Source organism: Neofelis nebulosa, chromosome 14 (assembly GCF_028018385.1).
Source record: "Neofelis nebulosa isolate mNeoNeb1 chromosome 14, mNeoNeb1.pri, whole genome shotgun sequence".
NCBI lineage: Eukaryota > Metazoa > Chordata > Mammalia > Carnivora > Felidae > Neofelis > Neofelis nebulosa.
Genome location: NC_080795.1, coordinates 11,801,548 through 11,945,726, shown reverse-complemented (window position 1 = coordinate 11,945,726; position 144,179 = coordinate 11,801,548). Strand labels below are relative to the sequence as shown.

Here is a 144,179-nt window from a genome sequence, read left to right as displayed (position 1 = left end):
TCCGTGGGTCACACAGAGCTCCTACACTGAAGCACTCGGACCGTGTTCTCTCATAGATGAAAGTACTCTTTTTGCCAAATTGACCTCACTGCTTAGAAACCATACTATTCCTATAAATATCACATTATGGCCTGTGTTTGTACGAGAAAAACAGTTGTAATATCTCTTTGATACGTTATCATAAAGGCACCCCTTGTGCTATTCGTTTTAACTCCATAAAAGACTCTCATGAAAAAAGTTTTGGAAATAGTCCCGTAAGTTGAACTGATTGAAAACTAAACCAAGTACAGGTGAATCTACAAAAGTTCTATTCTAAAACTAAGTTACTGGGTGTGTTATTTTGAACTTGACTTCTATATTTAAACTTGGGGAAAAGACATCATTATTTTGTCCTCAAAAGAGGAAAATAATGTTTGAGTTTTTAAACCATCACCATCATGTGTGCACAACCTGTATCATTTCTCTACCCGGACTTCCATGTCAAGAAAAAGAAGCCATTTTTTAAGTTAAATTAGAAATACTCCTGTTGATTAAACCAACGTAACTAGAGTCTGGAATTCACATACCAGTCTATACTATTATTCCTTTCTTACCTAAAAATCCATTTCAATCTTGAAAACCCCAGAAAAAAAAAAAAATTCCTCAGGCTTCAATTTACTGGCTTGCACAGAGGGAGGAAAAAAAAATAGAATATATCAAGAGAATATAAATGATAAAATACATAGTGCTGGGAAATAATTCTTAAGTGTCACCATGAGGAAATTCACCTGTTACAAGCCTCACAAGAATCCACTATTCCCTCGTCAGGACACTAAAAATGGGAGAATGCCATATTCCCACTATTTGGCAAAATAAGAAAATTTAGTTCCTAAAATCTATCGCCAAGTCCCTATCCATTTCCAAATTCTGTTTACTTTGTAACTTTTTTCTACAGTACGGATTTTCCAGGGAAAATAAACTTTTCATGAGCAAATCTGAAAGACATAAAATGTCTCCTACTTATTATTACCTAGAAAGGCAAAACGAGTACTGCTCCGTGCCCCAAGCATCTAGCTTTCAGCCTCTTTATTATCATTGTCAATGAATGGGCCCCAGTCAAATGAAAGCTGCCATTTTAGGGTAAAGACTGGAGGGCTTCTGTTGTGCAACAGCAAGACAAAAACACTCCGCGACAGATGTACTCTGGGGGCTGGGAGACGGATTCAACTTCATAAAATCACTGCTCAAGTTATTTCTGAAATAAGAATTACCTAGTACTCACACATTACTACAATCTAAATAGAATTATAACTGGGATAAATCAGGTTCCCATGCTGCTGAGGTCGTACTCGCTAAGATTTGTTTGTCATCGTTAGAATGCATCTGTAAGGAAATAAAGAGAACTATTTTTTTTTCCTATCTGATTATTACGGATAGTGAGAACTCCCCCCTCTCCTTATTGGGAGAGAATTGGGGGGAAACACACTCCACCTCTTTGAAAGGTGTTGCCCACTGCAAAGACGGCTTAAATTAATATTTTTAGAAAATAAAAATCTGGGCCTTCACACAAATCCTTTAAAAATAAATTAAAATATTCAACGTACCCCAGAAATCAGGCCCAGAGGATGGGCCGATTTCAAGATAAGTTATTTAAATCGATTGCTAGATAATATACAATGGGAAACTAAAAAGTATACTTAGCGAGTGGAGAGCTGGATAGTGTATCTAATTCTAGCAATTCAAAAGGAAACTCTCCATGTGGGTTGCTACTTTTCTTTTGTCCATTGTCTGTTCAGAAGAGGGGGAAAAAAAAACTAGTTTAAAATCGAGGCGTGAACAGTCTCTAAAAGTGACCTCCGGGAAAACCGTCCGACCCATAGCAGGAGCACTCCCCGCGCCGCCCGCTCTACGGGGGCGCTCACAAAGCGGGCGGCCGGCCGGGAGTTTGGGGTGCGCTCCCACGGCGCGGGGCTCCTCGAGGCAGAGCCATCCGGAGAAAGGCGGCTCGGTAATGATGGCTGCTCGGGGCCGGCGGCTCCTTCCCCGGAGCCTCCCGACCCCCCCCCACCCCCCCCCCTCCCGGGATCCGCCGCCCTCCCCACCCCACCCCCCCACCCCCGAGCGGCGCTCGCGCGGACGCGGCTGCCCTGCACCGCAGCCCACCGGGTGCCCGCGCCCCTGCACCCCCGGTGAGCCCAGTCCCCGGTGCGAACCAAACAAACAACGCGTCCCCCGCCGCCCTCCTTCCTCTCCCCGCTGACCGCTTGGCCTCCAGCCACCTCGGCCGTTCACGCTCCGAACCGCGGATCTCTGCGGGGGCAGAGCGCACCCGGGCCACCGCGGGGGCCACCTGGTGAACCCCCCCCCCCACGGCGCTGACCCCCGGCGGGGTCGGGGGGTGGGGAAGCCGAGTTGCCCTAGGGGGGTTAAAGTCGCTATTATGCAGTCGCCGCCGCCGGCCCGGCCAGCTCGGCAAGGTGGGGTCCCCTCCTCGCCGCGCCTCCCCGCGCTCGCTCCGGCCCCGCTCCCTTTCTTCTCCTCCTCGAGCACTTGGGAGCCGCCGGGGAGCCCCGGGAGCCCCCAGCTCCGGGCTCGCAACTCCGCACCCGCGGCCGGCACCGGCTGGGGTCCCGACGCCCCCAGCGCCGCGTGTTCGCGCCGCCCCCGCCCCACGCGGCGCCCCGCGCACTTTCCCCGCCGCCGACCCACCTCGCCCGGTGGCCGTCCCCGCGCGGGCCGGCGCCGCCGCGCCAGGAGGGACGCACTTTGTTCGCGCCGGTGCGGCCGCCGCTCGCGGCGAGCGCGGCGTGGTCGGTCCGGAGCGGGGGGCGGGGGCGGGAGGCGGGGGTCGCCGCCGTCCCCGAGCCGCCGCCGCCGCTCAGCCGCCCCGCGCCCGCGCGCCCATCGCCCACTCGCACTTGAGTTGGAGCCCAACTTTTCCTCCTTCCTTTTTCTTTCGAATGGAGCCGGCAACTCGTGCTCGGCGCCGGCGGGAGGAAACGCGCTCGCGCTCCCCCGCGCGCAGACACGCTCCCTCCTGTCCCCCGTCCCCCCCCCACGCCGGCAGCACAACAAAAAGCCATTTACATGCGAGGAAGTGACCCTCGGCCGGACCGCGCGCCCCCGCCGCCGCCGGCCCCGCGGACGCAGGCAAAAGTTGGGGCGCCGGGCGGCGCTCGGGGCGCGGGTTCGGGCCCCGCGGGCGGCGACGCCGGCGACACGGCTCGGGCGGCGCTGCGCTCCAGCGCCGGCCCCGGCCCCCGCCCGCCCTCGCCCCTCGCCCCGCACACGCCCAACTCCTCGCTCCCAACTCCTCGCGCGGCCCCGGCCCCGGCCCGGAGCGATTTCCTGCCGCCGCCGCCCCTCCCGGAGGCGCCCGGCGAACTCTCGCGCTCACCGGGTCGGTCGGTAGGGCTCCTCCGCTGCCCTGTGCCGAGGGGAAAACAAAACGCAGAGCGGGCTCCGGAGTTGGCTCGGCGGCCGCGGCCAGGGGGCTAATCCACGGGCGCGGAGTTGGCCAGGGGCGAACGGGGCTCTGGCGAGTTTCAGGGTCTCCGGGTCCCCGGGCCGCCTCTTCAGCGGCGCTCCTTTGTGTAATTTCACTCGATTCAAGTTTAATCCGATAGTTCCCGAGCACGAGCGCGTCCGCACTACCACGGCTCAACCCCCGCGCCGCCGCCGCCGCCGCCGCCGCCGCCGCCGCCACCGCTGCCGCCGCCGCCGCCGCCGCCGCCGCCGCGGCCCCAGCACGCCAGCGCCTGCGCGCGCCCGGCACGCCGCGCGCGCCCGAGGCCGCGGGGCCGCGCGCGCCCGCCGCCGGCTCCCTCAGCGCCGCGCCCGCGCGCCGCCACCTGACGTCAGGCGCGCCTGGCATAATTTATGCAAGAATTCGGCCGGGGTGGCGGAGGCCGAGGGAGAGGCCGAGAGAAAGGGGGCGGCGCGGGGCTGCGGGGCCGCGGGCTGCGGAGGGCGGGCCGGGCGCCACTTCCCGTCCCCGGGCGGGCGCCGGCGCTGCGGGCGGTTCTCCCCGCCGGCCGGTGCGCGACCGCCGCGCAGCCTCTCCGGCCGGGCTGCTCCGAGCGCTTGGCCGCCGCGCGGCAGCGCCCCGGGCGCGGGCTGGAGAGGGTGCCACGTTTCCCCGCGCGGCACCTTCCCGGAGTCAGGGTGCGCCGCCCCGGGGCAGGAAGCGGCGGCCGGGAGCCAGCAGCGGTCCTCCTGGCCACAGCGAGGGGTTTCCAACGCTACGCGGACGGCGGCGGCTCGAGGGGTTTGGACGTCTCTTCTGTAATTATCCTTCAACTTGAAATTATTTTCCCACATGCAGTTATTTAGAATGGACGCTTAGCATTTCGTCTAGATGTCTCCTGCCTCTCCACATTGCTCTTCCTACGTCCTCGTTGACAGGACAGCCGGATCCACTGCTAAATCAAAAAGTTTAACTAGATGGCGTTGATTTTGTTGAATTTGTTAGCGTGCCAAAAAGGGGGGAGAGAGCGCAATGGTTATGAAACAAAGAAATAGGTTGTGTGCCCATTATTAAACGTGTCAGGGCTAGAGTGTTTCAATCATTCTTTGGCAAAAAAAAAAAAAAAAAAAGGCACTTTTATATGATCTCCTAACCTTGAATGTCCACACCTATTCTTTTCTCCTCCCGGTACGAAATGAATAGTGTGAACCTGGAGAAAATTTGCTTTTACTAATTTTCCTTTTGGGAGATAAATCGACAAACGTTTACCAAACACTTTCTGTGTGCAGATTACTGAGCAATTACAATTCTTTTAAACTCTCTACAGTTGTACGCTTTAAGATGACTGTATTAGGTTAAAGATTACATTTATTTTTTAACCAAGGAAGGAACTTATATCAACCAAAGATACTCCTAAAATAAATACAGAGTACAGCAGCATGCTATTATTGGACTCCAGAATAAACTGCAAAAATTGCAAAACTATGCAAAATATACTTTCTCCTCATTCACCACCTGTAGTGCCAAGACTAATCACAATATTTCCAGCTGAACAAAAGATTAATCAAAACCATTTTGCTACGTAACAACTAGAAGTCTTCAATAACTAAATTTGATTATACTAGAATTACCCCTAAAACATTTTTCTAATATTAGTAATTATTGTCTAAAGATTTGTTACATTATACTGTCATTTATTGAAATGCATTGGTTTTGGCTTTGTCAATTATTTGAGTGGTGTTTTAACAGAGCTAAATGTTTCAAGGGATTTACAGATAAACAGCAGCAAAAAAGATTGACACTACAGAAAATTCCGACATGAAAAAATTGGAAAACACTAAAATCGACTTCTACCTGTTTTATAGCCCCATATCATAAACCAAGAGTCAGAATTCTGAGATTAGGTTTACATTTTCATTAAGTTAATATCTCTCAAAGCATATGGGGGCTGCTTTTGGTGGATGTGTGTGAAGAGAAAGGTTAAATACAGGATACAATGTCTACAAAGAAATCACCAGTACCTTGCTGTATCAGAGGACATAAAAGTGATATAAAAAGAACTATTTCCTATCCTTTACAGTATACCCCAGCCCATTGTCAGATGTGCGTATGTTTCAAGGGTAATTATGGGGGGGGGGGGCATCTGCATATAGTGAAAGTATATTAGTTAACCTTTAATCAGCAAATAGTATTAAGTGACTATGAGGAGGTCCGCTTGTGCCCTTGTATATTTAACTAGACAGGTAGGACACTTTTCTTGAAACATGAGAAATGGTAAAATAGTACAGCCCACGCAAAGTAGAAACAAGTAGAAACGTACTGCCCCTCCCTGACTTTTTCTCCCTCCTGGTCCCAACCACCATTCTGACAGCTATGATGGAGAAGACTCCAAGCTTTTAGGAGTTACAGGGGAGGGGGGGGGGGCAGAGCTTGAGGGGCCTGGAAAAGCAGAAAGCCTCAGGGGCAAACTCTAGCCAGCTCTGGCCTACTCTGAGGTCTTCACTTTCACCCAACCTCATTAGCCTGGGTTGTTTTCTCTCCATTTGCTTCACTATTGAAGTTTTCCCAATGAGAATAATTTGAATTCGCAAGCGTTCCCTTTAAGTATGCGAATACCTTAGGGAGAGATAAGGGACTCCTGGTCACTCACAGATGATTGTAAATTAGTTCCATGGGTCATTTTCTTCCCAACACCTAGTTGAAATGAACAAATTTAGAGATACATTTATTCATTCAACATGGAGCGCCTAAGAGGTTCCAGGCATTGTTCTAGACAATGGAGATGCAGTAGTGAACAAAGCCAAAATGCCTGCCTTCTTGAAGTTTACAGTCCAAACGGTTGGTAGTTTTGATTTCGTGGTCAGAGACAACGGTGATTTTGGAGTCTGAGCCTTGGGGGACAGGGCAGGCCCATGTCCCTTGCAGCTGGACGGTAATGGAAAGGTACCAGGGACCTGGGAAGCGGACACAAAAGTATGGAGTAGGTGCCAGCAGCAGAAGGCAGTTGAGAAAAATACCAAATACAATTTAACCTGCTACAAAAAGGTTTTCTCAGCCCCTTGAAATGAATGAAAAGTCTTCCAAGAACTCAAACAAATGCTACATTACTGTTTAGACAAATAGTTGTCTCTGTTTGGGAACATAGCCATAATGTATCAATGTGTAATACTTCATGAGGCCAGGGGGAGAAGGAATGGGGGTGGGGGGATAATTTATGCATCCGAAGTAACTGAGGGTGCCTGGTTGGCTTAGTCTGTAGAGCATACCATTTTTTTTCTTGAAAGATATTATTTCAAACTCAAGTATATCAAACTCAAAACCCTGATATCAAGAGTCACCTCCTGCTCTACCGACTGGGCCAGCCAGGCAGCCTGAGCATACTGCTCTTGATCTCAGGGTCATGAGTTCAAGCTCCATGTTGGCTTGCAGAACCTACTTAAAAAATAAAAACCTGAAAATGACCCAAACTTTAGGAATACCTCATATTTATTTTTTCCCCATTTTTAAATGTTTACTTCTGAGAGAGGGGCAGAGAGAGAGGGAGACAAAGAATCTCAACTCCGTGCTGTCAGCACAGAGCCCAATGCAGGGCTTGAACTCATGAGCTGTGAGATCATGACCTGAGCCGAAGTCAGACGCCCAAGGGACTGAGCCACGCAGGCATCCCAGGAACACTTCATATTTAAAACTAGAGCCCTGGGGTGCCTGGGTGGCTCAGCCGGTTAAGCGTCCGACTTCGGCTCAGGTCATGATCTCACAGTTCCTGAGTTCAAGCCCCGCGTCGGGCTCTGTGCTGGCAGCTCAGAGCCTGGAGCCTGCTTCCCATTCTGTGTCTCCCTCTCTCTCTGCCCCTTCCCTGCTCATGCTGTGTCTCTCTCTGTCTCAAAAATAAATAAACATTTAAAATAAAGAAAGAAATAAAAATAAAACTAGAGCCCTATCTGTTCTTCCAAATGTTATCAACTTTTAAAAAATTACAGACACTACACTAAGTCTAGTGTTGAAGACCTACTTTGATGTATTTCGTAATTCATCTTTTGAAAATGTGTTTGGAACCAATTTCCAAGTCACAGAAAACAACTCTCTTTAGGACCACATCTGTTTTTCTCCGCTAAAACTGTACTATTCTACGTCATCACTTATCAAACGTGCATCCAAATGATTTTGGCAAGCTCCAAACAATACATTTTGCCTTTAAATGATGAAGATTTGCTGCCATTGAAGATATAGAGAGAAATAAAGTACATATCCTTAAAGAGCTATAAATGCTGAAGGAAGCACCAAAAAGGAAAGTCCAAAAAGCATTTCCTGCATCGCTGGAATAACGGCATCAACCTTCCTCTGTAATTTTTTCATAAGGGAAAGAATGCAGTTGGATTTGTGAGCTCACCCTACATGTTCTATTCATAATGAAGCGACGTGCTATGAGGTTTTGCTAGTCACTGCCAAGGTCAAGACATCAGGTAAAAAGAAAGCCACAAGGGCTACAATTAGGCCACTGTTGGCTCGCAAAAAGCGCATGTTTAGCTAAGGTTTAGCAAACATTTTGTTGAATGCCTACTTTCTTCCAGCAAACATTTATTGAGGGCCTAGCATGTGCCAGGCTGTTGGCATCGGAGGACATGGCTCCCTGTCCTCAAGGAGCTCATGGCTCATGCCAGCATAAAGAAAGAAGTGATTTTTGCCACCTGAGACAGCAGAGCATGTTTCCTAGAAGCAGGGAGGCTTGGGCTGGGTCTCGAGTAAGCACAGGAGTTCATCGAAACAAGGAGGGTGGGGGCAGTCCCGACAGACATCCAAGAAGTCCGGCAGTTCTAAAGCCTGGTGAGCGCTCGTCACTGCTAGTGAGCCCACACTGAGTGGGACATGGGAGGTGAGCCAATGTTCCTCTTCGGTCTCCTCTGATCCTCCCCGGGTGGGCTGGCTGTCCTGGTGTTCTCCCAAAAGTGCCTATCTGCATCAACACTGGTGGACACCGAATTATAATTAATTGCTGTCCTATTTTGTTATTAGGTTATGAGCTACTTGGGGGCAATGAACATGTCTTATCTTTTAGCATTCATTCCTAGCTGGCGTAGAGCCTTCTGTGTAGAAGACACTCAGTAGGGGCACCTGGGCAGCTCAGTCGGTGAGGTGTCTGACTCTTGATTTTGGCTCAGGTCATGATCTCATGGTTTGTGAGTTCGAGCCCTGCATCCGGCTCCATGCTGACAGTGTGGACCCTGCTTGGGATTCTCTCTCTCTCTCTCTCTCTCTCTCTCTCAAAATAAATGAACTTAAAAAAAAAAGGTGCTTAGAAAATGCTTACATACTTACATAAATGGTGGTGGTGAGGTGGTATGAGACTAGACTGGAGAAGTAGATAGGGCCAAGGAGAGCTCTAGATGTCACCCCCAAAGGGTTTGGAGTAACTGATGAATTCGGCAAGAGAGTAACAAGTCAGATCCTAGAAAGGTCTTGGAAAGATCTCTGCGATATGGTGCAGAATGTGGAAAACTAGACCTGAAGCAGGAAGGCAAGTGAAGTGGGCCCCCTAAGACAAGAACGGGGAAGATATAGAAGCAATTGCCAACTTCTTTGTCTCCTACAGACTCAGGACATTACTCCTCATGTGGTCTGTCATCCCATTGGGAAGACAAGGCAGAACTGAAGAACCACTCCGCCCTGTGGTGGAGGAGGGCAGTGTTCTTAATGGAGGGAGCACTGAAGGGGGCGGGGGTGGGGGGGAGTGTGAAGCTAGTGGTTCCAATGTGACCCTGCCGCCAATCTGGGAAGAGCCATCTCACCTCTTCTCCCCTCGGTTACCAGCCCACTGAACTTATCCCCGAGCTTATCCCAAGAAATAGGGGGCAATACCTGCAGTCTCTTGTCTCCATTTCCGGGCTAACAAATGGAAATCCTCAGTGCTAACTTAGCCAATTAGAATGAGATTCTTTTACAACACATTTAGAGTGGGAAAATATCGTGTCTTATTCAACAGCTATTGAGCACTTCCTGAGCCTCACAACACTGCTGGGTACCTACAGAAACAAAACTAAAGCAAACCCCTTCCTTAAAGGAGCTCTCTGAATCTATTGGGCGTGGCACACATCGAAGCATGTCATTACAATTGAAATACGTACGAGGTAGAGTAGTAGCTCAGAAGAAGGGACGACTAATTTTGTTTCTGCCCAAATAAGCAGGGGAAGCTTTACAGAGGATGTGACATTTAAACGGAGTCTTCAAGGACTCTGCAGATGGCAGGAGTGGGGAGGTACACCAGGCAGGAAAACTGTCCGGGACATCCATTGGGCAGATGGCTAGCATCAGCACTGCAAGTAATTTGGCTCAAGTACAGCATAAACAGGGAAAGGACAGGAGATGAGGTTGGAAATATAGGTAGAGCCAGATTGGGGAGGGTTTTGTAGCATATTCAGAAACCTTTATCTTACTCTATAGGTGGCAAGGAGCCACTACGAGATTGTCAGCAGGAAAATGACAGAGACAAACGTGGGTAGATTGGCTGCGTGAGCCAATCCACAGAGCGGGGAGGCCATGAGGAGACATCACGGATGGTCAGAGTACACCATGACAAAGCCCTTGACCAAGGCAGCGTTCGAGGTATGGAGGTGAAGGAATAAATGTGAGAGATATTTAGGTGACATAGTTGATAAGCTTTGGTGAGTGACTGATTATTGGGAAGTGGAAGAAAAGGAGGGGTGAAGATTCACTTCTAAGTCTCTTCCTTGAGTGACTAGTAACTAAGTGCATCATTAACCAAGATCAAGAATAAGGAGCAGAAGCAGTGTGTAGAACACACGCTTTGGTGTGGGAATTCGAGGGATCTGTGGAATAGTCAAGTGGGGGTGCCCATGAATTAAGAGATAAGAATGCAGAAGACTAGTCCGGTCTGGAAGTATAGGTGTAAGAATCATGAGGCATGAATAGTACTTAAATCCATCGGCATGGATGGCCTTGTTTGGAAAGACGTACAACCTGAGACAAAAGCAGGCTGACGATAGGAACCTTTAAAGCCCCATGTTTTCTCAGTTATTTATTACTGTGCAACAAACCACCCCAAAAAGTAGTGGCTTAAAACAAAAATTTATTATTCATCTGGTGGGTTGGCTAGGGGTTGGGCTCAGTTGGAAAACCTGGGGTAGATGTCTCTCTCTCTCTCTCTCTCTCTCTCTCTGTCTCTCCCCCTTTCTCTCCACTTGGTCTTTATCTTAGTCATCCAGATGACAGGACAGTCTCTGAGAAATATTCCAAGAAGGCAAGCCCCAAACACAAGCACCTATCAAGCCTAGGCTGTCTTCGTGTCTACTGATGTTCCAGTGGCCAAAGCAAGCCACATGGTTAAGCCCAGAATCAACGTGACAGGAGTAGGAAAGTGGGAAATTGCATGACTGCCCTGAGGAGTACTTCCCTGGGGAACACTACTCATCTGTGTAAAACACATGTTAGGAGACAGGCAGAAAAAAATAATAAAGGGAGACATCAAAAAAGAAGCCACTATGGGGTGCCTAGATGGCTCAGTTGGTTAAGCGTCCGACTCTTGGTTTCCACTCAGGTCATGATCTCACAGTTTGTGGGTTCGAGTCTCATATTGGGCTCTGTGCTGACAGTGTGGAGCCTGCTTGGGATTCTCTCTCTCTTTCTCTCTCTCTCTCTCTCTCTCTCTCTCTCTCTTTCTGCCCCTCCCTTGCTCACATTCTCCCTCTCAAAATAAATAAATTAACCTTAAAAATGAAAAAAAATAAAAGCCCCTGAAGAAAACTCACAAAGGTTAATTGGAAAGGAAAAACAAGACTTCAAGAGAGAGAGTTTCTAGAAGGAAAGAGGCAACAATGACAAAGGTCACAGAGAGAGCCAGCAAGAAAGGAATGAACAGTGTTCATTGGATTTGGTCATTGTTAACCTTTTTATTTTCTAAGGCTGAGGGCAGAGGCTGGATTGGAGAAGGGTGAGACAGCTCATGGGAACTGAGGACTTATAGACAGTTGGTGTAGACTTCAGAGTCTCAGTAGCAGTAGTGTGGTTATGAAATGAGAGATGGGGTGAGAGCCAGAGGAGATCACATTAAGGAGAGGGGAGTAGGCTTTCAACAAAACAACAGAAGCAAACATCAGGATGATAAGCATTCTTGTGGAGTAGGAGACAGGAGCAGGAGGCAAATGGGCCACCACATCGGAAAGGGAGGCTCGCAGGGAGGAGGGGTGCCATCAAACCTTGGGTGGATGGCAGGAAAGACAAAAAACAAACAAACCAAAAAACAGAAAAGGTGGGTGAAAATGGCAATAAATTTATAGGTTGGGGTAGGGAGAGATGACAGAGAAGTTAGGCAAATTCATTTATAGTGGCTTTTGCTTTTCTTATTAACTCAGTGACTAATCATCTACTTATCAAAATGTTCGTGGATGGTGAAGAGATTTCAGAAAAGAGTTCAAGTTTTGGAATGGCCCATGCAGAGGAAAAAGAAGCTGCAAAAAGAAGTAAAAGGACTCTCATTAAATCCTGAGCTGAGATTGTAGCCACACTAAGTTGTTATGCAACTTCCTTTTCTTTCTTTTAATGTTTATTTATTTATTTATTTATTTTTTTTTTTTTTAAATTTATTTATTTATTTTTGGGACAGAGAGAGACAGAGCATGAACAGGGGAGGGGCAGAGAGAGAGGGAGACACAGACTCGGAAACAGGCTCCAGGCTCCGAGCCGTCAGCCCAGAGCCTGACGCGGGGCTCGAACTCACGGACCGCGAGATCGTGACCTGGCTGAAGTCGGACGCTTAACCGACTGCGCCACCCAGGCGCCCCAATGTTTATTTATTTTTGAGAGAAAGAGCATGAGCAGGGGAGGGGTAGAGAGAGAGGGAGAGAGAGAGAGAGAGAGAGAGAGAGAGAGAGAGAGAGAGAGAGTCCCAAACAAGCTCTGCGCTGTCAGCGCAGAATCCGATGCGGGGCTCGATCCCATGAACCGTGAGATCACGACCTGAGCCAACATCAAAAGTTGGACACTCCACCGACGGAGCCACCCCATTTGCAACTTTCTTAAGTGACGTTCACCCCTGCAGAAATGGAGCACAGATGGTGAATTGGCAGATCTACCCAGGGGAGTCACTGTTTCCTGTGGAGACCCAGAAGGATCCAGGCCATGCCAGACCAGCTTGAGTCATTACCTGGTGACACGAAGTAGCCACAATCACGTGTCCTTTATTTTATACAAATATTGTATGATAGCTAGGGGATAGCTGGCCATCTCAAATCCTTTTTTTGCCAATATATATGGTAGCAACAACCAAGAAAAAACTAAGTATGTCTCCTCTTCCTTCTGTTTCGTTGAGACCCTGGGTGGCTGGTTGGCCCGTTTGATTGGATTCCAGGGCTAACCAGGCCAACGCCTTGCATGTTGTTTTTGTTCCGGTGAACAGAGTTCAGTATCAGACATAATATCATTGCTGCAAGTTCTCGGACAATTCTAGGCTAAAGTACGTCAAACTCAAAGTTGTACTTTGATATGTAAAATGAGAACAGGTCATAATTTAAGGTCACCTAATTCCACATCTTACGTGTCAGATCTCATGATGCTCCTACATCTAACTCTGGTTTAGACATTTGCCAACAACTATCGCCAGCACATAATACTCCAGGCACCTTCTTCCTTCGTCCAAATAGTCACAGTAGACAGAATAGGAGATCTGGGTTTTGTGGATCGTGGACATACAACCCTCTCGTGCAGATGAAAAATCTGACACCTGAGAGGTTGCCCTGCCGTTAAAGACAAAGTTGAGATCCGAACCCTGGCCTTCTAAACCCCTCCTCAGTGTTTTTCTCCCCAAACAGAAATCTGATAACAGCTGAAAGACGGAAAGACCACTTGCCTTTCCCACGACCCACCAAGAGCCGAACTCCTTTACATCGAATCGTTGGCACGTCGCTCTGCTTTAAGGGGGGAAGGTCACATTGAGACACAAGTCTGTATCCTGATCACAACATGTTGCCTTAGGCCGCGGTTCTGAATAAGATGCATTTGAGAATCTTGCAACCAATGGTGGTTAATCTCTTCTCCTCCTTGGAAACACTACCGGCTCTCTGCCTTAACTGCTCCACGGTGAACTGCCACAGTCACGGGGACGCACGGAGCTGGTACACCGCTTGGCTCTGGGAAGGGTTGGCTCGGTACCAGCACCCGGGACAGTGCCCGGCATGTCAGAAGCCAGCAACAAGTGCTCAGAGAATGAGTGTTGCCCTTAAGGTGCTGGGACGGCTGGATCCAGAAAGGCAAGACTAATTTCTAGAAAAGATTCTGGGGGCACCTGAGAGGCTCAGTTGGTTAAGCCACCGGCTCTTTGACTTCGGCTCGGGTCATGATCTCACTGTTCGTGGGATCGAGCCCCACGTCGGGTTCTGTGCTAACAACGTGGAACCTGCTTGGGAGTCTCTGTCTCCTTTCTCTCTGCCCCTCCCCCACATGTTCTCTCTCTCTCTCTCTCAAAATAAATAAATAAATAAATAAACCTTAAAAAAAGATTTTGTGTATCTGAATCTGAAAGGAGAAAAACTTTCTCATCTCACCTTGCTCTGTAGTCTAGCCTAGCGAACTTCCTCCGGAGTAAATACTTTTCGATATGTTTATAATGTGCTTATGAGATGATTGAGCTGCAATACTGAGGTTTGTCATTTAGATAGCCGGCAAGAGTTCATGCTAACCCATCTCCTCAGCTCCTCTCTGGAGTGTCTCCAGCATGTGAGCCACTATAACTTCAGTTCACAGGTAGAGCGTCGTGGGTCAACAGGGCAGGGACTGGCAGGACACAGAGGTGTGAACCGTCCCGGCCCCGTTCCCATCCTCACGGTTTTGTGGTGGGGCCCCCACAAGCCACAGCCCTTGAGTCACTCCTGAGTCACCCGGGCTGCAATTGCACGATGTCTCAGCAACAGCCCATTCGTTCATTACCTCTTGAAGAAGATGTATTCTTACCACCCCCGCCCCGACACGTCAAGGGGAGAATATACACGTGTGGGCTCCCGGATGGCACAGACTGAGGCAAAGGAATAAGTATGACTGAATTTGGGGGACCGACACCACATTCTGTAGGGTATGTTTCCCTTGCTTCATGCTGTTTTTTATTTTTTATTTTATTTTATTTTATCTTATTTTATTTTATTTTTTAAATTTTTTTTAACATTTATTTATTTTTGAGACAGAGAGAGAGCATGAACAGGGGAGGGTCAGAGAGAGAGGGAGACACAGAATCTGAAACAGGCTCCAGGCTCTGAACTGTCAGCACAGAGCCCGACGCGGGGCTCGAACTCACGGACCGTGAGATCGTGACCTGAGCCGAAGTCGGAGGCTTAACCAACTGAGCCATCCAGGTGCCCCTCATGCTGTTTTTTTAAAAATAAATTGGCATTAAGTATACACTATATAAAAATACTTTTGTAACCAGTTCTAAGTGGCCAAGCGAGTGGCATTAGGTTCATTCACAGTGTTGGGCAACTCTCACTACTATTCATCTCCAGAACTTTCTAATCCTCCTAAACGGAAAGTCTGTACCCATTAAACATGAACTCCCTGTTCTGCCCTTCCTCCAGCCCCTGGCACTCTCTCCTTTCTTTTACCAACTCTAGGTACCCCGTGTAAGCGGAATCACATAATGTTTGTCCTTTGACGTTTGGTTTATTTTACTTAGCACAATGATTTCAAAGTTCCTCCATGTGGTAGCACGTGTCAGAATTTCCCTCCTTCTTGAGACGGAATCACGATCCATTGCAGCGTGTGCCACATTTTCTTTTTTTTTCTTAATTTTTTAATGTTTATTTGTATGAGAGAGAGAGAGAGAGAGAGGCAGAACATGAGCAGGGGAGGGGCAGAGAGAGAGGGAGACTCAGAATCCGAAACAGGCTCCAGGCTCCGAGCTGTCAGCACAGAGCCCGACCCGGGGCTCGAACTCACAGACCGTGAGATCACGACCTGAGCCGAAGTCAGATGCTCAACCAGCTGAGCCACCCAGGCGCCCCAATTTTCTTTTTTTTCTTGTTATTTTTTTAAATGTTTATTTAAATGAGAGAGAGGCAGAGCGTGAGCAGGAGGCGGTCGGAGAGAGAGGGCGTGCCACGTCTTCTTTATCCGTTCATCTGTTAATGGAAACGTGGGCTTTTTCCACCTCGGAGCTATTGTGCACAGTACTGTTCCCAACAGGGGCACAGCCTCATCTTTTCTAAGACCAGACCCCATCCAACCAAAGCCCTGGCACTTTGTAGCTCCTCCTTCCCCGATACGCGTTCATGCCAGCTTCCCCGTGGCTTTGCCCGCTCCTGCGGCAAAGGCCTTACCACCTGTCAGCACAAAGGAGGCCGGCTTCCTCATGCCCTGCTGTGCTCTCTCCTTGCAGTGCTTCTCTTGGTTCTGCACGTTCCCTGCTCCTGTCTCTGGGCACAGACACATGGCTGGACCCATTGCCTTCCCTGGAAACCACTGCCACAGGGTCAAGCACACCCAGCCCTCCTCTTCATGAGCGAACACTCAGTATACCTCAAGGTCAAACCTTTCCACACCACGCTGTAGTTAATAGCAAAAGTACCCCCACAACGTGGAAAATTTGAGTCAAAGGACAGATATGGTTGGTCGGATAATGCTTTATAAGACTTTCTCAGATTAGGGACGCCTGGGTGGCTCGGTCAATCAGGCGTCCGACTTCAGCTCAGGCTGTGGGTTTGAGCCCCGCTTCGGGCTCTCTGCTGTCTGTCTCCCTCTCTCTCTGCCCTTCCCCCCACCACTCCCAAAAAATAAATAACTAAAAATAAAAGACTTTCTCAAATACTCCTAAAAATTTTAATGACATAAAATTACTTGCTACTTTGACTATTTACTGCTAAAAACTGGCTATCAGTTTATCTGTTGAGCTTTTCCTATGGGGTTTGTGGGTGTTACTGTGGATAGATTAAATGTCGACGTGCTACCTCCATTGCCCTCAGAAAGAGTACTTTTTTTTTTTTCAGAAAGAGCACATTTCCTTTTCAATGTTTTATTTATTTTTGAGGGGGGGAGGGGCAGAGAGAGGGGGACAGAGGATCCAAAGCCGGCTCTGTGCTGAGAGCAGCGAGCCCAGGTGGGCTCAAACTCACAAACCACAAGACCATGACTTGAGCTGAAGTTGGACGCTCAACGGATTGAGCCTCCCAGGCACCCCTCAGAAAGAGTACATTTTAATGAGAGAGATACGGAGCACGGTGGTATACCTATGTTATACTACGTAACGATGGTTTGTCTTTACAATAGAAGCTACATAGGTATTGGAACGAGGTATATATTTTGGTGCCCATGTGCTATAATCTCCAAGCTATACGGTTATGTGTGTGTGTGGGGGGGGGGAGGGTGTCTAGATGCAGAAGAATGTAAATGACATGTTCATAGTTGAGGGGGAAAAAGGCCAAATAATTTATAAGCACACATGCACATACGTATATACATATATACACTTATATATATGTGCATATATGTGTATTCGTGTGTGTGTGTGTGTGTGTAAATGGATAGATATGTCAAGAATGATTCCCACAAGGAACTGGCGATGATGGCTGCCCCTCAGGCAGTTGTGGATGCCAGAATACCTTTTTCCTGGACAACCTCTCTGGTACGGTTTAAATTTTTGACTGTGTGCGCATATTACTTTCAAAACTTTTTTTTTTAAATGTTTAGAAAACTAGCAATAAAAGACAGTGTGTGGGAAGTGCTAAATGAATAGCGTATAAACAACATGAAAGGATCTCACAGGAAGGAAGGCGTGCTCGAGGCTGGGGCGGCCGGGACAGCTCAAGGCAGAGGGGCAGGCTTTAGAGCTGGGATGTGCAGGACGGGCAGGCCTCGGGCAGACGGAGGAGGCGTGTCGGAGTAGGGGGTGGTGGGACGGCACTCCAATGAGAAGGCACACAATAAGCAAACTTCGAGTCTATGAAATAAATCAGTTGACCTTTGCCTGGGTGGAGGAATGTGGCAGTATCTTATTTACTTAATGTATACACTGGCCCATTCCATAATGCATTTTAAAACACTTATAAGACGGGGCGCCTGGGTGGCGCAGTCGGTTGGGCGTCCGACTTCAGCCAGGTCGCGATCTCGCGGTCCGTGAGTTCGAGCCCTGCGTCGGGCTCTGAGCTGATGGCTCGGAGCCTGGAGCCTGTTTCCGATTCTGTGTCTCCCTCTCTCTCTGCCCCTCCCCCGTTCATGCTCTGTCTCTCTCTGTCCCAAAAATAAATTAAAAACGTTGAAAAAAAAAAATTTAAAACATTTATAAGACAAAAAGCGGCACAGAAGTATTAAAGTAGAAATAGAAACTGAGAGCAGGTCCTAGGGGGGACATATAAAATGTTTAACCAACAGAAGTAACCAGTTACTGAGCTTTGCAATCTGAGCCTCCTGATGGCCAGAGTAAAAAAGGAAAAGCATAAATATAGAGCTCTTGCTAGGGCAAGAAGGATAGTATAGCACCTTACTGAGTACCAGTTCTTTCTGTGAAATTTTCTAAGAAAGCGTCGCATGGGAATTCATGTAGGAGACAGGGAGTCACGGCCCTGAGAAGATCGTGTAAGCCAGGATAATGATCAGGAGCATCTTGGTTGAAGGTCATCCACGATGCAGTTCACTGGTCTACTTTAACAAAGTTCTTGGAACAGTAGATGGTAGATGAGTATCGCGTCTCCTAGAGAATTTTCCCTGAATATCCCGCTCTCAGCTGGAAATTCTTTGTGTTTGATGTGTGTGTGTGTGTGTGGGGGGGTGGCGTTGGCTTGTAATTAAAGCCAGAGAACAGGTCACATGAAGACAGAGCCTAAATGGCTGGCATTCTGTATTTGTGGTCCATGGCCAGTCACATGTTTTAAGATCAGACCAACAGGTAAAAGTGTGAGCAACCTATTAGGAAAAGCTGAGAAAGCTAGCAAGCAGAGCTTTGCCAGAGTGACAGGCAATTTGCCCTTCCCCTAGCGTGGGACCACAGGTGTCCCTTGAGACAAGTCCAGAATTATCCTCAGAGAGAAGCTTTGCCTTATTACAGTGCTTTGATAATTGCTCATTTGACTCTCTGTTTTTCAGCCCTGGAAAAGGACGTCAGATATGACATTGGTCCACACATTTTCAAGTCACTTGTTTTGCATGGCTATAGAAAAACATCTAACGCTAAGCAAGATAAAATGTTGGGGGGAGAGGGGGGGTTAGGACCTGATTGTGTTGGAGTACTCCCGGGAGTTTAGACTTTCCTCCGAAAGGAATGGGTAGCCATTGAAGGTTTGTAACCAGGATGTACATAGGGAGTAGCACATGATGTGTAGGGGGTTAATCCAGTGGCAGTTTATGGAGTGGAATTGAGGGGGGGAAAGAGACAGGGAGGGGGAGGGTATTGTAATATTTTTGAAGCCTGTAGGAGGGCAATAGGTGTGAGAATCAAAGAGAAAGGCTGCTCACCTTCTAGAGAGAAGGAACTGCAGGTCTTCGTGACTGAATATGAGAGCTAAGGAAAAGTAGAGGACGGCTCAGAGCCCTGGGTGAGTTACAAAGACAGCAAACTGCAGAAACAGACAAGGTGTCAAGACGGACACTTTGCGTGGGGGAAGATACATTTGTTTTTAGATGCGTTGATTTCGAGATGATGGCAGATGATCCCAGTGAAATGATCCAACGTCGGCTGATGATAGAAGAATGGACCCGAAAACAGACTTAGAAACTATCTGAATAAATGAGATCCCTGATGAAAGTTCCTCATTTCACCTACGAAATCTTCTTGCCCCCAGATCAACTTGCATCGGATCACACCTCTAGATCCGACTACAGTTTACTGGAAATGTGGGAGGGAGGGGGGGCAGGGCTGGAGGAAGAATGTGTTCACGTCATGAGGATGTGATTGGCAACCTCCAGAAGGCGGGACGTGGCATGGGACAATTGAGCTGGTGTTTTCTACAAATATATTGCAAGAAGAAAAAAGATGGAAAGAGAATCTAAAGAGTAAAAATTTAAGGGGCTCCTGGCTGGCTCAGTCGGTTAAGATTCCAACTTGGGCTCAGGTTGTGATCTCACTGGTGATGGGTTTGAGCCCCGAGTGATCAAGCCCCCTTTGATTCTCTGTCCGCCTCTCTCTCTGCCCCTATCCACTTGGGCTCCCTCTCAAAAAAATAAATAAACATTAAAAAAAATTTTTTAAGAAGATATTTTCAGAATGGGGTTTTTTATTTACATATTTTATTTATATATTTATTTTGAGACAGAGAGAACCGTGGGGGGAGGGGGAGAGAGGAAAACAGAGGATCCGAAGCAGGCCCTGTGCTGTCAGCAGAGAACCTGATTCAGGGCTCGAACTCACAAACCATGAGATCATGACCTGAGCTGAAGTCAGACACTTAACTGACTGAGCCACCCAGGTGCCCCCAGAGAGATTTAAAGAGCCACATCAACCAAGTGCAATTGGTGGACTTTATTTGGAACCTGATCTGAACAAACTAATTCTTCAAAAAATCTATGACACAATTGAGGAAATTTGATCTGATTGGATATTTTTAGATATATTAATATATTTGGGATTAAGGCTTTTTTTTTTTTTAAAGAGTCCTTATAGGTTAAAAATATATACTGGAATATTTACAAATGAACTGATATAATTTCTGAGCCTTGCTCAAAAGAATCCTGTGGGAGTAGGACACGTGGAATGGTGGGGTACAGATGAAATGGGGGTGTGGCCATAGTGGGTAATTGTTGGGCCTGAGTGATAAATGCCTGGGGGGGAGGAGAGCATCATTACACAATTATCTCTATCTTTGCATACATTTAAAATGTTCCATGGTGCCTCGGTGGCTCAGTCGGTTAAGCATCCGATTTCAGCTCAGGTCATGATCGCGCAGTTCACGAGTTCAAGACCCGCCTTGCGCTCTGTGCTGACGGCCCAGAGCTTGGAACCTGCTTCGGATTCTGTGTCTCCCTCTCTCTCTGCCCCTCCCCTGCTCCCTCTCTGTCTCTCTCTCTCTCTCTTTCTCTCTCTCTCAAAATAGATATAAACACTAAAAACAAAAAGTTAAATGAAATAATGTGTATAAAGCACCTTATATTCTGCCTGACACAAAATACACGTTCCTTAGGTATTTGCTACTAGCGTTGTTGTTTTATTACTGATCAGAGTGGTCATAACAGGCAAGAAAAGAGCCAGACCACGCAGCATGACAGAAGGCAAGAGACAGCTTTGATGCGAGGGCAATGATATTAGTGCCAGGTTACAATCAAGGAATCCGACGCCTTCATCAGATTAGGTAATCTGGAGGCCGCTGGCGATGTCAACATCTTAGTGTCATAAAGACGGGGCAGGTACAACCTGACGACAGGGACTTGAGCTGCAGCACTGGGGAAGAAAAGGGGGAGGGGTGGATTCTGTAGATTTCCCTATTTGGCCATGAAAGAAAGGAAAGGGGTAGAGCAGACAGGACAGAGAGCCCTTGCTCAACGTGAGGGGGCTCTGGCAAGTCTGTGGGAAGAGAGGAAGGAGCCCACAGAGGTGCTGAGCCCGGAGCAGTGTCCTCAGCCAAGGAAGAGAGACGAAGGGCTGGCCCTTGGGAGAGGTTATGCAGGGCAGTTGATTCACAGTGAGTGAGGTATGGAGAATGAAAACAGGATGAAGCCACAGGAGGAATGAGGGTTTCCAAGAACACTGGAAGGGACCGTGAGGGAGGAGTAAAGACCAGACAAGCAAGGCAGGAGCACAGAGAAGCATTGACGTGAGAATGGAAAAGAGACTAGCTGAGCACAGGCCTTGGCGTCTGGATGAGGGGCTGTGGATGACCGATGACCAGCCTGGGGGGCGGCAAGAGCAGGTGTTTGGAGTGCAGACCGGGGTCCCAGGCACTGTCAGAGGCCCGAGCACGCAGCCCGTGCACCCAGTTCTGTTGCAGAGATCGCTCTGTGGCCTTTGAGGAGTCCTCCTCCAGGGCGACGGGAGAGGGGCAGCCGCTGGCACCGGTCCCGAAGCGGCATCCATGGTGGCCCATGGGGGACTAGGGGCCTCCAGCTTCCCTGGTGGAACTGCAGGTGGTTGACGAAGGAGGGATAGGAACCCTCCCCAGGGAGCCCAGGGGGAGCACAGAGCAAATCCAGCCAGTGAGACGTGTTAAAGTGTGCGGTCCTTTCCCTATTATTGCTGAGCCCTTCACTCTCCTCACACCCTTCACTCCCGTCCCCCATCACCTCTTCTCTCAGCCTTATCCCAAGGGCAAGTTGATAGCACGGGTTTCTGACATTACCTGGTAATAGGAAAACCCTGGCAATGTAGCGACTTGCTTGCTGTAAAAACTCCTGAGTCTAACTGTCGTGACCTTTTGACTCGGGAGATTAAGACTTGGGAAGAATACATTGCCAATCTAGATTCATCTGGATTATGATGTTGACATATTACGAAGTTTTCAAACTCAAACTTTCCAAACTCAGGGTGGCCTACGTTTCTGCTGGCCCCCAGTACTCATTGGTCCTTCTATTCCATACCGATGGCATTTTTAGCTGGGCACACGGCTGTTCAAAATAAAGCCTATGTATCTCAGCCTCCCGTGCAGCCACACAGTATGTAGGCAAAAATGTTGGATGTGAGCTTCTGAGGAACTTCTGGAAAAGACACCTGGTGCACGCCCTTCACCCTTTCTTTATTCCTTCCTCCACCCGGCTGCCCAGAATTTGAGTCTAGCCTCCACCTCAGACCACAGAGAGAGCGGCACAGCCTCTGCATGGCATACGTGAAAGAAAATCGTCGTCTGAAGATTTGAAGTGAGACACACGCCAGCCCGACACCGTCTCTGCTTGAACTTGTACAGAACTGGGATGAAATTTCTCTTTTGTTTATGCTAATGTTATCTCAGAATTTTCTGTTAAGTGCAGCCAAAGCTAATTCTAGTTGATGTACTAAGTTTTAAAATTACCTAGCTATTGGGGCGCTTACGTGGCTCAGTCAGTCGAGCGTGCGACTTCGGCTCAGGTCACGATCTCGCAGTGTGAGTTCGAGCCCCGCGTCGGGCTCTGGGCTGACAGCTCGGAGCCTGGAGCCTGCTTCGGATTCTGTGCCTCCCTCTCTCTCTGCCCCTCCTCCACTCATGCTCTGTCTCTCTCTCAAAAATAAATAAACATATAAAATTAACTAGTTGTTGGTAAAAAGAAAAACTAACATAAAATTTGATATTTATAAGAATATAATAAAATCACGGAAGTAAAAGTGTAAGCCAAATGATCATGTATTAAGCCAAACCTATAACCACGTGTTCTTAAAAGTATATTCAGTGACCAGTTTTCTTTTCTTTTCTTTTCTTTAACATTTTTTGAAAATTTATTCTTGAGAGACAGAGAGAGACAGAGCCTGAGCAGGGGAGGGGCAGAGAGAGGGGGAGACACAGAATGCGAAGCAGGCTCCAGGCTCCGAGCTGTGGGCACAGAACCCGATGTGGGGCTTTGAACCCACGAGCCGCGAGATCATGGCTTGAGCTGAAGTCGGATGCTTCACCGACTGAGCCACCCAGGCGCCCCTCAGTGACCAACTGTCAACCGCTTTTCTTGCGCTGGGCCCGGCATCAGACTCTGAGGATGCCATAAGAAAGAAGTCACCACGTCTGCCCCGTGCACGGCACATCTGGGGCAACTGCAATCTGATCACAGCAGCGGGAATAAGCAGAGGGTGCGATGGGCACACACCCCCTCCTCCCACCGCCTGAGGGAGGGCCCTGCCAATGCTTTCTCACACACGAGGCCCAGCCGAGACGGGAAGAACAAATAGGACGGGGTCAGACAAAGAAGAGGAAAGGAGCGGCTTGCCAGGCAGTGGGACCCGCTGGTGCAGAAACGGACCCGAGGAAGCGTGGCACTTTTGCAGGGCTGCAAGAATGGCCGTGCCAAATGAGGGTCACTCATGCGGAGCCACGCGGGAACACGACAAGGCAGTGCTCTGTTGCACGGCATTAGCGGAGGCCGAAAGTGACGCGGCACGAGGCTTAGAGCTTGCAGTTCTAGAGTGTGGGAGGAAGTCACTAATGGCCTCGTAGAAAAAGGGCTGATGGACTTCACTCTGGGGGGGGGGGGGCTCGCTGGGGCTTGCAGTTTGTAAGCCAGCGTGTCATGGCCCCGGGGCACACATCTGGGTGACACCCCCAAAGGACAGAGGCGTGCTGGGGGAGAGGCGGAGGGGAGGGGGTCTCGGTGAGGTTGAAGAGCAGGTGTAATAAAATCAAAGCCACGGGGGAAGGATGGAGGCCGTGGGTGCTTCCCATGCGGGCTGCACCTGAATGCGCTTCAGAAGTGGGGTGGTTCTGGCAGTGTCCCCCACGAACACGGCAGAACGAGGCTCAGGGCGGGGGTGACAGCTCTGGAGTGGTGGCCACCCACTGTAGGCAGAGAGTTTTGCTGGAGAAGAGCTGGGGGGGAGGGGGGTGCAGAGAGCGGACCACGTCCAGGAGTGGGCATGTTGGAGAATGAGGAGGGTTCCCTGCAGAAGGCTGGGGGGGGGGGGGGGTGCCACACAGGGAGAGACTGAAGGTGGGTCAAACTCCAACTGCCACACACACAAGTCAAGGGCAAGGCATGAGACAGGTCTTCAGCCAGGGTCCCTACTGTGGGCTTCCAAGTCTGTTTGTTTAAAATATTTTTTGTAGTAGGGGCGCCTGGCTGGCTATCAGTGGAGCATGTCAGTCTTGCCTTTGGGGTTGTGAGTGCGAGCCCCACTTTGGGTGTAGAGATTCCTTAAGAAGAAAATAAAAATAAATGTTGGGGCGCCTGGGTGGCTCAGTCAGTTGAGCGTCCGACTTCAGCTCAGGTCATGATCTCACGGTTTGTGAGTTCGAGCCCCGCATCGGGCTCGCGCTGTCAGCGTAGGGCCTGCTTCAGATCCTCTGTTCCCCTCTCTCTCTGTCCGCCCCTTCCCCGTTCACACCACCCCCCTCAAAAATAAACATTAAAAAAGAAACCTTAAAATATTTTTGTGGCAAAATATGCACAATATGAAATGTACCATTTTAACCATTTTTCAGCATACAGTTCAGTGACATTCATTATACTCACTGCCACACAACTATCACCACGATCCCTCTCCAGAACTTTGTCATCTTCCCAAACTAAAAATCTGTACCAGTTAAACAATGGCTCCCCATTCCCTCTCTGCTTCTGTGCCTGGGAACCTCTGTTCTACTTTCTATTCTATTTTGTCTATGAACTTGACCTCTCTACATACCTTATATAAGGAAAATTATACAGTATTTCCTTTTGTGTCTGGCTTATTTCACTTAGCATAATGCCTTCAAGGCTCATCTGTATTGCAACATGTGTCAGAACTCCCTTCCTTTTAAAGGCTGAGCAATACCCCATTGTATGTATATGCCACATGTTGTTTATCCATTCATCTATGGGCGTTTGGGGTGTTTCACCTTTTGAGTAGAAAGTATTGGGGGAGGGGCGCCTGGGTGGCGCAGTCGGTTAAGCGTCCGACTTCAGCCAGGTCACGATCTCCCCGTCTGTGAGTTCGAGCCCCGCGTCAGGCTCTGGGCTGATGGCTCGGAGCCTGGAGCTTGTTTCCGATTCTGTGTCTCCCTCTCTCTCTGCCCCTCCCCTGTTCATGCTCTCTCTCTGTCCCAAAAATAAATTAAAAACGTTGAAAAAAAATTTAAAAAAAAAAAAAAAAAAAAAAAAAAGAAAGTATTGGGGGAGAAGTTAGCAGGGAAAGGGAGAAACCGGAGCAGAATGGGAATGTAATCCACTCTCGCCCTTGACACAAAAATGTGGACATTGTAGTCTATGGGAGGTCTTAATGGCCCAAAGTCAGAAAGAACTTGAGTCTTCTGACCTTCAGACTGCTTTTTCTTCTAGTACTGAGTTGACCCCCAAGCCGGCCTGAATTCAGCCAAATTCCTTGAGAGCCTAGGAAAACAGGTGCGGCAGACGAATAGTCTGGGCAGCCTGAGAACGGAGGCTGGAGTCCCGAAGCTCAATGCCACACCAGCACAGACATGGAGCCTGAGAGGCTGTTCCCAGGCAAAACTGTCCAAGCTGTTTCGGATCGCACCTCGAAGTGCCACCTATGCTCCTCCCAGGGAGATTTCTATCTTAAGGGGCACCTTTAGAACATTGAAAAATTTTAGGAGTCAAGAGAATGGGACTGTAATGGTACAACGGGAGAGACAGAGTGCTGTATCCAGGCAGGAGTCACCTCCTCTGCTTGCTGGTGAGGTTAGAAGGTTCCAGAGAGAAGTGGCTGGGTAAGTGCCCACCCAGGTCCCCTTCCATGGAAAGAATGGAGGCTCACTCACAGGTGCCTTAGGGTTTTGCCTCTTTTTTCTTCCTCATAACTCCATGTTAGCTTTCTTGAGAGAAGATGCATCTTGTACTCATTTGACCATCTATACAGCGTGCACGGTTGCCTCCTGCACATAGTAAGTTCTCAGTCAAACCTGGGAGGATGATGAACCACTGGCCAAATATTTCAGACTTGCATAAAGGAGCCAGGGATAGGGGAAGGACTTTTGCTGCTCCTTTATCCTTCAGATTTATCATGACTCAGTAAGTAAATACTGTCCCTGAAGAACATATTCCTCTGTTAATCTTTTTTTTTAAAATGCTTATTTACTTTTGAGAGAGAGAGTACGTGTGTAGGAGCGGGGGAGGGGCAGAAAGAGGGGGAGACAGAGGATCCAGAGCGGGCTCCCCACTGACAGCAGAGAGCCCCATGTGGGACTCGAACCCAGGAACTGTGAGAGCATGACCTGAGCCAACATTGGATGCTTAACTGACTGAGCCACCCAGGTGCCCCTTCCTCTTTTCATCTTTGACAGCGAGCACTGAATGAGGTATATACTTCATTAAATATTTGCCTTACCTTTCTCTATCCATTTTTATTAGTCTCACACACACACACACACACACACACACACACACACACACACACCCTTGCTCTTGTATAATATGTAGAGCCAAACAATATCCAGACTGTACCAGAATCCTCTTAAACTTACCACAATGGAGGCGCCTGGGTGGCTGTCGTTTAAGCGTCCAACTCTGGATCTTGGCTCAGGTCAGGATCTCGGGGGTTCCTGAGATCAAGCTCCACCTCTGACCTCCGACTGTGCGCTGACAGCTGGGAGCCTGCTTAGGATTCTCTCTCTCTTTTCTCTCTGCCCCTCCCCCGCTCATTCTCTCAAAACAAACACACTTACTACAATGATTGTTTTTTATACAGGGTGCCCCAGTTGCCTCTACGATCAGCTATTACCCATGAATAAATGCAAGTATACATCAATCCCTACTTAGGGGACTGGAGTTTATGAGAACGTAATTTTACTTCCCTCTTAGATTTTGTTTCCTACTCTGTGTGTGTGCATGTGTGTGTGATTTCTATGAAAATTAGAGGTCTCCAAGTCCAAGGCAAATGTATAGAACAGTAAGGCTAATTACTATTTGTCCAGTGTTTTGAGGTTGGTGGTAAAGACTATCCTCACTTGATCCTCACCTCAGCAGTGTGAGCCGGTCGGGATAGTAAATAGTTGCTAATTTATAATGTGGAAATTAACTTTCAGACAAAGCTTGGCAGAAGGCATAAAACCAACTGATTTGGACGTGAGTCTTTTAATCCCAAATCCTAACCTTTTCCCACTGTATTATGTGCTGGTCATCACTACCTACAATCTCCTTTAGACTGGCAGTTTATTTTCAATGCTCAGTTCCCTTGAAATCTCTGTGAAAACCAACAAATGTAGCAAATGGCAGTCTTAGATCTCATTTTAAATGTGTTTTTCTTTCGAGTGATCACTTAATCAGGTTTGCCATGGTTAAACAAGGCTGAAATGGTCTTCATTGTAGATACACCCCTAAAATTAACCATTTTTAAAAAGTTTCACTATAAACAGTAAAAAACATCATTTACCACTCCATAAAGTTTGGAAATAAGATTTTTTAAGAAAGGTTTCAAACTGAAAACCACAGGTAAAATGTCAGTAAAGTGTACTATAGGACTTTTACCAAATCAGTGCCTAAAATGTTTTCTAAACTTGAAATTATTCAAGCCTACATATGTAAGAGAAGCCCTTTCTCAAGGATTTATTTTTCCCTTATCAATTGTTGCAATAATCATTTGGTTTGCCCTGTAAACAGACATGAAACATGCTGGGAGAATACTTTTTTTTTTTTTTAATTTTTTTTTCAACGTTTTTTATTTATTTTTGGGACAGAGAGAGACAGAGCATGAACGGGGGAGGTGCAGAGAGAGGGAGACACAGAATCGGAAACAGGCTCCAGGCTCCGAGCCATCAGCCCAGAGCCTGACGCAGGGCTCAAACTCACGGACCGCGAGATCGTGACCTGGCTGAAGTCGGACGCTTAACCGACTGCGCCACCCAGGCGCCCCTGGGAGAATACTTTTCTACAGAAATGGTAAAGAATTATAATGCATATGTTTTTCTTCCGCTTCAAATATTTTAAGTACATGACTTGCTTTTACCTTTACATAACCTCATTTATTTTTGCCTTATTTTACTAAAGAAACTTTCTTCTTATAAAAAATTTTATTTCTTACTAAATTATACTTCCTTCCACCAAAGTGTAACAAAGTCAACAGACTGGTTGTACAGTAATGACAAAACCAACAAGGATCTCCTTCAGAGTTAAGGCTGAAGGGAAACACTTTGTAGTAGTTAAGATTTATTCCCTTATCCTCCCCTCTAAATATTACATCTCTCAACAATGAATTCTTGTTTAACTTTATTGAAAGTGTGTAGCAGGATGGTGTTTAGAAATACTACAGATCTAAATGCACATATGTAGCATGGCCAGCTCTGAGTGAGCACAAGGAAGATGAGAATTCCAATTTGTTACAGTGACATCTGGTCAACAAAAGAAAAATGTTGAGAGTACAGGATTTTTTTTTTTTAAGTCAGTATCAGGACAATTTCTTGACGTGTTGATAATTGCTGTCCTTAAATTTAATAATAATAATCAAAGATCAGATCTCTCATCCTAATAGTCTTTCCTTCCACTGTCATTACTGGGGCATTAGTTTCAGCTCAGTTTTAAAGTTTCAGAGTCTGGGCTCAAAATGAACATTTCTGCCTGTTTGCATTGAACAGCGAGCCACTGTTCCAGAATTTCACTTCACAAACCACACACACTATCGCTGCTAAAAGAGATTTATAGTTAATTGTGACAAAACCATCAGAATGGTTTAAGTCAAATTTATTGTCTCGTTTTTTAAAAACGTTAACTCTTATGGTGAAACTTGCGGTTAAGAGAGGAGGAATTCAAAGCTGGCAAACACAGCAATGAAAAAATAAATCCCTCAGTAGATCCCTAAGGCTACTCTAACTTTTGGTCTCCCCGCTGATCATTGTGCATTCTTAAAGGGTAACTGGGCTCCGACCAGGATTGCCTGGGACCATGTTGGGAACTGGGAACAATGGTGAGCCGGGCGCAGCCCCCGCCCTGAAGAGCTGACGCGGGATGCAACACACGGACAGCACAGCCGCGCAGGGCTCTGGGCGCACTGAGAAGGCAGGGATGCATTTGGTCCCTCACTTTGGGGTTAGGAGGTGAGGGAAGGGAATGAAGCCACCTCCCAAGAAAGGAGGAGACCGGGGCCGTGTTGCAGAAGCTAGAGAGGACTCTCACCTTAGAGAACTGGAAGCAATTCCGGGAGGCTGGGACTCGGGGCAAGGGTGGGAGGAGTGGCCGGGGGTTAAAGATCCAGCTGGAGAAGAAGACGGCAGACAGGATGGGGAGGGCCTTGCAGAGCGAAGTTAAGGAGGGAGGACTTGTTCCGAAGGCAGAGGAGAGCCCCTAAGAGATTTCGGCCAGAATAGCACGATCGGATTGACCTTACCACAAAGTGTCTATCTGGTGGTGGCTGTGTCGCGATGGGGGAGGGGCAAAGCCCGGGGCCGAAAGACTAGTGAGCAGAAAACGACGGTTCTCCAGGTGGAAGACGCTGGGGGCCTGCACGGAGGAAGTGAGAGCAAGGCAGGAGCGACCGCAGACGACCAGAAGCACGGAAGTAAACGGGCCCTGGGACTTGATGACTGCGGGGTGGGGCGGGGGGCTGATGGCCAAGTAAAGCGGTTGCTAAGACGGGAGACGCGGGAAGCGTGCAGGGAAGGTGCGGAGCTCGGTTTAGGACACAGACTGTTAAGATTTCTGTGGCACGCTAGTTAAATATGCCCGGACCTCGGACCAGGGCGGGGGCTGCGAGGGGACCAGACGGCATCCGGAGGGCGCACAGAGGGGAAGGCGCCCCAGGACAGCTCCCCAGGGGTCCCCACCCCACAACCGGACAACTGCTTACAGGCCACTTTTCGTCCAATGTACGCTGCGAGACGGGGAGGGGAGCTCACTGCTCTCGTCTTCCAGGTGAGAAAAAGGAGACTTTGGGCTGGGGCTTGTTCAGGGTCACCTTCCGGTGGGTCTTGACCTCGCGTCTCCCGGCCAATCCCGCCCCTACTCTCCCCTAAAAGGATTGAGCCTAAAAAGTAGCTCACATCCGATTGCCGAAACATAGTCTTTCTCAAATTTTCCCTAGAGTGGACCCCATACGTGGAATTTTCATTTTGAATGCCTTTTGTTCTTTTTCTCCCAGTCCTCATACAATGTTAAATGGTCAACTCTTCCCCTTCTAACAAATATCACCAGACACTACAAATACGTAAACAAAAAAAATTAAAAAAATAAATCGGAAAGAGGCAAACGTTGGAACCCATCTCCGCCCGCAAGCACACAACTTCTCGAAGTTCGCTGAGCTGCATAAATAAACCTTGACAGATTCCGGCTTTACGCCTATTAACTGGGCACGTCCATCCCGCGTCCTCCCGGCTCGAGGACGTGCCGAGTCGCTCCCCCCGCCCCGTCCCTCCCGCCCCCGCCCCCGCCCCACTCCGGCCGCACCACCTGCTCCCGGCGCCTCCCCCGCTCCTCCCGCTGGCCCGCCCGCGCCGGTTCTCACGCGCGAGCCGCGGCCCTCCCCGCCGCTCGCGTCCCTTTCACTTCCTCGGTGCTCCGGCTTCGGAGCCGGACTGCAGCGCGCCCAGCTTCCCAGCCCCGCCCGCACTCCCGCTTTTCCCCGCCCGCCCCGCGGCGCCGCGCCCCCCACGAAGCTCTCCCTCCCGCGCCGGCCCCCCGCGAGGCCTTCAGGGGCGGTCCCTGGCCGGCCGGCGCTGATTGGCTGTCTCCCCGGCGCCCCGCCCCCGTGCACGCGCAGGGGGTGGGGCGGGCCCGGGGCGGGCGCGCGCGCGCGCGCGCGCGGCGCGGCCCCGCGGGCGAAGCGTCCGTGACCCGCGTGCCGGCCTCGGCGTCCGGGCCCCCGCGTCTGCGAGGCGGGGGCGGGCGGTGGCGGGGTGCACTGGGGCTGGGGATTCACGTGGCCCCTCAGGCTCCCCGCCCCCCTCCCCCCTTGTCCCGGCAGCGCTCCCTGCTCGCAGCCAGTCGGGCGTCCCGCGGGGACTGGGAGCTGCCCGAGGGGCCGTCGTCGTCGCCAGCCCGGTAGCCCGGATGTCGCTGCCCCCCGCGGCGGGGCGGCCGACGCTTCTCTCGGCCCCGGGAGGAGGCTCGTCTTAAAGGGACAGCGCCGCGTTCGTGCCGGAGGGGGCGGGGCGTCCTGCCCTCCGTGCGCGACCTGTGTCCCGCGGGGACGCCGCGGCGCCCGCGCCCCGGGCCCCCTCCTCCGGGCGGGGCGCACTTGGGGCGCGGCACGCCCTGCCCCGGGATGGCCGCAGATGGCCGCCCAGAGGCCGGGTTTTCTCGGGCCCGAGCCGTGGCCGGTGGCGCCGCGCGGGGCCGGGAGGCGCCGGCCTGTGATTGGCCGAGGCCGCCGTGAATGCAGGACATTGTCTGGTCGCAGCCGTCTCTGTCCCTGCCCGCCGCCCTTCCACCGCCCGAGAAGGGTGCGGAACGAGGGCCCAGGTCCTCAAGGTGCCCCCGGCCAGGGAGTGCCTCCAGGGGTGGAAGCACCTAACTTTTCCGGGATCGTGGATTCTGGGAATGGCAAAAGGTGCTGTTTGAAAACACATCATTCTCAACAAGGAAATAAAATCTTCGTGTTTGATACAAGGGTTTCCTTTAAGATTAAAAATATTAGGGTCATTGAAAAGGGCCAGCTGGTAGAAAATCGGGTTAGTTTTGTGTTCAAGGGTCTTTTAATTAGGATCTATGATAATTCGTCTGAATATCCTTCATAAAATTTTAAGCTGTATATCCATACATACATATTCATGTTTCTATGAAATAACCTTGTTGTGGACAGTACAGCCTCTTCTGGGTCTTAGTTTACATACTTGTAAAAAAGACACGCTCGACTGGTAGCTTTCCAAGTTTGTTTCTATTGTTAAAATAACTCTGATTCTGACTCGAGACTTAAAATCCTGGTACGTCCCGTGTGTTGGATCACATCTCAAGGTCTTGGAATGGAAGAGATCTTTTAAAGAGCCACGGAGGAGATTTTGGTTCTCAGATCTAAATGAATATATGTGGGAGTTATTTAAGTGGAGTTGTAATCTTTCAGTGTGTAATTTTGGAGTAAAGGAAAGTGAGAGCAGTAGAGAATGAATCGGTTACCAATCCATGTGAAGAGCAGGATTTTCTTTCATCCCGAAGAAGTTTCCTAGGTAATGGAATATTATAATAAAGAATAACCATCTTTCTTATTTTGTTCCCAGTATCAAAGGAGTAGAAAGATGGCAAAGGAAAGAAGACACATATGAATGAAGAGATCACAATTAGAAATGTCTGTTGAGTTCTGAATGTAACTGAATGATATTTGCTTTTTAAAAAGCTGGATAGGAAAAATTATTGAGTTAAAAGCAGTCTTGTGTTAATACAGATTGTGTGTGTGTGTGTGCACGTGTTTAAAAATCTATTTAATTTTTTTTAAGTTTTTATGTTAATTCCAGTTAGTTAACATATAGTGTTATATTAGTTTCAGGTGCACAATGTAGTCATTCAACATTTCCATACATCACCCGGACAGATTATACTTTGTAGCATCAGTTTAATGCTGTCTTCAAAATTAAAAAAAAAAAAAATCAATGATTTCATTTAATTGAACAATCAACAAGAATTAGAGACTTGGAAATGACAAACAAACGAAGGAAGGAAAACATCCAGAAAACGAGATGAATTTAACGGACATGATTCACTGCAAGAGACATGACCTCATTTCTTATTAGAGGGATTTTCACTAAACCAGATTTGATGTTAAATAAATTTATTTTACAGACTTTCCTCAAAATTATACTAATTTAATATGAGGGTTTTGTGTGAGTCTGTGTGTGTGTGTGTGTGTGTGTGTGTGTGGTCATTGTTGTTTTGTGGTAGGAAAAAAAGAAGAGATACAGTGAAAAATTTAAAACATTGTTGCAGCTTCCTCAGTGGTAACTGTTCCAGGTCCTCAACCTCACCCATCACAAAATAGGAATAAAAAAGCAGAAATCATCAGCAGAAACATTCTAGCTGTCACCAGAAATGAAACACAAATAGTTGTGTGGATGTCTGTGAGTGATACGAATTGACCTTTGATTATTTAAACTTCTAGCATTTAAATTGTTAATTTCTAGGGGCACCTGGGTGGCTTAGTCGCTTAAGTGTCCCACTTGCAAGCAGGCCATGATCTCGCAGTTTGTGAGTTCCAGCCCGGCGTCGGGCTCTGTGCTGACAGCTCAGAGTCTGGAGCCTGCTTCGGATTCTGTGTCTCCCTCTCTCGCTGCCCCTCCCCTGCTCATGCTCTGTCTCTTTGTGTCTCAAAAATAAATAAACATTTAAAAAATAAAAAATAAATTGTTGATCTCTATAATTAAATTGACTTACTTAAAAATTATTGAATAAATGATTAACATTTAGGGATTAAGCTGAGTGAAATAAGCTGTTTATAATAAACACAAGCTGCAGGTTATATAATATAGTCTATAAGGTATGAAATGACTAGCCAACTAAGTTTGAGACTTTTCCAGCAAGTCTTTTCCTTAGGACTTTTGCTTTGGTATTCTATATATAACTATAGACCAACCTATAGAGAGTCATAATATTTACAGAACACTTGGTATGTGCCAAACACTGTTTTCACTATCTTCTTAGATGCTCATGAAAACCCTAGGGGGCGGCGACATTATTATCCCCATTTTACAGATGCAGAAGGTTAGGTAGCTTGCCCAAAGTCCGACAGTTGAGGTGCAGTGCTGGGAATCGGGCCTACAATCCTGTCTGACTCTGCTCAGAGCCGTGTGGCTATGTGTTCTCAGTCGCTCACTAAGCGGACTTAGTCATTTCTGAGGATATGATTATTAACCCATTTTTGATCAGATTTTTTTCAACAGTCATGCATTTAACTATGTTAGCCCTTTCATCCATTTATATTTTAGGTAACCCTGTGGATACAAGACTGCCATCTGTGTGAGGTTTCCTGCAGAAAAGTGAAGCATGCCTAGCATATTGAAGAGAGGCACCCCCTCCAATCTGCACCTCTGTTCTCTTTCAAACAGACACGGACACGGGCAGTAGCACATGGGAAAGTCTCTCACCCTCTGCTTTTCCGTGTTTTCTCTTTCTCTTCTTTCTTTGTCTTCTTTCAGGCGCACGGCTTCGTAGCACCCCTAAAATCCCCACTGGCCGTGCTTGCTGCGTCTAATTGGTGTCAGTCCCGGAAGAGGTGCTGGGGTTCTCAATCATCCAGTTATTGGCTGAATGCTGACAAGTCAGTTCTTCAGAAGACGGACAAGAGCGGAGGAACCAAGGATGCATGGCAGGAATTTGGGGATTCGGTAGCATAAAACCGAGAGAAAGGGCCATATCTTCAAGACTCCCCCCACCTTTCTTCTTCAGTCTGTGCCTTTGGCTGAGAAGTGGTACATCCTTAATGAGAGTCGAGGGTAAAGGGTCTCTGCCCCTCCCGTTTTCCTTGGCCTCTTTAGGCCTGGTTCTACAGGTAGTAGCCAGTGCTGGGCCCATCTGTGGCTCTGCCAAAGACAGGGGAAAAGGGACAGTCAGCCTCAAATCAGTCCCTGTCACTGCTTGTTCACGGTGCCCGTATCAGGAGGGTTAAGAAATCAGAAATAAAATTATTCAGAAGGGGATCGTTTTCGACTCATTAATCCGTGTGATTTCTGATGCTCATTATCACTGAAAATTGAGTTGGCTAAGTCTGTTTAACTTCTGTGATTAAGGATCAGCGTTAGGATTTGAGGTTCCGGGGACTGAGAGGGATAAAAGGATTGTGTTCAGCCGTCCTCCGCCCCCACCCACCCCACAGCCAGCACCCAGCGCTCTTTGTCCTTGGCCAACAAGTGCCTCTCCATCTCCAGTAAAACACTGACAGGGAGGCTGACAGAGCAGCCTGGGGGACGGGACAGCATCGGGCCAGCCCTATCCACCATGTCCCACTGCCATCAGTGGACATGACAGGTGCACCTGCAATCAGAGTGTTAATACCTAAGGGGCCAGTCGGGGCAGGGAAGATGGCTCCATAGACCTGACTGAAGACTGGCCTCATTAGCCAGTGGCTGTCTTTTTATTATTCTGTTTTTACAATGTCCCATAACTAAGCTCTTGCCATCTGATATTTGCCAAGGCTAAATATTTAACCATCTTACAAAAGTGTGACACTATTTTAAATCTAACAGGAAGCACCTACTCATTTGTCTTCCTAGTTCTTCTTCACACTCGACAGGTGGCCACCCTCTCTTCCTGGGTTCCAGCACACGACCGGTTCCGGCGTGTGCCATCTTTCTTTAACCCCTCAGCCTGGGGGGGTGATGGCTTCCCACGGCGGCTGTCCCCGGAAGCCTTACCTCGCTGATTCTTTTCACTCTGCCCACACTTCTTAAGAGTCTTTTCCAAAGTCCCAGTGAATGTGCCTTGCCTTTCCTCCTTTGATGGTGCCTGCCCCAGACAGCCATCATGGTCTGACTCCTACCCACACCTCCAGATTCATCTGTGGCCTTTCCCTTCTGCATGTTTTTACTCTCACACAACCCACTATCCCCCCCCCCCACCCCTCCCCACACACACTTTGCCCCGGAGTATGCTGTTCTTTCTGTCAGAAATACTCTCTCAAGACTTCCTCAGTTCCTTCCACGTGGGCTGCCTCTGTTATTGCATTTACAAGGGCTTTGCCCTAAAACTGGAAGTTCCTTGAGGTCGGAGAGCATGTCTTATGCATCCGCACACATAGGTGCTTAGCACAGTGCCGAACACACGGGAGAACGTGATGAAAGAATGGTCAATACAAACTGAAAACGTTTCATTTCCTCTGTTGACTCTTTTTCCAGATCAGCTGTCTAGCTTTTCAAAATTTCATCAATTCAAAATTGAAGCTTCATTCATTTCAATCTTGTCAATATTTATGTAGATAAAATTATACCCTTTCATTAACATTTCCATGATAGCATGCTTTTACTACACTGTATAAACAGATATGCCCTCAAAACTTGAGTAAATTAATATTTCTAATTCAGCTGTTTACAATTTAAGGTAAGTTGATTTCTTTGTTAGTGCTGAAGGTTTTCGTGTTGTATAACAATCATTTTTTTAGGTTATGTATTTTGGAAATTCTACTTTTCTTACATCAGATTTGCCTTAAGAAAAGTAGTCCTATGTTGTCCTCTACTGCATAAGTAGATTCAACTGAGAAGTATCACTTTATTTTGTGTAAACACAAAAACAACGACGATGATGTCACAGTCATATTCTTTTCAAGGCAACTGCATCGTCTGTGTTTTCGGGAGTTAGAGGAGGGGAAGGACCAGGTTCTCCTCTGTCCTTTACCCGTGTTTCTCTCTAGCTGTAGCAGAGACGTTTTCTATAATTGGTTTTCCACGTTTGCCAAGAGTCTGTTTCCTCTTAACATTCAACATGTTTAACAGAAGTCTTGTAATAGTTCCAAAAATAATAAAGTTGGTCCCAGGCATAAAAATGATCCATACACAACACGTTTTGTTGTTTTCTTTCTTTCTTTCTTTTTTTTTTTTTTGGTCATGGCTTTGGTTTGTTAAGTTCTTTTTAATAATTTTTAGTGTCAAATCACGTGGCAGTAATAAAAAGGTTTTCTTCGCAGTAATAAAGCCCACTGAAGAAATACAATCATTGGCTTGTGCAGAAGGCAAGAGTGACCTGCACAAGGAGCCACCCCCCGGAGGGCGTGGCCACGTCAATGTCGCGCACTTCTGGTTTTGAGGGAAGGGGGAGGTTCCGGTGAAATTTAACTCTGTGTCCTCAGAAGGAACGGAAGCTTAATTCGAGGTACATGCCTCTGATATATTGGTAAGGCTCTTCTCAGTCTGATGAAATGTATTTCTCACATTGTCAAATGCTAACGTAAAATACGCTTTATCCCTTTTCCCGTCACTCCTAGAAGGTGGCTACGGTGTCCCAAAATAACTTTCTCTGCTTTAATAGATATTCGACAAGTGAAAAGATGTAGTTTTCCTCTAAAAGTGGTAATTTATAATTATAATAATAATTATTATTATTATAGCATCTTTTAATTTTTTTAATTTTCAATTCTATTTATTTATTTATTTATTTATTTATTTATTTTTACTTCTTTATTTTGAAAGAGACGGAGACAGTGTGAGGAGGGGAGGGGCAGAGAGAGGCGGAGGGAGAGAATCCCAAGCAGGCTCTGCACTCTCAGCACAGAGCCTCACGCCGGGCTCAAGCTCACGAAACTGCGTCATTATGACCTAAGGCGAAACTGAGAGTCAGTTGCTGAACCGACTGAGACACCCAGGCGCCCCAGTTATAGCCTCTTTCAATGTTTCGGGCATCTGGACTTGGGAAAGAGCTTTAAAATCCCGGAGAGAAATCAGAGGCGCTGGCAAACAGGCGGCTGTGGAGCTGGCAACAAAATCTCTTACGATTTCGTGCAAGGCCTTTTAACCGTTTCTTCATCTCAGGATGAATTCGAGTCCAAAAGATAAGACCAGGGAAATCAAAATAAAGAACCCTGAGAAGGGATAGCGCCCCCTGCATCACTGTTGGAGAGCGTGTCCCAGAGCTGGCAGTATTTTCCCCTGATTCACACCCGGGTCTGGGAAACCCGTTTCGTGCTTGTCCCGGGTCCCCTTCTCTCTTCTGAAGGAGCCCAGTCTTTCCCACGGGACCTGGACGGGCCGTGAGCTCAAGGTGTTCAGGGGACCAAGGGCAACCCCGATGTGAGACACCTGACTTAGAGCACCCCCAAATGAAGATAAACCGAGAGTGCCACACCTGGTGAAGTGGGAACCCCTTACGTATTCTATATTTTCCCCCCTTGTGTATTAATTTTGGGATAGATTTCCAGGAAACAGAAAGATTTGGGGGGAGGTGTGCAGATAGAAAAGTACTTCCCTCCAGGGCTGGATCAAGACGCCTAGTTCAAATTATGTTATCACCTTCGTGGTAGAAACAGGACAAAACAACAGTGTGGGGGGTGCAATTGTCATCCAGTGGGGAAGTAGTGCATTTAGAATCTGTACTCGCTTCCTAGGGCTGCCGCAAGCAAGTACCTACCACAGACTGGCCGGCTTAAAGGAGAGGACGTCCCCTGGTTCTGGAGGCCGGAAGTCTGAAACTCAGGTATGGGCAGGGCCACGCTCCCTCTGAGCCTCTGGGGACAGCCCTTCCTTGCCTCTTCCTAGCTTCTGTGGCTCCTGCTTGGCTTGAAGCTGCCCGGCCCAGTCTCCGCCTTGGGGGCCACAATGTGCTCTCCCGGGGGCCTGTCTCCTCCATGGATTAAGCTCCCTCTCCTCCAACTCCAGTATGACCTCACCTGCAACGATGTCATTTCCAAATAAGGTCACATTCCGCCAGACCTGGGGATCCTGAGATGAGGAAGAGGTGGCCTTTGGAGGAGGTCCAAGTCAGGGGGAGAGGGCAGAGGAGCAGGAGGGGGTCACAGGGTGTCTTCCAACCAGATACCCGGCTACCCCCAACTCCGATTTTGAGCGCATGGCCCTGGAACCTGGGTTTGGAACCAATCCCAGACATTCCGACACGGGCAGCCTCACCTGTAATCCACTGCCATAGGTGGCAAGACCCCAGGAGGGCTCCATCCCTCCCAGCCTGGCCAGAGCAGCCCCCCCATGTGGGCTGTGTGTGTGTGTGTGTGTGTGTGTAAGAATTAACCTACTTGTGGGGCGCCTGGGTGGCTCAGTCGGTTGGGCGTCCAGCTTCGGCTCAGGTCATGATCTCCTGGTTCAGGGGTTCGAGCCTTGCGTCGGGCTCTGTGCTGACAGCTAGGAGCCTGGAGCCTGCTTGGGATTCTGGTGTCTCCCTCTCTCTGCCCCTCCCCTCTTCATGCTCTGTCTCTCTCTGTCTCAAAAATAAATAAACACTAAAAAAAATTTTTTTTTTAGAGAACCTAGCTGTGGAGAAAGCAATCAGGAAGTTGTTGTTAGAGTACAGTGACAGGTGACAAAAGCCTTTAACGGTGTCATGACAGCCATTTTTACTGTTGTGAAGTCTATACACTGACCTCAAGCATTTCAGACCAGAGCTGTTCATTCATTCACCAAATATTTCAGTGCCAAGTCGTACTCCATGCTTTGGGATCTGGGGGGGGGTTTGCTCTTAATTTGAAAGCGCCAAATTCAATAAATTTAGGAAATCAACAGAAGATTACAATTAAATTTTTTTTATTTTGCCAATTACAGACATTTTAAAAATTGCCATCCTAACGGCAAGGACTTCAATTATTTTTTTGGGGGGTGGGACTTCAATTATTTTATTTTAAATTTGTCTTTATTTATTTCTGAATTGGTAATCCCAAAAGGTACAAAGGAAGACAGGGCAAAGTAAATGTCTTTCCTACAAAGGCGACTGCTGTTACTTGAGAAAAGCCATTTTAATACCAAAAAAGTAAGAAGGACAGAATCTTGGAGGAACAGAGAGCCTTTTCCAAAAGAGAACAGGTAAGGGAAAAATATGAGTCTATATTTTTCCTTTTTTTATTCCTCCATTAATTTTTTCCAAGTATCTTCAACACTTTTTTGTTGTTGTTTAATGAATGAAGCATCGTTCCAGGTGCGAGGCATACATCAGAGAACGAAACACTGAACAAACTGTCCCCTGCCCTCTTGAACTTAGGGGAACTGCGGGAACTGAGTCTGAAATTGGGACACAGAAGTCCAGGCAAATGAACAGGGAGAAGCCAACAGAAGCAGAAGTCCTCTGGGCACCAAGGGGGACCAAGGTGGATGTGCCTTTAGTCCCAGCCGCCTAGCCATGCCCAGGACTGGTCAGAGGCCAGGCCAGCCGGCCCAGCAGAAGGACTTCCCGTCCGGGTGTCATCGGGACTCCAGAGGCAGAGTCTGACAATCAAATTCGGTCCAGACGTGAGCAAAAGTGCAAGAGGTGTGGGGAGGCGAAGGGGATCTTGAGGAACAGAGAGGAGCGTGATTTTAATTTTTTGACGGGGTTTCTGTTCATGCAAAGAAACCAGCTAAATCTGTTTGCCATTTATTTGCAGGCTTCCTTCTTCTTTCTTCCAGCATCTGAACACGCCTCCGAACCGAGGGGGCGCCTGAGCCGTGGTAAATGACTGGGGCTCTGCCTCTGGCTCTCCTATCAGGACATCCGGTGGGAAGCATAAACTGCAATCTTTACACTTTTTTTTTTTTTTTAATTAATAGACTTTTCAAAGTAGTTTGAGGTGTAGATAAAAGTTTTGGTATGTGCTCTCATGCGTCCCAATTTCCCCTGTTACTAACATTTTTCATTGCTTGATGATTTGTTATAATCGATGAATCCATATTGATGCGTGATTATTAACTAAAGTCAACAGCTTACATAAGGCCTCACTCTTTGTGGTGCACCTTCTGTGGGTTTTGACAAATGTATCATGACACGTATCCACCCCGTAGTATCGCACAGAAAAATTTCGCTGCCTTAAAAATCCCCTGTGCTCTGCCGGTTCAGTCCTCCCTCCCGCTTAACCTCTGGCGACCGCTGACCTTTTTTTTTTTTTTTTTGTATGTGTATTTTATTTTTGAGAAAGAGAGAGAGCCTGAGTGGGGTAGGGGAAGAGAGAAAGGGAGGCAGAGGATCTGAAAAAGTAGAGAGTCCAATGCAGGGCTCAAAGCCACAGTGAGATCATGACCTGAGTGGAAGTCAGATGCCCAACCGACTGAGCCACCCGGGCACCCTGACTATTGATCTCACTGTCTCCATAGTTTTTGCCTTTTCCAGAATGTCATATAGTTGGGACCATACAATATGTGGCCTTTCCGGATTGTCTTCTTTAACTCAGTGTTGCACATTTAAGGCTTCTACATGTCTTTTTGTGCTTAACAGCTCATTTCTCTCTAGGGCTATTTTCCATTCTCTGGATGGACCACATTTGTGGTTCGATTCATCCATTAAAGGGCATCTTGGTTGCTTCTAAGTTTTGGTAATCGTGAACAAGGCTGCTATAGATTTTTGTGCGTAGGTTTTTGTGTAAACAAATTTTCACCATTAGTGGTTTCATGGGAAACCACTAATGAGAGTTGCTATAGGATCGTATGATAAGAGTGTGTTTAACGCTTATACTTTTCTCTTAAGAAACTCTTACCTTTATGTAAAATTTTGAATGCAGGAAAAAAAATGCAGCGTAACATTTTGTCTTACAATACTATGTCGCATGCAACTTATTTCTTGACAGGAGTCCGTCAGTTTGGGAATCTGTAATTCACATCACAACACAAAGCTACGAAAACTTTTTAACACAACTTCTTGGGCATTTGACTTTAAAACACAGACTTTGGTTTTTTTTTTTTTTTTTTTAATTTTTTTTCAACGTTTTTTATTTATTTTTGGGACAGAGAGAGACAGAGCATGAACGGGGGAGGGGCAGAGAGAGAGGCAGACACAGAATCGGAAACAGGCCCCAGGCTCCGAGCCGTCAGCCCAGAGCCTGACGCGGGGCTCGAACTCACGGACCGCGAGATCGTGACCTGGCTGAAGTCGGACGCTTAACCGACTGCGCCACCCAGGGGCCCCCAGACTTTGTTTTTTAGAGCACTTTTAAGTTCGCAACAAATTTGACGGTCCCATACCCCTCCCCCACATTTGTTTTTTAATGCGGTCGTTTATAAAAATATAGCTGCACGTATATTTGTTAATTAAAATGGTGATTAAAAAAAAAAAACAAACACCTACAACTTTTAAAATTCAGGAGCAACAGCAGCTCACAGAAACCGGGATAAGCCATGCACACTTGTGTAATGGAAACATCATTTCTCCTGCCTCCCACCCCCTGCCTTGGTCATCACTCAGTTCACGTGTAAACTTGGTGACATCATTTTTTCCAGGCTTTGCAAGCGTATTTACACTGAAGTAGGATTTTCTGCTTTTGTCATTATTTTCACAAAACATGGGATCTTACCATAAATATTGTTCTGTAGCCTAAATTTTTTTTCTTTATATTCTGGATTTTTCAGCTTAGTGCATAAAAACTTTTTTTTAAAGTTTCTTTTTTTTTTAACTTTTTTAAAAATTTATTTTGAGAGAGAGAGAGAGAGAGCGCGTGCACAAGCTGGGGACAGGCAGAGAGAGAGGAAGAGAGAGAGAGAATCTCAAGCAGGCTCTGCATTGTCAGCACAGAGCCCCATGTGAGGCTCGAACTCATGAACTATGAGATCATGACCTCAACTGAAATCAAGAGTCAGTCACTTAACTGACTGAGCCACTCAGATGTCCTGTATTTCTTTTTTGTTTTTTAAGTTTTTATTTATTTTTGAGAGAGAGAGAGAGAGAACGAGATCAAGTGTGCATATGTGGGGGAGGGGCAGAGAGAGAGGGAGAAACAGAATCCCAAGCAGGCTCCATGCTGTCAGCTCAGAGCTGGACTCAGGGGTTGATCTCACGACCCTATGAGATCATGACCTGAGCCAAAATCAAGAATTGGACACTTAACCCACAGAGCCACCCAGGTGCCCCCTTTGTGGGTTTTTTTTTTTTTTAAGATTTTCTTTTTAAGTAATCTCTACGCCCAACATGAAGCTCCAATTCGCAACCCCTAGATTGAGAGTTACATGTTGTACTGACTGAGCCAGCCAGGCACCCCGAAACCTTATTTTATAAATGGCCTGTAATGTATTCCCTAATTTATCCCTTCTCCTAGTGTGGAAATGCAAGCAATTTTGCTTTAAAAATCACGTTTAAGTAAATATTCTACATATTCACCTTTATATATTTATGCTATAATTTTTGTAGGATAGAATCAGAAGAATAAAATTGTTATCATCTGGTCATTTTACACACACACAAACACACACACACTCATATATACGATTTCCCCTTTTTAAATTCCTTCAACATTTTATGAACAAGTAGATCCTTAATCCTGGATGTTATGAAGCATTTTTATTTTTTGCCCGTTTGACGGACAAAAGTGGTATCTCTTTGTTTCAACTTATATTTGATCTTGACCATCTTTTCATATGCTTGGAAACTATCTGTATTTCTTCTTTTGTGAATTATCTGTTCATACCGTTTGCCAATTTTTTCTATTAATATAATTTTCATTAATACAAATACTATATTAATGTAATATTATTATTTAAAAATTCAACCAGTATAGAAGTGTATAGAATTAAAGAGAAAAATTCTCCTTCCAGAAACTAGTTATCATAGTCCAAAGTTGGGAGGTATTTCTCGACATAATTTCGTATTTCTCTACATAATTTCCTCTGTGTGTGGGATACATACATTTATAATGTGCATATGTGTGTATATATGCATATGATTGTAATATGTATATTATTCTGCATCACACTTTTTAGTTAACAATATGTTTTGCATAGAGTTATATATTAGTTTTACTAAATAATATATTATATACATATACATATATCTGATTTATATTGCCATTGTTTAGCATCCCACAATTTTTTTTTCTTTTTTTCCTTCTTATTAACTGAACAAGCATATACTGCTAACTGTCCATGAAGCACTCTTCTGGTGTTTCATAAAAATCAGGCCATTTCATCAATGATCTCATGGAGTATTACTGGTATCCCCATTTTTATCAAGGAAACTAGGTTACAGAAAGGTTAAGTACTTGCTCAAGATCGCACTGCTAGTCAGTTGCAGAGTAGATTAAAATTTTACTTGAAAATTCCCACATCGATAGGCTTGAGGTGTTCCCAATTTTTTGCTCTTTCGCATTGTGCTACAAGAAGCAGCCCAGGGACCCAGCAGGAAGCTTGAGGAAGGGAAGGGCAGGCAGTCAGGCCCAGGGGGCTGAGAAGCTTGGAAGGAGGCGCCAAAACGGGCCGGAGAAAGAAGGGCTAGGGCACTGCGCAGGCGGCCTGCAGAAAGAACGCGTCTGTACAGCTTTTCTAACGAAGGAGTAGACCACGGAGCCAATCTAGTGCAATTTGTCTTGAGGACAAGGTTCAAAGAAACCAACAAGAGCCAGCCTGCTGGGAAGAATACTATGTGGAAAACGTGATTATTAAGCCACAAGCAAGGACTCCAGTAGTCATTATTTTTCAATAATTTGGACGCTCCATATGAAAGAATATCACATTGTGTTATCAAGTAGCATATTAATATGATGTTACTATATTTACTTGGCAAATACTCAGTAGTTGCTGAATGTTCACTCATATTGAATTGGATCAAATGCATACAGAGGGAATATTGGCTGTTTATTTTTGGATGACATTTTAGAGCTAAAAGGAGAGAAAGGCTATTTTTTAGGGCAAAGAATTAAGCGATGTGTAGAAGAGAAAATAAGCGGTTGAAAAGTAAAAGTAGACGAGAAATGATAAAAAATTAGTAGAAATTGCACAATGCCTTAGATTGGTCAAATAGCAAAATGGGCAGAAATTTCCTCCCTAAATTGCGCTGAATTTGAAAATGCAGAAGTGAGATTAATTTTAGGTTTTGAAAACGAATTGAGCTCCTCAAAATTCTATTTCTAGAATGAATATCATTACCTTAAAAGTCCTTGTTAGGGGGCGCCTGGGTGGCTCAGTTGGTTAAGTGTCCAACTTCGGCTCAGGTTGTGATCTCATGGTTCATGAGTTCGAGCCCCACATGAGGCTCTCTGCCGTCAGTGAGGAGCTTACCTCCAATCCTCTCTCTGCCCCTCCCCTGCTCGTGCTCTCTGTCTCAAAAATAAATAAACATTAAAAAAAAAGTCCTTGTTGCACAGATAGACATATATTTTTCTTGGATGGGAACATTAAATATCACAACAATATCAACTTTTCCCCAAATTAAACTATACATTAAACCCAAGTTTTAAAAATTCCAATAGAATTTTGGGTGTTCTGAGGGGTGGTGGCAACAGAAATGTAGAAATCTGTGACACAATAAAAATATCAGAAACAGGCCCGAAAATGCACAAATTTTGCCATCTGAAATTAAAGGATTTCAATGCAATCAGGGGGAAAAGGGCTTATTACTAAGTGACACTGAAACACAAGATTTGAGAACGGCCCATCAAGTTGCAAAAACATTTTTTTTTAATAAAATTTTTCATTGCTGGTAATCCAGGACAGAAAACCGAACGCGATCAAGGTCTAGGTGGAATATAAACTGGTGCATTTCTGGAGGAAATTACATACATAGAATCTTTAAAAATGCCTATCCTTTATGAACAAGTACTTCTACTTTTAAGAATATATTCTAAAGAGATCATTGTTTATGTGTCCAAAGATTTAGCTGTAAGAATGTTAACTGAGCCTCTCGTGTGTGTGTGTGTGTGTGTGTGTGTGTGTGAGAGAGAGAGAGAGAGAGAGAGAGAGAGGGAGAGAGAGAGCACGCGTGCGCGCACACACACACATATGCATGAGTGGGGGAGGGGCAGAGGGAGAGAGAGACAGAGACAGAGACAGAGAGACAGAAGGGGAGAGAGAATCCCAAGCAGGCTCCGTGCCCAGCTCGGCCCCGACCCAGGGCTTGATCTCACAACTGTGAGATCATGACCTGAGCTGAAATCAAGACTCAGTCGCTTAACCACCTGAGCCACGCAGGCGCCCCTTAACTGAGTTTGGGTTATTGTGCCGCAATTATTTACAGAGCTAGTCATCAGAAGGAGATGAGTAGATACATTTTAGCACATCCACACAATGAAGTACTACACGGGATTCAAAAATTAGGAAATCAGTGAGGTAACATTTAATTCACCTTGTGCCAAGTAAATGCCTAAGAACTTCACTCATGGTGTATTTCACCCCCCGCGCCACCCTACGAGGCGGGGCGATTATTACTTCCATTTTATAGATGCGGAACCCGGATGAGGGGCTCCAATCCCTGCTGGTAAGTGGCAGAGCCAATGTGTGAACTGGACAGCGAGGCCCCTGGGCTACACTCCCGATCACGACGACTAAGGAGATTATGTAACAACGCCGGACCATTTATTGGAAAACAAGCGATGGGCACAGTGTGACTTCCTTTTCACAAAAGAGCACGCATGTGTGCAAAGAAAGAAGCTGGACAGCAATACAGCAAGATGCTAAGTTGTTTTCTCTGGGTGCTAAGATTCTGGGTCATTTGAGCAGATGCTTCTGGTGCCCTGGTCCCCACCCCCAGATCATCACCTGGAGTCTTTGATCCCAGGCCACAGGTCTCCGCGCGACTCTGCCTCATGGCCTGTCTGGTGGTGTCCAGGGAAGGCTGCATTGCCAGGGAGCTGATGTCCCCAGAGCAACTCCCACCAGTGACAGAAGTCACCTTTTGCTGGGGTGCATCCTTGTCAGTTTTCGGGGGGGGGGGCTCCGTGGGAATGAGCCCCGGGGTACCCAGAGCAGTAAGTCTCCCAGCACACCTTCGTTAGCTTCCCCTCCTCCTCTCCCCGTCTCATTTCTTCATGCCCTCTCTGTGCTCCTGGGAGCATTGGCAACCGAAATTACTTGCACCCAAATCTTGTCTCCGAGTTGGCTTCATGGGAAACCACACTTGGAGAGTACTTTTAATTCTTCACCTTTTCTTTGTTTTCTTTATGTTTTCTGCAGCAAACCCTGCATTTTAACAAGTTATAAAGGAAGACCTTTTTTTTTTTTTTTTGTAGAAAACGAATGTGAGTGGAGAGGGGCAGAGGGAGGGAGGGAGAAAGTGGGGGGGGGAGAGAGAGACAGAGAAAGAGAGAGAGAATCTTAAGCAGACTCCATGCACTGACAGCACGGAGCCCAACACAGGGCTCGATCCCACGACCCAGGATCATGACCTGAGCCGAAATTAAGAGTCGGATGCACAACTGAGTCACCCAGGTGCTCTGACAATTTTTTTTTAAAGGAACTTACTGGACTTCTGGGTAAACGAGGTGGATTGAACACATGCCTTTATCTCCTTCCCCCAAATCTCGATAAATACCATTAAAGGAATAAAATTTACAAACACACAAGGGAAACAAGGCAAAGGGATTGGCAGTAAGAAGTGCCAATACTACGTGGACTTGGCAGAGTGCGACGTCCATGACCGGTGAGCTGAGGTCACCACAGAAGGTGGGCTGCAGCTGTGGGGCCGGCCTCCGCATCGCCTCTCAACACTGCCCAGCCGGGGGTCCAGCCTCCACGCCTCTTCCCACGGGAGCTGGAGGTTGACCGTGGACGCGGGCACCAACGAGGGGTGAAGGCAGGACTGAGAACTCTGGGGAGTAGCTTGTGAGGTGGGGAAAGGCAGGACGGAGGGATGGTTGCTTTTATTATGAGCCTGCCATACTATTCGACTTTTTGGAAACTATGTGCATATACAATTTTAGTCATTTTTTGAATGCTTATTTATTTTTGAGAGACAGTGAGAGCACAGGGGAGGTGCAGAGAGAGAGAGAGAGAGAGAGGGAGACAGAGGATCCGAAGCAGGCTCCACACTGACAGCAGAGAGCCTGATCTGGGGCTCGAACTCATGAACCATGAGATCATGACCTGAACCGAAGTCAAGTGCTTAACCGACTGAGCCACCCAGGTGCCTTTGGGTAATTTTTAAATAAAACACCGAAAGGATGTTTTTGTTATTTAAATGCGGGAAAATCAGAGCTAGGCTGTGGACATGTACTCTTGGATAGGGAGTCTGATACACGTACACGTACACACTTATTTGTGGCGGCAGCTGCCCTGATTGTCGAAAGGTGGAAACAGGCCAAATGTCCATCGGTGACGGAAGGGGCAAGCAAAGTGTGGTAGTCCCATGCAGTGGAGTGTTAAGCCAGGAAAAGGAATGAAGTGTCGATATCCACTACGACATGTAGGGACCTGGAAAACATGCTGAAATAAAAAAAAAAAAACAGCCACAGAAGGCCACCTGTCGTATGAGGACATTTATATGCGACGTCCAGAACAGGGAGATCCATAGAGAGAGAACACAGATTCATGGTCACCAGGGGCCGGGTGGAGGGGCTGATGGGAAGTTAACTGCGGAATAGGTCTAGGGTCTCCTTTGGGGTTTTGAAACTAGAGAGACGGGGTGGTTGTATAGACTGTGAATGTACTAAATACTACTGAAATGTTCACCTTAAGATGGCTCATTTTACGTATTGTGAATGTCACTTCAGTTTAAAAGAAAGAAAGAGGGGCACCTACCTAGGAGGCTCCGTCGGTTTAAAAAAGAAAATCGTTTTTAAGTTTATCTATTTATTTGAGAGACAGCATGAGCAGGGGAGGGGCAGGGAGAGCAGGGGAGAGAGAGAATCCCAAGCGGGCTCCACACTGCCAGCGCAGAACCCGATGTGCGGCTCGAGCTCACGAAACCAGGAGCTCACGACCTGAGCCGAAAACGAGAGTCGGACGCTTAGCCAACACTGGACGCGGTGTTCAGGCTCCCTGAAGGGAAAGAAGGAGGGGCAGCTGGGAGGCTCAGTCGGTAAAGCGTGTGACTCTCGATTTCAGCTCAGGTCATGACCTCGCGGCTCATGAAATCAAGCCCCACAGCGGGCTCTGCGCGGACAGCACAGAGCCTGCTTGAGATTCTCTCCCTCCCTGCCTCTGCTCCTTCCCCCTTGTGCTTGCTCTCTTTTCAAAATAAATACGTCAACTTTCGTAAAAACGCAAGCAAGCGAGCCAAAAGTATTCAGGCTGAGAAAGAAGTGGGAAGGCAAGGAGAACTACGGAGCACAGCAGCACGGCACATGCTAATTTCCTAATTTCGTCAGGCAGACGGGCGACGTTGCCTGACAGGATGAGCCCAGGCCCTCAGACCAGCCAACCCCACGGAGACAAACACGTGCCACCAAGTCATGGAGCCTCAGGTGGCGAAGGGCCCGGGTTCCAGTGGGTCTTTTTTTTTTTTTTTTTTAAGTTTATTCATTTATTTTGAGAGACTAAGAGACAGCATGTGGCGGGGGGGAGGGGGAGAGAAATTCCAAGCAGACCCATATCGTCAGTTCGAGGAGCCCGACACGGGCTCGAACTCGTGAACCTGAGATCATGACCTGAGCCAAAATCAAGAGTCTGATGCCCAACCCACTGGGCCACTCAGGCGCCCCACAGTGGGTCTCGATTAGTAAGATATTCAGAATTAGAAAGAGGATTACTCCATTTGCTGAGTTTTTCTCTAGATTTAGTAGACCCAGAGGAACGTAAGGAACATTAAGGGACCATTCTTTAACATCTCTTTGCACCTAGCTTGTTCATGTCCTGTGGGGCATTCCCCAAATCCCAGCTTCGTCATAAACACATACTGGGCTGCTTAAAGAGCTGAGTGCTTTCTTACTCTCTAAATCCATAATCCACAGCCGCATTTGTTATGCTCTGAATTGTGTCCCCTCCTCACCTCCCAAATTCGTATGTTGAAATCCTAAACGCCAGGACAGCAAACTGTGACCTTTTCTGGAGATAGAATCTTTACAGAGGAAATCCAGTTAAATTGAGGTCATAGGGGTGGGCCCTAATCCAGTATGACTGGTGTCCTTATAAGAAGGGGAAATCTGGATACAAAGACACACATAAAGGGAAGATGATGTGAAGAGACACGGGGACAGATGGCCGTCTCCAAGCCAAGGAGGGAGGCCCAGAGCAGACTCTCCCTCACAGCCCTCAGAAGGGACCAACCCGGCTGACACCTTGGTTTCAGATTTCTAACCATCAGAACGGTGAGATAATACATTTGTTGTTTGAACCACACAGGTTTGTTTTGTTTTTTTAAGTAATCTCATCCAACGTGGGGCTCGTACTCACAACCCCAAGGTCAAGAGTCACACGCTCCACTGACAGAACCAGCCAGGGGCCCCTAAACCACCGTTTTTCATACTTTGTTATGACAACCCTAGCAAACTAACACACCATTGTATAATAGTCCTCGCTTTTCATCCCGAATATGCCCAGTCTGCATAAATACTTTCCCCGTCGTGCAGTGGCTGGTCGCATGTAAGAAACTCCCTTTTAGATTGTAAGTTTTTAATAGGACAAGTCCTAGGCAGAGAGAACTCTGTGGCCACAGCCCCCGACAGAACCGTCTATGACAACAGTCCTCAATAAGTACTTTAATAGTACTAATTGCAAAGAGGATGTTGGGATATCAGTGCTTTATCAGAATTGCCCCCTGCTTGAGGGAAAGGAACAAATTGGAGTCTGGGGCACCTTCATGGCTCAGTTGGTTGAGCGTCCAACTTCGGTTCACGATTCATGTGTTCGAGCCCCACGTCGGGCTCTGTGCCGACAGCTCAGAGCCTGGAGTCTGCTTCGGATTCTGTGTCTCCCTCTCTCTCTCTCTCTCTGAAAAATAAACCTTAAAAAAAATTAAAAATAAGCAAATAAAAAAGATGCACTGGAGTCTGGCTAACTTGTATGCCAGCCGCTCCCAAGTCATGCCCAGGCACATGTGACAAGACGTCACAGGGGGTTGACTTTGTGGCTATCTCCCAAGTTCCTGTACACGTGAATTCTCCCGAGGACCGGAAAGCAGCCATTTTAGTGCAAAACTGTCGAATGTTAAGACTGCAGCGGCCTGCTCTCTGGTGACTGGCTCTCCCTCCGGCTAGGGGCCTTCACTCTGTCCTCAATGCTCGCTAGCAACGCTCAGGTTCTCTTAAACGATTTCGGGACCCCAACCCCCAAACGCAGCCCTCTTGGTCAGCTGCCACCCACTGTCGTTTCTAGAACTTGGGCACTGTCCCCACTTGGATCTCATTGTCCCACTCCTCAAATCACACCTCTACACCTTGGACACCCACTTCAATTTTAAGCTGAATTCTGGGGTAAGTAATGATGAAAATTCTATCTTTAATGTCATATCGAGAAAGACCTATGTGTTGTATCTATGATCTTTCATGAAATCTCCATGTACGAATATCTCACATTCTGAATGGCGTCTGGATGTGTCCTGTAACAAAGGGCCACAAGCTGGGTGGCTTAAAAAAGAAACTCAACTCTCTCACAGCTCTGGAGGCTAGACCAGCTCCAAGTCAAGATGTCAGCAGGGCTGTGCTCCCTCTGAAACCTGGACAAGAATCCTTCTTTGCCTCATCCTGGCTTCCGGTGGTTTGGTGGCAGTCTTAGGCATTTGAGGCTGAGGTTTGTGGCTGCGTGACTCCCATCTCCGCCCTCATCGTCACGCAGTCTTCTCCTCGTGTGTCTCTGTCTTTGAATGGCTACTGTCTTCTTCTAAGGACACCGGTATGAAGTCATACTGACTTCATCTTAACTGATTAGACCGGAAACAGTCCTATTTCCAGATAAAGACAAATTCTGAGGTGCGGAGACTTCAGCATATGCTCTGGGGGGTGGGCACAATTCAACCCAGTTGAAGGGGACCAGGTAAACATCACACATTTAAGTCTTAAGGACAGCTCACAAAGCAGCATTTTTGTTTCCCGAGACAAAATCTTATTTGCAAGAAGTACAGAAAACACAGAAGCATAGTTTCAAAACTGTCAGGCAAAGTTCCACGTAACCCCCGTTCAGGTTATGAAACAGAATCGTGCTAGTAGCAGAGAACCCCTCTGTGCACCCCTCCTCCGTCAGAACCCTCCAGGCTCCACCCAGCCTCCGACACTGAATTCAGTGGTCATGTTTCCTGGTCTCCTTCAATCTGTGACCGTTTCTCATTCTTTTATCTTTCATGACCTTGATATTTTGGAAGAGTTACTGGTCACTTACTTTGTAGAACGTTCCTCAATTTGGATTTGTCTGAGGTTTCCTAATGATTGGGTTGAGGTTATGCGTTTTTGGCAAGAATCTCACAGAACTGTGCCCTTCTCAGTGCCTCCCATCAGTTGGTACACGATGTCCTCACATCTTATTGACCATTTGATGAAGGTGGCGTCAAGTTGGCCAGCCATCAAGTTAGTATTTTTCCTTTTGTGAGAAGATCTTGTGGGGATACACTGAGCCTGTGAACATAACATATCCTGTTTCTCGTCATGCTTTTGCCCACTACATTTAGCATTAAGGATTCCTATCTTTAACAGTTACTCTGTTTTAGAGGATTTTCTGTTCACATCATGCCTTCTAGCTCTAATTGGTATTCTACCATAAAGAAAAGATACCTCTGGGGCGCCTGGGTGGCGCAGTCGGTTAAGCGTCCGACTTCAGCCAGGTCACGATCTCGCGGTCCGTGAGTTCGAGCCCCGTGTCGGGCCCTGGGCTGATGGCTCGGAGCCTGGAGCCTGTTTCCGATTCTGTGTCTCCCTCTCTCTCTGCCCCTCCCCCGTTCATGCTCTGTTTCTCTCTGTCCCAAAAATAAATAAAAAACGCTGAAAAAAAAATTAAAAAAATAAAAAATAAAAAAAAAATAAAGAAAAGATACGTCTTCCCCTCATTATTGATGTCTATTCTGTGGTTTATAATCCATTACTAGCACGAGTTGTTTCTTCAAATTGTTCCAGATTTGGCCATCGGAAGAATTAAATTGGCTCTGGAGTCCTTTTTCATGTTCCCCTTTCCATCCCCGTGATTTTATGAGCACTCTCTTACTTTTTTGGCATCACAGATGTTCCGAGTTTGTTTTAGAATTTCCCTCCTCCAGTCCTGGAATCAACTATTTCCCCTAGGAGAACCAGTTCCCTTTATAGGATAATGGTATTTAGAAACCAGTATCTCAATACTTGGTGTGCTCACTGCTGCGGGGTGGGGGTCTTTACTTTTAGACCCTCCTCTCAATAGACAAAACTAGGAAAGGTGTATATCTATTCTATCTCTATTTCTCTATGCACCTGTACATATACAAACCATGAGTTCCTAACATCTCCAACTTCAATTCAACACCACAGGGTTCAGTCTAGTCTTTCCCAACTTTCATTTATATAGAGTCAAATCCTGTTTTCCAAAGTTGCTAGTTTTCTAGTTGCTAGTATGCTAGTTTTCTCTCCTATTCCCCTTTAGTGTGGTACTGTCACTTATCTGTAATATAGGCAGGTTCATCCATTACTTTGTATTTCGAGTTCCCTGAACATGGTTGATTTTAATTACTTTTGGAGTATTAGAAACATTACTATGGCTCTGAGTCAAGAGCTAAACAAAAATGTGTACTGAAAGAGGCGTCACTTGTCCTGAATACCTCATTCCCAATCCTTACTTTCCACACTAAACCCACCAGTAACCAGTCTCATTAGTTTCTAGTTTATTCTCCCTCCCCCACCCCCCACACTTAAGTTCATTTATTTTGAGAGAGAGTGCACATGTGACCGGGCCAGGGGTAGAGAGGGAGAGAGAATCCCAGGCAGGCTCCACACTAGGAGTGCAGAGCCTGACACAGGGCTTGAACCCATGAACTGTGAGATCATGACTTGAGCCAAAATCAAGAGTTGGACGCTTAACCAACTGAGCCACCCGGGCCCCCCATGTGTATTTTCTTATATTGCCTTCTTTATTACATGACGGTAACCTGTAGACACTCTTGCACTTTGTGTTTCTCGCCTTGTAGGTCCTGGAAATGACATCAATTCATAGAGCTCTTCTCATACTTTTTTACATCTGTAGGACTCCCTTTTGCATGGAAGTGTCATGGTTTATTCAATCACTGTGTTTAGACATTAAGGTCACCTCCAAGTATTTTGCAGTTACAACCAACGTTGCAGTGAGCAACTCTGTGCATATGTGCTTTTGCATTATTGGAAGGTATCATCAGGGTATTTTCCTAGAAGTGACACTGCTGGGTCAACAAGTGCCTGCGTTTTTGGTTTTATTAGTTTATGGCCAAGTTCCTCTCCAGAAAGGCAGGACGAGTTTGCACTTCACCAGCAACATCTGAGTTTCACCAATGGAAATGTGTTGTCAAATTTTTCTTAACTTCTGCCAGTCTCCAACCTCATAGGTGAGAAATGGTATCTGTTTTAATTTGAATTTCTCTATGTTTGAATTTTTTAATTATATTTCAGGGACATTTAAAAATATTTTTAAAACTTTTTTTTTTTTTGCATTTTCTAGGATTTTAAGTTTATTTATTTTGAGAGAGAGAGAGACAGACAGACAGAGAGACAGAGAGAGAATGCAGGGGAAGGGAAGAGAGTGACGGAGAGAGAGAATACTGTATATATGCACGGGCCCTTTGAAGTTTCCCATCGTGACTTCAACCAAGTACTATTATCTAGTAAATAGCAATACAATAGGAGATGCTCTACTATGGGACTAGGTTCTATTTTCATTTGAACACCAAAGCACATGTAAATTCTTATTCCCAAGAAACACAGGTTAGGTATATCCGTTTGACTCTTTGTATAGTCAATTGTTATTTATTATAAAGCAGGGTTTTCTTTCTTTGCATTATTGTCATTTATTTATGTTTCATTATTTTATTATTGACTATAATCAAACCCTATGCTGTCAACCTTAGTACTGAGCTTCGATACGGTTTAACTAGCTGTGAGAGAATGAATATTTAATATGTTCCAAAGCCAGACATAATTCATTGTTTGAATGATTAGACACATTTTGGGATCATTTACCTTCCCACCCTCTTGACTGTTAGAAGATAAATAGGGACTATTTTCCTGCTAACAGGCTATTTTAAAATTAAAAACAACCTGCGTATGAAGATCGAGTTCAGCTCCCATGCTGTTTGAATTATATTATCAAATTACATGCTACTTTTTCAAAAAGCTGCTCCTGATTCAGTTGTCTTTGATTTGGAAGACAGATAGTAACACTGCCTTTATGAAGATGAAGTCCAAAGGTAACTTTGGAATGTTACCTGTTAAGACATTGAAAGTTGTTATTTATTTTGTTAGTGACTGATTTTCTAGCTCTTAATGTATCCGTAGATGCTGCAAAAGTTGATCAAAGATCAATTAAAGACTCAATGATGGTATTAAACATTCCATGACAGGGGCCAACATCACATGTTCATGACAGGGATAAGAAAATGAGCAAAGAGTAGAAACCAGACACCGACACTGCTCTTGTCAACTGATGCGGAGGGATTCGTCGCATGTATTTCTGAAGGGCAGATGAGATTCGCAGAGAAAGTAGTAACGAATTATAGAAGTCTACTACTCACCCCTGCTGCCCAAGACTAAAGCCGACTAAGGTTGCTGCGGTAGGGGCCGTAGGAGGGCTCCGTGTTTCCTTAGGGTATGAAAATACATGTGCTCATCTGCTGTTGTTTTTACCAGGAGTTTCCCCTCTTACGCTTAGGGGACACAGCGTGGAAAAGAAACACGTTAAGCTTTTGGAAAAGTTAACAACGGCTTAAAAACAGCAGTTTCCAAAGACGCATCCCCTTCCTGGCGTAGAGCATAACAAGCCCATGTTGCCCCGACTTCTTCTACTCATCACTGAGGAGCGTGAATTGTTAAGAGCAGTACATTTGAGTTGTGCACGTTAAGGAAAGACAAGTTGATAATAACAATACTCGGGAAACTTGATTTTCTCTCACCTGTCCCTCTGGCCTCGAGGAGCTAGTGAAATCAAACCAAGGTAACATTAGGTGATTTCCCGCAAGAGTGATGTCAGACCTTTGACAGAGTATTGCTGAATCTTCAGGGAACACCTGCAGAGAGTTGCTGAAGTGAGTGAATTCAAAGTAGGTTCATACTTAGAACTTCTTTATTAACCCTTCTTATAGTTTATATGCACCTTTGTGCTCACCAAGAAGTAGGAAATACTTCCTTCCATCGTCAGCAACCAAAAGAATTTCAGTATTGAAGAGGGTGATCACGTTTAAGCAAAATTTTTACAAAGGGTGTTAAACATGCTGACCCTTTAAAAGATCTGCTTTTTAAATAAGCGTAAAAGCGTGGACTACAAAAAGACATTAAAAAAGGATGTGGTCATAATAAAAAAGAACACTTTTATACATAGGATTTTATTTTGCACTGCTGTAACAATTTCATTATAGACCAAGGGAGAGAGAAAAAAAAAAAAAAGGATAAAAACCACCACACTGAGTAAATTACTAAAGCTTTTCTACTTTCAACAGGATTTTCCATCTGGTAGATTTATTGTCGTATCCCCTTCAAAACAGACAAGATGCTTACCATATTTTAAAGATTATAGGTTGCCACTGAAAGAAAAATTTTACACAGTCACTGTACATCAAGGTTGAAAAACTGTCCTGCATGAAAAATATACTTAGAAATCATGGGAATAAAAGCAAAAGAAAACATTATTGTGTTGAAGGAAAGATTAAAGTCTTCACAATGCGCCATCTAAATGTGGACATTCATTCTTCTTGGAGTCGCTCAGGTGTAGGGAGTTCGTGCTTCTGCCCAGTTCACTCATTATACTGTGTTTTTACCCGACAGTATTCATTAAGGCAAACAAATCCTTTTCCGAAGAGATCTGAAAGAAACTGTGCACATACAGCAAACTTTTGGCATTAAAACAGGTTAACGCACACATAGCCTTTAGTAAATGTACGTTAAGCATATTTTCTTGGACTAGTGACAAGAAAGAATGAACATGCTTGTTAACAATGTCAAAAAGTTTAAAATTCAGTGTCCGAGCAATTCCTAACAATGCTTCTGTAGCTTTAAGCTCTAAACAGTATAGAATTTATGCAAATGCATTAAAGAATTCAAGCTTGGCAAATTACACCCAAGCAGGTTAAACTGTATATACAGAAAGTAAATGATAAATACAGAATTAAAGGAGTCCTGGCTTTCCTTATAGCCTTGAAAACTGACAAACTTCTTGAGGACAGTTCTGTAATATTAAACATTAGGTCACCACGGGTGTTGGGAAACCTAACCACACAAACTGATTTAAAATGCTCAAGATGACTCTGTAGTGTCTAATACAGTTCAGTTCATAGGTAAGGGCACAAGACAACATTTAACAAAAATAATCACATCAATTGACCTAGAAATCAAATGCAAATAGATATGAATACAATCTCCAAAATCTGTCTTTTTAAGTGAACATTAACCATTTATTCAAAGTTATACAAGAATTTGAAGGATTAAAGTCTCCTGTGACATAAAGCCATTTCAAACAGTTTCATGTCGCAGCTGAGCAGGAGGACAGAGTGAAAGAGGAAGTGAGTAGCCGCATTGGGGCAGCGAGACAGTAAACACGGACTCAACAGCAGCCGCCCCCGGCCTGCTGTCCTCCCTGATTGCCCGCGTGTGTGGCATTGGTAGCAGCGTGCTGAGGGCCAATTTTAATGCCGTTTGCCTGAAATAAAAGGGGAAAGGGATTAAAAAAAAAAAGAAAAAAGTTAACGGGATCCAACCAGATAATATGGTTTAACTACATTTAAAGAACCCCGTGGAATTCCCAAGGACATGATTTTACCCAACAACTCAGAAAAACAATACAGATGAAGCAGATTTTCGCAACACTGGAAGGAGTGTCTCCCAGGGGCTGGGACGTTCCTTCCTTTTAAAAATAATCCTGCGGAAATGTTTCTGAAAAGAATTCCTCATCACACCAGGTACTTAGGAGTAAACGGGAACCAGGCAGCGCTGCCCTTCAGGGCATTCTCACGACGGAGAAACTGTCTGAGAGCGGGTCTGCCGGTAATCTTTGAGAGAGAAACGCAGGCAGAGTCTGCGCGGCTCCACGATACAACGTAAGGCCTTTTCTCTGGACGGCATTTCTGTTCCGTGTTGAGTCAGCTGTACGGGCTAAGGGCATATGAGTGTTCTGTGTCATCAATAATTTCTATGATCCCCAAAGACATGGCAGCTTGCCAAGAAGCCACACACAGAGTAGTTCTTTCATTCATCAAACTCACACTTCTGTCTTAACCCGCACTCCCTCAAGTGGGTTTTACCTAAAAATACAACACTTTGAGCAAAGTAATACGGTAGCTTCAGAAATTAAGCTCTTAAGGAAACTTGACGTCACAGTAAATCTCAGATTTATAGTGCTTGGCAGTTGTTCTGCAACGGTAGTGGCCTTGGGGTTTCTGGCACTAGCTCAGTATTGACAGCAGCTGATGTGGTTTCTTTTCGCTCTTTTGACTCCTCTTTAATAAAAAGCATGCCCTATGGCTCATTGGTTTTGCCCCCTCTGGGCTGGTAGCAGCTTCTTGAGGAATCAAGGAGTCAGAATTGGCACCGGGCCAAATAAATCGCACGGCCTGTTGGCTCCTGACAGCACATTACAATCAAAGCTGCGGCAGGCACAGCAAAGCAGTCAGCTACTATATGAAACCAGGCAGAAACAGTGAGCGTGCCCTTTGAAACAGAGGCCCAGTGGCTGTTCAGTTTCTACGGCATTAGTCTCCGCACGGTGTCGTCTTTAAATTAACTCAAAATCTTCTGCCGCGTAAGCTCAGAAGATAGGATTGAGAAAACATACTCCTCCGAATTAAAAGAAATGAGAAAATCGAGTACTTTCTGGAAACCTCAGGCAAACGGTCGTCTGTTTTAGCAAAGAATATGGAGGCAAATAATGAAGAGCCTCGCTCATGTACAGGCCAAGAGCCACACGTGCAGTAAAGGATTTCTAACACAAAGCTTTCCTAATTCCAACTGTAGGAGGAGTAAGGGTTTTTCTCTTGGAAGCATGAAGTCTTACCACGGGAATGGCAAAGATATTTATGTAAGACTAAATAATATACTACATATTCAATAAACATTCTGAAATAAATAAGAATAAATGCATAGTGGGGATTTAGGTCAGAACGATGCCCTTCGGTAAACACTCTGGATTGTATGCTTCGAGGCTTTATATTTTATCCTAATCATATTCATCAAAACTGGCTCAAAATAATTCTACAAAAAGGACAAAAACAAAACCAAAAACAACGCTAATTGCCAATTACATATATTAGTCTCATGAAAACATACGATGCTATACAGGGAGTAATTTCCAAACTAGGTATGTCCCTCTTTCATACTAGACAACAGAGAGAGCATCTTGCATTAGTAACATAGTATGGGCATTTACACACTAGAAAATGATTCCCCAAAGCAGATGACACCAGATGGACGTGTGGATGAAAGTAGAATTTCTCCTCTCTTTGGAGGATTTATCTTATTTTGCATTGCTTGCAATAAATGGATAGGGTTACTTATTTTAATCCATTTTCAGAAAGTGATGCTCTATTAGAACATAAACATTTACCCATTAGAAACATAACAAATTTTTGGTTAGATGATCATAGTGTGTTAACTGACGTCATAAATTCATTTTAGGAATTAAAAAGAATAGAAAATCATGAATCTATGTAACTAAAATTCAATTCTAAATTAATATTAGCCAATAACACACACACACACACACACACACATACCTCATTATTAATGTCAAAGACTCCTTCTTGGATTTTTTCATAAATTTCTTTCGCTGTATTGATAAATGCCTGAAATATAAAGTAGAGAAACTGATTCAAATTATATAAAACCACAACAGTAAAACATTATATATAAAAACTCTGTAAAATATCATGATGTTCCATACAAGAAAATCAACCAATGTAATACACCATATTAACCAACAGAATAAAAGAGAAAACCCATATGATCACTTCAAAAGAGGCAGAAGCCGCATTTAACAAAATCTAACAACCTTTCATGATAAAAACACTCAACAGAATAGGACCACAAGGGGATTTCCTCAACCTGATAAATAGCATCTATGAAAAATTCACAGCTAACATCACAGCAAGTGGTGAAGACTGAACATTTTCCTAAAGATCAAGATCAACAACAAGGCAAGGATGTATATGAATGTTCATTATTTGTAACAACAGCCGAAAAGTGGAAACAACACAGATGTCAGTCCACTGATGAATGAAAACCAAAATGTGGTGTAACCTTATAATACAGTATTACTCGGCCTTCAAAAAAACATGAAGTACTGATTCATACTACAATGTGGATGAACCTTGAAGACATCATGCTAAGTAAAAGCAGCTACATATAAAAGACCACGCATGGTACGATTCCATTTACTGAAATGTCCAGAACAGGTCAACCCATGGAGAGAAAAAGTAGATTCTTGGGATTAGGAGAAATGGAGAGTGACTGCTAATGCGTATGGGGTTTCTTTTGGGGTGATAAAAATGTTCTGGAATCAGACAGTAGTGATGGTTATGCCACTCTGTGAATACACTAAAATCCACTGAATCGTACCCTGAAAAAGGGCATATTTTATGGTGTATGAACTATATCCCAAAAGAAAAATTCATCCCTGGGGGACGGGGAGGGGATGTGCCGCAGAAATACCATAACATGAGGAGAGCACACATGAGGAAAAGACGTCAGTGAGGATGAACTCCAAAGGCTTCCATGTTGAAACGAGTTTACTCTCAGAGGCCACTGTTCCACACAGGATCGTCTTTGTCAGGACAATGTGTTACTTAACACACAGTTTAAGAGGGAAAGGATCAACGGAAACTTACGATAAAGAGAGAAAAAGCTGTTCAACTTTTATGCCACACTGAATAAAGTTTCACCCTTTTTCCACATAGCAACTACTAAGTTGACAAAAAAAATCAGTGTTAAAATACTAAACCAGATTAAGCCTCTAAATACCAAAACTAACCCCACAAGCATTCTATATTTATATAAAATATGAAGCAGTCGGTAGAACACGTGACTGACCCTTGGTCTCGGGTTTGTGAGTTTTAGCCCCATGCTAGGGGTAGAGATTACTTAAAAAAATAACTAACCATGGGGCGCCTGGGTGGCGCAGTGGGTTGAGCGTCCGACTTCGGCTCAGGTCGTGATCTCACGGCTCGTGAGTTCGAGCCCCGCGTCGGGCTCTGTGCTGACCGCTCAGAGCCTGGAGCCTGCTTCGGATTCTGTGTCTCCCTCTCTCTCTCTGCCCCTCCCCCGTTCACGCTCTGTCTCTTTTTCTCTCTCAAAAATAAACATTAAAAAAAATAACTAAAATAAAAAATAAATATTAAGGCATTTTACATAAATATTGCCAATGCTACAGAAGGGGTTTATAAACTCACTTTCCAACCAATCCGATCTGAGAGGTCACAGATCATGGTATTAATATTGTAAACCAGGTCCTCTTCAGTGGGCAGTCTATGAAAATCCACAAAACCAGGCTATTCTCCACTAGCACTGATACAGATTTAATTCCAAATTTAAAAAGTAAACAGGTTCATGGAGAGGAACCAATACCTTTCGTCTTTTCTACACTGGAAACATCTGACTGCTGAACTTGCCACCGGAGCTTTTGTTTCCTAATTAACAGGACTGATATGTTTTCACCTTTAAAGGCCTTACAGCTCCCCAGAGTAATCAATCTACTGCGGCTCAATTACTGCACCAAGAACACACCAGTCAGCGAAGGAGACGTGAGCGACTGCGGCAGGAGCGCAGAGATATGAATATGCATAAACTCTAAGTGGCTGATCGAATCATCAGAGAGGGTCATGAGAATTTGCAGCAAAATAATGAGAAGAATTAATCACTGCAGATTCACAAGGCACTTAGGAAGCGAGTGCGCTTTTCGTGTGTGTGCTGAGTTACAGCGACGTGAAGGAGACACTGGCTTCCGGCCAACTATGAATTGATTCACGTTCTTCAAAACTGAAGTTAACCCTTATAAATAAAGGAAAACTTAACTTTATTTCCAATAACATGTCAATTATGGCGATGACCTTAGAAACCAGGCTAACTAAATACTGAAGTCAACAGATTCATAAATTCACAGGGCTGGAAATCCTTGAAGGGACACCCGCATGTGTACATCTCCCTAGAACATCAGACAGAACTGCAGGATCCCATAAACGAGTTCATACAAACAGGCATTTGTACCATGAAAGTCATTACCTGTGCCAATTTATGTAATAAATGGACTTTTTTCCTAATCTGTTGATGAATTATTTTAAAAACTGGCTCCAGAGAGATATGCTATATGGAATTTCCTAAGTCACTTCTAATTTTATTACATGAATAGTACTTAATACTTGATTAAGTAGCTTTAAGAACAATTGTACCCAATGAACTCAAGATGTATTTTGGATCTGAAAAAATGTAGTTAATTTCATCACAACTGAAATATAACAAATGGTTATATTTTCTTTCATGATTCCCACCATCTCAATGAAATCGTCTTCAGACAATGCTACATTTACTTGCCATCCAACTCATGATTATATATTGCAAACACTGAAATATCTTCCATCCCCTCCAGGCATATATTGTAAGAAGAACACTATATATATATATGTTAGAACACTAACATATATGGTGTTATATATAAGAACACACACACGTATATATGGGTTGTTTTATCTACATGGCAGCAAAATTAATAATACTTAATATGTATTATTAAATGATTAATTAATGATTAATTTTAAAGAGTCCTCAGTTTAAAACCCAATATAATAAATATAGACATCAGTGCACGTGTTTTAAAAGTCTGCGGCTAGGGGCGCCTGGGTGGCGCAGTCGGTTAAGCGTTCGACTTCAGCCAGGTCACGATCTCGCGGTCCGTGAGTTCGAGCCCCGCGTCAGGCTCTGGGCTGATGGCTCGGAGCCTGGAGCCTGTTTCCGATTCTGTGTCTCCCTCTCTCTCTGCCCCTCCCCTGTTCATGCTCTGTCTCTCTGTCCCAAAAATAAATAAAAACGTTGAAAAAAAAAAAAATTTAAAAAAAAAAAAATAAAAGTCTGCGGCTATAGACAAATTGTTGAATCCCCAAATATAATGAAATTAACCAAACACTGTTAAGGCTTATTCGCCACGAAATGAAACTTCTAAGATACGAGCCTTGGGTGTTACAGACAATAGCTGTCCCCTAAAGCTGCAAGCACGTTAAGAAGTCGGAAAGTCAAGACATACCTCTTACAATAATTGGCTAGTATTTTAATTGCTCATTTTGTTCTAGTCACTAAAAAGCAGTCCCCATATGTATTTTTCAAGGTAGAGATGTAACAATGTGAAATGCCTCTAGAACACAGACAAAAATGAGGCAATGAGCGATGATTTAACTAGATACTACTACAAACCTTCACATTAAAACTCATCGTGCTTTCACAGGACAGTCTTAAACTTGAAATTCCTTCCAATTTTAACCAGTTTCACTTTTTCGATTTCCCAAGCTATACAAACAAATTCTGAGGTGGGGGCAGGGGGAAGAAAAGGGGAGCCCGTGGGAAGGCGTGTCTGGGAGTGGGAGGCGGGGATGAGCGTGTGCAGTATCAGAGGCAGAGGCAGTGGGGGAGCCTGCATAGGGCGGCAGCTGTGGGGGCAGCAGACTTGTGGAATCTCACAGCTCCCGATGGTGGATGGAGTATGGGGCTGCTGACGATGGCTCGTCTTCAAGGAGAGGCTGTAACCTAGGGAATCAATCTGCAATACCTACTTATATCAGAAAAATGAAGCGAGCTGATGGCACACCTACAGAAAAGCCTTAACATTAGTGCAATACTTTCAAAACAAGATCACCGCGGGCTTTGTGACCCATCAGTCGGAACGGTAAGCAGGAACATCAGAACGACAGTCAAATCTGAATATTAATAGAGAGGTTGCGGAAGAAGAAGAAAACATTGGCTGAGAAACCCGGGTCAAAGGATTTTGTTATCAGCACTGTGAAACAAACACTATCTAGGCAGGTCCACAATTATGAAGTAGAAACAGATTTCCAGGTAGCCAAGTGCATTTGGTGAGCCTCTTGCTTTCCTGCCCGGGACTCACGCCAGTATCAGAGGCCCGACTCTCTCTTCATTTCACCATTAGCTCTCCCTCTCTGCCCTACTTTGATTAATTGCCACGGTCAGTCCTTCACCTTCGTTAGCCATCAATTGCCTTCCACCTCTGACACTAATCTTTCAACCGTTGGCAGCAGTTATCTAATGGTCCTAATACCCAAATTAAGTAAATTTTCAGTGACTTCCATAGCAAACATTAAAATAAACATAACCATAAAGAACTACAAATGCATTAAATTCAAATAAATATTCAACACACAAGCTGATGCATAGCCTATCATTTGTCATTTCACCCTTGGGTGAAAGGGCACCTATTAAATTGTTACCTTAGACTCAGCACTTCCCTAGGTACTATGGAAGATACAGGGGAGAGGTGGATACAATTCCTACTGCTGCCAAACTAAAACAATTTAGTTGGGAGAATCTGAGCACAGGGGCTTAAATCTCTATTGAAGATGCAGGAAAAATACACCTTCCGCGCTGACAGAGGGAGAACGTGTGCAGGGCGGGACTAAGGCAGGCCCAGATGCAGGCCAAGGACAACGTGCTAAGAGAGCCTTTCTTCACAGCCGACGAGACAGAATAGAGGCAAAGGGGAAAATAGAGTAATATGTCATTTTTCTTATGGTTTAACAGTTTTGAAAGCAAAATAGTGAAAATAAATTGTCTGCAACAGAGTAGAAGATTTTAAATTATTTCCTTATGTAACATGCTGCCATCTGGTGGCAACAAAAAAATGTCTAACATCTGCGAGGTAAGAATTCCAAATAAATCAAAGTATCTTAGTTTCGTTTAAACATCTTGAACAGGTGCACTCGGCTGGCTCAGTTGGTGGAGCACGCGACTCTTGATCTCGGGGTTGTGAGTTCAAGCCCTATGTTGGATGTAGAGATTACTTAAGAGTAAAATCTTCAAAAAAAAAAAAAAAACATCTTGAATAGATGCTAGACAGTAAAGTATCCCGTGAAATCAGTGAGTCTACTTTCTTTTTGAGAACTGGGAAACACGAAGTAACTAAAATGCTGTTTAATTTTCTTCTCATTTCCTAATCAATGCCATGAACATTACAGGTGTCCATCTGACACCTGCATCTAATGACAACTGGTATTTACTAAGTACTCACTATGGGCCAGTCAACCTGCTAAGTCATTTGCACAAGTTAGCATTATTTCTGGAAGAAATTGACAGTATGTATAAAAATACGGAAATGCATTTATTTTCTTTCATTTGTTTCTAAGAAACTCTGTGGGATGAAGCAGTTATGCCGGGAAGGCTAGCGGAATGGCCACAAGTGGGGCTCTAGAACCAGACCGTCCAGGTTCAAGCTCCAGTGCCACCTCTTACTGGAGGTGTTGCTCTGGACCCACTGCTTCACCTCTTGTTAACATGAGGATAATAATGGTGCCTATGTCATAGAGTCTTTGGGAGGATGAACGCAGACCACTGAGAACAGTGCTTGGCGCATAGTTAAGAACCCACTTCTTGCTAGCTTTCGCCATCAGGAAGGTGTGCGGGCAATGGCGTGTGGGGACAACAGAAGAGGGTACACGTGCTGTATGTGAATGTGCCTTGACACACTGCAGACTCAAGGAAAGAAATAGTGATTGATACTCTTCAGTGAATTAAAATAAAAAGCAAACATTTAAAAAGTAAGCGAGAAGGGCGCCTGAGTGGCTCAGTCGGTTAAGTGTCCCAACACTTGATTTTGGCTCAGGTCATGATCTCATGGTTTTGTGGGTTTGCGCCTTGCATCAGGCTCTGTATTGACAGTGCAGAGACTGCTTGGGATTCTCTCTCCCTTTCTCTCTGCCCCTCCTCCACTTGCTCTTGCTGTCTCTCAAAATAAACTTAAAAAATAAAGTGAGCAACATAAAATGTGTATAGTGAGTACTGAAGAATCAAATATATCTAGAGCAGACTTAAATATGCAAAGACAGGGAAGTCTTGTGAAAAGAACATTAGACTAGAATTCAAGATTAGGCAGTTTAAACACAAAACTCCTTCAAATTCTGTGGCTTTAAAATGTTCTGATTCTAGAGGTGCCTGGGTGGCTCAGTTGGTTAAGCATCCGACTCTGGATTTCGGCTCAGATCATGATCTCACCGTGAGACTGAGCCTCGTGTCAGGTACTGTGCTGACAGCATGGAGTCTGCTTGGGATTCTCTCTTTCTCTCTCTCTCTCTCTCTCTCTGCCCCTCCCCCCGCTCTTTCTCTCGCTCAAAATAAATAAATGAACTTAAAAAAAAATGTTCTGATTCTACTTTAGTTTCACTGAGAGAGAACTCATACATACATTATCCAATACAATGGCTTTCAAATTATATTCCACGCAGGGGCCACCTCTTGGGGTGAAGAAGGAAGTAGGGAGAGCCCTATGAACCTCCTCTTTCCTCCTCATTTTTCATGGCATATCCTCCTCTGTCTTTATTTTTTTAAGTTTATTTTGAGAGAGAGGGTATGTGTGTGTGGGCAGGGGAGGGGTAGCAGGAGAGAATCCTAAGCAGGCTCTGCACAGCTGCACAGAGCCTGATGCGGGGCTCAAACTCACTAACTGTGAGATCATGACCTGAGCCAAAATCAAGAGTCAGTCGCTCAACTGACCGAGCCACCAGGCGCCCCTCTGCTTTTTTTCTTTCACGGTTTTCTGTGTTTCATTAGAAGAGGGCCACTGCTAAACCCACTGATCTACAGAAGCTCTCCTTTTATAGAGGGAGGACTCTCTAAGAGTGGGCTGCAGAAGGAGAAATGACTCGCCCAAGACCACACACAACTGCAGCAGTAGCAAGATTAGCAGGATTAACGTCCTGTCCATATTTATCTTCCTTTTATCAGGATCACTTCTTAGCTTTAACACAACTCAAGGGAATTTTCATTTATATTATGTTTCATTTTATTTTATTATTTTACTATGAAGAAAGGCTGGCTGACAACAAGGAGACCAGTACAGTCTAAACCAATAATCCGGGTAAGAAATGAAGGCCTGCCAAATTAACAGTGGTGACAAGAATGGAAAGTAAAGATCAAACTTAATATCTACTTTGGAGAAATTAACAGGACTTGGTAAAGAACAGGGCAAGAATGGTAAGGTGTTTAAGGATGATTCCACTTTTAGCTGAAGTGACTGACATGGAAGGGTATGCTGTGAACTGAGGTAAATAAAAAAGGAAAAAAAATCACATTTCAAGGAGAGAATGAAGAGTTTGTTTTAGACACATGGAATTTTAATGCTTATGTCACATACAAGTGGGAAATTCTTGGTAGTTGATCTACATAACTGTGTGCCTATGTATGAATGTGCACAATGAATGTGCGAGTGTGTAAGTGTGTGATATGCACTTACCAGCATGACTTTCTCCAGTAATGTTTAGCTACCTTGGCTTAGGAGAAAAAAAATGGTTATAACTTTCAAAATCAGCTTGGCTTAGATGATCCTTCAAGTTCCCTAAGGGTGATGGCCAAACAAGGGGGCGAGGAACTGCTGCTAGTCAGCAAAATCTTCTAACCAGGCGAGGAGAGTAACAAACATTTATTAAATTAAACACTCCTCAAAGGATGCTGGAAGCCTTGTAAGGTCAAGTCAAATTTCCCGCGGAAAGCTGTGTGGTAGCCTTGGCACTGAGAACAGGGTGAAGGGGAAAACAAAGCCTTCAGTTCACACCACATTCCAGCTCTACAGCAACGCCTGTTCCACCACTTCGAAGGCAGCCCAAGGCGAGTAAGATGTCCTCTCGATGCAAATTGAGTCTGTTGGTTTTCAAGTACTGGGGCAGGACACAAATACTAGCGAAGGGCTTTGAAACTGTTCATCTTTCTAGTCATGTGTTTTCCCTAGACATAGAAATCCACCTATCCTATCTGTGTGGATGGCTTGGCAAGTTGCTGTAATCTGTCTGAGCGTCGTTAGCTGACTGTGCTTTCAGCTATTATCTTGGCTCTATCTTTTAGGACGTTAGCAGCTAAGCCAGGAATTTCCAGTCTTGATTTTCCAATGTTCCATTTTTTTAAAGATTTGATTTTTTACAGTTTATTTACTTAACTCATCTCTACCCCAACATGGGGCTCGAACTCATGACCCCTAGATGAAGAGTCATATGCTCTTCTGAGAAGCCAGGCACCCCTAAAGATTTTATTTTATTATTTTATTTTTTTAAATGTTTATTTGTTTTTGAGACAATGTGAGAGACAGAGTGCAAGCAGCGGAGGGGCAGACAGAGGGAGACAGAGAAGCTGAAGTGGGCTCCAGGCTCTGAGCTGTCAGCGCAGAGCCTGACGCGGGGCTCGAACTCATGAACCATGAGATCATGACCTGAGCCGAAGTCGGACACTTAATCGACTGAGCCACTTAGGCGCCCCTAAAGATTTTATTTTTAAGTCATCTCTACATCCAAAGTGGGCTCGAACTTACAACCCCAAGATGAAGAGTCACAGGCTCTACTGACTGGGCCAGCTAGGCACCCTAATAGTTTAAGATATTTTAAATTACTAGACTTTTGCCTCAAAAATTTTTGATGTTTATGTACTTTTCTGATTTCCCATAAACTTTCAATTCTAAGTAAAATTGATGAGTATAGGGAAAAATAACCCATCAAATGGCTAAGAGAGTGAGAACATCTGATAAAGAGACACTGTTTAGAAAATGGAAAGTCTAACCACTATTCACACCACAATCACCAGTAGGTCTCACAGGAAATATAATACTGTGAGTTTGGGTAATGTACAACTCTGAGAAAATTAAATTTTACTTTATTGCAAGAATACACAGAGAAAACCAGGGAAGGAATTACAGGAAAAAATATATATTTATATATATATTTATATTTATATATAATTTCATATATATTTATATATGAAGTTTACAAAACAATTTATACAGTTATATATAACTATATATATATACACATACACAATTATATATATAATTACATATATATAATTATAATACATCACTTCTGGGGTATTGTGAAATCATCAGAAAGTTAGCATGAGTCTTTTCGGAAGGGGTATTTTTCCTAGCCTGCCATAATCTTTGCTACATTTATCCCTGGGTCTAAAAAAAATCTTTTCGAACTACAAAGACCCTAGGCAGCTACTGAAGGAAGCTCCTGATCACAGGAGGAGCCAATCCGATCATTTGGGTTTTCAAAAATCACACAGCTTTTAGAATGCCTAGGGCAAAGTAAATTTAGGACAGAATTCCACCTACATGTTAACCAGTGGGACCAAAGCATAACCTGATTAAAGACTGAAGTAAGAGAGACAAGGCTGAAGTAATGAAATAAATAGTGAATCATGCAAACATTTGTTGTCTCCCGTGCAGGGGAGACCCTGTGCTAGGCGCTGAGGATGCAGAGATGAAAAGACAGCCTGGGTTTTCAAGGAACGTGGCCAAGTGTCATGATAGAGACCTAAAGATAAATTCATGCTCAGGAGGAGACTGGAATGAGCACAGAGAAGAGAGTATACAATTTTTAAGTGTGTGTGCACGTACGTGGTGGCTGGTGGGGAGGGGGGGGGGGCAGGGAGGGTGTGTCATGGCATTCCAAGAGGAGGTATGAGGCTTCATTATATCCCTGAAAGAAACGGTAGGAAGAAAGGGCATTCCAAGGGCAGAGAGCACTTTCTGCGGAGGTGGGTTTAAAGAGCACCACCCAGCTGATGAGCTCGTAGTTTAATATAGAAAGCACATCGCGTGGTGTTGGCAAATAAAGGGACTTGTCTTCCAAGCTAAGGAGTTTGATTCTGAAGAGGTGGAAAACCCACCACACGCTTTTAATAAAATTGGGGAGCGACACTCAATTTTCATGTTTTGAAAGATCTCAGAGGAACCAGTGTAGAGGACTGAAAAATGTACAACCTGGAGAGAGATTTAACAGTAGAAATAACAAGACACAAGTAGAAAGCAATATACATTAACTGAATACATGACTATGAAGGGGTAGGAAAAAGGACATAGGCTACTGAAGATTCAAATATCCCTAAGGGACTGTTTAAGGTAAGAACAGAAAAGCATTTGTTAGGATAGGCAATTAGGAGGTCCAGGGTGACCTTGGCCAAGGTAGAGGAGTCGACCTGTGAACTGAGGTGTCAAAAAGAATGAGGAAACAGAGATGGAACTTACTAGAGGATGGAAGAGACCATCCAAGAACTGGGAATGACAGGTTTTGCTTTTCAAATGGTTGAAATTTGATTATGCAATTACGTGCTGAGAGCCAAGAATCACTAGAGAAAAAGGATGAAAACGTTTGAAGGAATGTCTCTGAGGAAGAGGAAAGGACACCAGTGGGCCAGGTTCTTCTGTTAGGTAACAGAGCTGAATGAACTTCATGGTCTCTACACTCCCCAAAGCCTGCCCAGGAGCAGCAGTGTGATGACGCTGGACCACCACTTCCAAATGCAGGCTTTCAGGCCATACCCTGACCTATCAAATCGGAATCTGCATTTCAACAGGATTCCTAGGTGATCTGAGAAGCACAGCTCTAAACACAACTGATTTGGAAAAAAAAAAAAAAAAATCCTTTCCTTTTAATTTATTAAAACTTTTTTTTTTTTTTTTTTTTTGGTAAATGTTTAGTTTTGAGAGAGAGAGAGAGAGAAGCGAGTGGGGGAGGGGCAGAGAGAGAGGGAGACAGGATCTGAAGCAGGCTCTGTGCTGACAGCAGACAGCCTGTTGCAGGGCTCGAACTCATGAACCGTGAGATCATGACCGGAACTGAAACCAAGAGTTGGATGCTTAACCACCCAGGGGCCCCTAGAATAGCTGTCTCATTCTTTTAACTCCTCATATGATCCACTTTCCCAGAAATGGGCCTTCCAAGGTTAGGCAGTAAGCTGAGAAGAAATTCCTGTCTGAGCCCAGAGCATGAGGTTCAACCCACTGTGTTAAACTGCCTCTCTCCTGGAGGATGGCATGATTAGGCAAATCCAAGTCCTTAGAAAGCAAGAAACAGAAGACACTGTACTCAGAGCAAACGTCCCTGAAATTAATTTCCTATGTGCTCCAATGCCGAGTCTGAGCCACTAAGAATCTATGGACCCCGTAAAACTAGCATACTTAGCTCTTAGGTTTCATCGTGATTCCTCTTTTGCCCTAATTCTAGCTGGCTAATTCTTGCTCACATCTTGGAGACAGTATACTGCAATTTTATGAGCTGTGTCCTTTCCCACTGAGGTGTTGGCTTTCCTGCCACAGGCACTGGCACTGAGCACATATCACAAGGCAGATGCCGGAGAAATGCTTAGCTCTCCTCCTTCCCTCTTCTCAGGGCAGACACAACACCTGTTAGTCTTTTCTGACCTCGGAGAAACTAAGTACTTGTTTTCCAACATTAATTGCTGAATGAAATAAAAAGCATGCCATTCATACTTGATATCAGATATTATCAAGGAATTACTGCTATGTTTGTTAGGTATAATAATGGTATCGCGTTGTAGGTTTTTAAATTACTGCCAATGAAACATTTATAGGTAAAATATTTCTGGAATTTCTTAAAAAACAGAGGACATAATAAAACAAGATCATCAAAATGTCAAAATGGTGATAACTTCTAAAGCCTGATGACAGATATATGGGTTTACTTTTTTAAATGGTGACAACTGTTTAAATTGATTTAAAGTAGCAGTGCCATGAATCTTATTGTGAGCTGACCAAAACGCTTTAATACAGCTGATGTAGAAAAATAAACTAATGCATAAACATATACCGTCATAAAAATGCTCTTTAATGATATACCTAATTGGGTTTTAAAGTGTGACACGCACAAAGGTCATGAATGAACTGAGTTTGCTTTAAATATTAATATAATTCCTTCTTTGATTACTTCTGAGCAATCTTACTAAGAAAGTCTATGTATGCATAATAAAATCCCAACAGTAACTTTATTATTTGTTAGGCATAAGCTAAAACTCATAATGTTTAACATGGAAGAACCTGGTTGTTTGTATAAAAATCTGCTCTGTGCAGAAATGTGACAGAGACTCATCAAAGAGCCATATTTAACAAAAAATTAATAACTTAATAATTTGAAAAAGAAATGTGTTCTTTGTAAATTCAAAAAATATGACTTAAGCTTTTATAACTGTGTTCCATATTCTCAAATTAGTATTTTTTAATAGAACTGTGAGGCTTCTTAATCTTTAATTTTTTTTTTTTGTTTTAACTGCCACTATGATCTTTAAGAATAGGTTAAAGCTGTTTGTATGTGGTTATTGTGTATGTGTATTTGTATGTGTATTTTGATCAAACTTTTTGAGATAGAGATTCACATGCAGATTTAAGAGATAATACAAAGAGATCTTGTGTAACCTTTCCCTGGTTTCCCCCAACGGCAGCATCTTGGAAATGTATAGTACGTTGTCATAATCGAAATGTTGCAAAGGGATACAGAACATTTCTGTTATAAGGATCCCTCATGTTGTCTTTTTGCAACAATACACACTTCCCTTCCACCCTCCTTAAACTTGGCAGTGACTGATCTGCTCCCATTTCTCCAATTTTGTCATTTCAAAATCAAAATCATATAAATAGAACCATACAATATGCAACCTTTTGGGACTGACTTTATTCACTAAGCACAGTTTTCTGGAGACTCATCCAAGTGGTTGCATGTATCAATTGTCCCTCCCTTTTTACTTGTAGAGTAGTATTCCATAGTATGGATGGATGTACTGTATCGCTTTGTCTAACCATTGGTCTGTTGAAAGACATCTAGGTTGTTTCCAGTGTTTGGCTATTGTGAATAAAGATGCTATGAACATCTACGTACCAGTTTTTGGGTTAAAAAGAAATCTTCATTTCTCTGGGATAAGTGCTCAGAGATACAACTGGTAGGTAGTTGAATGTTTAGGTTTATTTTAAATTTTTAAGTAATCTCTACACCCAACGTGGGCTTGAACCCACAACCCAGAGATCAAGAATCGCATGCTCCACTGACTGAGACAGCCAGGCACCCCTAGTTTTTTTTTTTTTAAACATTTATTTATTTTTTATTAAGTAAACTCTACCCCCAACAATGGGGCTCAAACTCAGGATTCCTGAGATCAAGAGTTGCTTGCTCTGCTGACCGGGCCAGCCAGGCATCCCTAAATTGTTTGCAGAGTGGCCGTATCATTTTACATTCCCATCAGCAATGTATGAGTGATCTAGTTTCTCCATATCCTTGTCAGCTTTTGATATTGTTGCTTTTTTATTTTGGCTATGCTAATGGGTGTGTAGTGTGCTATCGTGGATGTTTTAAGTCGCATTTTCCTAACAGCTAGTGATGTTGAATAGCTTTTTAAGTGCTTATTTTCCATTTACGTGTCCTTTGTGATGAATCTCTGGTCCCAACTTTTGCCCATTTTCTAACTGGACTGACTTTTTTTCTTTTTTTTTTTTTTTAACTATTGAGTTTTGAGAGTTTTTTTATTCTAGATACTAGTCTTTTGTTGGATATTTGGCTTATAAGTATTTTCTCCCCGTCTGTAGACTGCCTTTTTGTTCTCTTACCACAATCATTCACAGAGCGAAAATTTTAAAGAACTTACCAATTGTTCCTTTTATGGATTATGCTTTTAGTGACAAGCATGCCTACATGCCTAGATGAAGATTTTCTCCTTGTTCCCCATAAAAGTAAGTACCTGAATGTTTTACATTTAAAAGTATGATCTCTTTTGAGTTAGTTTTTGTGTAAGATGCATTTTTTTTTTTCTGTCTATGGATGTCCAATTGTTCCTAGAACACCATTTCTTGAAATGGCTATCTTCCTCTGTGAGTTGTTTCTGCACCTTTGTTAAATCGGTTGGGCATATCTGTGTGGGGTCTATTTATGGATCCTCTATTCTGTGCCACTGCCCTATGTATCTGTTCCTTTACTGGTATCACATAGTGTACATTAGGGCTTGAAATCAAAGAGTGATTCCCTTATTTTTTCAAAATTGTTTTAGCTACTGTAGGTCATTTGCCTTTCTACCTGTATTTTAAAATGTTGTCAAATATCTACAGAAAAATCTTACTGGAATTTTGATACGAACTGGGTTAAACCTCTATGTCAATTTGTGAAGGAGTGACATCTTTATTAGGTAGGATACTCCAAACAATGAACATAGTATGTCTCTCCATTTATTCAGATCTTCTTTAATTTCTTTCATCCGCATTTTGCAGTTTTGAGCACACATGTCCTGTCCTGTACATGTTATTTTTAGATTTATACTAGATATTTCATTTTCTTTTTGTGGGATTATAGATGGTATTGTATTTTAAATTTTGGTGTTCATTGCTATACACAGAAATACAATAGATCTTTTAAAGTAAACTCTATGCGCAACATAGGGCTCAAACTTATGACCCTGAGGTCAAGAGTCACATGTTCTACTGATGAGCCAGCCAGGTACCCCAGAAATACACTATGTTTTTATATATTTGTCTCGTATCTTGTAATTTTGCTGAACTCACTTACTAACTAGCTTTTGTGTGTGTATGTAAATTCCTTGGAATTTCCTAGAGACAATCCTGTCAGCCACAAATAAAAAGTTTTACTTCTTCCTCTCTGCCTTTATTTCCCTTTCCTGCTTTATTGCACTAGCTACGATTTCCACCAATATCTTGAATAATGATGAGCACAGACATCCTTGCCTTGTTCCTGATCTACGGAGTAAAACATTCAGCCTAATGTTAGCTGTGGGTTTTTGTAGATGCTTTTTAGTAAGCTGAGAAGTCTTCAATTCCTATTTGAGTACGCATAGTATGTTGTAGTTCATTTTCATTCAAAGTTCAATGTATTTTTAAATTTCCTTTAAGACATCCCCTTGGCCCAGATTACTCAGAAGTGTGTGTTGTTCAGTTTCCAAATTTCTGGAGATTTTCTTTCCAGTTATCACTTATTGATAACCAGAGCTAACAGAATTGAAAGGAGAAATAGGCAAATCCATAATCATAATTGGAGGCTGTTATCGATTTCTAGTTTAATTCCACTGTCTAGTTTATTTCCAGTTGCTTTATTGGTTTTTGCTTCACATTATCTTGCAGCTGTATTCTTTGGTACATACACATTTAGGATTGCTAGGTCTTCCTGGCAGACTCTTCTTTTATTATTATATAACGTCCTACTCTGTCTCTGGCAATTTTCTTTGTTAAGTCTAAAGAGAGCCACACGTGCCTTCCTCTGATTAATGCTTGTGTGATCTATCTTTTCCAATCATTTTATTTTCTACTTGCCTGAATCATTATATTTGAAGTGAGTTTCTTGTAGACATCCAGATCGTTGTTCTTTAATCCTCTTTGCCAATTTCTTTTGATTTGTGTATTTAGATCATGTACATTTCATATAATTATTGCTATGTGAGGGCTTAAGTCTGTCATTTTGATTTTTTTGTTGCTGTTTTTGGTTTTCTTTTTTCTGCCTTTCTGAGGATTAATTGAACCTATTTTAAAATTCCATACTGATTTATCTAGTTTTTAGTGTATCTCTTTGGAAATTTTTTAGTAGGTACTCCAGGAATTGCACTTACATGTATAAACTTTATATAGATTTTACATATCTACACATATAGATCTACTCTTTATATATCTACACATATAACTTATCACAGTCTACTAGTGTCATTTGAGTGTCATAGGAACCTTACCTCCCCTGATATCCCCTTTCTCTGCCATGGTTTATGATATTTCCTATATATATACCATTATCCATACTTTTGGTTACTGGTATTCCTTCAAAGATTCTTTTATCATTTCAGTTGTTAGATAACTTCCACTAGCCACTGTTTTTGTAGCAGATCTTGTATTAGTAAATTCTTAGTTTTCTTTCATCTGATGTTTTCATTTTTCTTCATTCTTCAAAGGTATTGTTGCTAGTTCTAGAATCCTGAACACTGTTCTCTTTTAGCTCTTGAAATTGCTGTATATTTCTGACTTCCACGGTTTCTAATGAGAAATCTGCTGGCATTGAATTGGTAAGGTGTTTCTCACTGCTCTCATAATTTCTGTCTTTAGCTTTCAGAGATTTGACTATGGAAGAAGTTTGGCTTGGTGTGAATTTGTTTGGGTTTATCCTGTTTGGAGTTGGCTCGGCCTCTTGAATCTGTAGGTTTGTATCTTCTGCCACATTTGAAAAGTTTTCAGTTGTTATTTCTTTGAGTACTTTTTCAGGACCATCTTTCTTCTCTCCTTCTAGGAATCTGGTAACACAATGTTAGAATTTGGGTTATGGCTCCACAGGTCCCTGAATCACTGCTCATTTTTGTTTTCCAGTCCATTTTCTCTCTGTAGTTTAGACTGAGTGGTTTCTATTAGTCTATCATCCAATTCACTATTTCTTTCCTTTGTCCCCTTCATTCTGCTGTTGATCTCATCCACTGAACCTTTCTTTGTCAATTATTATATTTTTCAGTTCTAAAATTTCTATCTGGTCCTTTTTTTTTTTACCTATATTTCTTTTTTTTAATGTTTATTATTATTATTATTATTATTATTATTATTATTATTATTTGACAGGGGGAGAGAGAGAGAGAGAGAGAGAGAGAGAGAGAGAGAAGGAAAGGGAGGCACAGAGAGAGAGGGAGACAGAAAATTCCAAGTAGGCTTCGTGCTGTCAGTGCAGAGCCCTATGCAGGGCTCAAGCTCACAACTGTGAGATCAAGACCTGAGCCGAAATCAAGAGTCAGACGCTTAACTGACTGAGCCCCTCAGGTACCCCTTACTTCTATTTCTATTGCCGAGACTATTTTTCACTTGTTTCAGGCATGCTCCTGTTTGTTAAGGCATTTTTATGATGGCTGCCTAAAAAATCTTTGTCAGATAGTTCCAACGTCTCTGTCATCTTACTATTAGTATCTATTGATTTTTTTTCCCCTCATTCAGTTTGAGATCTTCCTGGTTCTGAAGAGTTATTTTCTAATGAAGTATGGACATTTGGGGTTCTACATTATGAGACTCTGGATCTTATTTAAACCTATACTTTTGGGGTACGTGGGTGGCTCAGTCGGTTGTGCGTCCGACTTCGGCTCAGGTCATGATCTCGCAGTTAGTGAGTCTGAGCCCTGTGTCGGGCTCTGTGCTGACAGCTCGGAGCCTGGAACCTGCTCTGGATTCTGTATCTCCCTTTCTCTCTCTACCCGCTCATGCTCTGTCGCTCTCTGTCTCAAAAATAAACATTTAAAAAAATTTTTTTTAGACCTGTACTTTTGCTGGCTTCCTCTGACCCCAATCCCACAGGACAGCGGTGAGTGTGGGAGAACCTTATTACAGCAAGCTGGTGGTGGAAGCAGCACCATCATTTTCTGTCCTGTCTGGCTGTAGTAGAATGGTTATTTTCTTGCTAACAGGCTTTCCTGGCCCTTTGACTAGAAGGTAGGCTTCTCTTTTTCCCCCTGCACCTGCTGGTCTTTCTGGATTGCCAGTTTTTCTAGCACCTGATCTGAAGAAAACCAAGGGAAATCACTGCTGTGTCACTTTCCTCAGATCCCAAGGTCTCTAGATGGTATTTTCTCCACCTTCAGGTCTTCTTATAATTGTTTTACATATAATGTTCCGAGTTTTAGCTTTAGTTGGCAGGTGGAAGAGGTGAGGAAGTCCACTCCCATTTTTTCTAGATGCAGAAGCCCTTTGGTTATTGCTTTCATGGTCAATAAGTTCCTAAGTCATGTAGAGATTCAGGTTTGATTTTGCTCTTTGTGGATCACAGAATGGTCCTCCACCTTCTCAAAATACTTTATCATGAAATATTTTTAGCTATTAGGTAAAATCGCATGGATGATTGTATTATGTAATGCTTGTCTATGATCTTTTAAAATGGGATTTAAAAAGATTATTTCTTAATATCCTTGGCTTCTCAGAGACAAATTAATTTACATAATTAAAGTTCTCTCATGAGTATGGGAAATTCCTGCCCAGATTCATTCATTCATTCATTCATTTATGTTTTTCATGTTTATTTTTTTGAGAGACAGAGCACAAGTGGGGGAGGGGCAGAGACAGAGGGAGACACAGAATCTGAAACAGATTAACTTACATAATTAAAGTTCTCTCACGAGTATGGGAAATTCCCGCCCAGATCGATCGATTGACTGATTATTGTTCTTAATGTGTTTTTTTTTTTTGAGAGAGAGACAGAGCACCAGTGGGGGAGGGGCAGAGACAGAGAGGGAGACACAGAATCTGAAACAGGTTCCAAGCTCTGAGCTGTCAGCACAGAGCCTGATGCAAGGCTCTAACCCACAGACCGTGAGATCATGACCTGAGCCAAAGCTGGGACGCCTAACCGACTGAGCCACCCAGGGGCCAGCGCCCCAAGATAAAATGTATGTAATTATTATTAACCACATATACAGGATTTTTGTAATAAGTGCTGCCAAACAAAACGTTAATGGAATTTATTTAAGTGGTCAGCCGAATGTCAATAGTGATTTGCCTGGTTACGGATAAGAAAAATGAACAAAATCATCAGAAACAAAGCCAGAAATCTGGGAGTACTTTATAGTAGTAGATGCTCTGTCATCCCGACTTCAGAGTAGTTTTATTAACTTAAGTATCTCTACACCCCATGAGGGACTCAAACTCACAACCCCGAGATCAAGAGCTGTATGCTCTTCTCACTGAGCCAGCCAGATGCCTCATAGTATGTTAGTTTGTTTGTTTTTTTAACTAAATGTAGACAGTTTTGGCTTTAGGGCTCTCAAAATAAATAAGAAAATCAATAACAATCAATAAGGATATGTTTCAGAGGTCTTGCAATCTCCACAACACATTGGCCCTTATGGTTTCAAATAGAACACCTCTAGTAAAGGAGTACCTCTCTGAAACAGGTGCCTTTACATGTCTATTCTAAGTTGAACAAAGAGGCAGAACAAATTTCTGGATTTGCTGTGCAAAATGCAGTATTACTTTTGTATGTTATCAAACTGTAATTACCAGCAACTGGTAAAGCATTAACTGGTGGTTGTAGGAAATGTAGGAAATGCATTGAGGACAGTCATAGAGCACCTCTTCAAGTAGAGATAAATAAAATCTTACCTAAGAAATAATTTTCCAGCAAAAATATCAATGCTGTTGAATAACTGTAGTCTATTTCTGGGTTCAAAAGTTAATTCAAAGAGCTCCAAGTACATTCTTAATAAATATTTACTCACTGTTTACTACATGAAAGGCATTGTGTTAGCTCCTGTCTAGGACCTCAACTCTGCTATCCTTAGAAAAAGGAGATTTTTAAATCATTTAGTCTCTAGAGTCCCTTTTTGCAGCTGCTGCTAAGATTCCTACCCAGAAGGTGGCATTACTCTAGGCAAATTACTTATTTTCTTAGCCTCTTCCCTGCTTTTTTTTTTTTAAAGATATTGTTTTTAAGAAATCTCTACACCAAACATGGGGCTCAGCCTCACAACCCCAAGATCAAGAGTCACATGCTCCACTGACTGAGCTTGCCAGGTGCCCCGCCTCTTTCCTGCCTGTTATAAAACAGAATGTGGCAATACTTTTACCTTAGAGAGAATTAACTGCCTACTCATCTATGTATAGTATATAAATACCATACCCAAATACAAAAAGCATAAAAGAACATGATGTGTTCAGAAAACTTGTAGCAGTTCAGGCTGATCAATGAAAATAACGGAGACACTTTAAATTTTACTAAAGATGGCAGAATTCCCGTGCTTTGTATGCTACACAGTAAGAATACTTTCCCTATTTAAGAAAAAGTAGATACAAATAGCTACGAATGTTTAGTGTCTTGATACCTTTCTAAATTTCATTAGTGTTATTTTTTCCCTCTCAGGATAAATATATACAAAGATGTGTTAAAGCATTTTGGCTTAGAGAGAAGGTTCAGAATACAATTTAGGAGTCTGATTTAAGACGAATGCTGTAAGACAAGGCATTTCAAACAGAAGGAATCTTCCTACTCTATAATAAAGACTAAAAAGGTTTAGAAGAGACATCAAAAAGTGAATATGAAAGCATACAATACATTCCAATTAAGTAAAAAAGATGATGAACATTTAAATGGGCCATTTATTTACCTCTTCTACATTGGAAGCAGTTTTAGCAGAAGTTTCCATGAAGATAAGTCCATGTTCTCGTGCAAAAGCTTCACCTTCTTCTTTTTTTACTTCTCTTCTAGATTCTAAATCACTAAATATAAGGAAATAAAAGGCCACATTATTAACCAACACAGTATAAACAGAGGCAGCTGTGGAAAGTGTACCATGAGATTCAAAGTTGTGCTATCTTTTCAATTAATTTTTACCACATAACCATCAACTGCATTATTCTAGGTCTTATGAAGGTCAAAACAGTTACAGCACAGTGCTCAGTTTCAAAGAACAAACAATCCAACAGGAGAAAGATTCTGTGTCAGACTTCTAGAACGTTAAAAGTAAGGGAAACCTACTTGGAGCGTCTACCCAACACTCTGCTTTTGAGTATAGTGGGTTCCCAAAGAAGGCAACAGTTTTATTCAAAATAAAAATTTGAATTACACTAGTCTCATCTTTCAGTCAGACTGAGTTTCTATGAATGTGATTAAAAAACAAATCGCACAGTTTTCAGAAGCTCTAGGAAACTGCTCAATAAAATCCAAAGCACTAAGGAAACACTAACTAGATTATTAATCTCACTTGGTTTCACTCCTAATAAAATCGTTAACAGAGATATAGAGAAAGAAACAAAAGTCTAGGCCAGGAGTTTTGGGGGAAAGCATGGGATTCATTTTTATCCTACAGGAACTGTTCTGGTAAGGTGGGGGAAGAGTAGCAGTCTTTCGAGTGTGTTTTACTGCAAAAAGTTCTAAGCTTTAGTATAAAATGTTTTCTTATTACAAAAGATTTTAAGCACACAGAAAAGGACGAAGAACAGACTCCTCAGACTTCCACCTAGCCCTGACATATTAGTTTGACATTTGTATTAAATTTCTTTCCTGATGAGAAATAAAATCGAGTTACAGTTGGTTCACCTCCTGTGTGCCTGTCTGTTCCTGGTCTCATTCTTTTCCCTCTTACGTCTAAGGTAACCACTTGTCTGTATTTGGTGCTTTCACTCTTATGCGGGTCTTTTATATGTATACTTATGTTTACAGCCATACAATAAAGAGGGTTTTTTGCACATTAAAAAAAATTCAGATATAGCTATCATTCTACAACTTGTTAATTTTGGTCAACATGGTGTTTTTCAACTATCAACACTATATGTAGATCTAGTTTCTTAATGTTTTACTGCTGTATCATAGTCCATTGAATGAATGCAACATTATTTACTTTTTAAATATTTGTGTGTGTGTGGGGGGGGGGGGGGAGAGAAAGGCAGGTGGGGGAGGGGCAGAAAGGGAGACACAGAATCCAAAGCAGGCTCCAGGCTCTGAGCTGTCAGCACAGAGGCCGACGTGGGGCTCGAACTCACAAACCGTGAGATCGTGACCTGAGCCGAAGTCAGACGCCGAACCAATTGAGCCACCCAGGTGCCCCAACACAATTTGCTTTTTAATTTTCCATTTGACAAAGTAATTTCTAATTTTTCATTATTATAAACAATGCTGCGATAAAAAATTTTCACACACTTTGGTGTACATGTGCCACAACTTTTCAAAGGTAGTGTTTTTCAAACTGGGCCATGACTCAGTGAAATAGTAAGGAATAAAAGAAAATATCAGAGTGCATCACCCACTGTCTCATGGAATTTGTTTTTATGTAAGTACACACATACTAGGGCATGATATAAAATGCATTTATTTTAAGTCAAATCAAAAAGCTCAAAAGCCATTGTACTTGAATATATACTTAGTATAAAGCTGCTTCCCAAAACAGTTGTGTACTTTATACTCTCAGCAGCAGTGTTTGAAAGTTCCCATTGTATCACAATCCTCATCAACACGTGATAAATTCACACCCCTTTAGATCTGGCACTCCGAAGAATGTGACCGGCATTGCACGTCTATGTTAATTTTCCTTTAGTTCAGCATTAGTTTCATAAATGCCTAGTATCATCGTTATTAAATTAGAAATACAGAAACATCCAAAAAAAGGAAATCATTTCATTTGACAAATATTTATTGAATGTCTTTTATAAGCCGGGAATTTTACTAAGCACGCTTGGGATGTACTAATGAACAAGTCAGACAAAAAAGGGCGCATTCTGGGTAGAGGACGGACTAGACTACTGAATAAAGAATATAGTGTGACCGAGTGGTCAATGCAGAAGAGCAGAGTGAGCAGAGTGAGGAGAGCCAGGGAGAGGCGGAAGGTTACTCTAGAAAGTAGGGCAGGCATCCCCAAATCGACTTACTTCTAATTTCTTTCTTCTTAGTCCTGGTTTTCTACTCCACAGTGACCTTTGTCACACATATGCATAACCATGCTCCCCGGCTGCAACTTCGCGCCCTACTTTCCTTCACCTGTCCCTGCTGCCTGTGTCACGACCTCTTTTCCATAAACACAATTTTTAGTGACGAATTAATAATATCCATCACAATTCACTTAACCATTTTTACTAATGGATGAGGAGAGTGACACGGAATGAACTTGGCCTGTGTGAAGCGTTTTACATGGATTATCTCATTTAATTCACTTGACAGATGAGGAAACAGAGGAACAAAGAGGTGGAATAAAGCATCCAAGTTCACATTCGAGGAAGAGCTGGTAGAGTGATTCCACCCAGACTACTATTATATTATAAGGATTACTATTCCTGATAAAAACTGACTGGAGAACTTTTTGTCAAATATGGAAAAATACAAAGAAAAAAATTACCCATAATTTCACTTTCCACAGGTAATGACCATCTTGGTGAACATAATTCTAGATTACTCCTTTATTATTGTCTATTTCTTCCCATTGGAATATGCTCATACCCACTGTTTTATTTTGCCTTTTTCTTCATTTCCTGTGTATTGTGGATCACTTTCCCATATAATTTTGCAGTCTTTCACAGTACTATTTTTACTGAGTGCACAGTAAAGAACGTTAGTATTTTATGCAAATTTACATTACACAAACTAGAGATGAAACAAAGATGTTTCCTCTATCTAATGTTAAAGTAATATCACTGTTTCACCTTTACAAAATTCACCAGGAACTGGATACCTTTCAAGCCGGCTGACCGGAATAAGCTGTCAATTATGTTTACAAAGTTGTTACTCAGGACATCAGTCACCACTGTTTATGTAATTGAACCTTCTGAGTGATTCTGTAACTATCACAGTTGTTACACGTTTAAAGTAATTTACAATTCATAAAATGTCATCTAAGCATTCAGTGGTACAAGTCTCAAAAAAATACTCCTGAAAATCTGAAATGTTAGAAAGTTTGATATAGAATATTACAAAGGGAACCACAAGGATATGTCATACTACTGTTCATTTAGATGCCATGCTATGAGATATTAGTGGTAAGATGAGAACAAAAAAGGAAGGCAAACTAAGTTTACAAATATTATAGCACAGGCAACTATCCAACTATAATCTGAGGGCTTTCTGTGTGCCAAGCCCTTTCCTACATTTGGGGACAGACCACTCAGCAAAATAGACAAAAATCTAAAAACCCCTGGCCTCATGGAGCTTACATTCTAGTAGGAATAAAAAATGGGGGAAAACACTAGCAACAGTGATGTGGAAACATGTTCCTGGAAATCAGCCTCCTCTTCTATCGTTCTTAAGGGAATATTAGCTTTGAATTACACGAAATCTTCAAGAAAATACCTTGCCCCTCAAGTACCTTTATCCCATTTAAAAAAAAATTTTTTTTTTAACGTTTATTCATTTTTGAGACAGAGAGAGACAGAGCATCAATGGGGGAGGGTCAGAGAGAGGGAGACACAGAATCCGAAACAGGCTCCAGGCTCTGAGCTGTCAGCAGAGAGCCTGACGCGGGGCTCGAACTCACGGACCGCGAGATCGTGACCTGAGCCGAAGTCGGACGCTTAACCGACTGAGCCACCCAGGCGCCCCACCTTTATCCCATTTTAAGCATAAGCCAAATTTAAATAATACCTTATTTTGGGATAAAATTACGGTTTTCTACTCCCGCTATCTCTGATTATGTCTGCATTTGCAAATGTTATCTTAGCAAAGAGGATTAAAGACATGTACGTTTGAGAGACTGTTAAAAATAAAAAAATAAGTAAGTGGCAATTTAGGATGCATGATCTTTTGGGGCACCTGGCTGTATGAGTCAGTAGAGCATCTGACTCTTGATCTCAGGGTCATGCTTTCGAGCCCCACGTTGGGCATGAAGCCTACTTAAAAAAAAAAAGGAAACATAAAAGAAGGCACGACCTTTCTTTTACCACACCCTTCTTTACTTGTTTCCTCAGTTTTCCAGGCATAAAAATCCTATTGTTGTCTTTGACTTTCATTCCCAATAATCCCATTTAAATGGTTTCCATTACTTAACTACCCCTCCTTCCTAAGGCATTCATAACCCATACCCCCTTTTTGTTGAGGGCTTGTATTATAACCTTTGACTACCAAGAATTTTTCATCTTTGTAGGCTCTGCTTCCTATTTCTTGTGTAACCAGCTTAAAATGCCATAGTAAGAAAAATCTGTGTCATCCGTCACTCTGACTAGGCCACTGCCCTTCTCAAATCCCTTCACTGGCTCCCTACTGCTTAATTCATCTAATTCAAAAATTGCCTACTCCCTGTTCCCATGTTTACCCCAATTCACCTCATCTAATGATAATTACCTCATTTATCTCTGTTCATTCCTATTCACTCTTTGCGTGTCATACATTCTTCGTTCCTTTCTCCTAGTTTCTTCCTTAAAATGTCTTTCCACGGCTACTATGCTTAAATTATAAGGGCCACCCATCTCTACTCATTAGAAACACCTCTTGTATATAATATGCTTTTCCTTTTCACTTAGACTATAAGCTCCTCATGGGCAGGAACAAAATTTAAGCCATCAGTTAGTGGCCACCCACCATGTTTGAGACACAAGGAAAACACTGGTAAGATTACAAGTATGAAAATTCTCTTTATTCTCCAAAATTCTTCTCTTATTATTTCACACCTCACCACTGAATGGTAGTAAGAATAGTTCCATACTACAAAGACTAAAGTTTCCCTACAAAAGCCTTAATCTTAAAAGGTTTAGTGAGATAATTTAAATGAAGAATAACCACGAAAGGCTTTGAGCAAAGGCCAAGATGATAGACACCTCTGGTCACAAAGAAGTAACGATTGGCCTTTTATAACTGAAATATCACTTAAGTAAATATTTTCTCTTGACAGCAAACCTTGATTTCTATTAAAATAACTTTTTCTAAAATGAAATCTATACAATACAATGCTATTTGCTATCTTACTGGTTTGTTTCTACAACTTTATTGTAGTATAACTGACACAGAAGAAACCGCACATTTAGTATAAAATGGCGAGCTTGACAGGTTGACATGTTTACCGTGAAGCCATTCACGTCTCCTACTTTTCCTCACACCCCACTATAATCCATCCTTTCCATGAGTTTCAAAGCAACTCATGAGTTTCCATGAGTTCAAATCCATGAGTTTCAAAGCAACTCATGATCTGCTTTCTGCATTTTCTAGTATTTTATATATGTCTTCACTACTATAATTTATATAATTACACATCTTCATTTTTGTCTGGGTTTTTTCACTCAGCATAATTATTATTATTTTTTAATGTTTATTTATTTTTGAGAGAGAGAGAGAGAGAGAGAGAGAGAAACAGAGTGCGAGCAGGGGAGGGACACAGAGAAAGAGGGAGACACAGAATTTGAAGCAGCTTCCAGGCTCTGAGCTGTCAGCACAGAGCCCAACACAGGGCTCGGACTCAGGAACTGCAAGATCATGACCTGAGCCGAAGCTGGATGCTTAACCGACTGACCCCCCAGGCACCCCTCAGCATAATTATTTTGAAATTCATCCACTTTGCTGCATATATCAATGGCTCATTCTTCTTTATTGTTGAGTGGTATTCCATTGTAGGACTATATCACAATTTATCCATTCACTTATTATTGGAAATGTGGGTTGTTTCCACTTATGAGCTATTATAAACCAACCTGCTAGAGTATTTGTGTGTAATTCTTTGTGCGGCCCTATGAAAACATGTTTACACTGGGTAAATACCTAGGAACGGAATGCCTAGGTGTTTTATCGGATGCATGTTTAATTTCTAGAGAAACTACCAAACTGTTTTGCAACTGGCTGTATCATTTTACATTCCCATCCGCAATATGAGAGTTTCAGTTCCTCTACATCCTTGCCAATACTTGCTATGTTAATCTTGTTAATTTTAGCCATTGTAATGAGCGTGAAATGATTGAGGTTTTCTTTAATGTTTATTTATTTTTGAGAAAGAGTGAGAGACAGAGTGCGAGCAGGGGAGGGGAAGAGAGGGAGACACAGAATCTAAAGCAGGCCAAGGCTGTGAACTGTCAGCACAGGGCCCGATGTGGGGCTCAAACTCACAAACTGTGACCTGAGCCGAAGTTGGACGCTTAACCGACTGAGCCACCCAGGCATCCCGTCTCCCAGGGGTACAATAAAAAATGCGTACTTATTTTGCGCGCAAGAGAGAACGCACATGCGTGAGCACCAGGAGGGGAGGGGCACAGAGAGGGAGAGAGAATCCCAAGTAGGATCTGCACTAACAGTGCAGAGCCCAGCATGGGGTTTGATCCCACCAACTGTGAGATCATGACCTGAGTCAAAATCAAGAGTCAGACTCAGCCACCCAGTTGCCCCTCACCTCCAGTTAATTTTTGTATACGGTGTGAGGTAAGCATCAAGGTCCCCCAACCCCCCCCCCCCCCCCCCGTGGCTATCCAATTATTTCAGCACCATTTGATGCTTTCCCCCACTGAACTGTCTTGGTACTTTTGTCAAAAAATTAATTGACCATATATGTATGAATCTACTTCTGGATTTCTCACTCTCTTCCACTGGTCTGTGTCAATACCAGACTAAACTGATTGTAGTACTTTTATAATAAATCTTGAAATCAGTACAGTGCAACCAGTGAATCCCCCAACTTTGGCTATTCTATGATCTTTGCATTTTCATACAAATTTTAAAATCAGCTTGCTAATTTCCACCTTCTTAAAAAGCCTAAAGAATTTTGGTTGTGGGGGGTGGGGAGCACCTGGGTGGCTTGGTCGGGTAAGTGTCCGACTTCAGCTCAGGTCATGATCTCACAGTTTGTGAGTTCGAGCCCCATGTCAGGCTCTGCACTGACATCTCAGAGCCTGGAGCCTGCTTTGGATTCTGTATCTTCCTCTCTCTCTGCTCTTCCCCTGCTCACATGCCGTCTCTCTCTCAAAGATAAATAAAGATGAAGAATTTTGACTGGGAACACAATGAATCTTTAGATCTGGGAAGACCTGCCATCTTAAAAATGAGTTTTCCAATCAATAAGTACAGTGTATCTCTCCATTTATTTAGGTTTTGTTTTTTTGTTTGTTTGTTTTTGTGTTTGTTTTCATTAAAGGACTCTACATATAGAAAGAAGTCATCTAATATTGGAAATTTAGGAAGACCATGGTAACTAGCTTAGAGTTGGGGGGATCAAGTAGATGTGATGAAAATACTTTCTTAAAAATTGTTTAGGGATTATTTTTTATTGAGATATAATTGATACATAATACTGTGTAAGTTTAACCTGTACAATGTGCTAGTTTGATACATTTATATGACACAGTATGATTACCACCAAGGTGTTAGCCAACACCTCCATAATCTTAATTACCATTCCATTTTGTAGTGAGAACGCCTTTGTACATATTATGCTTTTCCTCTGCATACCGGGACTATAAGGTCCTCAGAGTTGGCAACAACCAAATTTAAGCCATCAGTAAGTTGCCACCCACCAGGTTTCAGACACAAGGAAAAACACTGATAAAAGTATGAAAATTTAGAATACTAGTTTCATTTGTTGTCACTGTAATTTTCTACTAAAATTAGTGAAGCCTTTCCCACACTCTGTAAGTTTAGAGAAACTATGGCCAAAAAAGTTTTCCCGTGTACTATTATTTTAAACGTAGAACACAAAGACGTTCGCTGCAAATAATGCTGCCTAGAGATATAAAATGAAATGAGATTAAAAAAACATTAGGATAACATGAATGTAAAGCCTTAGAGGTAAGTTTAAAAGTACTAATGTGATATCTACTAAAGAGTATTAGAAGTGTTTCAGGGCTTTCATGAAAATACACCTGAATAATATATGTATTATATGGACTTTTAATGCACATTAAGTCATAAAAAAAAGAAAAATATTTTTTCTTAACTCTGCACACATTGTTACTTCTACTGTGAAGTATTTAAAATAATTTGGATAACATTTAACAGTGATCTACAGTGTTTTATTTCAATTATGAATCAGATAAACTTCCTTCAGATTATTCTTTAAAGTTTACCTTCCAACCAAAACTATTTCTAATAATAATAATGACAATGATGATGATGTCCAACAAATCGTATCATCTGTATTTTAAAACTGAAAGAATCACCTTAGGATTTTCAAAATTTTGCAATTTAAGACACCAATAACTTACATTTGGACAAACGTAGAAGATAAGCACTCTAACAGTTATCACACAAATTGCTATCCACAGTCTTCATCGTTAATGCAAAAAAGCTTTAGATAAACTTTTTACCTTTTATTTCCAATAAGCATAATGACCATGTTGGAATTGGAATGCTGGCGGGCATCTTCTAACCAGGTTGTTAAGTGGTTGAATGTATCTCTCCTAAAAATAAGAGAAAATTTGACTATTTTCCAAGTGTTCTCCCTAGTAGTGTGCAATGAACAGCACACATTCCATTAAAGGTAACTACTTTTAGCCATATCCACTTACGTAATGAGAAACAAATCTCAAGTACGGTTATCTGGAAACGAAATGTAACCCCACTTTAGAAAATTCCAATGTGTAAGTAATATTACCAAATTGATTAACTTAGGTGTTTATTTACATAAGAAAATAATTTAGTTGCAGATTTCTGTAGTAAATTTAAATTCAAGACACCTCAGTTTTAAGGTCAAAGGCAAAGCCATACTCTGATAACTGGCAAGTGTATTTACTTAGAGGAAGTCTCTGCACTGACCAAATGGATGGACACATCCCACGTTCTCACCTTGTAATATCATACACTAGCAAAGCGCCTGCCGCACCTCTGTAATATGACCGTGTGATGGAACGAAAGGACTCCTGCCCTGCCTGTGAGGAAAGAAAAGGTTGAGAGTTTTCTTTAATAAACTGTCCTCTACGTTTTCTTTTCATTCATATATAGAATATGGGCAGGTAGGGAATGAGCGTGCAAAGGGAAAGAAAGTATAACTTCACCAGTCTTAGGAAAAAGTCACAAAATACTACCACTACTGCTCAAGTCAACCAGACGCACATGCCCCCCCCCCACCCCCCCACAGCCGCCCCCAACAAGACCTCTAAACCTTTTTTGGCAATCCCTGACAACCCAATTTACTGAATGGCTTCACAATACATGAATCATTATTAGAACACAGAATGGACTCCTAGCAACTAAGCTCTGAAGACAAATTTGAAAGGAAGCAAATAACCCAGAGCCTCACATTTGAATTCAATAACCCACTCCCTGGGGCAGCTGTTGACACTAGAATAAATAAAGTCCATTGTAAATAAATGATGAATGACATCTTTACGCCCACCATCTGCTGGTGTAAAGGTTGTTGGAAGGCCAAGGATGCAGATTTTATCAGTTATATCATAAACTGCAGTGAGCTTTCAACAGTCATCAGATGGAATTCTTTGAGCAATCATTTTATTATGAAAAACAGAAAATGGTTCTGAATTTAATTTATATAATTTTTTTCTCCACACTTAATCAATTTCCTCTGTATTTGATATATAATGCTTGTCAAAAAGCAACAGGATGTAAAAGTCTTCTTTTATCCACTTGTGAAAACAGACTTCAGAGATTATGCGAAATTAGCTAATTTCTCTCTTTTCCAGGTGGCACTAAGGCTGGTGAGGGATACACGGATTGCCTCAGGGTTTAAAAGTGAGACAGGTCTTATCAAAAATACTCACACAGTTTTAATCACTTTTCTACCTTTAAGAAAAGATACGTATGTAAAGTAAGTAAACACAAAGCCAGTTTTCACAATGTTTTATATTCAAAATCTACTAACCTGAAAAATATTCATGTTTGTATTCTGAGTTCTTACCTTCCAATCTAACTACTAAATCCTTCCAACCCTCAGAATTCACACAGCTCAAGTTCTGCCTTGTTCTAATACTCAACACCGTCATTCCTTGTCTTCTTGGCCCTCCCACTATACCCGTCCCCTCCGGTGCTCCCCCCGAGACGGTGCGCCCAGCGTCTAGAACCGGGTCTGGCACACAGGCATGCAGAGAAAGCCTCTCAAATGAAAGAATGAATCCTAATGTCTTAATCAAGTACACAAAATAGTCATTACTCCATTCCACCTAAATAAGAGGACACTGGTAAATCCTAACATGCTAACATTCAGTAAAAATAACTTTCCCTATGTGAAAACTAAAAATGAGACCCTCCCTTGGTAACTTGCAAACAATTCTGGCACTTTTAGAATGATGTCTTCTGCTAACCTGAATACGGAGAACATAAAAGACAAATAGCCAACTCAGTTCATATAGTTTGAGGTTAAAACATTAGATGATACTAGCTGGAAGCATGAAATTCATTAAAATTGTTTTCATGTAATTTATTGAGATGTATCTTTCCAAAGAAGTCCTTTCAAATCCAAGTTCCAAATGTAAGCACTGTGGGAATTTTTTTCAACTGCTTATTAGTGTGGGAAAACTAAGGACTACATTTTTAAGAGAGTCATTCACTATGAATTATATATACCAACACAGGAGTCTTGGTAAATAATACAAAAAAAAAAAGATTTTTAGTAAAAGGGAAAACAGATTTTTAAAAAGAAGAAAAACAAATCTATACACCATTTCCATTCTTCCCGTATTGTTTTACCAAAAACAAATGTTCCAGTATGGAATTTTGTACACGATGCATCATTTTACACTGAATCCATTCGATCTGGTTTTGCCTACCATTACAAATTAAACAGAAACTCGAGCAAATAAAAAGCCAAACATCCCCAGTGAGGACTATGAACATAACTATACATCTTAAAATCTAGATTACTTTATAATAAGCAAAGATCAGTATTCAGAATAGTTCTGAATTCTTGAGACCTGACTGGTAAGAAAGACATCCTACACACTGGTCTAGTGTGTTAATGGCATTGATGGCCTTGAAATAAATCTTGCCCAATAAAGTTTTTTTTTACTATGGCGTCCTTAACTATTCACAAAATGTTTTAACATTTAACAACTACCTGCATAAAGCTAGCCCAATGGTTAATTACCTTGAACATATTAAGGCAAAGTAATCTAGTTTTTAAAAAATACATTAAGAGGGGCACCTGGGTGGCTCAGCTGGGTAAGCATCTGACTCTTGATTTCGGCTCGGGTCATGATGTCAAGGTTCGTGGGTTTGAGCCCCATATCGGGTCCTGCACCGACAGCGTGGAGCCTGCTTGGGATTTTCTCACTCCCTCTCTCTCTGCCCCTCCCCTGCTCACGTGTTCTCTCTCTCAGTAAATAAGTTAACATTAAAAAAATAAAAATAATTAATATAACCTGACCAAATGATGATCAACCTATAATGTTTCACACAAAAATGAATGTCAACTTAGGAAATATACATGTTATTTTGATCCTCTTCAATATAAGGTGTTGGCATCAAGAAATTTTAGAAGATTGAAACTGAATAGCATTTAGCATTATTTGTAGAGGGACTCCTAATAGTAGCTGAAGGTTTTAAAAAAACAAAAAGCATTTAATGAAACTGGAAATTGGACGATTGACTAAGTGAACAGCACCAAAAAAACCTGGTTAGAGCGGCCATAAGTTTATCAGCTCCCAATATAGCTGTTTGAGTTCTGTAAAAAATCAGCAAGATGCCCAGATATGCAAAAAAGAACCGAGCAAGCCAGCCTTGCCAGATAATGGGAGGTGCTCATTTTCAGTGATGCTTAGTACAAAACAGTCACAGGGCGTCTGTGAAAAAGAATCTTTACAGACCTTTGTTTTCCATGTGAGGATTGCTAAATCAAATAAACTTGATTCTTTAGCCCATTCATTCATTCACGTGTTAATTTTAAGTGCAGTCTCCCCGCAGTGTGGGGTGCAAACTCATGACCCCAAGATCAAGAGTTGCATGTTCTACCAACTGAACCAGCCAGGTGCCCACAGCCCATACCTTTAAAACCGACTTCGGTTGGCAGATAAATATCCCCCAAATTGGCTTCTCCATGTGCCTGTCTGTCGCTAACAATTTTTGTGGTAACCAGGCTGGGAACTTAACTCCTCCTCCTCTCTTGTTACCTCTAGAACATACAACTTTACACACATTAAGCTACTGCTCAAAAATTCCTAACCGCCCTGAATTTAAGTCTTGATCTCTTGGGAATCTGATCTGTCTCTCTAGAATTGTATCTTCTTATTTGATAAAAGTCTTGTTCATACAGCCAACTTTTCTTCCTACTGATACTCTGCCTATCTCCTGAACATTCCTGCCTTTGTGCCTGTGTAACTCTGCCTGAAGAACTGCTTTCCTCCACCTCTCCAATTTCCATTTCCTCTGAGGACCCGTTCAAGCCCCCTGATTCTCTCACAAAGCTAGGAAGCTAGTCTACCACAGCCCGTAGTTATCTAGTTCTCCTCACACACCCAAGAGCACGTCCATGTGATCATTTGGTTCTAGTATTACCGATTATATAAAAGGTACACACTGTTCAAATGCTGGTCTTGTTTCCTCTTTAGTTCTCCTTGAGGGATAGCCTAACTCAGAACACTGAAGTATATATATGGCAGGCTCTCAAATTATGTTATCTTGATTGATCCCAAAGGGCTGATAAAGTTAGAAAAATAAGATTTGTGACAATCAGTATTATAGTAATACCTCTGTTCCCTGTTAGTCATTTGTCTAACAATCCCAGCTATATAGAACCCAGCCAAGCACCAAAAAAGAAGAAAAAAAGGATTTCTAAGTAACCAAGTTAAGTTGTCCAGGCCCAAGAATGAAATCTCAGGTACTTGACTAACAGACTCAACCTAAAAATCTAGACCTGTGATCAAGGAACTGCTCTCATTAAGGAAAAAGATTTTGAAATCTACATGCATGACCAGACTTCTGTTTTGGATGACAGTAATATTAGGAAAAATCCAAGTGATTTTTAGGCTGCCTCAGTCGCCACAGCAAGGACACAGAAAAAGTCAACCTGCACTATTTAAAGCTTTTTAAGGGAGTTTCCTACAGAAACCAAAGTAGATCATCTTGAGAAGAGAAACATGGTTGTGAATATCTACGTTACATTCTTTTAAAAAATTAAGAATATTTACTTTAAAAAAGAGAGAGGATTTCAGACTCTCTTAACACCGCCACTTAAGAGAAACTGGAGACCGCAGATGGGAGGTAAATAGGAGAGGAGAATGAACGTCTAAGGTATCTTCCTGTCCCTGTAGTTGTTCAAGAGAAGGTTGATGACAACTGCTGAAGGGGACAAAAGCCTCCCCACTCCCGGGGTGGGTGGGATGGGAGCAGAGAGGAGGGGCAGAGGCAGGACTGTGTCCCAGTGCTTGGTTCCAGGCCCTTTGCTTGGTCCCATTGAATTCTGGTCATCCATCCTTACCGCGGCACTGAGCTATAAAAAACACCCATTGTTTTTGGTAAGAAGTTGAGTTACAAATGGACACATTTTTACAAAGGACCAAAAAATGCCTGTGAGGTGCTAAAAAGGTACTTTTTAGCATGTAGGCACATGACTTCGCACATTTACCAATAATACTAGTTCCAATGTATTGTTTGATGTATAAAATATCTGTAAACTTAAAGTATTTTGAGGGACGCTGAGAAGAAACCTAGACTTAAAACATTTATGCTACAAATTTGGGGGGAGAGAATTAAATTTTTTTTGGATATACCGGAAAAGGTAAATGAATAAAGAAGATGTGGTATACATATACAATGGAATACTACTTAGTGATCAAAAAGAATGAAATCTTGCCATCTGCAAGATTTAGATTCCATCCAACATGGACAGAACTAGAGTGTATTATGCTAAGTGAAATAAGTCAGAGAAAAACAGATATCATATAATTGCACTCACATGTGGAATTTAAAAAACAAAACAGATGACCATACGAGAAGGGAAGGAAAAATAGGATAAAAACAGAGAAGGAGGCAAACCATAAGAGACTCTGAAATACAAAGAACAAACTGAGGGTTGCTGGAGGGGAGGTGGGGAGGGAGATGGGTTAAATGGGTGATGGGCATTGAGGGCACTTGTTGGGATGAGCACTGGGTGTTATATGGAAGTGATGAATCATTAAATTTTACTCCTGAACCAATACTACACTGCAGGTTAATTAACTTGAATTGAAGATAAATAAATTTAATTAAAAAAAACACTACTTTGATACATTTTCCACCTATCAGACTGCAAAAAAGGACACCCAATATTCTGGCGGCTCACTGTTGACAAGGCTGTGGGAAAACAGCACTTGGTTTTCAGTGGACGCGCAGAGTGGAAGAATCATGGGTTAATCTCCAGCAAGACCTCCTATGCATTTATTCTGTGCCTAAACAATCCCACTTATAGGAACCTACCCCAAAGACATACTGGGTGAAATGCAAGTTAGAGGAAACAAAACAACTTCAGAAGGTCAATGGGGCTGGGGTGGGGACTGTTTTAGATTAAAAGAGTCACGACAATCAAATGCAAGGGAGATCTTGATTGAACCATGGAATTTTTTTAAGTGAAAGTACATTTTTTTTTTTTAATGTTTATTCATATTTGAGAGACAGAGAGAGACAGAGCATGAGCGAGGAAGGGGCAGAGAGAGAGGGGGACACAGAATCCGAAGCAGACTCCAGGCTCCGAGCCGTCAGCACAGAGCCCGACGCGGGGCTCGAACTCACAAACTGCGAGATCATGACCTGAGCCGAAGTCGGGCGCTGAACCGACTGAGCCACCCAGGTGCCCCTAAGTGAAAGTACATTTTGAGCACAACAGGAAATTTGAACACTGGGAATAGGAGACTTGTATAGAAGGCAATTTTAGTGTCTTCGTTAAATATCTGTGATGGGATAATGGTATTGCGTTTAGGGGGGAGCATATCCTTAGAGGATGTGTGCCGAGGTATGAAGGACGACGTCTGCAACTCTGAAATAGTTCAGAAGAGAACACGGTAAAAGGGACAAGGATGGAGGCTAGACTGCTATGAATGCATACAGTTTCACGTTCTGCACTGTGGAAACATCTGATGTTTCGTCATATAAAAAAATAAGAAATGAGAAATCCCTAAAACTTGAAAACAAACAAACAAATGAACCTAACTATATCGAGTTGGTGGCACAACTGACTCAGATGAGAACTGTTCCAGGTTAGGTTAAAACAGCACTTTCATTTGATGCCTCCAGGGGTACATGTACGCGAAGGGAAAAAGAAATGCAATAAAATCTTAAACTACAAAAAGAAAAGAAAAGAAAAGAAAAGAAAAGAAAAGAAAAGAAAAGGAAAGGAAAGGAAAGGAAGAAAGAAAGAAAGGAAAATGTGACAAAAAGCATAAAGAAGAGTAAGAACACAAAACAAAGTGGGTAAAAGCTGGATGAGGGCGTGAGAGCGAGAGTGGACTTCTTAACGTCCTCCTTCCATCAGTCACGGAATAAGAACTGGGTACAATTTGTTTTCTTTGATTTACCCTGACAGAGACTAAGAATATCACATAGTCGACTTCTGATAAAAGAAAAAAAAAATTTGCACAGGGTCCAAGGAAAGTGCTTTAAGGGAGGGACTGTTACACTGTTACCACTGCTTCCAGCAAGCCCTCCAGGGACTATCTGCTGGCAACTATACTTACTATTTTCAAAAAGGAAAAAAAAAAAAAAAAAAAAAGCGAAGACGGTGGATGTGGAAGTTCTGGGAGAAAACTTATTTTGTGTGAATGGAAATGGATATACAATGGATGACAAACATCCTAAGATACTGAGTCACTGGGGAAAAAAAAATCACTTCTTTAAGGCTGATGAAACAAATAATAACATTTGGCATATTTTTCCCTGAAGGCTCTAGGATGGTTTTGTAAATGTTCTGAGCCAGGAATAGACACGATCCTTGCTACTAAAAATGTAGTTTCCTATCCAAATGTATAAGCACGCTGCAAAACATTAACGATAAGGAAACCATGTTCCATTCAGATATAAAACTAAGCGTGGAAAGAACCATAATGTGTGTAACAGAGCATCTATTAAAACAGTTTTGGAAGTTAGGTACGAAAGTAAGATGAAAACCTCTAAGGCAGAGATTCAAGAGGCAACTTTCAAAAGTAGTAAGTTAACAAGAGCTACCTTATGACCGAGCAATTGTACTACTAGGTATTTATCCAAAGGATACAAAAATGCTGTTTCGAAGGGGCATGTGCACCCCAATGTTTATAGCAGCACTACCGACAATAGCCAAAGCATGGAAAGAGCCCCAATGTCCATCGATGAATGGGTAAAGAAGATGTGGTGTTTATGGGTAAAGAAGATGTGGTGTGTGTACACACACACACACACACACACACACACACACACACACACTGGAATATTATTCACTGATCAAAAAGAATGAAATCTTGCCATTTGCAAAAATGTGGATGGAACTAGAGTGTATTATGCTAAGCGAAAAAGTCAGAGAAAGACAAGCATATATGACTTCACTCCTATGTGGAATTTAAGAAACAAAACATGAACATGAGGGAAGGGAAGCAAAAATAATACAAAAATAGAGCAGGAGACAAACCATAAATACTCTTAAATACAGAGAACAAACTGAGGGCTGCTGGCAGGGTGTTGGGTGGGGGGATGGGGTAAATAGGTGATGGGCATTAAGGAGGGCACTTGTAGGGATGAGCATTGGGTGTTACATAAGTGATGAATCATTAAATTCTGTTCCTGAAATCATTATTACACTATATGTTAACTAACTTGGATTTAAATATATACATAAAAAAAGTAGTAAGTTTTGTGAACACTCTTTAAAATCTGAGACAGGCTACTGGTGCCTAGCACCTGCCATGCGGGAGTCCTGGAATTCTTTTCTGGGAGTCATGATGTCTTCAATGGTACCAGTCTCTCCGTTTTAGATAGAGGAAAGAAGACTATCTCTCTGCCTTTCTAGAGGAAGTATGAACAAGGTGTTGTTGTTTTTCTAATTCTCTTTCATGCTGTCTAAAATAAGCAATTATGACGGCAATTATTAAATAACCACAAGAACCTGGAGCTCAATACATAACACAACAGATTTCTTCTGACAGATCACTGAAATGTAAAATAATCAACTCATAAGCAAGGGGGGAAAAGACAGGACTAGTTAACCTACAACAGAAACAACTGGGGAATGAATGACTTGTTCAAGGTTCAAAAACTGGAGGGCAGGGAATTATTTAAGAGAATACCTCAAGGACAGAAGGACAACCGGATAAATGAGAATAAACCACAACAAGGTGCTTTGTGTCTATGTCACATAATTTTCACTCTGAAATTAACCTTCCCTATGGAACTATGTACTTTAGTAATAACGTCTCTTGAATGCATCCAATGATCCTACAGACTGTTTAGAATGAGATTCTTTACTTACTCATTCAATAAAATTTACCAAACATCAGCCAGTACACTATGAATGCAAGATACAAAGTTGAGTAGGATACAGAGGGTCCTTTCCCTCATGATTATTATGAGGCTGGTGAACAAACAACTATGATAACAACAGGAGCAGAAATATACATAAATTATGGGGAGAATCAGCTATCTCATGGGTGTCACATAGGCTCCAGAATTCACATCTGAGCTGGTCTTAAATGGAAAACGGGGGGAACGTACTTCAAGCACAGCAAGTATTCATGCAAAGTGCAAGGTATGAAAGGCATATTTATTACAGAAGAGCAAGTAGTTTGGTTCACACAACCCTACACGGCAGGATGTGTCCTGCACGAGTTTATTAGCTAAGAAAGCAAGCTAGCTTACATAAAACCACCCACTTCTGAAAAAGAAGAATAAACTCTTTTAACACAGGAGAGAATACTTCCTTTCGGCTGGAGAGCATTAATTTTAAATCTCTAGGAAGGAAGGGACTTTGCATATTTCATTTTTCTCTTTTCCAAGCAGTTCTGAAATCATGTCACCCAAGAGAATATAAATCAAAAAAGTTATGAGACACTACAGGCTTGGGGTGGGGGAGGGGAATGCTAAGAAATAGTAAAAGCATAAATCTTCACTTAAAAAGAAGAGATAAGAAACCACAAGAACCTGGAGTTCAATATATAACTCTGGAACAGAGCAAGATAGAGATTTAGGGGTTTCCATCTCAGGGATTTACTATGTGATACATAGGAAGTATCAGGAAACCTAGGTGTCACAACAGCCTGCAGCAACTGGCTGGGTCTTCTTGTGAGATATTCTCCAATCTGTGAGACCGAGTATCCTCCAAGGTTCCTTTCTTCAATAATTATTATAGGTGACAGCTAAGAAACTAAGACTGAGCGACAAGAGAAAAAACGGACAGGGGAATACAATGATAAAATTCCCCATCTTTTAAATTTCATTTACTAGTTTAGAGAATTTCCTTTGTCATAACAGGTGACCTTTTGGGTTTTCTCAATTAGGGTTCTGTAAAGAATGAACTCCTAATTGCCCTACGGCAGTGGTTCTCCAAGTGTGATCCCAGGACTCCCGGGAGTCCCTAACCCTTTAAGGGTCCATGAGGTTCTCCATTTCCCAACTACTTATTTGTGTGAGGTTGCATTTTCTTTTCTTTTTTTTAATGTCTATTTATTTCTGAGAGAGAGCGCATGCTGGGGGAGGGGGTTGGGGGGGGCGGGGACAGAGCATCCTAGTCAGGCTCTGCACTGACCGCTCTATGTGGAGTTCTAGCTCATGGACCATGACATCATACCTGAGCCGAAGTTGGACGCTTAACCGACTAACCCACCCAGGCACCCCGAGGTTATATTTTCTTCATATACTCCAACTAAACAATACACATTAGACCTTATGCAGAAGCAGGTATGAGAATTCAAGCTGTTTTCTATTAAGCAGACAGTGAAGAGGTTTTTCAAAACGTAACAAAATGACACTCTTCGCACTAGAAAAATAAAGTTTTTGTTTTGGAAAACCAGTCAATTCTCATAAAAATTGCTTTGTTGATCCTAACACATAAGAAGTTTATTATACTTATCTTCAAGTGAATTACTAATTGGGTATTTATAAGTTTCTCAGTTTTGTAATGTAAATATTGATAGCTATAAGGCACATAAGCAAAGGCTCTTTGGGGTCCTCATTAATTTTTAAAAGTATAAAGAAAGGGATTCTGAGACCAAAAAGTTTGAGAACCGTTACCTTAAGGTATCCATTGTATGTAACAAAGTAACTTCTCTATTATACACTTAAGTCGGGAGGAAAGAGAAAACAGTATCCTGTTGTGCGGTTTAGATCACAAACTGGTACTAAAAACTCTATAGCACAGCATGGAACAGACACTCGGTGAACATAAATGGGAAGGAGAATTAGGGCTGGGAGCAAGGCTGCTTCAAGTGGTTGGGACTAAATCAAACTTTTATTTTTTATGTTTTAAACCAAACTTTTAAAATTAATAAGCGGTCAGATCAAGTGATTCTACCATGTTTACATTCATATTTTATTTCATAGGTGTACTTTAGATATGCTGCTTTATTTTCTTTAAAACAGTTTCTGGAGCATTTCCATTTAGACCACACGGCATGAGCATGTGTTCAGACACGTTCACCTACACCCAAGGCCTGTGATACACCTGTTGAAAACACTGCATAAGAAAACCTAATCTTTTCTGGCACCACATTTCATCTCACGGCTATGTGGATGCTGGTGCCTAACAAATCATAATAGGCATAAAACGACATTAAAACAAAACAAAACAAAACAAAACAAAACAAAACAAAACAGACACTGTACTTTCATAGAACAACTTTACTGAGGGCATACAATGTATTTGCTATACTTACCGTATCCCATATCTGAAGTTTTATCTGTTTTCCATCAATAGTTATCATTCGAGCACCAAACTCTACACCTGAACAGACAAAAAAATGATTTGTTACACAAACTAGTGGGACTATATTTCACATTTAAGGATTTTTTAAAAAAAGGATGTTTATTTCCAGGACATACTATCCCAGATGATACATAGATGAACTTTACCAAATATGGCCCCTACCCTGAGAAAACAAATAAACTGAGGCAGAGGTGCTAAAAGGTGTAAGTTAAAGACACAATTAAAATACTAAGATATTCAAGTCTAGTAGAGTTAGAAAACAAACTGTCGTTTTCATAGGTTCCATAATATAAAAAAACTAGAAATGAGATCCAAGAACCGTAATTATTAGTAACAATATTAAAATTCCTTGAAAACTATTAATATGGTATAAAAATCACCAAAGGGATAGAGGCACTTCAACATCATAGCTTTGGTTCCCAGCATGGGTTATCAACTAGTAAAGAACTCTCCTAATCCCACTACAGATAATCACTGTTTAAACACACTTCGAGATGTTGCTCTAAGTGAAGATACACACAGAAGTGTATGTACACTCTATACAGATGGGGGCACATAAATGCCGCTCTGCAATTTGCTTCTCAGACAATAACAAACATTACTCCGTATCACAAATCTCATTACAGATCAATCAGTCAATAAACTATGCCATTACTTTTGGTGACTGCGTGTGTGTGTGTGTGTGTGTGTGTGTGTGTGTGTACACACACTTTACTAAGTTGGTAAGCTGGTTACAAATACAGGTCAATGCCGAATTTTCACTAAGTAGCTAAAACTGAAATGAACTTTCTACATACATCTTTCACTAAGGATTATGACTAAAGGCAAATTATATGAAATAGAATTGCAGGTCAAAGGGAGTACAACCTTTTTTTTTTTAAACATTTTTTTTAACGTTTATTTTTGAGAGACAGAGACAGAGCATGAGCAGGGGAGGGGCAGAGAGAGAGGGAGACACAGAATCTGAAGCAGGCTCCAGGCTCCGAGCTGTCAGCACAGAGCCCGATGTGGGGCTCGAACTCACAAACCATGAACTCTCAACCTGAGCTGAAGTCGGCCGCTTAACCGACCGTGCCACTCAGGTGATCCTAGGAGTACAAACTTTCTTAACACAAGTTAACTACTCTGGCTTTTCTCCTTCATTTATCTTTTTTTTCCCTCCTCCCCCCTTATCATCTTTTTTTGAAAGTACTCAGTCTGGGTGGCTCAGCTGGTTAAGCAGCCAAGTCTTGATTTCGGCTAATGTCATGAATTCACAGTTTGCGGGATCGAGCCCCACGCTGTCAGTGCTTGGGATCCTCTCTCTCCCTCTCTCTCTGCCCCTCCACCACTCACATTCTCTCTCACTCAAAATAAATTAAAAAAAAATTTTTTTTTAAACATAGGAGGAAAAAAAAGGGATAATTTCAGAGCAGCAAACAGCTGTGAAGGAGACTCTGAAAGAAGTCTATCACTTCTATTACACTGAGTCGTTACTGCTTGGAGTGCGCTCCATCTGTATTTAGATCAGAGTCAGGGTGAAGGGAAGACACACATGGTCCTCAGAAACCAGATGTCAACTTGGCAGAAGAACAGCTTCTAGTTGCCCAGGGGAGGGCATAATGCCCAGTGTCAGAATTCCATTTCAGCAGCTCCTGTAACTCCCCCGACCATGACCAGCAAGATGGGACAGACAGGTAATTTGTTCTTTCGTGATTTGTAACTCGGTGAAGTTTTTACTCTACATCTTAACAATGATTCTATCCTGGGGGCAGAGTCAATACCAGGAAATTAATGGTACATTTCTCAGACTCCGAAATAAAGAAGAGTTAGAGAGACTCAGGAGTCATGATGCACTAGAATGAAAAATGCAAAACTGCAAAATTCTGCCACACAACCATTTTTTATACCTGCCAATCTACATATTAATTACCAGTATATACATATATAAATCTAAAAATATACATACATACATACATATTCCCACGTACTCTGTGCCACAGGGTGGGAGACACACAAAACAACCGCCCACCAGCTTACCATTAACATGAAAATGGGAGTAGCTGAAGGGAGAAACCAGCGGCTAAATATTATACAAGTGCTCTTTGAAGTATCCGGTATTTAAAAGGAATGTACTAATGTACAATATTCTATGTAGCTAGATACTTAACAAAGTGGAAGCTTTTTCATGAATCTATTGTTTCGTTTCTAGCCACAAACTAGAGAGAGAATGCCTACTTTTCCTTCCATCATCACAGATGGGCTTTTCACCTCAATCTAAAAATGCTGCATCACTCACTGGGATTAAAGATTTCTTCAATCTAATGCATAATGTCAAATTGGACAAAAAACAACTACAAACTAGAAACAGACCCTTGACTCGTGTTGGATGGGCAAGGCCCAGGGACTGACATCTTGGGCAGAGGGACACAGATCTGAAGAATGACTGGCATCCACTGTGTCCTGGCAGATGAGAGGCTAAGGACACCTGTGCTGCGGGACTGCTGCTATGGTTCCCGCTTCCTGACTCCGAAGATGCTTCATTCCTGCCCATTCCCAAGTGTGAGTCTTTACTCTCCTGAGGGTTCCACGTAAAATTCCAGGAATTCTAACATATCCCCTTTTGCTTTACCTGGCCACACTTGGGTTTTGATACATTTATCTCTTTAGTCAAAGTAAGCAAAGAAGGGTTGTTGAAGCTTGAAGTCTTTTAAACAAAGATTTTGCCTGTAAAAATATATCCAATTTTATTATTTATTTATTTATTTATTTATTAAGTTTTATTTATTTTTGAGGGAGAGACAGACACACACACACACACACACACACACACACACACACACAGCGTGAGTCAGGGAGGGGCAGAGAGAAAGGGATACACAGAATCCGAAGCAGGTTCCAGACTCTGAGCTGTCAGCACAGAGCCCTATGTGGGGCTTGAACTCACAGACCAAGAAGAGATCATGACCTGAGCCGAAGTTGGATGCTTAACCGACTGAGCCACTCAGGCACCCCAAAATATATCCAATTTTAAAGATGTTAAATGAAAATCGTATCATATGAAAATCAGGATTTGTTTCTAAAGCAGGGAAATGTCATAATAAAATTGATGTTTTAATACTATTTATCAATAGGGTCAGGATACAGAATTTAAAAACAAGAGGTAAAGAACTAACTAGTTCTTTTTTTTTTAAATTTTTTTTTTTTCAACGTTTTTTATTTATTTTGGGGACAGAGAGAGACAGAGCATGAACGGGGGAGGGGCAGAGAGAGAGGGAGACACAGAATCGGAAACAGGCTCCAGGCTCCGAGCCATCAGCCCAGAGCCTGACGCGGGGCTCGAACTCACGGACCGCGAGATCGTGACCTGGCTGAAGTCGGACGCTTAACCGACTGCGCCACCCAGGCGCCCCAAGAACTAACTAGTTCTTAACAAGACTACTGTATTATCCAGGAATGAGATAAAGAATGATGGCAGGAAGAAAAATACATCTTTTTTAAAATTTTATTTTAGAGACAGAGTGAGTGTGCGAATGAGGGAGAGGGGAAGAGGGAAAGAGAGAACCTTAAGCAGGCTCCATGCTCAGTGCAAAATCTGATGAGGGGCTCGATCCCATGACCCTGGGATCATGACCTGAGCTGAAATCAAGAGTTGGATGCTCAACTGACTGAGCCACCCTGGAGCCCCTTTTTTATTTTTTTTATTTTCTGAAAAATACACATCTTAAAGGAAAAACTGACAAGCACTGATTACTGAAAAACTGTGATTTGTTTTCCTATCAAATGAAACAAAAACAGAATCTGATTTCAGTTTCAGAACTGTAACTCCTTCTCATTTACCTACTTGTAACTGGGCTCAATGTAGTCTGTTGTGGCAAAAGAAAATACTGAAACTTAAGTGCACTATAAGACTCAGTAACAAAAGCTGAAAACCTTATTTCTCTTCTGGGTTATTAAAAATTTTCAATCTTTTTTCGTAAGTGTATATGGGTGTGTGTGTTTGTGTGTGTGTGTGTGTGTGTGTGTGTGTGTATTTATATATATGCTTAAGAACTCAATTTAGACACACTTTCCTATCTTTTTTTCAAGGGATAAACCATCATCCCCTATGCCCTTGAGGTTCTCTTCTCAGATGCATTTTCAATTAACAGCCAATCTGGCTGCCAGAGAGATGGTCTGTGGAGCCAAATGCAAGAAGGCCTCATTTACCTGATGTTGTTAGGGAGCGATGCTTATTTTTTCAGTTATGTTATTCACTTGCAACCTTCCAAAACAAAATAGTCTGAATGTAAATAGATACTTTTTAACTGCCTCTAGATCATTATCATCCTTGCGTAGTAAGAAATGTGAAGCCTTGCAAAAAGAAAAAGAAAAGAAAAGAAAAGAAAAGAAAAGAAAAGAAAAGAAAAGAAAAGAAGAAAAAAGAAAAAAAGAAAAGAATGTGAAGCCTTGCAGGGACACCATTTATTGAGCATTCAAAGATCGATGTCTACTAATTGTGGGACTGTGTGCAAAATGTTAAATCTCTTCTGCGTCAGTTTCCTTATCTGTAAAATGATATTAATAAAACCCATCTCATAAGATTTTTTTCAAGATTAAAGGGTTACTACACACAAAACAAGAGCCGGGCTTGGCATACAGTAAGTACTCAGTATGTGTGAGCTATAATTATTATTCCCTACTCTACACCAAAATTTCTATACCACCACTCACATAACTAATGATGCCAAGCCGTTTGAGAAAGGGCCACTTGTCAGAGCCAAGTGACCATGGGGCTGTCACAGCAGAGAGCAGAGCCACAACAGCAGAACACAGGGACCTGTGCTGGGACCTAGACATTGTGGAGGTTCAAAACAGAGACTTGTGGGAAGAAAGCTTTATGTCCCTAGTTCTAGAAACAAGGGAAAAACTAGATTATTGAAGAGTAACTTCCTTAACTTTCCATGAAAAAATGAATAGCACCTTTAAGGTAAACCACTAGAAGTTTCCAAATGCAGAGAAAAAGATCATCATGCCCTCAACTTGTAAATCATTCCAGAGATTTTGGTCATAAATTACACAAACAAAACAAAAAGGTGCAAATATTAGACAAGGAAAAATTTATGACTTACAGATAGGCCAGTCTGGGCCAGTCTACCCAGAGCATGCAAAATAATTAATTTCACAAAAGTAATGGTGAAAAAAAAAACAAACCTATCCACAATAGTAACAAAATAAACTTAAAAAAAAGCACAAGGCCTATAAGAAGAAAATTATAAAACTTTACTGAAGAGCATTTAAAAAGCTGGGGGGAAACGGGGCACCTGGGTGGCTTGGCTCAGTCAGTTAAGTGTCTGACTCTTGGTTTTGGTTCAGGTAACAAAACCCATGGTTTCATGGGTTCGAACCCTGAGAGTCGGGCTCTGCGCGCTCTGCGCACTGGCCATGAGGAGCCTGCTTGGGATTCTCTCTCCGGCTCCCTCTGCCCTTTCCCCTCTTGTGCTCTGTTTCTTTCAAAATAAATAAACTTAAAAAAAAAATAAAAACAATGATCAAGAAAACTTCAAAAAGGAAAAATGTCAATCACATATTAATTATACTACAAAGTTACTATAAGTATCAGTAGTATATTTTCTCATGAAATAGAGAAAAACAGAAACAAAACAAAAACCCAAAACGTAAATGGAATAGATTTGAGAGTCCTCAAACAGACTTGCTTACCTATGGAGACTTAGCATATGACAAAGGTGATGGTTCAAGCAGGAAAGAAAGATGGATTATTTAATTAATGGGTGTGGGGCTACACGTTATATACGGATTAAAGAAAATCACATACGTGGCCATACACCAGACAGGGTATGAATTTACAGTATTAGAAAAGTACTTAAGGCAACAGGAAGTAATTTTTGTACTGGGCAGCCTTCCTTAGTGAGGCCTGGAAGCCAAAAAGAAAACCATCAACAGATTTGACAAAAAAAACCCCACAACAATAAACCAGTAATAGAAGGGGCAAAGATAAAAACAGGTAATTCAAAGAGAAAAGACACAGAAGTGGATCTTAAACCTATGAAAAACGCTCAGCCTCACTAAAAATTAGAGAGCAGGAAAGTAAAATAATCACTATTCTCTGCCCATTTCACGAAGAGCAAAAACACGACTAAGCCACAGCGGAGGGAAGGCCCAGGAGAAACGGGCACTTCAGTAGCCACCGGTGGAGGGAATGCACATCAGAACAGCTTTGTGTGTGTGTTTGTGAATACATTTAAAACCCTAAAAGGCTACAAACACATCAGTGGTTGCTGGAGGGCCAAAGGAAAATTATATAGGGAATTTAACTTTCTCTGGAGTTTTCTACAATGTTTTCTTAATAAGCACACCCTGTCAAGGAAATACATTTTACTATTCCAGTAACATAGACTCTGAGATCTAAACTCGATGTTCACAGAGTGCTTTTAAGCTATCTCCCTAGTTCTTGGCAATGTTATCTCAGAAAAGTGAACCCCAATTAAATGAGGGGTATTTGTAACTGATCTGTGGGAAGCCTGACACAAGAAATGATGCTTCAATTCTACAACCTTTACCCCCAAAGGACACTTTCACTCCTCAGTCATTTCTTATAGGACAGCTGCTTTAAGGATGTGGGGGAGTTAGGCAGGAAGGTGGCACAACATATGCCTAGCCTCTATATCACTGTTTGTTGAACTGTCCATTAATAGATAATGAAATAAATGTAGTGGGCATCAGTGGGCTATAACTAGAATTATTTCTACACAATATAATTGAACAGCATTAATCAAATGTATGCATCAAGCACTGTAATGTGAAATGTTTTTGAAACTTTCTCCCCAGAGAGATAGTATATTAATTTAGAAAACATTTACAGAGTCTTTTTATGTACCAGGCACTGGAGATACAGCAATGAACAAAACTGATAACAGTGCTGTCACGAACTTTACTTTTATCCTGGTGGGAGACAACATTCACTTATAATCACCTGTATAAAAAGTTAAGGAGAAAAATAAATCTAGGCAAGAGGATGGGTATGGCGGGGGGGGGGGGGCGCTATGTGTGTCCACGTGCACTTGTAAAGGCCTAGGAGGGAAAAAATCAGGAGCTATTTGGAACACGTTAAGTTTGAGATGCCTAACAGACATCTAAGAAAGGAGATGTTGAGTAAGCAGCCGGATATGTGCACGTGGGGAGAAGAGAGCCTCATTGGAGTGAGTTCCAAAAAGAAGGAGGGGAAGAGAAAAACCAGAGACAGAAATTACGAACAGTCCTATCTGAGGACTTTTGCCAAAAGGAAACAGAAGGATTGAAAGCTGGAAGAGATAACAGTCATGAAAAATGACAATCAAATGGGGAAAAATGAGTGACATTCGGGAAAAAAAGAACTGCTGAAGCAGTGTTCTTGAGCGGGCCTTGGCTAGCAACTTGGAGTTCATCCACAATAGCGAGGAGAGGGCTGAGTTCATGGGCACAGCGCAGGTAGGTGGGTCTGTGTGGTGATGGAAACCTGTGAAAATGCTCCCGTTCGCCTCTGAAATTTTCTGAAATAGAGACCAAGGCTATCACATGAGAATGAAGACAGGAAAGGTGGTGCCTGATTACAGAGCAAGAAGGTGTAACACAGTTGTACAGCGAAGTGGAGGTGTGACACAGTTGTATAGCGAAGTGGAGAATGAATGGATTGGAAGCAAAGTGTAACCGTCAAGTGGTTAGACGTTAGTGTCCAAGAAACTAATGAAACTAGTTAGCCGGGATCTGTGTTTTTCAACCAGCAGGATGGAGTAGATAGTTAGGGTTGACCTATGGGTTAGCCACAAAAGTGTGACGAAGCAAGAGAGGGGGCAGGAGTTGAGTGCGCACGCCGGGGTGATGAAAACGACAATTATAATGGTTAGAATTAAAGCTGGGCAAGGAGGAAAGCAGGACCACAAGAGGGGTGAGAGTACAAAGACAGCAGGACCAACGGATTATAGAACTGATGGGACAAATAAATCATTAGTGTTAGCAACTAGAGGGCGTGAGTTGGAAGGATGGGAGGACAACCAACCAGATGCATGACACTGAGATTCTGGAAGTGGTTCCAGGTACCGGTAATGACCAGGTCCTGGGTGTGACTATGGGAGTGGGTAGCTGAAGTAGAGAGGAAGCAAGGACGGAGAGGCCAGGATGTGTGTGGGGGTGCACTCGCCATGTACGGACAGGTCAACTGGTTTACAAAACTGGTAAAAACCACTGCTCCAATGCTTCTCAAGCTTTTCACATGAGTCACTGGGAGATCCTGTTCAAATGCAGAATTTGACTCAGTAGACTCTTTAACAAGCTCCCAGAGAATAAAGATGCTGCTGGTCCAGTATAACAGCACTTAAATACACCCAACGTTCTACTCTGGACCTTCAGTGTAATTATATCCGCGAAGCTATCTGTAAATTGCCTCTTTGATTACTATTGTTAACAATTCTCACTGAGATAGTCAAGGGGTAATGAGGAGTATTTTACGGACTCATCCTTGTCTTTTATTTCCTCTGTTCCATCATTTAATACTTGGTCATGACCTGACCTTAGCGTTCTCACCTTCTTCTATTCATCAGGCAAAGTATGCAGCAGAATCAAGATACTGTCTTACTCACATCTATTGCAGCAAACATTCCAATGTTCCTTGAAAACAAATACATGCTAATGACCAGAAAAATAAACTGTCCGGATGGGTGTGGTAAGGTAGAGCAGTCAGAGTGGAACCAGAAAAACAGAAACCATATTTAAATATTTAAAACAGAGGCAATTTAATGTAGGGAGTTAGTTACAGGAAAGAAAAAGCTGAGAAGCTCAAAGAAGGGATGGTGAAGAAGCGGAGAGACTGGCACCAGCCAGAAAGTGCTGCCATCTCTAGGCTGGGGGGGACACAGAGAGAAACCAGGGTTAGCAGAGCTCAGGAGACAGACCATCAGCGGGCGTGTCACCACCAGGGGTGGGGCTGGAGTCTTACGAGGACGAGACAGAAAAGGAGTCCCTTGGCTTCCCTTGTGCTTTTAGCTTCCTACCTCCTGGAGGGAAGCCACTGGTACAGCTGCCTGAGTTGCAGTCTTCCAAACAGCTCCCTTTGGTCCAACCCCTTCTCTCTCCACAAGTATAGCCCATGCCGCTTTCTGAAAGTAGGCTCAGGCCCAGCCTCTCCATCAGATGTGCCATAACACCTTAGAAATTTCTATGAAAGCTTCAATGAGGAAAGGAAGACACTTTTGTTTAATTTCCTACGCTAAAAACCACTGTGTGGTTAGTTGTGTCAGGACTGAATCAGGCTTAAGACACCGCTACCGAGGTTCAGACTTACTGGGCAAAGAGAAGATCGTACACAAAACTGAGCTCACCGAAGTTAACCACGAAATGGGGACCAGCATGAAACAACAGTACCTGTCTCACCCTTCATTACTGTATATACTTAAAATGGAATTAAATGAAATCAATTAAAATGGAATCGGAGTATTCTGACAGGATAGCCACCTGGGAAAAGATTTCAAGGTATCTACAAAATACATGTGGCTTGATTGAAAACTATTAATTTATCTAATAATTTGATTAACAAACTCTGTTTGATTTGGTATTTTAAAAATACACAGGACATGAGACTCAACTTGCTTAATGGTGATCTAATGATACCTGTGAAAAATAAGCAGTCACTGGCTGAGAAGATACACCAACCTATTAGTTGTAAAATCTAAGTAGATTTCAGTCTAACAGTTACCGGTAACAGTCTCATTTACTCTTTGCAACTTAGGACACTAAAACTGCCTCCTGGCAGTTTTTCTCGATTAATAATTACTATATAAGTAAACCGAGAGCATGTATCATGCTGCCAGGCACTGTTCCAATGTTTCACATCTATTAACTCATTTACTGCCCACAGTAACTTTGTAAGATTGGTACCACTCTTATTCTCATTTTACAGATAAAAGAATCTGCGGCATGGAGTGGTAAGGTGGATTACCCAGCTAGTTAGTGGCACAGCCTTGATTTGAACTCTGGCAAGCTGGTCCAGTCTCTGCTCTTACCCCTGTGCTCTCTTGTTTTGCAATCATTTGCTTCATCATTAAATACAATCAAAATCTTAAATACGTCTTCTTGCTGTTTTCTGACCATTTTTATAAAGTTGGATGATATTACTTTCACTATACTTGTATTTTTTTTGAGTGATGAAACTAACCTCTGTACAGCAACAAATCTAGTGTCACTGATTCTTTCTGACTCGTCACTAATAGAATGGATCCTCTCTAGCACATTCCATTTCCACTACCCAAAAATTTTTAATGTTTCTCATTTCTTGTAGAACACTTACCGATAGTAAGGTCATGCACTGGCTGAAACCTCTTGTCTGTAAACTGTAGCAATAAGCATGATTTACCAACACCTGAAAGTTAAAAAAAAAATCATGAGACAAAACTCACAGAAATTAAGAAACACTTTACAAAAGCACACAGAAAAGAGGCAGCCAGGGTTTCTGGTGCTCTGTGAACAATCAGAATTTCTCGGTGTTATAATTTCTTGGGAAATTACGGGATTGATGATTTATTTGAGAGAGAGAGAGAGAGAGAGAGAGAGAGGGAAAGAAATATCTTAAGCAGGCTCCATGCAGTGTGCAGCCACGTCAGACTTGATCCCAGAACCCTGGGATCATGAGTTGAGAAGCTTAACCACCCAGGCCACCCAGGCGCCCAGGGATTGATGATTTAGGTGGAAGGTGTTAATCAATCCCAAACACCTTCTCATCCTTTGTTATTCATTTGATATTCTAATCTGAAAGATAAGTGGCAGGAACTCCTTCCTACAAGACACCTAGCTGGTCCCCCTAGTAGCCTCTTTCTACCACAGTACTCCAGCCATTAAGGGTTCCTGCACTTTGTTTTTCCTGTCGCAGTGAAAATATGTAAAAACAAAAGTAATCTCTTTTTGTAGTTTATCTTACTTACCTACGAACAAACTAGCAGTTAAGTGCTGGAATCTACTTCGGTCTATTTTCTGGCTAATTCATTTCAGGATCGACTAATCTGAATTGTGTCCCTTCAGAGGCACCTGGGTGGCTCAGTCGGTTGAGCGTCCGACTTTGGCTCAGGACATGATCTCACAGCTCATGGGTTCGAGCCCTGCGTCAGGCTCTGTGCTGACAGCTTGCTCAGAGCCTGGAGCCTGCTTCGGATTCTGTGTCTCCTTCTCTCTCTGCCCCTCCCCGGCTCACGCTTTGTCTCACTCTGTTTCTCAAAAATAAATAAATGTAAAAAAAAAAAAAAAAAAAAATTGAATTGGTCCCTTCCCTCTACTACCAAATTTCACTTCACTAAGGTCATCAATAACTTCCTCAGCCCTAAATTAAAGACAAATTATCTGTATTCATCCTACCTGTCCTATGAGAACTGGTTTACTGAACACCACACCATTTTCCTACTCGTTTTCAGGCCCTTTTCTTCATATATGCCTCCGACTGCCTCCTTGAGAGCACCCTGCACTTGGTTCACCCTTTCACTCAAAAGGCTCTACTGGATGCTAACTGTGCTCTGCACTTGGGACTTGAAGACACAATCCTGTGGAATGCTTCCTTCGAGTACGGGTAGAGAAAATAAACAGAATGAATGCCAAATAATCTATATGCACTGCAATTTAGAATTATAAATATTGCCTTTTGAAAGAAGAGAGTACTGTGAGGAAGAGTAAGAAGATACTTAATCTAGACTGAAGGGCTGGAGAAGGTCTTTCTGGAGAAGTGACACTTGAACCAAGATGTTCAATGTCTTCTAGATTATAAACTCAATGCAAGAAGGATGATGAATATCTTGCTGTCTTATGCCAGAGATAAGGCCATTAAACGATTCTGGTGAACAACTGGCCCTAGTGTCACATGTCACAAAGATTGTCAAAATGCCCAATAAACAAATCAAAGAAATTTGTGTGTGTGTGTATGGTTATGTTTTGGGAAATACTTTATTTGTTCAATGTTTTTGGAATGTTTTAACCAAAAATAAACTGGAATTTCAAAACATCTGACCTGAGTTTTCTTCTCTTTTCTTTGATCTATGATTTCTTTTTTTACATTACAAAAGGTGTAAAGCCAAACTCATTTTAGCAGATTTCTAGCTTCTTTGAAAAGCCTTTCAGGTCTGCGACAGAAAGGAAAATTATTATTTTTTAGGTGTCAAAGTACAAAATAAGTGAACATTCGTGATATGAATCTTCAGGGTTATTATTATTTTCTAAGATTCAGAAAAAAAAAAATTAAGTACAATCTATACCCCAACATGGGACTCGAACTCATGACCTCAAGATAGTCACATGCTCTACTGACTGGGCCAGCCAGGCACCCTGAGGGGACTTGTTTGTTTGTTTTTTAAAAATATTTTTCAGGGCAGTTATTTTGTTCCACAGCAAAACTGAGCAGAAAGGACAGCCAGTTCCCATATATTCCCTGCCCCCACAGGAGCACAGCCTCTTCCACCATCACCATCTGCACCAGAACTGGAACTCTGACTACAATCCATGAACCCGCAATGACACGTCGTCATCGCTCAAAGTCCATGGTTTACGTTAGGGTTCGCTGTGGCGTTTGCCTATTCTATGGGTTTTGACCAACGCGTAATGTGTTCCCCGTCATGGTATCATACGGAAGAGTGTCACTGACCTAAAAATTCCCTATGCTCTCGGTCCCTCTCTCACCCCTAACCCCTGGCAAGTGCTGATCTTTTTACTGTCTCCACAATTTTGCCTTTTTCAGAATGCCATATAGCTAGAATCAGCCTTTTCAGACTGGCTTCTCTCACTCGGCAATATGCATTTAAGATTCTTGTGTCTTCTCTTCATTTCTGTTTTTTAATAGCCCACATTTTCCCATACAGAAAAAATACGTAATTAATTAAACATCACAGATTTTATTACTGGGAGACCTCAAGAATCACCTAACAGTCTGGTAAGCATGTAAGTGTTACAAGAGCCTGAAAACCGTTTCTTACCGCACAACGGGAGGTACTGTTTTAGTACCCCTAACACCACTTACTCTGACCAGGTGCAACTTACGGACAGAGTAAGGCTTGCTCTTTGGTTCTTCATTTAAAGACTCTGTACTTTCTTCAGGTAACCACAGTACTTTTCAAGTTAAGAGGGTTTTGGTAATTTGCATACTCTGCAGGACATCCTTTATTTAATATTTGTCCTCTTTATGATATAAAATTGGCAAAAAGCTCTAGCGTTTCTTTCACCAATTTTCCAGAGTCTCTCTTAATCCTTGATATTCAGAAAGTTCTTTAAAAGCATCCTCCCTATCCTTTCAGCTGTCTGTCAGTCTAAATGTCAGATCCCATTCATCACTGGCAAAAACGTGCTCCGACATTTTTACATACTTGATGAAATTCTATATATTTTGTGCAATCTGTAACTGATTTATCTTTCATTTTCATGGAAAATAATAGTCAAATATGTTGATTTTCCTGGAGGGAGACACTTACAAAAAATAACTGAGGAATAGTTTAAGTGGCCAACGAATATTTTCATGTTATTATAACTGTATTATCAAGAACTTTGAAATATTTAAAAATTATGATTCCCAACAACAGATAAACTTGTACAGAGCCTCCCTCACGCCAGATATTGTTCTAAGCAATTTCCATATGTCAGCTCATTTAATGCTAAGAACAGCATTGCATAGGGGTTAGATTTCTGACTCCAAAGCCACACCACACTCCTTGGGTTCCAATCCTAGCCTCGCTAATCACTATCAACAGAACCTCAAGTGAGTCACCTTCTCAGTGCCTCACTTTCCTAATGTGTAAAAAGGAGGACAATAATAGTACCTATCTCATATGTTTATTGGAAGTATTAAATGAGTTCACGCATTAAGTGCTTACCACAGTGTCGGGCACATAGTAAAATTCAAAAAAGAACTCAACACATGTTTGTTACCGTTACTACTACCACTATCATTTATTACTCTCTGTGTACTTTAAGCTCCCTAAAAGCATGAAGCACCTTTTATTCATTGTCAGTTTGACCACATGTACTTCCAACGATTTTCCAAAATTCAACCTTGCTAGAAATACTTGGATACGTACTATGTTCTGAGGTTAAGCAACTGGAATGTATCAGTCAACAATAAGATAAAGGCCCTGACCTTCTGGAGAAGAGATCATGAACAAACTTTTTAATTCTTTTAAGTGTGTGTGTGCACATTTGCACGTATGTGTGTATAGTGGGGGAAGAGGGGAGTGTGACAGACGGACGGACGGACGAAGACGTGGTAGTGCAGAGTGTTACTTGGTATGGTACAGAGAAAAAGCAGAGCAGGGGCGGCTGGGCGGCTCAGTCGGTTAAGCCTCCGACTTCGGCTCAGGTCATGCTCTCGTGGTTTGTGAGTTCGAGCCCTGTGTCGGGCTCTATGCTCACAGCCCGGAGCCTAGAGCCTGCTTTGGATTCTGTGTCTCCTGTCTCTCCATCTCTCGATAATAAATAAACGTTTAAAAAAAAAAAAAAAAAGGGAAAAAAAAGAAAAAGCAAAGATACGCAATGCTGGGGGGAAGGAAAAAGAGTGTGGTGTTTAAATGAGGTGGCTGCTCACTGAGAAGGTGAGGTTTAATTAACAACTTGAGGAGAGGAGGAAGCAGGCAGGTGGATTACTGAGAGAAGAACACTTTAGGCTAAGGAAACGGCTAGAGGAAACGCTGTCCGTGGGATGCGTGGGAGAAACTGCGATGAGGCCAAATATGGCTGCAGCTCAGAAGGCAGGGGAGAGTCCTGTCCCTAAGAGCAGAGGTTGCAGGCATCATAGGCGCCTGGCCACACAGACCCCACAGGACTTTTAACATTTACTCGTGATAAAATGGCCGACTCACTGGAGGGTCTTGAGCAAAGGAGTGACGGAATTGGAAGTAAATTCTAAAATAATCGTTCTGGCTGCTGCAGTGAGAATAACCTGCGAGCACAAGCAGACGAGAGCAGAAGCAGAGAGACTGGTTAAGGCGGCTTTCCTCAGTCAGGCAAGGAATGGTGTCTTGGACCAGGGCAGCAGCAATGAGGGGTCTGAAGTGACTGAATTCTATCCCCGGTTTGAAGCAGAGCCAGGATAATCTGTTGGTCGTGTGGATGTGGGTTTTGAGAGAAGGAGAAAAGCAGGAAGCACAGCTCCAATGTTTCTGCCTGATCAATGGGAGAATCCGTGAGATGGGGAAAATTCTCAGGAAAGATCATCAATTCCAGTCCAGTTATCTCGAGTTGGGGTGAACAGGCAATAGAATATAGGAGTTTGGTATGTAAGTTTAGACTACAGGGAAGATGTTGAGGTCGGAGATATAAATTAGAACTGTCAGCATAAGATGGTATTTATTTTTATTTATTTATTTATTTATTTATTTATTTATTTATTTATTTTTTTAAATGTTTGTTTATTATTGAGAGACAGAGAGGCACAGAGTGTGAGCAGGGGAGGGGACAGAGAGAGGGAGAAACACAGAATCCAAAGCAGGCTCCAGGCTCTGAGCTATGAGCACAGAACCTGACGCGGGGCTCGAACTCACAAACCGTGAGATCATGACCTGAGCGGAAGTCGGTCGCCCAACCAACTGAACCACCCAGGCGCCCCTTTAGGATGGTATTTAAAGCCACAGAAAGAGAGGGACCAGCAAAAAGACACGCCGTTTTATAAAAGCATGTTTGTTTTGTAACAGAATTAAACAGAAACCAAGCAAACATAAAAGCGGCCCCTCCAAATCCAACTACTACTGGTTTTCATTCTATACCTGGAACCTGAGAGGCCTTCCTGCATCCTCTTCTCTGCCTCTCCATGCAGACAGACTCCCACGGCTGGTTTCTGGCCACCACAGACGCCTTCTCTGGCCATTCTAGGTGAAGTAGCTTCCATTCCCAATCGCTCTCTATCCATTAGAAGTTTTTGATCTTTACCAAAAAATCCCCAAATCCGTATTGGGCCCCACCCCCAGAGGTTCGGACTGAGCTGTCAGCATCATGCAGTGGTTACAAGCACTACGTGGGTGGCCTTGGATGAACCTCTAACCTCTGTGGTGTTTTTGCCATGTAGAAGCTTTGTAGTTTCAGGGTCCTGCTTGTTTACTTTTGCTTTTGTTGCCTTTGCTTTTGGTGTCAGATCCAAGTCATCTCCAAGACCAGTGCCAAGGAGCTTATGGCGTATGTTTTTTTCTAGAAGTGTTATGGTTTCAGGACATTCAAGTCCTTAATCCGCTTGAGTTAATTTTTGTGTATGATGTGAGACAGTGGTCCAGTTTCATGCTTTTGTATGTCGCTGTCCAGTTTTCCTAACATCTTTTATTAAAGCGACTGCCCTTTCCCCACTGTATATTCTCGGCTCTTTTGTCATAAATGAGTTGACCATACATGTGTGGTTTATTTCTGGGCTCTCTATTCTGTTCTATGGACCCTCGTGTCTGTTTTTATGCCAAGACTCCACTGTTTTGATTACTACGGCTTTGTAATAGTTTGAAATCAGACAGCATGATGCCTCCAGCCTTGTTCTTTCTGAAGACTGCTTTCGCTACTCACTCTTTGATTAATACAAATTAGTGTACTTAATGCCACTGTCAGAGTTCCTACCATGAAGTCACCTTAACTTTTTCTTTTACTTTGGGTCCAAGTCACCATCATCAGTAGGACAGTATTGTGGTGAGGACTGAGTACCTAAGTCCCACATGAATGCCAAATAAATACAAGCAATACTCATTAAACTGCATTCCTAAAGCCTCATCCTACAGATTCTGATTCAGGAATTCTTTGGATGGACCCCAAAGTCAAGTTAATAGCCCCCTAGCGAGTTTTAGGCCATGTGTCCTCCACAAGAAACAATGGCCCTAGTGCCAGGTGTTCTACTGAGATTTATTTTCTTAGTCGTCAATTGACCTCACCAATTTCAAGATAATTTTAAAAAATTGATAATGTCTCTGTTTTTAAAATCATAAGGCACACAGTTTATTTTAAAATAAAAATTAAAAAATTTAAGGGGCGCTTGGGTGGCTCAGTCAGTTGAGTGTCTGACTTCGGCTCAGGTCATGATCTCAGAGTTTGTGAGTTCGAGCCCCACATCAGGCTCACTGCTGTCAGTGAGAATTCAGATCCTCTGTCCCTTTCTCTCTTTGCTCCTACCCTGCTGGTGCACACTCACACTCTCTCTCTCTCTCTCAAAAATAAACATTTAAATTTTTTTTAACTTAAAATTAAAAAAAGTAAAACTTGAAAAGTACCAGAACCAATTCCTAACCACTTTTGTCCAACTATCATTCTGAAATCATGGTTGCCTATTTATATCTATTACACTTGTAGATGTAACAAAATTTAACAAAAGTTCCATGAATGAAGGACCTATCTCATGACTAAAAGTAACTCACTGAAGAACTATGTATTTTATTTTTCTGATTTTGAGTCTTCTCTTTTTTTCTTTTTGATGAGTCTGGCTAAAGGTTTATCAATTTTGTTGATGTTCTTAAAATTTATTCATTTATTTTGAGAGACAGAGAGAGAGAGAGAGAGAGAGAGAGAGAAAGAAAGAATGCGAGTGGGGAAGGGCAGAGAGAGAGGGACAGAGAATCCCAAGCCAGGCTTCGAGCTGACAGCAAGGAGCCTGATGCAGGGCTCAAACCCATGAACCATGAGATCATGACCTGAACTGAAATCAAGTGTTTGAACGCTTAATTGACTGAGCCCCACAGGCGAACCCCAATTTTGTTGACCTTTTCAAACAACCAGCTTCTACTTTCACTGATCTTTTTTTTTCTTTTAGAGAACTGTATGTTTTAAAGTCATACCAAAAAACTGACAGACCTCTGACACAGATCATTCAGAGACGTGGTGAACTGGCTGAAATATTCGTAGCTTCTTTTGCAAACAGAAAACTGTATTCTTCTCTGCACAACATTCCAAATTGAGAAACATGAAAAAACAATAAAGTCTGCTCTTTTTAAACAGAAAACTAATAAACTCAGCATGGTATATTAGAAAGAACACAAGCTCTACAGTTGAAACACCAGTGTTCAAATCATCTATATCATTTTATAACCTGTGACCTTGGACAAATTAGATAGAGAAACTGAGCTCCATTTCCACATCTGTAAAATGGGAAAAAGAAAATAAAAACATAGCATTCCTACTTCAAAAGCATACCATAAAGCTTAAATGTGGAAACTTCAAATTTTGCAAATTCACAAGTTAATAAAAATGTTAAGCTGAGAATTCTTTCAGATGAATACGGCTGAGGAGCAAATCTCCAACCAAATCTACCTGATCTTGAGTTCAAAATTTTAAAAACATATTTTCTACAATTAAGTGAAGAAAACATCCATAATCTCTAACTTTCTTTCAAGTAAAATGAATTCAGAGTCACTCTTATGCTACCGGTTTTCCACACACTGTCCCCGCCTCACAACTAAGACAGCAATCCTCTCGACCACTTCCATTAGGTACTGATCTGGCCCCTTATTGTAACAGGCTGAAGAGTGGCCCCCAAAGAGAGATGTCCAAGGGCTACCCCCTAGAACCTGTGAATGTGACCTTGTTTAGGAAAAGGATCTCTGCGGATGTAATCGGGGATTCTGAGATCATGTCAGCCTGGATTTTGGCTGGGGCCTGAACCCAATGACAAGTGTGCTTACAAGAGAAAGGCAGGGGGAGGCAAACATACACACACAGGTGACAGGCTATGTGAAGACGGAGACAGGGACCGGAGCTGCGCTGTCACAAGCCAAAGGACACCCGGAGCCACCGGGAGCTACAGGAGACACGGGAGAAGTTTCCCTGGAGCCTTCAGAGGCACAGCGGCCCTGAAGATACCTGGACTCTGCACTTCCGGCCCCCAGAACTGTAAGCGAGTTTTGTTGTTTGAGGTCCGAAGGCAAGTTCGGGGGCATTAGTTACGGCAGCCCTAGGAAAGCAACCCACTTCTCCGGAGTCATCGTTCTTTCCTCTCCTCCTCCTGGGACTTTTGTGTTGTTAGTCTTCCAGGTGAGTTGACTCCATCTGTAATAATGTCTACCGTAATCAGTAAAGTGCCTCAAACACCAGAAATCGTAAGAGCAGTTAAGGGAAGGGGAAACAGGGCCTACAGAGCACTTAGGTCACAAATCTATCAGTGAAGGCTAGGAGGAAAGGTGAGAGATGGCCACTCAAAAAATATTTACGGAGTACTTATATTCCAGGCACTGGTAAAAATAAATGAATACAAACAGAGAAATTAGACAAAGTTTCCAAGAGGATGTAGCTTTCAAAACACAGGATATCTTTCCCCTGAAAATGGGAGGTACAGAAACAAGTAGGCTGACGACATGGCTGAAAGAGTTGCTGAAGAATCAATCAAGTGGAAAGGAAATAGGAAGTTGTGGGGATACAGCCCTCTTTCCCCTGGAGCAAATCATCTGCCACCACTTCTGTACCTCTGGTTTACAATATTAGAGTACTTCGAGTACTTTAAACACTTCTGGGATGCGACCAAAACCATGAATATGAGTAGAGCAGATCATGTCAGTATTTCTCACACATCCGGCCATCTGCACATATTTATTTAGCATACTTTAAGTGTTCTTTCCCCAAATACTCAGTGACTTTTTTCCATTTAGCTAATGGTTACTTATCTTTACAACCTAACTCAAGTGCCTTAACCCCTAGGGAGCTTCCGTAATACTTAATAACTTCCCTTCACAAAGTGAGTTAGGTATTCTTCGGATTTTAAAGTATGGAGACTTTCTGGCCGTGTGTATAAAATAATCAATGTAATTGTCTGGTTTCAGAAGAAAAAACTAGATGCTCTGTTGTAAATGCTGGAAAAGAAGAACACTAATGGCCTTCTGTGATGATCTCACTCACCTTGGGCATGGCATGGACTCTAGGAAACCACATCTGGACCTGAGCTCAAGACCAAGAGGTGAAGAAGTCAGGCCTCACAGAGGGCAAAACTCATTTTAAAAAACAGGCTCAGGAAGAGCACCAACCCTACTCCTTACTCAGCTACTCTTTGCTGAGGACCCACGACGGACACCTAACAGTGAGTAGAGAAGCCTTAACTTGATAGCTTACCCCTTACTCTGCATTCTTTATGAAACCTCTTTGCTTTTGACCTCTCCCATTGTATTGATTTTTTTCTCCCCCTTAGTTTTCACCTAATGTCCTTTTCTGACTCAGGATCTCATCAAGGACACCATGTTAACATTTGGCGATGTTTCCTTAGGCTCTTCTTGGCTATGACGGTTTCTCAGACTTTCCTGTTTTTTGACCCTGACAACTTTTAGCAGGACTGGTTAGGGTGCCGTAGAATGTCCCTCAACTGGAATCTGTCTGACTTTTCCCCCCATGACTGACTCAAGTTACTGATGTTTGGGAGGAAGACCACAGAGATAAGAGTAGTTTCTCACCTCTACAAAGGTACCTACTATCATAACAAGGGTACATACCATCAACATGACTGATTATTCCTGACCACCTGCCTGAGGTAGTCTGACAGGTTTCTCCACTGTGAAGTAACTCTGTTTCCTTCTCTTTCCATACTATACTCTTTGGAAGGACATCACTACACTTAGACCACCCCTTGGGGAGTGGATCTTACCAAAACTGTAACTACTGATCTGTTTCTCTTTGTATGTTGTCATCTTTCACCACCACGTCTCACTGCTCCTAGCCAATCTTCTGCCCTTTCATAATGCTTTAACATCACCATTGTATTTATTACTTTTATATTCAAAAATAAATTTAAAAAGAGCCTGTATTTGACGTACTCTTCTGAAATAGAAAAGTACCTGAAAATTACCTTCATCTTTAATTTTTGCTTCTTTTTTTTAAGTTTATTTATTTTTGAGAGAGACAGACAGTGCGAGTGGGGGAGGGGCAGAGAAAGAGGGAGAGATAATCCCAAGCAGGCTCGCACTGCTAACGCAGAGCCCGATGTGGGGCTCGAGCTCACAAAACCGTGAGACCTGAGCCAAAACCAAGAAACAGACAGACGCTTAACCAACTGAGCCAACCAGGCACCCCTTTAATTTTTCACTCCATGCAACATTCTCTCCTAAATCCTGTTAATTACAACTCTCATCAGTAACTACTTCATTTTCACTATCACTGCCTTAGATAAGGCCTTCATTACCCCCTACCTGGACCACCATAATAATCATCTAACTATACTCCAGCTTCCTAATCTGTCCTATGTATGACTGCACCAGGGATGAATGAGAAAAGAAGGAAGGAAGGGATTACATTTAACATCCAGTATGTCTCTGCCACTGTACTACAATATGAATATATACACGTGTGTGTATTTAGTATCTTTCTTTAACTAAATTTTTTTATTGTTTATTTACTTTTGAGAGAGAGACAGAGACAGAGACAGAGTGTGGGTGGGGGAGGGCAGAGAGAGAGGGAAACACAGAATCTGAAGCAGGCTCCAGGCTCTGAACTGTCAACACAGAGCCCGACGTGTGGCTCAAACTCACAGACCATGAGATCATTACCTGAGCCAAAGTGGGACACCTAACCGACTGAGCCGGCCAGGCGCCCCTTTAGTTTCTAATGTAATCATAATTCTAGTCTGGTATTCTTTTTTTTTAAAAACTTCCACCTATTCTACTGTCTACAGAATAAAGTTCAATTTCAACCATACTCTATCACGATTTAGGTCCAACATGTGTAATGAATTTATCTTTCCGAAAATCTTATTTCCAGTAACTATCTGACATGGGACTATACTACAGTTAAACTGGATGGTTTAGGGGCAGCTGGGTAGCTCAATCGGTTAAGCATCTGACTTTGGCTCAGGTCATGATCTCATGGTTCAAGAGTTCAAGCCCCTCCCACATGGGGCTCTGTGCTGTCAGCTTGGAGCCTGCTTCAGACCCTGTATCTCCCTCTCTCTCTGCCCCTCCCCTGATCGCACTATGTCTCTCTCTCAAAAATAAATACACATTAAAAAATAAAAAATAATAAACCGGATGGTTTATACTGAAGAACATATAAGGCGTGGCACTTAACAGATGTACAATAAATGACCACTAACTTGGTTTTTTCCTATTTGTACATTCTGATTATTTACCATTTCTACTTGTCTAAATAAACCCTACCCACTTTTCAAGAACCAGCTTGAACACTATCCTTTTTTTTTCTTTTCTTTCAATGCTCAATTTTTTTTCCTGAAATGCCATCTTACTCTGAGGTTTCCAAGAAGAACCGGCATTCTGGATTCTGGAACTTCTTTATGAAAATTCCAAGCTATTCCCAGTACTCCGTCAGAGCCCTTGTCACATTCTATCAGCACTGCTAGACTATAGACTCCTTAAGGGCCAGGACATACCTAATTCACTTTTAAATCCTTCACAGTAGAATCTGGTCCCGTGCTTTACATTTGAAAACTTTTACTATAATAGCCTTTTGCATTTCAAAGGTACACCGCCAGTTTAAGAGAGAACAAATGTACCGGACTAGATCTGGATCCTGTGCAGGACCCTGGGAGGAAAAGCTGTTTCAGGTCTCCAGGCCCTGTCTGCTTGTCTGTATAATGGCAACCATACCACTTATCTTATCCATAAGGTTATTTTGAGGAATGGAAGAGAGAGCACACAGATCACGAGTCTGTGCTTCTTTTCCCTTCCCCAGCACTGAAAGGCGGGTTGACACCTTATCCCATGCTGAGGCATAGTACTCTACATAATGCTTTAGTAAGCACTTATCCCCTTACACTTTTACTATTAATTTACACATCTACTTTCCTCCCTCAGGAAGAAATTCACCGCTTTGTGTTTTGAAAACCACCTTGCATTGTGGCCCGGCCTAGAAGACAGACGCTTGCTTACTGCATGTGGCATTCATGTACTGCCTGCTCACTGAAAAGGTCACACGGTGAGACTAGACTTTTCTATGTAATGACAAACTCTAGTAGTCTACATTAAAACAACAACAACAACAACAACGATTTCTCAGAAAATAATTTACTAATAATAAATAAAAGCTTTTTACTCGACACTGGATTTTTCAGGGAAGAGATGCTAGAGAATGAAAACCTTACTGTGCTGAATTAGAATCCCCTCTCTGATTATCATCTGCCAACCTCAGTGTAATTTTCCTTTGAAAAGTTCAGCTTTTTAGTGTGTACACAAGTTATCAATCAAGCGCCTCCTAGCTCCAAACCTTCACTGCCTGCTGGAGAGGCCAGAACATCTCTCCCTTGCCAGCTGGCGTGACAGCAAGTGTCGTCGGCAGAAGGCAGCACTCCGTAGCTCTCCTAGGCCAACCTTCCCTAGTGTTCCTTCAGGCTGCTTTCCCTGAAGGTCCCAGGACAGCTCCTCCCCATGGAATGCTTCCCAACAGCACACGGACTGATGGCACCTTTCTACTCCATCATGGCCCGTGGGTGAAATTCTCTGCCACCCAGTGGGCCTCAGCCATGCCCCTCCAAAGAGGTCTGGACTCCAGATTGGCTCCTTCCTTCCACGCTTGGAGGATGTGCCTCTGTCTGCTGCGACTGTATTCATCGGAAATCTCTTTACCTCGTAGCCAACTCCCTGTTACTCTAATCCCACGGTATAGTTAATGATTCTTTACATCAGACTTTCCCTGCTCAAATTCCTATGCGGTCTCAGTCTCCTAGGTGGAGTATGACTGATCCAACCAGTATGGTTAACAGAACCTTCGTTAAGACAAACCAAATTTAATCCGGTGAAGTTGAGGGTTTCTGAATATAAACCAAGTTTAGATTTTCTTAGGAAAGGCCTAGTTTGTCTTTTTTAGGGAGAATGCCAAAAAAAAAAAAAATACAAAACCAGATGCAATTTAAATTTTAAAAAACTGTAAAACAAATTGGAGCATCTGCTAATTTCCAAGGGGAACAAATAAAACATTAAATCTAATAGCAAGTAAGACAGCATAATGTGGTAAAAATGGCATACCTTTCCTTTCTTCCAACTCCTGGGACCTTCCCCCACTCATTTTAATGGTGGAAAACGGCTAGAGTGTTTGAGAAGAATCAGAATGAAGAAAACTGAAGTATAACTACCTCTCAGAATCTTAAGAGTGTCACAATTTGCTAGAATCATAGAGGTCCTCTGTGCTCTGTTTTGTAAACAGCAGGCTATAGCCAGTTAGGTCATGAAATCAATTTAGTGGATCACAACGAGCATAAAAAAAAAGAACTAGAAAAGAGCAAATATTAGACCATATGTACTGTACAAGGGTAAGTACTGTTTGGAAACATCTGTTTTAAAGGGATGTATGCATTGGGGTGTCTGGGTGGCTCAGTCTGTTAAGCATCCGACTCTTGACATCAGCTTGGGTCATGATTGTGAGATTGAGCCCGTGTTGGCTCCCACTGGGTGTAGAGCCTGCTTTAGGATTCTCCCTCTCCCTCTGCCCCTCCCGTGCACACACACACACGTGTGCTCTTATTCTTTTTTTTTTTTTTTAAGAGAGACAGATGCACTTACACGTACATCTGAACCCTGGGCTGCAATCAAATATGTACCTATTACTGTGACTTACAAAAACAAACACCTACGCAAATAAATAAATACAATTTAGGTATCACGAGTCATCTACCAGGTGATGATTCTATTACAGAAACCTCTTTGTAAAAAGATTTTTCCGTTAAGTGAAATTAGGATGACCCCATCCTGCTTTGCCAGGGGAAGGCTCAGTTGTTTTCCTGACAAATTCTGAATCCGTTTGGATGATAAATTATACGGTTTCTCTAAAGCAGGGATTCTCAACGTACGGTCCTCAGACCAGAAGCTTCAGCTATTACTCGGAAACTTGTTGGAATGCAAACGATCAGCCCCACCCCAGCCTTCCAGAATCAGAACCTGTGAGGCAGAGCCCCGCAATCTATGTCTTACCAAACTGTCCCAGTGATGCTGATGTGCACTGAAGTCTGAGAACCGCTGCCCTAGATATAACCAACTAAAATACTGCTTTCAGTGTCTAATTGTCTTCAGTTTAGTTTTCCAGCGATAACTAATCTGCAGCCCCTACGTGGTCGGTTTAACTGAAAATGCTGGAGATGTTTCCCCACGGTACAGGTAAAGTTCAAAACATGGTTAGCCTGCTTTCCACTTAGCAGCTTTGGTAATTACCCAGCTTAGAACAACTGGGCTCCCGCTACCTGTCAAATACCCAACAGACCCACTTCAATGCAGACACCTTCCTTCCGATTTTATTGCATCTATGGGCTTCTGTACTCAAGATATGCTCATATGCTTCTGCCTTGTTTAAAATATCTGCATGGTTTTTGACAGTCTGAAAGTGAAAACAGGCTCCCTCCTCACACACAATCTTATTTGATCATAACAGTAAGCCTATGAAGTCAGTCAGGGAAGAAATGATAACCTCATTTTGAAGATGAAGAAACTGAGGTTTAAGTGATATGCCTCAAGTAAGAGGCAGAATTGAAACTCCAAATCGGGTTTTCTGATTCGAAATCGTATTTTTCCACTATGCCATCCAACCTCCTCATTTTGTTCTTCTCAGATACCTCACAACCGATACCCTTCCTAACTAAAAATAATGTTATCTCACTTTCCGGGTATTATTAGTAGTAATACTAAGTGGAAGAAGACAATATTCTATAACTAAGTGACTCTGACAGGGCAGAAATTTAGTGAAGAAGGTTTTAAAAAAATGAATACTATCTCCTTGACACTGACTTGACCCCAACAATGTTTCCGTTAATATATCAGGTATATTACACTTTAATCTGACTATTTTCCTAATCCTTTCATGAGCAAAGATTCCAAGTAAGAACTGCAGCATCTCAAGAACACATTTCAATGAAGCAGCTTGCAGAGAACATTTTTCCATGATGTTACGGAAGAAGATGTTTAGGGATATAAATATACACTATAATTATTACACAATAAATTTACTGTCTGTGGTCTCTAAATAGTATGCTCTGATACAAATGAGATCAAAGTTCAAGGCTCTAAGCAAAAAAACAAACAAAACAAAACCTATTTCATGCAGTTTCTACATTATATTGGCAAGAGCCCACGAAGTACATGGTAACAGTAACTAAATCAAACTGCTACATTCCTAAACATAGACTAGGCACCAGTCAACACAGACAATGCTGAGATTGGCCTGCTGAATTTAAGTATACAAAATATTTATCAAGCTCAAAATTAGATATTCTAAGTCCGTATTTTTAGTGAAAAGTGATTTGGCAGTATCTATCAAAATACAAATATAAATCCTAGTCAGCCACAAATTTTACTTCTTACAAAAACCCACAATTGTGTTATGCTGTGTATTAACAATATTCAGCAACAGGTGTAAGTGAACATTTATTTCTGGCAACCCAGCATCAGAGTACCTTTCTTTGAACTCCCCAGTAGCCAGGGCACAGACATGTGACCCAGACTCAGCCGGTCAGATGCTCTTGTCCAGAATCTGGACTCGAAGGCGGGCTCCAATAGCAGACACTATAAAGAGAGAATCTGTGGTGCCTACAGTGGAGAGGAGATATATGCTGACACATATCCAGCATCTTCTTTAGCAACCTATACTGAAAGCAGGAATTTGGCTATGTTTTGCCTTCCCTGGTTTTGCCATTTTCAAGCTTCATTCTATTGCTCTCCTATCAATTCTATGAACATTCAATCTTTCTAATAAAATCTTCTGCTTAAATCAACCATGGTAGGTTTCTGCTGTTTGCAGGAAAAACAGAATGAGGAACTGAATAAATCATGGTTCAGCTATGCAAGTGTTTAGAAAGAATGAGACAGATTTACATGTGATGATATGTTAAGACACCTAAGACGTATCAACAAGAAAAAAAAATAAAGGTGTAGAACAGTACTAATTGTACAATCCTATTGGTAAAATAGGGACACATATATACACGCAAGCTTACAGATGTACAGAAAATTTCTGCAAGGATACACAAAACCATTGTTTACCATACTTACATAAGGCAGTATTTAATTTTCATTTTTCATCATGAACACTTATCACTTCCATCATTAAAATACATGCATAAGTTTTTCAAAGGATCTACTTTAGCATCAAACACTATATAAGCAATACTTTTACCAGCCTCATTTAAGATCTCCATACTGACGCGGCTTTTAAATAACTAGCAAAACTTCTTGCGTAACCAAAAATAGTTACATTAAATGTTGGTCTGTGGAGAAAATTACAGGAGAGCCTGTGAGTAAAATAATGTGCTGTGAAAAAGATTTAGATTTCCTTTTTTAACTCCTAAAAGCCACAAAAGAATACTAATCAGTAGTACTTTTTAATCAGACTTACTTATAGCTAAGCCTGAAAATTCACATACTCCTGCTCAAATCCAACATGGTCTTTCCCCCCCTTTTTTTTTCCTTTAATTTTAGAGAGAGAGACAGAGAGAGAGAGAGAGAGAGCGAGCACATGTGCTCAGGGGGCAGAGGGAGAGAGAATCTTAAGCAGGCTCCTTGCTCAGCGTGGAGTCTGACATGGGGCTCAATTCCATGACCCTGGGATCGTGACCTGAGTCAAAAATCCAAGAACCAGATGCTCAACTAACTGAGCCACCCAGGTGCCCCAGTTTTTTCACTTCTTTCTTTTTTAGTATTTATTTATTTTCGGAAGAGTGCAAGTGGGGGAGGGGCAGAGAGGGGAACAGAGGATCCAAAGCAGGCTCTGTGCTGACAAGCTGACAGCAGCAGTGAGCCCTATGTGGGGCTTGATCCCAAGAACCGTGAGTAGGAAGCTTAACTGACTGAGCCACCCGGCTGTCCCAGTGTTTTCACTTCTAAGGTAAATTCTCCAAGAAAGGAAATTTGAAGCCAGAAAGAATGGAGGAAAAAAGGCCAAGAAAGAAAAGAAGATTAGAAGTTGGAAAGGGATCACTAATTACTGTCAGAAATCTGAGTTAAGGGTAAAAATTTACCCCATATACTTGCTGCTGTCAGCGCAGAGCCGGCTTCAGATCATCTGTCCCGCTCTCTCTCTCTGCCTGTCCCCCCACTCACATTCTCTCAAAAATAAACATTAAAAAAAAGTCTTATCCCATTTAGAGATGGGGAAGGAGGGTTCTTTGAAGCTATCCAGAGGATAAACTAGCTCTTTATTAAAGTCTGCCACACAACGCTCTTCACAGTATGGCCCCAGATTCCTTTAGTTTTAAGCCCCCACAAAATCCCGACAAAACCCCTATCCTGCCACACTCTGTATAACCTTCCTGGCAAAGTAAAAGCCTGAGGAGCTCAGCTCAATTCTCTGTTTTCCACATAAACAAATATGAAGTAGGGGCAAAAGCACAGATTCTACAGGATTGTTAGGTGGGGGGGATTACTGAAATAAATGAGATCATGTCTGCTGGTATCATACCTGATATATCATTTGTAAAACAAAGTCAACAGGAACCTAGGATTACTGTGAGTACATGGAAAGCCATTACACAGCACTCGGCATACAGCTGGTGCTCAATAGATGTTTGCTGGAAGTCTGAGTCTGTTATGAGCCATTCATTCCAGTTAGAATGAATCCTCTCCATGTTCCGTCAGTACTCTGTACCTATTGCTATGCCACTGTCTTGTAATTATTATGGCAAATTGGTTCCCCTGTAGGGTGGAATAGTTTTGTTCATTCTTCTAATTCCAGCACAAGAACTGCTTAAACAGTATCTTAAATTTCTTTAACAAAAACAAATCTAATTCTCTACTCTGCATAAATTCCATCTTCCAAGCCTTAATACGTATTAATCAAACCTCTGTTTGAACAACTCCAGTAACAAACCGACTCACGACTTAACAAACTCTTTCCATTTCTTTTTTGTTTTGTTTTGTTTTATTTTATTTTAAAAAATGTTTTAGTAATCCCTACACCTAATGTGGGGCATGAATTCATGACCCCGAGATCAAGAGTCACATGTCCTTCCAGCTGAGCCAGCCAAGCATCCCACTCTTTTCCATTTCATAGGGAGTCCAAATCTATCTCTTTTACTAATGGTCCTCGGGGCACATGGGTGGCTCAGTCAGTTAAACATTCGACTGTTGATTTTGGCTCGGGTCATGATCTCACAGTTCATGAGTTCCAGCCCCACACTGGGCTCTGCGCTGACAGTGCAGAGCCTGCTTGGAATTCTCTGTCTCTCCCTTGCTGCCTGCCTCTCCCCTACTCACGTGCACACTCTTTCTCTCAAAATAAGTAAATACTTAAACAAAAAAACCTAACTGTCCTGGCTCTGCCCATGAAAAGCCAAAAAGGATAGGTTTAAGTCGCTCTTATTTGACAGTCACCCAAGTATTTAAAAGTCATTATTATATTCTCCTTTAAGTCTTCTCTTTTTTTTGGTTAAAATGTTTCTGTTATTTCGGTGGGCAGGGCGATAAAAGAAATGTTTCTGTTATTTCAGTTGTTCCTACAACGTCATGGTTGATACAGCCATCATACTACCCTGATTAGCCTCCCGAGCATACACTTCAGTGTGTAGACATCCCCCTGAAACAAGTTTCCATAACTGAATTGTAGTTGAGTTCTGACAGAATTATTACCTGCCTTGTCTGTATATTATACCTAGCATCACATTTATTCCTTTGTTGGCTTTATTACTCATCTGAGTCATACTGAACCAAGTCATATAAAACATGAAGTGTTTAGACATGTGCTATTTACCAGCTGACTTCCATCTTGTATTTGCATGGTTGTTTTTAAAATAAATATAAGGCTTTACTTTCATTAATTTCCATTTTGCTAAATTTAGCCAATCATTCGGCCTGTCAAGGTCATTTTGGATTCTGTCTGGTATAATCCACACATTAGCTCTTTCAACCAAATTGGATCTTATCCAAGTTGTTACTAATGTGAAATGTAAAAACAAAAGCCAGGACCGAATGCGGCAGCGTGCTCCCTGCAAGGGCAGCCCTTTATGGATACAGTTATTCAACCAGTTAAAAACCCACCTAGCTGTGGAACCGGTAGAATTTCTTCACCTTATACCAAAGGTTATATTGAACAAGCATAACAAATACCTTTACTTAAAGAACAGGTGAATCAATTCACCATGTATACAGTTATTATTGCTTTAATTTATAATAACTCATTTCCCTGCTTATTAATTTTTATATCAAGTTACATAAAGCTTTGCGCATAAGAGATTTTGGAAATGTGTACTTTTCCTTTGACCTTTGAAATGGTTAAAACTGAACTAACGATACTTTGCCCAAGAAGATAAAAAGATATTCTTTGATCGACAGATTCACTTATAGCGAAGACTTCTGAAGATCTAAAAAAAACTGCCCGAAGGGGTTCAAAATCAAGATAACCCATTCAAGAGGTATCTCAGGTACCAAGAGTGAGTGTAAAAGAAATTGGGGTGGAAGATAACCATAGACCTTAATATCTCTTTCCTGAACCGAGGTGAAAAAGAGCACCTCCTACCTGATATTGTTTCAATCTCAAGTGGCCTGTGAGGCTACCTGACACAGGAAAGGACGTTCCTTTATGGAATCCAAAGAAAATTTCAGGATCAAAGAACTGCCATTTTGCAGATTAACATGTGATCCTGTTTCCCTCAACTCAAGTAATTACAGTTTGAAATAACCACAACGAATAGCTTTTTCTATAGCCAAGACCTCCTCCACTAATTTAATTTTACGACGCTCAACAGATTCGAAAAATTACCTCTAGGGGTGCCTGGCTGGCTCATTTGGAGGAGTGCACGACCCTTGATCTCGGGGTTGGGGTGTAGAGATTACTTAAATAAATAAAACTTAAAAAAAAAAAGGAAGAAGAAAAATTATTTGTAAGGATTACTATTAATAAAGTACTTTGCAGCTTACAAGATACCTGCAGACATTTCTTACTTCAAACACAAAAATCCTGTGGGATAGATATTAGCCAGGCATCCCTACTGTCTTTTTCTAGATGAGAAAACTGAAGTGGAAGAGGTCTGAACTTCACCAAGGTAACAAGTAAGCAGAGGAGCCCCCACACTACTCAAGATATTGTAATTACAAATACTAGGCTCTTGGAAAGTTTTCAAGAGTGCTGCCTAAGCTAAAATAACCAGAGAGGACTTAGAATAACAGTACAATTAACTCTTGAACATGGGTTTGAATTGTGCGAGTCCACTCATACGTGGATGTTTTTCAATAAATACAGTATAGCACTGTAAATGTATTCTCTTTATAGTTTTCTTAATAACATTTTTACTTTAGCTTCCTTTATCATAAGAATACAGTGTATAATACATGTAACATACAAAAACGTGTTAACTGGCTGTTTACATTATTGGTGAGGCTTCTGTCAACAGTACGCTATTTGTAGTTAAGTTTCTGGGGAATCAAAAGTTACCTGTGGATTTGACAGTGGGGGTTGGGGGGTGCCCCTAACCTTTATGTCACTCAAGGGTCAACTGTACTGGCCTCCTAGATGCATAGTAATTATTGCTAAAGGTCGACAAATGCTGAAGGAGGAGCTATTCATCAACATTAATAACACTGGGGGGCCTGGGGGCAGCAGAACAAGCGTGAATCCGCCACTTACACTGACATATAAACTAAATAAATGAAAGGAAACAAACTACTGCCACGTGAATTTCAAAGACAGCTATAAAGTTTGAAAAAAACAAAAACCAAAACCTACAGCATTGGTGAACAAGCCTATAGGGTGCGCTCGGCAGGTACTATTCTCATTTTACAAACAGGAAACTCAGGAATTTTAATTAATTGTTCATTTGCACAAATAGGAGTTAGTGGTAGGTATGCTCTTTCCATTAGACTCTTTCTACCTTGTCGTATAAGGAATAGGTGACACTATACATGCTTGGAAAATGTGACCACAGTATTGCTTCTTATGTGGGACACCCTGGGACATGGCAGGACACAGTACCGGCCTTATCCAAAAGCCCATGGCAAATGGGCATGCCTGTGATCTATGCCTTGATCCCTGCCCATGCGAATGAACAACAGTGAGGCCTCATGGTATAAATTAATTCAAATTCCATCAATGATTAAATTCTCCTAGTAAAAGCCTCTCAGAATTTTTTTAAATAATATAGCAATGGGCTTTATAAAAAACACAGGCCTTAAAAAAAAAGACAACTTAGTAGGGCTGAAAGAACAAAAATGAGAGTTAACTATCCTGGAGAATGATTTAGATTTGCAGGTAAATCAGAAGATGTGCACGCCTTGCACCCACAATTCCACCATAAGGTAAATCTCCAGAACGTCAGCATATGTGTTCAAGGAGGCAGGCACAAAAATAATCCACACAGTGTACTGTCTTTTATAACACCACAAAGAAGCTGGCCTAAAATTTCCTTAAGGGAAAAGAATGAGAAAATTGTGGTATAGTCAAACAACAGAATATATTTAAAATTAAATCAATAGAATATAATTAAAATCAAACTAATCTAACAATTAATACTAACAAAACAGAGCAAAATACATTAATACAGACAAGTCTCAAAATAATGCTGAACAAAAACATTTGAGAGCAAGTACACTAAAATTCCATTAACATAAAGTTGAAAAAATACATAAACTATTGTGCACTGTTTACAAATGCATATACACATATGTAATAATCATTTGGAAACCTTCTTAGAAATCATAAACACTAAATTCAAGAGAGTGGTTATATCTAGGTACAAAGGGAGGTGCAGGATATACAAGGGGCTTCAACTGTATCTGTAATATTTATTTCCTAACCAAAATAACAACAAAATAACCCCGATTCCAAAGAAAAAAGGAAAAATGATGAAAAAGTACATACTAGGCAAATATGAATGAAAAAATAATATTCAAAATATCAAACACTTGCGTACCGAAAATTACACCACCAAATAAACAGTATGTAAACAAAACAAAACAAAACAAACACCCCACAGCACGTAAAAAAGTAGAGGGTAACTTAATGACCAAGAATAACTAACTCTTCAGCGAGATGTAAAGACCTGAGCCATATATACCTTACAAATTAGCGGTGAAATTTGCTGGGGGGGGGGGGGGGAGGGAATCAATCTAACAGAACATAAAAAAAAAAAAATCCATTCTCATACTAGATGTTAACATCTACCTCAAGACTCAAGAAACTATTAAGAATATACAAATAGCAAGTCTGATCTAATGAACACGTATGGAACCCTGAACCCACAACATACACAATACACTTTTCAAGCACACACGGAATATGCATACACACTGACCAAGTACCTGGCTACAAAATTGGCCTTAAAAACTGAAAAATCAACGCACATAGTCTACACGCTGTTACCTATATGAAATAAAGTCAGAAATTGATAATAAAAAGATTGTCGGGGTGCCTGGGTGGCTCAGTCGGCTAAGCGTCTGACTCTTGATTTCAGCTCAGGTCACGGTCTTACAAATCATAAGATCGGATCCAGTTGGGCTCTGCGCTGACAGCATGGACGGAGCCTGCTTGGGATTCTCTCTCTCTCTCCTGCTCACACTCTGTCTCTCAAAATAAAATAAATTTGAGTAAAAAGCGGGAGGGCGGCTGGGTGGCTCAATCGGTTAAGTGTCTGACTCTTGATTTTGGCCCAGGTCATGATCTCACAGTCCTGGGATCAAGCACTGTGCTGAGCTCCACACTGGGCCTGGAGCCTGCTTGGGATTCTCTCTCTGCCCCTCCCCTGCTCATGTTCACTCACTCTCCCTCTCAAAATAAATAAACTTAAAAAAAAAAAAATCTATTTTTAAAAAGCCAAAAACCAAAAAACACACATCCCTAATTATCTCAAGGATTGAAAGAGAAGCCATGAGAGGAAAACATTTCTGAGTGACCTGTTCTCTAAGACTTGTTTACAGTTTTTCTTAGATTCCTATGGGCACTCCTTAAATTATTATCAAAACTTCTTTTCTGGAGCTAGTTGGAGAAGGTCTCTGTTCCTTATAATCAAACAGGTCCTCCCAGAACAAAACTCTATAGAGTCTTTCTAAGTCATTACTGGACTTGAATGGTCATGTAGACTAGACTAAGCAAAGCTGCTAAAAACACAGGTATCTGGAATAAAATAGATCTTGATAAACAATTTTGGATCTTGTTAAAACAATGCTGACAAAGTAAGGAACTTTCCGTAAGAAAATGTCTGTACACATGCAAACAAATATACTAAGCGCAAGAAAACACCAACACAAGTTAGGAAAGAAACAATTCAAGTCAACTCCTCGAAGTTATCAGCTGGCCACGAACTAGCAAGCTAAGCAGGGATCTGGGGGAGAAAAAGACCAACATATTAGGGCACACGGAAGACAAAACAATTATTTTTGCTATGCCAGCATTACTCAAATGCTACACAGCACTGCCAAGTTTGTGATACTTTTTCAATGCACATGGGGAAATTATGGTAACATTCAGAGAGCAGAATAAAAAGATGAGATAGTAACTATTTCTTATTCAAGTCAGTATTATATATATTATTTATTCATTCCATTTTCTAGATGAGGACACCAAGGTAGATTAAGGATATAGCCCAAGCTCATACAGCTGGTAAGGAGCACAGACGGGATTTTATTCTTGTTTTATATAGGATTTTATGGTTGTTTTACCTTTTCTCCCTGTTTTGTATGAGCGGAGGTGGCATCTGGTTTAGTAAAGGGGACCGAGGGACTATGTCCTCCCACAGCAACTCAATAAACCCAGAAGTTGGTAAGCCAACAAAAGAAGTCTGATAGAGGTCATTTGTGGGAATCAAGAAATACAGATGATATGAAAGAGCACAGACTCTGGAGTCAGAAAGACCTGGGTTCAAATTCCAAATTCCAGCTTAGTCAGTTACTAGCTGTGTGATATGACAATTAGTTTCCCTTTCCTCACCTGTAAAATGGAGCGTTCATCATGGATATTACTGCTCAGATTCAATGAGTTATGTTAGAAAAAGTCTCATATGTGTAAATATACTGATTGTATATTTACATTCTTCCCATCACACTGTGGTCTTTTAAAGAGGAATCAGAGGAACAATGCCTTTCAAGACCCACTATCAGAAATAAATCAACATGTGTATATCTACTTTTATAAAAAGTAATGCATACTATCATTAACATAAATGAGAAGGGTTCTCTCTGCACTGCTTAGTACGTGCCCACTTCAAAAGGTGTATACAAAGTCAAGTATTAATGTTGCTTTTGACTTCACTTTAATTTTCTCCTTAGCCCTCTATGGTAGGCAGAATAAGGCCACTCCCCACACATAAAGAAATGTACACCCTAATCCCTAGAAACTGAGAGTGAATATGTTACTCTAGTGGCAAAGGGCACTTTGCAGATGTGATTAAAATTACAGACTTTGAGATGAGATTATCCTGGATTATCCAGACGGATCCAATCTAACCACACAAGATTTTACAGGCAGAGAACCTTCACGGGCTTCGGTCCCAGCAGAGAGATGGGATGACCCAGGAAGAGTCAGAAAGATGCAACCCTGGAAGGAGGAGGCCTGCTGTTGCTGGGCTTGAAGATGGAGGCGGGGGGGGGGGGGGGGGGCCAGGAATGTGGGTAGGTGGTGGGCTCTAGAAGCTGGGAGCGGCCGTCAGACAGCCAGCAAGAGTATGGAGATCTCAGGCCCACAGCTGCAAGAAAGGATACTCCACCAACAACCTGAAGGAGCAAGACCCTCAAGAAGGGAACCCAGCCCTGCTGAAACCTTGATGTCAACCTGGCGAGAAACATGTCAAGACTTCCGACCTATGCTGACACGCACGTGAACTTCTGCAGAACTCTAGAAGTGGAAGATAAATTTGTGTTCTCTGAGCTGCTTTAATGTGTGGTGGTTTGTTATGGTAGCAACACAAAACTAATGTCCCTTCTCTCTCCCATTTGAATAAAACCACCCCAAATTTTAATATAAATGCCCTTAAATCCTTTTTGAAACCAAAATAAATGGTCCAAGGCAAGTAGCCAACCCAGTAGAGGCTACCTAGCACACATTCATGACGTTCTGTGCCAGGCACTGCCTTGTGCCTGCAGCATGCATCCATCAATATTCATTTTCTTCCTTACTTCCTCAGATTTGACTGGAAACACAGTAACTGTCAGCTATACCTGAAAACAGGAACGCTTGGGAGAGCAAACTGGGAGGAACTTAAAGAGCTACACCGCAATTACTAAGACTAAAAACTTCTAAGAGGTGGAGGCATGGGAAGAAATACATAAATAACTTGCCCCAAACGATGCAGCTCAGTTTTTTTCATTTACAAAATGGTAACCTCCTGTATCTCCGGACAGAATAGAAAATGAAAAGCTTTTGATATCGTATACAAACTATAAAAAGTGTGAAGAATTGCTCATGAGAATCTACTACATAGTGCAGTGAAGAATTCCATATAAATTCAGCCTGGATATACCTTAGGGATTAACTTAAAATTCCAGAAAGCAAAAAATCTGATAATAAAAAAAGAGAATAAATTCTAGAAAAACAGACACAAAAGGCTCATGACAGACTTGCAGAGAAATGTCACAGTACAACCACTAAAAAACAGCCCTTTTAAAAAATATAGATGTACAGATGTCTGGGAATGCAAGCTGGTGCAGCCACTCTGGAAAACAGTATGGAGGTTCCTCAAAAAACTAAAAATAGAACTACCCTACGACCCAGCAATTGCACTACTAGGTATTTATCCAAGGGATACAAGCATGCTGTTTCGAAGGGACACATGCACCCCCATGTTTATAGCAGCACTATCAACAATAGCCAAAGTAAGGAAACAGCCCAGATGTCCATCGATGGATGAATGGATAAAGAAGATGTGGTGTATATATATATATATATATGTGTGTGTGTGTGTGTACACACACACACACACACACACACACACACACACACACACACACAATGGAGTATTACTTGGCAATCAAAAATGAAATCTTGCCATTTGCAACTACGTGGATGGAACTGGAGGGTATTATGCTAAGTGAAATTAGAGAAAGACAAATATGACTTCACTCATATGAGGACTTTAAGAGACAAAACAGATTAACATAAGGGAAGGGAAACAAAAATAATATAAAAACACGGAGGGGAACAAAACAGAAGAGACTCATAAATATGGAGACCAAACAGAGGTTTAAGGGAGGGGTTGTGGGAGGGAGGATGGGATAAATGGGTAAGGGGCACTAAGGAATCTAATTCCTGAAATCCTTGTTGCACTATATGCTAACTAATTTGGATGTAAATTAAAAAAAATAAAAAATAAAATGAAAATAAATAAATAAAAAAACATATAGCTATCCAGGGACACCTGGGTGGCTCAGTCGGTTGCATGTCCATCCAACTCTTGATTTCAGGTCAGGTCGTGGGATCCAGGGTCGTGGAATCGAGCCACACGTTGGGCTCTACGCTGATCTCTCTCCCTCTGCCCCCCCCCCCCCACCCGCTCATGCTCTCTGACAAATAAATGTATGTATGTATGTATGTCTGGGACTCACTGCAGATCTTCTAAAACGGCATGTCCAAGGATAAGACCCAAGTTGTTTGAGTTGAGAAATACTGCAGGAATTAAAACGGGAGTGACCACATGTGGATGATAGCAGAGGGAATCCAGCATCTTTTTGTCAGGTGTCTTTTATTTCCAAGTGAAGAGTAGCTGGCATGTATTGTAAAACATGCAAATAAACAAAGCTGATGAAATCAAAGGGGAAAGTTTCATGGAGAAAGTTAGAAAGGGGGACAAGAGAGGTCAGTCTGTGGCTGCATCTTTTGTAGCAAAGGACACAGCCTCATGGACCAGGATGAGCAGAGAATAACGAAATGGAGGAAGCACAGCTGGGCCAGAGTGAGAAAAACAGCTGAGCTGGCAAAGTAAGGATCTGCTCAAAAAACCGGCAAAATTACTGGCTACTGCAAGAGGCGGCGAACCGGCAAGATAAAACGAGGGAGAGGGAGCCGTGGGGCAGATAAAGGAGAAAATTAATTTCATGTTGGAGCCAGGGGCAGGAACAGAATCAGAACGAAGGGGACAAGAGCACTGAGGAAGAAGAGAGGGGCATTATTTGAGATGAGGCGGTGACAGGTTCACCAGGCGAGGACACCAGGACTATGGCCTTTATGGTTCAATAAAAAGTCTCAGGAGCAATATAAAAGTTAGGGAAAGCAAGCAGCAAACAAACCAATTAGGAGAGAAAAGGAAAGGGCTCGTCAAAAATCTTGAAAGACCACAAATAACATGTATAAAACAACAATTTAAGTAGACCAGAATACACTGTCTAATTTCTAGATGATGTTGAAAGGTATGTTTCAGACATGTTTCAGCTTTCTCATTTAATAAAACTAACACAGCTAAAAACAGGCAAAACTAAACAATACAGAGATCCACAAGCTACACAACTATGAAGAAAGGCAAGGAAGCTAATGAAAGCCTGGGAATAGAAACAGTGGGTGATGACGATCTGTATTTCTTTAGCATGGGTGTATAATTTAATACTGTTCCTTAAAGCTATTAAACTGTGAGGGTGCCGGGTGTCGGTTAAGCATCCAACTCTTGACTTCGGCTCAGGTCATGAGCTCATGGTTGTGGGATTGAGCCCCGCGTCGGGCTCCACGCTGGGTGTGGAGCCTGCTTAAGATTCTCTCTCTCTTTACCTCTGTCCCTCTCCGGCTCATGCACACTCTCTCTCTCTCATAATACCTACTGTGGTGATCACTGTGCAATATACACATAAGCAAAATCATTATGTTCTACACCTAAAACTAATACAATGTTGTAGGTCAATTATATCTCAATTTAAAAAATACATTCAGATGACATTGATAATGTGCAACCAGGCTGCTTTTATTTACTTTCTTATATAGCACCTGTCCTCAAAAAGATTTTAAGGAAAAACAAAAAAAGCACATGGGAGTGGGGAGCAGGGGGAACAAACGATGAAGGAAGAGTGCAGGGGAAGAGTATGATGCAACAGGGAGCAATGGGGTTTGGTAACAATCTTAGAAGAACGGATGAGCAAGAATGGGTCAGGTGGAAAAGCTGTGACCTTTCTTTTCATCTTTTTGGGGGTACGGGGAGGTATTTCAGATAGAACACAACTGGGTTTGTGCTTTGTGTGCCTAGTTGAGTGGCATGGAAGAGGTGGGTTAGTGATGAGGTTAAAAAGGTAGGCAGCTGCCAGCATTTTAGGAGCAACAATCAAAGCTTTATTATAATTTTTTTCTTTTTCCACATTTGGTAATTATCTGATTATGCTATCAGGCCAGGCTTGTTAAAACCCAATTTCCACCTTACACCTAGATTTAAATGACACATTTTCCTAAATGACTTTTCAGGAACAAGACACTGCCAATGAAAAGTTTTAAAGCTCTATTTTAACTGCGTTTGGCCACAGAGTAAGAAAACAATTTCAACAGTATCATCATCACGTAAAAAGTTTTAAGAAAGTCTCTTCTATGAAAAGGGACTTCTGAAAGACAAAATGTGCATGGTACTTTCACATTTGTCCTCATTTTATCTCATTACCGAGAGAAGGAAAGGCTAAAAATGACCATTTATCACAAACTAGGGAAAGTGAAAAACAGGAAAAGTAGCGATTTCCTTCATTCTAAGATATGTATTTTTCAGACTACAACTTATATAAAAATCAGAATAGATATCACACTACTGATTTAACATCATCTTTTTTGTGGGAAGGGCCACATTAAATGTATTTTATAACTATGCATATATTTTGAATTAAGGAAACATAGTAAAGGATTTCGGCCAAAGTCAATTAAAAAGGGGGCAAAATCGGGCAAAAAAAACACCCTGCGGTCAAGTTACTAATGTGTATTAACATGAACCTAGCGGCCTGTCTGCCTATTCTTTCCCTAATTTAACGAAATGTACAGGGCCTTCCTTCCACTAGGCTCTTCCTGAAATGCAAAGCTATACTTAAACATCTTCTCTGCCCTCTAGAAGTACATAATCAAATACAGATGACTACAGAAGCATCTATGAAACAGTCTGGCATTAATATCAGAAAAATATGAAGTGTGACGCATCCAGATAAGGAGTAGAAGTCATTGCCAGCCGGGATACCAGAAAAAACCTGAGACATCAAAAGAGCTTAATATATGTGAAAGCATTATGGGAGACCTGGGTTAGACTTTGAAGGACTGATAGAATTTCCACAGAGAAGGCACTCCAAGCAGAGGGAGCAGTAGGAACCAGGAAAGAGCACAGAAATCATCCACTGGGCCTCACTGGCAGAAGGTAAGAATAGTGGGAAAGAAGGCTAGCAAAGTAAAGGGAGGCTAAAATGTGGAGTTCCTGGAAGGTCAACTAAAGAATGTGAGCAGACAACAGTCTCCCCCAACAGCCAGGTTTCAGGAATATTAAGCTGACAGTAAACTACGGAGACTGGAATGGGGAGAACGTACTGCTGCATAGTCCAGAGTCAAGTATTCGGGGCCTGAAGTCGGTGAGGACGATAGCCAAAGTCAAGAAAGGAATGTCTTCCCTTGAAACCGCCTGGGGTTGTTTTTGAATGAGGGCAATTCCAAGAGCACAGAGCACCAGCTTGCTAATCTGCGCAGCTCCACGACTCCCAGCACAACACCCCACGCACAGTAGATGCTCAATAAATAAGCTGAAGGAAGGCAACCTGCAAAGGCTAATTTGCTAATATGTTAAATGTCCATAATCACTCTTCTTTCTACTTTTCGCATTCATATAGTTACTTCCTCTCCAACTTGGGTTTACAGCCTAAATAAAAATATTCCAATAGGTGTTGGAGCCAATTACCTCTCCTTCAAAATACGTGACAGCTTTTTAAAAGTATGTAAACTTGCTACTGAGCATTTGCAAAACACTGCTCTACCCAGGACTTTACACAGAAAACCATCCAGACTCCATAAAGACACATATCAAAAGATCTTGCTAAAAAGGAGTATTTATAGCAGCAAGTTTTTCTTTTAGGCCACAATCAACATGCTTCTTGTCTAAGTGAATTTGCTACATCACTAGAGCAACCACAAACTGCTGCTTACATTTCCAAAGTTGTGCAAAGGGCCCAAAGTTGTGCAAGAGTCCTCACTGAAATCAGACTCTGGTATATAAATAGTTATAACACCTGAACAAGCCTTGGTTTTATTATTAGATTCAAAGTAATACCAAAATCACAAGTATTAAAAAATATTTTACGAGTTTATTTGTCTGTGAAATATACTCGGAGGTTATTTCAAGTGAAAATAGCTGAATTTCTTTCTGCTTCAAATGTACATCAGGTCATCTGAAAATTGGCAGTCGTGACCCTGCCCCTGATATACCCAAGAAATCAGTGTCCCTGACACACACAGGCACACGCACGCAAGCACACACCCAGAGCACTGAACGGCCTTGCATCACTATCAGATAACCCCAGTTTACACGTGGCAAAAGTCGACAGAACTTTCACGCTTTAATGACCTCGAAAGGGATTCCCCAGCCGCCCAGGTAATGGAACGTGACTTACTCTGACTTGGGATTTGAGAGTGTTAAAAAAAAAACAAACAAATTTTAAAAAAATGTTCTGTTCTCTCTTTCTCAGCTGGCTGTCCCACAGCACGAGCAGTTTGCCCAGCCCCTGACAGATGTATGTAGGCTAAAGAAGGTGGGACCGATCAGGAAACCCAAGACCCTCCTCCCATCACCTCCTCTGCCTCCCTTTTTCTCTCCCGAGGGCGGCGAAGAGGCCCAAGGTGAGGGGCGGCCAAAGAGTGCAATCATCTAAGTCAGGCCCTGGCGGCCCTCGGCTGGGCCGTTCCCAGATCTTGAGTCGCAAACGGCTGCCGAGGCCCCCGGCTGCAGGGCAGCCCGGGGCGGGGGCCGCGGCCCGGGCCTGGCCAGGCCGCGGCCGCTCGCAGTGCCCACGTCACCAGCTCCAGCACTGCGGAAATGGAGCGGCGCGGCCGGGAGGGAGGCGCCGGGCGGCGTTGGCGCCCGCGCCGCTGCCAGACGCCGTTTACCCCTGAGCCCGGGCCCGGAGGCCGCCGACACCCGCCCGGCCGCGCCCCAGGCCCTCACCTGTGTCGCCGATGATGATGTACTTGAAGAGATAGGCGTACGCCATGGCCGCGGCCGCTCGGTGCCAGGGCACACGGCTCCTCCTCCTGCTACTGCTCCTCCTCCTCCTCCGCGCCCCTCACCCCGGCGCCGCTCGGCCTCGAAACGCCAGGCCCCGCCCGCCGCAGCCGTCACCGTCAGCCGCCGGGAGTGAGGGGCCGAGAGGAAGCCGGACAAACTGACACTCGCAGAGCCGATTGAGACAGTACCCGACCGAGCCCCCTCGAACAATAACAGCCGCCGCGGCGCCCCCGCCCCGCCTCCGCGTCGACCCGGAAGTGCTGCGGCCGCCGGCGCCGCCGGAGGAAAGAGGAGGAGCCCCGCACGCCGGGCGCGCCCCGCCGGCCGGAGCCCCGCCCAGCCAGAGCCCCGCCCCGCCCCGCCGGAGCCCCGCCCAGCGCCGAGCCGGCCGCGCCCGTCCTCCCGGTCCGCCCCGAGCCGGGGGAGGCCGGGCGCCGGTCGTTCAGGCACGTTTGAGCGGGCGACCCCGGCGGCCGGGAGACCCAGGGGGAGGGGAGGGAAGTGGAAGGTTCGGTTCCGTCGCCGCGACGCGCATGGGCGCCGCGTCCTTCCGCCCTGCGGTGGGGGCGCGGGGCACGTTGTGGGAAGGCGGAGGTCGCGTTCCGTGCCGGGCCCGGCTTTGGGCCTGTGGAAAGGTGTTTTGAGAACGCGGGAGCCGCCGGGGTGGGTGGAAGGGCGACGGTATTTCCGTCTGGGGGTCGGGGGCCTGACGGTGAAAGTGGAATTTTTTGTAAATTAGAGAATGTGAAGAAAATTATGGTATGCCCCTATGGTGGAATATTACGGCTCTTAGAACAAAGCCTGACAAGCAAAAACACGGCACAGAAATGGGTGTATACATGTATGTTTATATTCTGCGTAGTATTTATATAGAAGATATTCAGTGTAACGATTATATGCTAAATATGTCCGTACATTTATAAATTGTATTTTATTGTTTTATAGATAACGCGTATATTTCTACCATTGTGTTAAAGAAAATAAAAAGGCAAGAAAACACTGAAATACCCGTATGTGGGTAGTCACACTGAGAGGAAACACAACTGGTTCCAAGGGGAGGACGGATGGGAATGGAGGAAAGAGTTCCTTTTCTCTGAATTTTTCATGTGCAGTGTGAACTTTCTTGCAGTGTTCTGAATTACCTATTGAAAAAATAGGTTTTTTAAGAAGTGTATTTTGAGAGAGAGCGTGCACGAATGGCAGAGGGACAGAGAGAGAATCCCCAGCAGATTCCACACTTGTCAGCGCAGAGCCAGATGCTGGGCTTGAGATCATGACCTGAGCTGAAATCAAGAGTGGGACACTTAGCTGTCTGAGCCACCCTGCCACCCCGAAAAAATACATTTAAAGGAAAAAGCGAAGGAGCTTTTTTGCTCGTTCCACTAACCTTTATTGAGTCCATGTTCTGTTTCTGTATTGCTAGGCATCGTAACTGAAGGCAGACCCTGTTCTAAAGGAGCACAGTTTTGGAAGAAGAGGAAGTGTCAGGGTAGGTTGCCTAGAGAACTTGATGTTTGAACCAGGAACATGAATAATGAGTAAGAGCTTGCCAAAAGGACAAAAGTTTGGGAATGGGAACTGAAGGCACAAAGGAGCACAGTGTGCAAAGTTCGTGGCTCTGTTGAAAGAATTTAAAGTTGTGCCCGGAAGCTCGTTCACTAACCCATATCCTCTGATGTTGGCAGTGGAAGGACAATCGTCGCGGGGGGAAAGTCCCTGGGATTTAGTGGTCCTGGTTCTCCCTTTGGGGATCTCTCACTATGTAATTCTACTGACCCCTTCATGCTGAGCCGGCTGTGGCTGGTTGCTTACAAATACATGGTTTGAATGGCCTCATCAAGTATGAACTCCCAGGTTGTTTTTGGAGTATTTGGAGGGGATTTAACTAAAGGTTCAGGGACAGCACCCAAGAATTTGACACGATGGACATCTGGGTGGCTCGGCAGGTTGAGCATCCAACTTTGGCTCGAGTCAGGATTGATCTCACGTTCGTGAGTGTGAATCCCACATCGTGCTCTGATGTCAATGCAGAGCCCACTTCAGATCCTCTGTCCCCTTCTCTCTCTGCCCCTGCCCTGTTCACACTCTCTCAGAAATGAATAGACATTAGAAAAAAATTTTGACGTGAAAAGTTACCCGGCATTGCATAAACTGGTTCACACTCATTTTTACTTTAGGAAAGGGGAGGTCCCTGCCCGAGGCCTCCAGGTTCCAGAGGCCGTTTTGTCCTTCCCATCTGAGTGCCTTCACTCAGGTCTTTCATGGGTGGTGGACATCTAGAATGTCTCCTCCTTCCGGGAGAGACTCAGTTGCTTTCTACTCTCGGAGGCGTGGCCTTTAGAAACAGCCTCAACAGGAAAGCTCTGTCAGGGTGACACAAAAGCTGAGCATCCTTACGAGTCCGAAGCATTCCCATACTGTTAGAGGAGGGGAGTTGCTGGAGAAGTCACTGGGGCCAGGTCACGCAGGGTCTCGTAGCCATGTGTGTATGCATGTGGTGCTTTACCAGATGGACACAGGGGAAACAGGAGAAAGAAGATCAGAGTTGAGTGTGTAAAGAAATCAGAGAAGTGAAGGTACAGCTATGGAGGCGGTGCAGTGTAAAACAAAACAAAAACTTAGGAAGCCTGGCCTGTGACGCTGCCATAACTTGTGAAAAATCATTCGGCCTCTTAGAGCTCCCTTCCCCACTTGTGCTCTGTCTCTGTCACTCTCAAAGATAAATAAACATTTGAGGGGCGCCTGGGTGGCTCAGTCGGTTAAGCGGCCGACTTCGGCTCAGGTCACGATCTCGCGGT

The 144,179-nt window shown here is 42.8% G+C and overlaps 2 protein-coding genes across 6 annotated transcripts in view; both read right to left on the bottom strand.

The window, feature by feature from the left end:
- Positions 1 to 3,708, bottom strand: part of CHD7 (chromodomain helicase DNA binding protein 7) — a 192,530-nt gene extending 188,822 nt beyond the window's left edge. For 3 of the 4 annotated variants that reach the window (XM_058699659.1, XM_058699662.1, XM_058699661.1), the window contains exon 1: positions 3,377 to 3,708. The gene's annotated coding sequence lies outside the window, so the exon portion shown is untranslated. Of the gene's footprint in view, positions 1 to 2,688; positions 2,711 to 3,376 lie in introns of those variants that run through there. The other variant, XM_058699660.1, reaches the window with a different exon arrangement.
- A 51,990-nt stretch (positions 3,709 to 55,698) lies between these two features.
- On the bottom strand, positions 55,699 to 141,596 carry RAB2A (RAB2A, member RAS oncogene family). Of its 2 annotated transcripts, none has more exons than XM_058699656.1 (8): positions 141,322 to 141,596; positions 109,720 to 109,791; positions 99,373 to 99,440; positions 88,403 to 88,485; positions 87,925 to 88,017; positions 79,335 to 79,446; positions 58,964 to 59,032; positions 55,699 to 56,895 (listed from the first exon to the last, which is right to left on the bottom strand). In XM_058699656.1, the coding sequence occupies exons 1-8, from the start codon at positions 141,365 to 141,367 to the stop codon at positions 56,800 to 56,802; spliced, it is 639 nt and encodes a 212-aa protein (XP_058555639.1). In that variant the 5' UTR covers positions 141,368 to 141,596; the 3' UTR covers positions 55,699 to 56,799. The 2 variants fall into 2 exon arrangements, with proteins under 2 accessions (XP_058555639.1, XP_058555640.1); XM_058699657.1 differs by lacking the exon at positions 141,322 to 141,596 and adding an exon at positions 123,299 to 123,353.
- Positions 141,597 to 144,179: the final 2,583 nt, after the last annotated feature.

Bases quoted from the DNA above. Each gene is read 5' to 3' on its own strand.
- RAB2A (XM_058699656.1), bottom strand. From the start codon at position 141,367: ATGGCGTACGCCTATCTCTTCAAGTACATCATCATCGGCGACACAG. The intron at 99,441-109,719 runs GTAAGTGTTCTA...TTGTCTGTTCAG, and splicing joins AGTGCATGACCTTACTATCG to GTGTAGAGTTTGGTGCTCGA. The intron at 88,486-99,372 runs GTAAGTATAGCA...CTTTCCTCACAG, and splicing joins AACTTCAGATATGGGATACG to GCAGGGCAGGAGTCCTTTCG.